The sequence below is a fragment of the Alnus glutinosa genome, chromosome 2 (genome assembly GCF_958979055.1).
Source record: "Alnus glutinosa chromosome 2, dhAlnGlut1.1, whole genome shotgun sequence".
In the NCBI taxonomy this organism is placed as follows: Eukaryota; Viridiplantae; Streptophyta; class Magnoliopsida; order Fagales; family Betulaceae; genus Alnus; species Alnus glutinosa.
The window spans coordinates 1,089,135-1,232,746 of NC_084887.1; the positions used below are offsets into that span (position 1 = coordinate 1,089,135).

Consider the following 143,612-nt stretch of genomic DNA (forward strand, 5'->3'; position numbering starts at 1 on the left):
TTTTTATTTCTTTTTAAATATTTTTTTAAGGGGATATATGTCGCATTCTTATTGAATATGACATGAAAGCACCGTTCAAAATTTAACAAAAGATAGACAAGAAGATCTATTTTATAATAATTGAGATCATAAGAATTAAATAGATAAAATTTAAACTTTTTAGAGTGATTTGATAAAAAGTAATGCCTCATAAGTCATAACCTAAGAAAGCATTTTTTTTTCTTTTTTTCTTTTCAAAAAGACCCATGGAATGTGTTCCTATCCATCTGATCATTGGCACTGCAGTTTATATATATATATAATTCTCTTACACCAACTCCTTATCTATATATGATCAGAGATCGATGATCGATGTTGCCTTTGTTCCCCCATGTGGCTTGTCCAACCAATTAAGAATGATTGCTAAGCAATTAAGCAAAGGTCTCTATTATCTGTATGCAGCATATATATATGTGCCCAGAATCCAAATTTCCAAACCATTTATTCTTCCACATATATAACCCCTCAAAGCCAGAAATATCAGATCAAGACAGCTCGTGTTTTTGCCATGCCATAAGGTACGTAACAGTAACATCTGATCATATTTAAAGCATTCTCGGATAAGATTAGAATAGGCTGCAGTCTTTCTTTTTATTTGGACTGATTTCATATCATAAATAAAACTTCATTCTCGAAACTGAATAAAATAAATAAACAGCATGATGCAAAAACTGTATTTATATAGCAAAACTTTAGAAGTTGTTTAAAAAAATTTCTAAACAAATTAAGGTAATTATATACTCAGGAAACATCAAAAAATAAAGTTTTGTTTATGATTTTCAAAAGTCCATTTGCATTAATAGTTTTTTTTTTTTGAAAAAAAAAAAAAAGAAAAAAAAAGAAGAAGAAAAGAGGAGAGAAAGAGTGTGCGAGGAGAAAAGCTCATCTATGAGAAGTAATAGGAAGGTCGTTCAGTGGTCTTAAAAAAATTCTTAAAGTGGTTAGGTACACACTTCAAGAAATTAAATCATTTTTTGCTTGCCTATTTAAACGCACTCCACCATAACTTTCATTATCATTTACTTATATTATTAAAATTAAATGTTAATAGAAAGAATGAGGAAAGATAAATCATTTAATTATTGTTTCAAATAAATACTAGAAAAATGTGAGATGAAAGATAAAGTTTTTTATATTAAAATAATGTTAAGGGAACTACTTTTGCTTCTCTAGATGTAGGGTACAACTTTTGGTTCCCTTGACAACAAGGGAATCTTATTCAAGTGATTTTTTAGTAGTTTTCCTTACATGTAGGAAAATAAATGAGATGTAAGAAAGCTGCTGTTAGTGCTCTAAATTCGAATCCCGTAATGTGAATCTTCATGCCTGATTAATGTAAATCACCAATTAGATAGGTATGAGAATCTATATGCTTGATTAGTGTAAATTAACCACCATGTGTCTGACAGATGTCTCGATGAAGCTGGTTCAGACTATGCATGACTAAATCAAACTTGAAGAAGAGTTGCAGTTGCCCATTGTCTCTTTTGCGATTTCCGGCAGGCATGTGATATCATTTTAAGTCTAGGTAGAGGAGCTATCTGCTCTAGTGGCCTCCTCCCTCCTCCTTCACTTTTATGCTTAAGAAAAAAAAACACTCGATTTTTACTTTTTACTTTTTATTTTGGATAAAGTTTGAAGCGTAAGGTAATTAATCAAGAGGTCACGCATGATGCATGGCATGCAATGAAAATCAGGGTACAATGGACTAAGGAGAATTACTTCCCTTAAAACAATGATAATGGAGCACATTTTCATTCCAGACCACAAAAACTTAAAAAGACAAATTCTTTTTAAAAAAGTCGATTTTTATATGTATTTTTAATAAATAGCAACACATGTAATTTTTGCATATAATTTTTTTAAACGTGCTTTGAAAACAAATGTCAAATTAGAGTCTCTTCGGCCTTGCGATTTTGCTAGTTAAAAGTGTGATATCAAACAAAATTGCAAAAAGTATAACTTTGGGAGCACGTTTTTAAAAAATTCTAATTTGAAAATGTAAAAAAATCTTCATTTTCAAATTGCAGGCAATTAATAGTGTGTGTTTTTAAATATAATTAAAAATCATGATTATTCTAAATGTTTAATTGCAATTTTTAAAATTACGTTTTTAAATCGCACATTTTGAAATCGTTATTTTTAAAATTGCATGTTTTGAAATCGCTATTTTTTAAATCGTAAATTTTGAAATTATAAATTCAAACGAACCCAATTAGACCGGATTTTTTTTTTTTTTTTTTTAAAAAAAAAAAAAAAAGAGGAGCCCAAAATGAAGAGAATTATTAATTTCCTTGCTTTAGAATACCACCATTGAGTTTTCCCATTTCTCTGTGACATTGAAGGAAGGACCACCGAGTTTTCCAACATATCCCTTCACCTCTAAATCCTTTCTTTTTGGGTTGGGCCACGTATATTTTATGAAGCAGGCAAATTGGGTCAACCCACTCTATATGTGGTCCTGGCTAAGAATAATGAAGCCCCGCTAGTGTACACGTGCTGCACATGCAGATGCATGGGTGGGCATTAATTAACTACTACATTATATATACCACAACTTTAGGTCAACTTGGTTTGGCATCATGGTATTCCGATCACTACCGTCTATTCTTACGACCATTGCCTCAATCATTTGATCAAGGACAGGTATGATCCAAGAAATCTGCTTGGGCCCACTTGTCAAAATCAGAATCTTCTGGCTGTGTTAGCACAACCAAGACATGGTTGGCCCACATGGACGAACCCAAACACCTTAAGATGGACATGTGTCTATGTAAATTCTTTTGGTTTGTTAAGAGAATTTATTAGGGAAGTTAATTTATTTTCTTAAAAACAAATGTCGGCTTTTTGCCTTTTTATTAAAGGACAACCTTGCCCTACAAAAACGGAGCTTGCTCATAGTCAAATGCCAATTTTGAAGATGTAATCAAAAGTTAAGGGCAATTTTGGGTGTGTGATTTTTTTTATTATATTTAATATTATGAATATTGAAAAAATTTATTTTTTAAAATTATGTTTGGATGATTTAATTCACTCTCTTCTTCTTCTTCTTCTTTCTTTTTTTTTTTTGTTTTTTTTTTTTGGTACATGAGATTTGTATTTAGTCTATTTTTTTTTTAATTTTTTTTTTTTAAGAAAAAAGGAAGGCTACCTTCTTTAATGTGTGAGAAACCTACATATATTTTTATGTGTATGTTTGGTTTAACGGTTTTAAAATGTGAAGTTTGAAAAAGTAACGATTTAAAAATACAGTTAATAAAAACGTAATTTTTAAAAGCACACTTAAGCATTGGCAAAATATTTAAAAGAGTTTTGTTACAATTTTTAAAATCATGCATTTTTAAACATGCACTTCTTGCTTTTGTTGCACAAAGACATGAATTTTTCACTTTTTTTTAAAAAAAAAAAAAAGAAAAAACAAAAGAAATGAAAAAAAAATTATTATTCTTGAATTTTTTTTCCTTTTTTTAAATTATTTTTCTGATTTTCTTTTCTACTTTTATTGTCTTTCTCATTTCTTTTAAAATTTTATCTAGGGTAATTTTGTCATTTTATTACAAATTGATACATTGTAACCCTAAAAGTAGTTGAGGTGGGCATTGCATAAATTAAAAGCTCTTAAAGGTGTACAAACTTATACGAATCAAGCTAAGTTTATACGAGCTTGGCTCGTTTACCTACATTTCTATTCAAGCTTATTTTATTTATTAATAAATCAAATTTGAGTCAAATTTATACCAGTCAAACTTTGAACAGTTTACTAACAAAACTCCATTCATTTACAAACGTATCATAACCTTCTCTTTCTTAAACTTTCAAGAGTTCATCAAAACTAAGTACTATTAATATATAAACTTGTTCAAAAATCTAACTGTTAATTTTAACCGGGATGAAACTAGAGTTTAGGAGGACATTGCACAAATTGAAAGTTCCGAAGGGAGTTGCAAATTGCTTGGTAATTAAAGGAAGTAAATGTACTTTCTCATATTATAAAAAATAATAAAAATAAAGTATACGATCTTATACGAGTTTGACTTGTTTTCATTTACATTCGCTTTAATTTATTTTTTTATGTGGTTCGGTCTATAATCTATGTTCACAGGATTATAATTCAGCACATATACCGGGGGATAAAGGTCCTAAGATCTCTCATTTTATAATTGAGATTAAAGTTTATAACATTTAATTATATAGATTATATCACGTAATTTAATTTTTTTTTTAAATAATATAATAATATAAACAACTTAAAAAGTGATTTTAAATAGAGAAACAAAGAGTTAAATAATCATTAAAGAAGGACAAGTAACGCCAAAGCATCCATATAATTCTGAGTTGAAAGGCCAAAAAGTGAGTGATTACTCATTCTCTGTATTAGCTAGAGAGAGAGACCCAATGACGCATCCATCAATCCCCATTAATATTAGCGACACAAAGACTGGCCAAAACCAAAACTCTCTCTCTCCTCTCTCTCTCTCTCTCAGCGAGTGAAAGTCTCAGCCCTCAAATGTAGAAACTTTATACCCCAAAGTTTCTACACACACACCCTTCTCTCACGGTAAGCACTTTCACTTTCCTCTGTTATAGTTTTTCCTTTCCTCTGTAGAAAAATTAAATTTTTAAGTGCAAGAAACAGGGATCTTACTCCTGTCTCTCGGTCCTAGACCTGTTTTGATTGTCATTTTGATAGGATCCAAGGGATTCTATCCAGAGAAATCAGGAAATAGAACAAGAAAATAAGAAAAACATTTTTTGTTTTTTCAATTTTGTGAGCTTTTTACTGTGTTTTCTCGGGAATTAAGCTGAACCCATGTTGTGAAAAGGGCTTCTTTGTTCTTTCTTTTATTGTCATGAGCTGAAATTCAATTGAATTTTGAGGTCTTAAGGCTCTGTTTGGTTGTAAATGATTTAGGTATTTTTGAGGGGTTGATTTGGGAGATGAGCAAAGAACACCAACCTGAGCCTCTTGATTTCTTCATTTGGACTGTTGAGGTATTATATTTCTCTATGTCTATGATTCTAATGGTTTGGGTCTTCTGTTTACGAGTAGATCTTGTTTAATTTTCTTATGTGATTTGGGTTTCTCTGGTGATAGAATTGATTTTTTTCGGAGGTTTCACCATGTTTGTTAATTGGTAATTTGATTATTTTGATTTGGTTGCTTGTGTATGTACGACAATTGATTTTCGAAATTTTGGATTTTTTTTATTTAGATTTATTTTTAATTTTGATTGTGATTTTGGGTTGAATTGGTATATGGGTATTAGTTGAAATTGTGGTTATTATGCGGTTCATTTTGATTGGGATGTTGAATGGAGCAAGTATGAACTGGGAATTCTTGGTTTTGATTGATGATCCTGATATTATAAAGTCCCTCAAGTATGCAGTAAGTTCCATCTCTAGATTTTAGCAAGTTTGTATTTTCAATTGAAATTTTTATTATGAGCAATATATCCTTCCATCCAAAAAGCTTATGAGGCCGGACAAAATTTGTAGTTATTAGATTTTAGGGACAAAGCTTAGAATTTACCCTAAATTTCAAGGATTGAAAGTATAGTTTAGCCATTTAATAGTCTCTAATTACATACAAGTGATGGATTTGGGTATGGTTCCCAATATTGGTATTTTGAATTTGTGGAGTGAGATTTGACACTTTTACTTCATTGTCATATCATGTTTGTCAAATTTTGCTTTTCCAACAACATGGATTGGTAGGAAATGACACACGGGAGGACCCTAATTAGGTCATTTGAAAGGAGAATTCTTTTCATACATTGAAGGCTGTTCAATTATAATTGTAAAGTAATACTTTTGGTTGTTGCTATTACTGGTTTAGTGCTCAAAAGCTAGTGAGCTCTTGGTTATACTCAATCTGGCATTATTTGACAGTTACATGCTAACTACCCAAGTGCTATATGACCACTGCACTTACCTGGCATGTAATAGACGGACACATCTATTGTCTTGGAGTACCTCTTTGGAATTTGAAAGATACTCAGCACAACCGCTATAGATTGCACTGCCTTTTTTTGAATGAGGAATGTTACACATGCTTCTACTCCCACTCCTTGACGTGGCTTTTAAAAATACCATTGGATTCAAAATTCAATAGTGATTCAATGGTGATTTTAAAAGCCATGTTAAGAAGTGTGGGAGTGGGTGTGTGTGGCATTTCTCTTTTTGAATTTATCAAAAAAACATATTACTTTAAAAATTAGAAGAGAAATAGGTAGTGCTCATCCTGCTGGCTCCGGAGAGAAATGAGGATTGCCTATTGAGACAAATATTTGGCAACTGGAAGGGGACTAAGAAGAAATAATTTTCTTGACAAACAAAACAAGGATTGCTTCAAATAGTAGTAGTTCATTCACAATTGGAAGTAGGTTGAGGAAATGTTGGTAAAGTGTAGTGGAAAGAAGATTTGGATCACCTTAAGGTGGTAGTGATACGAAGCAGTCCTGTAATTGTCCTAAAAGTTAAAAGAAGGTTCTTCTCTACCATTTTGAAGACTTGATAATACATATATGGCTGTCAAAAGAAAAAAGGAAACAAAAATTGTGATATGTGGCTAATTGATATGTTTCGTTTACGACTGTTTTCTTTTTTCCAGGATGTTGGTTTGTGGTTGGAAGTGATAAATCTTGGTAGTTACCGCCAGATTTTTAAAGAAAATGGTGTCAATGGCGAATATCTGGAAGGCATGTCCATGTTTACTACTGAGCAGATTCTTCGGTTTATTAGACGATGTCACATGAAATGGGGAGACTTCATCACTCTGTGCAAGGAGCTCAGGCGGATTAAAGGTATCTCTCTTTCTCTGTTGTATGCTTCTTTGCTGGGATTTTGGGAGGAGGGTGCAGGGATGTTTGTGCATGAAAAATTTTGTTTCGTCAGTGTAACTAAGAAATTGCTTGTGTGCGAGAAAATTTGTTTAGTCATGCCACCTTTTAGAGGTGTTATTGTGAGAGATACCTGATTATCTTAGTACTCTTTTCTTGAAGAAGCCTTAGAAGTTCATTTTTTTTTCTTTTGTTATAACAACCTTATACTGCATCATTTATAAACTTGTAATCTTGATGTCCTTGAGGTAGTCAGAAATGGGGTTGTGCTTTGGCATATTTACAAGTTCTACTTTTTTCTGGAGGACTGCACTCCTTTCCTATCAGTGGTTTTACTCTTGCTTTTTCCATATTTTTTTATGGTTTAGATATGCATATACAATACAAGTCACATATCCTTATAGAATTGCACCTATGGCTTCACCCTCCAATCTTTGTTTGTGTGTGTGCTGTCGTGGGAGGAATACACTGGCTATAATTGGTTCATTCATCTCAATCGTTAAAATTGTTTACTTATATAGCACATAAGCTGCTGTGTCAAAATATTCTCGTTACACCTTTTCTCTCTGGTAATAGCTTGAGTTTTGTTTGAAAAATTGACGAGTAACAATTTTTTGATATCAATGGATTTTTTGTGGTCATTGATGCATTAATTTCCCTTAAATAATGATTCATAGGTTTCTATATAAACATTGTGTACTGAGTAAGTAGGTATTTGTTATTTTATCTTGGACTTGTAATCTAGATATGAGTTCTATATACTAAAGTCTACTATATCTCCAGTGGCTTGCCTTAAAGGGGAACAAAAAGTCCGCCGGCCATGGTGGGCTCCTTCTTGCCTCTCTGTATTCTTTGTCAAGGTGGCGAAGCGTAACAGACAGTCACGAGTCGTTTCCTTGAAGCTGGAACCATGATGCAAGATCAGCTTTATATGTATGTACTTTCTTTTTTTTGGGATTTTCTTTTTGTTTAGAGAGCAGAAAGTAGGAAAGAACGTTTTTTTTTTTTTTTTTTTTTTTTTTTTTTTTGTCTTGAATCTGGCGAAGTCGCTGTTTGTTCTCCATTGGAGAACTATATTTTACATACGAGCCCTTTTATGTGTTGATTTCTGTTGTATCTTCTGTACTAATCTGTAGAACAAGAACACAATGAATACCATGTTTTGAGTGACCACACCATGCTTTCAGTATAGCTATGTATGATACTGGACCTAGGACTTTTCCTTTTTCCTTTTCTTTTTTTCCCACTTGTTATTGGAAAGAACATCTTTAGCCAGTACAGAAAGGAATGGATATGATATCAGCAAAAAAAAAAGAGAAAAAAGAACCAGAATGACATGAGAGAAGTTAGACTCAAACCAAATATTACCTATTGATATCTGTAGTTGAAAATGCATTCATCTTCCCTGGTAAAGGCAAGACCTGGTTGTAAATTTATGGTCACTTAAATATCACTTGTAAAAGGTTAATTCAATTGAGTAATTAGCGCTGGGATTGTTCCTTGAAGTTGGCTGTGAGACAACAGTACTAAAACTTCGCCTATTACATGGAGGTGGTCTTCAATTTCAGCAAAAATGATTGTGGTTTGCAACATGTCCTTATTTCTACCCTCCATTGATCAGAAAGAAAATTATCTTGTGGATGGATTTGGTTTTATTTTGGCTTTGGTTAGCCAATGGATTTAAAATATATATACATAATTATCCATACCATTGAACAAATTTTCAAGATTAAAATAGTCTATAAACTGCCATCACCCAAATAAAAAGGGTGTGTAGAAAGTTGTATTTGGGTTGTTTGTTAATTTTTTTTTTTTTTTTGTTTTTCACTTGAGAACGGAATCAAAGAAATACTCATATGGAGGTCTCTAAAATGAGGCTCGGATTGTTGATTGCCATAACGACGGAGGAATCTCCTTCAAAGATGAGAGGCTTCCGTCAACAGAGAGAGCTAGTTTAGCGGCAGATAAAGCAGCTTATGCTTCACCAAAACTAAGTTATGTAGAATCAAGTTTGGAAGCCGTTGCTGCTATAATCTCTCCACTGTCATCACTAATGACGGCTGAATTACTGAAAAATTTGTTGACAGCAACAGCAAAATTTGCTTTGAGGAATCTTGATGGAGGAGCTTTCCACATATTTTCCAAATGGGATAATATTATCCCAGGCTCGTTCATCTGTCTTAACAGTTAATTACACTACCATGTCAAGAAGGTGAAATAATAGTGGGATTAAAGAGTAAGTTTTAACATTACTCTTAAAAATAATAGCCAGTGTCGGCCTGGCTTGATGTTTGTAAAGGAATTGCCAACTTTCACTGGTCCTCAACCAAGTTTATTGTTCATTCTATATTTCTTAAATAAAGTAATAAACGACATTTTTTTTTTTTTTCCTTCCAATCCCATGTCATAAATTCCATGAATAATTCGTAAACTCTTCTGTCACCCATAAAAGATTTATGCTCCGTTTATTTCAACGTAAAATATTTATAGTCATAAAATATTTTTAATGAAATTATTTTTCAAAAAAAATAATTTTTTTGAAAATATTTTTCGGCATTTGACTCGTATAAAAAAATCATTAATGGCGTAAAACCGAATCCAACGAATTACGACTTTTGTTGCCGGAATCTGGCCTAGTTTGGCTGGAATCCGACAGAAACCGGAATTTGGTCCATTGAAATCCAACAGAAATTTCAAGATTCCAGTCAATGCTGCCAGAATCAAGCTGTACTAGCTGGATTCCGACTATACTTGTCAAATTTCTACCAGTTTTGTTGGAATCTGGCTAGTGTCTTCGAATTCTGGTAATTGGATACCGAAATTCGGGGATTTACGGAGATAGAGTCGTGCTACCAACAAACTCCAATGCTCGACGGTAGTAGATTCTCAAACGTGCGTGCAAGAATAAACAGTTTAAATAAAAAAAAAAATGATTTACAGTTTTAAAAATTGTATATCGTTTTTCAAAAATTAAAGAGGCTTTTATGGTCAAACTGAAAATAGTTTCCGTTGATCATTATTTTTGCTCCCACCAAACATCGAAAAAATGGAGGAAACATTTTTCAAAAAACATTTTACATTAAAACAAACAGAATGTTATGATTAAATTACTGTTCATTTTGCAGTCCATAAATAATTTAGACAAAACGTCAAATTAACTCAATTAAGATTTCGAATAAAATATCGGACAATAGATTAACTTTTGTCATGAAGTCTAGAAACTCAACCGAACAAAATATATTATTTCAAAAAAAAAAAAAAAAACCGAACAAAATATTTAAAATGCCTCATTTTGTATAAATCATACATCCATTCAAATAAAATATTCGAATCTAATTTCCACCCAATATATTGTTTAAGACAAAGTTATAAGGTATAATTTTTTTAATTCAATTTATTAAATTGACATATATTCTTAGAATATGTGATTTTTATATGTATTTTTAACATAATTATTGTCATATGCACCAAGTTCGTAGGAAAATTTATATCTTTTTGAAAAGTAGATGCGATAATTATGTGTTTTAATTACATGTGTTGGTACAGTTTCCGGTATGGTGACGTGTCGCCTAAGGATTCGCTGCTACCGAACACTTTGACCCTACAAAAAGGAACAAACAACTCGTCGGGGGTGCCGACCACGCCCACTCCGATGCCTAAGTCAGTCTAAAAAGTTTTCTGTAGAGAATTCTTAATCTTAATCTCAAGAGCTTAGAGAATTCGTGTCTTTATACCTGGTGTGACGGTCTTTATTTATAGGCCGGACCCTCTTGACATTGAGTTGGATTAGGAGTTTGAGTCCTAGCCTGGTTTGAGTTTTAATCATATCTTCTGGGAATTTGAGTAGGAGTGTTGAATCCGCAGTTGATTGCGTTTGTACTTCTTTAAATTCGATTCCATGTCAATAACCATCTTATCCCATAAATCATGGATCTGTAGTTTATCCCTGATCTCCTGGGATTCTATCCTTATCGAATTCTGAGACGGGTATGGCGGATGGCACCTTCTTAGGAGACTGTAGCACATTTCAGCTGACCTCCGAGGTGATGATATCCGAGACGTTTCCGCTCTTACCTGGAGATCTCGGGATATATCCTCACCATAACAGGGTTGTGTAAGTCCGAGATGTTTATACTCTGAGATGTTGATTCATCCAATGGATATCACCCCGAGAAGATACCGCACCGACTCGATATCATACCGAGGTGTTATTACTCCGAGGCACAAATATCCGAGATATGTTCACTCCATCTTGGCTGGGAGATCACGGGATATTTTATATACCGTAACCTGGAATGTTAAGACCGAGACATCGTCATATCTCCGAGATGTCTTCGGACCTAAACGACCTTCCCTTCACTGGATGGAACCACGCGGAACAAGTAGCCGAGACATAACTCCGAGATGTCATTGGATCCACGTGTCTCTAGGGTTGATTTTATCCCTAACAGTTACCCCCCTAATTCTCTAATTTCAGAAATAAACGGAAATAAGAGAATTACTTTCCGGCTGCCAGTCTGTATCTGATGTTTGCGCAGGGCGCGTCTTTTCAACAGTTCAAATTTTAAATTTGACCGCTTCTTTTCCCAATGTCGACGTCATCTCTGCACAGCCGCCTTTTTGTCATCATTAAATGGTATTGTCGAGGCAGCGTATTTAATGTTGAATTTATGGAAGGCGCGCCTTTTCACCTTCGGAAATTTTGAATCGACAGCGCCCTTTGGCATTTCGGACACGTGGTAGTGGAGGCGTTTAAAGTTGGGATATTGTACTGTTCACTCACTGATACTTCCTTTTCTCGATACTCCATTGTCGTCTTCCTCCCCAAACTTTTCCTTTCTCTGTATTTTTCTGTTTCTGCCTTTCTTCTTTCTTCCATGGCTCCCAAGAAAGCTGTCTCAGCCTCGTCTCGGGCTCGGACAAAGAGATCCGACGGCTCTGTGGATCTTTCTCCTTTGGAGAGCAGGGTCGATTCCATCATCTTCGCGAAGCATGAGGGTGTCCTTCGCTCGAACTATGAAATTTCTCCAACTGTGAAGATGTTCTATCAGGCGCCTGGAGCTCGGTCCATTAATGGCGGCGATATTACCCTTTATGAGAGGATGTTTCTTGCTGGGCTCCGATTACCGTTTCCGGAGATTGCTCGAGACTTCGTTCTTTTTCTGATGATCGCGCCCAGTCAGATAATACCAAATGCTTGGCGGTACCTGTTCGCCTCTTACATCCTATGGAGGCTTGTGTTGAAGAAGGAGATGAACATCCTGCAATTCTTCAACATCTATAGGCCGAGGCAGACTGCAGAGGGAATGATTGAACTCTGCGTCCGTCACCCGCCCGTTTTCATCAAGCTCAAGAGTGGGCTGACGAACAACAAGTTCTGGGAGATGCAGTTTTTCAGAGTTTCCGGGGAGTGGGAATGCCCCGAAGGTACTCTCTTTCCTGAAGATCGTATGATGCCTCGGACTTGGCAGTTGTTGCGACCTGACCGAAGTGACCCCCCTTCGCTCACTGTATCCGAACTGGAGGATGTTAAGGAGATAAGTGGGTGGTCCGCTGCCAGAGTCAAGGCCGACAAGTTTGAAGAAGTCGATTTTGACAATCTCGTCACCGAGGAGAATATGAGGCAGTTTCTCGGATATGACATTCCGAGAGACAAACAGTTAATCACCAAGAGGGGAGCTGTCAAGAAGAGGAATGAAGCCCCTCCATCCCCGAGACCTACGACTAAGAAGAGGTCACCTGAGGAAGTTCTCGGGGATGTTCCTGCACAAAAGAAACAGAAGATTCCTTTGGCCGCTTCAGGTGCGAGGAGAACTCCTCCTTCGGCTCCATCACCTAGGGTAAGCGTTGAAGAGGGGTCTGCCAGCTTTCAGGGTTTCATTCCCGAGGCTAGTCCTGCTCCTTCCTTTGTTCCACGGGATGAGTCTGGCTCCGAGGCTTCGTTCCATGGTGAACAATGTGCAGTACCTGAGAGGTCTAGAGAAGGAGAAGGAAATGTACCTGAGGCCCGAGATGTCCCAGTTGCGCGTAGGGTAAAGCATCCGGCCAGGAAACGGAAGCTTACAGGCCAGGACCGAATGGCTCAAAGACTCGCGGACGCCGGGCGATTGTGGGGTAAAGCGGTTATAATACCTTCCGACAAAGAGGAAGTGCGCTAAGAGCCTGTCGCTTCAAGTGGTGACTTTCTCGAAGAGATGGATGAAGAAGTCGGCACCCCCCGAGACGAGCCTTTGGCTGAAGAGTCTGAAGTAGAAGGTACTCCCCGAACTCCTTCTTCGGAACGTCCAGAAACACCACCACCCCCTGAAGAAAATCGTGAAACGGGGTGCTCCACCCCCCAAGTTTCATGTTCTGCGCCTATACAAACCGAGACTCCTACTGGAATGTCCGAGGCTGAGGACGTTGAAGAGCCTTGCCCCTCTCGGGAAGTGATTGATCAGGAGGTGCCGGGATCTGCTCCTGAAACTCAAAGTCCCGGTCAACCCGAAACAACTCCCCATGTTGGAGTGGCTGAGGAGTCTCGGATCGATTCCGAGAACGTTATTCCTGAAGCTGGCGTGCTCCCCGAGACTTCTACTAGGAGCAAGTCTCGTGCTGAGGCTAGCCCAAGCACCGGGGCTGTACCTCAAGTGGGTCCTAGCTCTTCCTCCAGGGTCTCGGCCGGCTTCGAGATTTTGGGCAGGGGTCTTCTGGGTCATCCGATGGAGGCCATAAAGAACTTAATCCCCGAGGGATATCTGGGGAATGCAGGGGCGTCTTCTCCCGAGAAGATCGCCCAAGGCATTCTCATCTCTCATTATCAGGTAAGTTTCTGGAGCTAGGACTTTTTATTCTGTTTGCATCCCGATTTTGACTTTGCTTACTTTTTTCTTGACAGCTTCTTGTGAAGATGACTGCCCTCTGGCAGAAGTGCGAAAATCGTCCTGCGTCTCCGCCCACTCCTTCCCCCGAAGTGCAAGCCTGCATCTCGGGTTTAGAGGATGAAGTTGCGGCGCTGAAGTCTCTTCTTCAGTCCAAGGACGAGGAACTCGCGTCCCGGGACTCGATTATATCCGAGATGCGTTCTGCTAACGCTCGTTTGAGTAACGAAGTGGCGGAGGCCAACAGTCGGTACGCTCGCTCTATTGAAAGTCTTTCTTCCGAGCTGGATCGTGCGGATCAATTGTCTACCCGTTTGTCGGCTGTGCAGAATGAATGCTCCGAGGCGTGCAAGAATGCGTTGAGTGCCGAGGCTGAAAAGGACAAACTCAAAGATGAGGTTGAAAGACTTACAGCCGAGAGGGATAAAGCTCTCAAGGCGCAGGATCACTCGGAGAGTCTCTTGATTCGTCTCAGGGCCAGATATGACGCCGATCGGGCAAAGCTCAAACGTTATCAGAAGCAGTTGAGCTATGCGCCTTATCTTCGGGATCAGAGTTGGGGTCGGGGTTGTCATTGGGGTTTCGAAAATTTTCGAACTTTGGTGACAAATCCTCAATATAAATTTGATCCCGAGACGGTTGATCCGACGTTGGTGGGTTTTCCCGAAGAAGCCATTGATGAGATGGAGGAGTTCGGTAAGGACTTCATGCCCGACGTTCCGAATTGGGGTCTTGACGCTCCAGTTCCCGAAGAAGACCCTCTTGACGATCCTGCCAGCTAGAAGCTGTTTTCTTGAATTTTTATCTTCTCTTTTCTTTACCTGTACATTTTTCTTTGTATAAAACTTCGAATATGATATCTTTTGAATGAAATTTCTACCTTTTGCTTAGGCATTTTCTTTTCTGTTTTCGGTGTCGGACAAACCGAAAAACCTTTTCTGCTCTCGGTGTTTGACAGACCGAGAGACTTTCCTGCTTACCTTAATGAGTTACCCCCCATAACCTTAGTCTGCGACCGCAGGCTAAGTCGTTCGAGGTGGGTAGTCAGGTTGTTGAGCTTTACCTTTCTGTTCGGAAATCTTTGTAACCTGTAAGAGACCTCATATGTTACTGAAATGAAATCATAACTTGAAATATTCACCTTTTAATTTCTTTATCTTTGAAGGCTTCAATCTTTCAACATTTGGAGACCTCCAACCGAGAGGTTTTCTTGTCTTAGTGTTCTTTTCATGACCACTTCGGGTTGTCTAAGGAAAGGACGTGGGCAGATTCTTTCCTGGATGCTCTTGTCCTTCCGAAAACCTGCAATCCTGCATTGATAGCCTTTATTGGACTGACCTTTAGGTTTTCCTTGCTCTCGGTTTTGGAAAGACCGAGAGACTTTTCCAGCTCTTGGTGTTGAATGACCAAGAGACTTTTCTTGCTCTCCGTTTTGGGCAAACCAAGAGACTTTTCCTGCTCTTGGTGTTGAATGACCAAGAGACTTTTCTTGCTCTCCGTTTTGGACAAACCGAGAGACTTTTCCTGCTCTCGGTACTGAGTGACCGAGAGACTTTTCCTGCTCTTGGTGTTGAATGACCAAGAGACTTTTATTGCTCTCGGTTTTGGACAAACCGAGAGGCTTTTCCTGCTCTTGGTGTTGAATGACCAAGAGACTTTTCTTGCTCTCAGTTTTGGACAAACCGAGAGGCTTTTCCTGCTCTCGGTACTGAGTGACCGAGAGACTTTTCTTGCTCTCGGTTTTGGACAAACCGAGAGGCTTTTCCTGCTCTCGGTACTGAGTGACCGAGAGACTTTTCCTGCTCTTGGTGTTGAATGACCAAGAGACTTTTCTTGCTCTCGGTTTTGGACAAACCGAGAGGCTTTTCCTGCTCTCGGTTTTGAATGACCAAGAGACTTTTCTTGCTCTCGGTTTTGGACAAACCGAGAGGCTTTTCCTGCTCTCGGTACTGAGTGACCGATAGACTTTTCTTGCTCTCGGTTTTGGACAAACCGAGAGGCTTTTCCTGCTCTCGGTACTGAGTGACCGAGAGACTTTTCCTGCTCTTGGTGTTGAATGACCAAGAGACTTTTCTTGCTCTCGGTTTTGGACAAACCGAGAGGCTTTTCCTGCTCTCGGTACTGAGTGACCGAGAGACTTTTCTTGCTCTCGGTTTTGGACAAACCGAGAGGCTTTTCCTGCTCTCGGTACTGAGTGACCGAGAGACTTTTCCTGCTCTTGGTGTTGAATGACCAAGAGACTTTTCTTGCTCTCGGTTTTGGACAAACCGAGAGACTTTTCCTAAGTATATAGATCGGATTGATTCTTGGATTTCTACGATTGTCAGTAGATACTGGGAATAGACATTCTTTATTGAATATGGAATTGTTTGTAAAAAACTGAAAAGAGAGAACAATGAACTACATGAAATATTTTTTCAGGTGCTCGGCATTCCATGATCTTGGAAGTATCTTTCCGGTCTCGGTCATCAAGCGATAAGCTCCCTTCTGATGGCATCCTATTACCTTGTAGGGGCCTTCCCATCCGGGTCCCATTTTGCCTTCCGTTGGATCTTTCGTCATCAAGCTCACCTTCCTGAGTACCCAATCTCCGATTTGGAACTTTCTGGGCACCACCTGTTTGTTAAAGTACCGAGCCGTTCGATTCTGATATGCCGCCCATGTGACATGAGCGTCGTCTCTTTTCTCCTGCAACAGGTCCAGGTGTACCTTAGCATTCTCGTCGTTGAGTCCTGGATTGTAATGAGCCACCCGGAAGCTTGGAGATCCTACTTCCACAGGAATCACCGCCTCGGTTCCATATGTAAGTGAGAATGGTGTCTCGCCCGTTGGAGTTCTTCTGGTGGTTCGATACGACCACAGCACCTCTGGAACGTAATCAACCCATGCTCCTTTCTTCTTATCAAGCTTTTTCTTCAGGATCTTTACCAAGGTCTTGTTTGTCGCCTCTACTTGACCATTCGCCTTTGGGTATTGTACCGAAGCATAATGGTTTCGGATACGGAGCTCCGAACACCACTTCCGAAACGGTTCACAGTCAAACTGCTTCCCATTATCTGTGACGAAAGCATGGGGAATCCCGAACCGGCACACCACTGACTTCCAGAGGAAGGTTATGGCATTCGCAGTAGTTATAGCTGCTAATGCTTCTGCTTCCGCCCATTTAGTAAAGTAGTCTACAGCTACAATCAAGAACTTCCGTCCGCCTTTTCCTACCGGCATCGGACCAACTATATCCACCCCCCATTTTGCAAATGGCCATGGAGAAGTGAGGGGGATGAGCTTCTCGGGACTTGCTTTCATGATTCTTGCGAATCTCTGGCATTTATCACAGGCTTTGACAAGAAGAGCGGAGTCTTTTTTGATCGTGGGCCAATAGTAACCCGCTCGGATGGTTTTTTGCGCCAGCATCCTTCCTCCTGAGTGGTCTCCGCACACTCCTTCATGGATTTCCCTGAGGACATAATTCGACTCGGCCTTGGAGAGGCATTTGAGAAGGGGTTCGGAATATCCCCTTTTGTACAGTGTCTCCCCGAGAAGGCAAAACCGTGCTGCTTGTATCTTCACCCTCCGAGCTGCAACCTTATCTTCGGGCAACAGCCCATGTCTAAGGAACTGGATAATGTCCCTAGCCCACTCTGGCTCCTCCGGTGCTGAGTCTACTTCCATAACCTTGGTCCTCGGACCTATTGAAGGCTCGGTCAGAACAATAATTTGCCTTCTTGATGCTTCCATCTCTTCCTCTGTTCCCGACGCGATCTTTGAGAATTCATCAGCTCGAATGTTTTCCTCCCGAGGTATTTTTGTGATGACAAACCTTTCAAAATAGGACTGGAATCTCCGTACTTCTTCCAAATACCTGGCCATTCTATCTTCTTGTGCTTCGAATTGCCCTTGGACTTGGCCTACGACCACCTGAGAGTCACTCCGGATTTCGACATTGGTTGCCCCCATCTCTCGGGATAATGCCAATCCTGCTATCACCGCTTCGTACTCAGCTTCATTGTTTGTTGTAACGAAGTCCAGTTTTACAGCAAAACCGAACTCTTGCCCTTCGGGATTCCTGAGGAGGACTCCTACTCCGCTTCTGCTCTGTGTAGAGGAGCCATCTACAAACACAACCCAGGTTGACTCCTTAGGAAGTTCTTCTGCTTCAGGAATGTTACAGAATTCTACCAGGAAATCTGCTAGAGCCTGTCCTTTGATAGCCGTCCGAGGATGAAACTCGATATCAAATTGTCCGAGTTCCACCGCCCAGTTGACTAATCTTCCCGAGAGGTCAGGCTTTTGCAACACCTTCTTCATTGGATACTCGGTTAAAACTCGGATAGCGTGAGCTTGAAAGTATGGCCTCAATCTTCTGGCTGAAATGATTAAAGCGAACGCCAACTTCTCGATCCGAGGGTACCTCCCCTCCGCACCATGAAGTGCTTTGCTTGTAAAGTAGACCGGTTTCTGAACCCCTGAATCTTCTCGGACTAGCACCGAGCTTACTGCTGAGGGAGAGACTGCCAGATAGAGATAGAGAATCTCCCCTTCGGTTGGGCAGCTCAACAGTGGTGGGTTGGCCAGATATTCCTTCAATTTTTCGAAAGCTTCCTCACACTCCTCACTCCATATAAATGCTTTTCGTAAAATTTTAAAGAAGGGAAGGCACTTATCTGTCGACCGTGATATGAAACGGTTCAAGGCCGCAATTCTCCCTGTCAGTCGTTGAAGTTGTTTTGTTGTTCTCGGGGCCTCCATCTCGAGGACAGCTCTGACCTTCTCTGGATTAGCTTCAATGCCCCTTTGTGACACCATAAACCCCAGGAACTTGCCTGAAGAAACTCCGAAAGCGCACTTTGCAGGGTTGAGCTTCATGTTGTATTTTCTTAGAGTCCGAAAAGTTTCTCGGAGGTCTTCTATGTGTTTGTTTGCCCGAACACTCTTAACCAGTAGGTCATCTACGTATGCCTCAACGTTTCGGCCAATTTGACTTTGAAACATCCGGTTCACCAGTCGTTGATATGTGGCTCCAGCATTCTTCAATCCGAAGGGCATCATCTTATAGCAGTAAAGTCCTCGGTCTGTGATGAAAGCAGTTTTCTCCTGGTCTGTTTCTTCCATGCAGATCTGATTGTACCCCGAGAAGGCATCCATGAAGCTCAAGAGCTCATGCCCGGCCGTCGAATCCACCAATAAATCAATCCGAGGCAGGGGAAAGCTATCATTCGGACATGCTTTATTCAGGTCGGTGAAATCTACGCACATCCTCTACTTCCCGTTAGACTTCTTTACCAGCACTACATTGGCCAGCCACTCGGGATAATCCACCTCTCGGATGAATCCAGCTTTCAGCAACTTCTCTACTTCTTCAGCAACTGCCATGTTTCGTTCGGCAGCAAAAGCTCTTCTTCTCTGCTTCACAGGGCGATAGTTTGGGTCCACATTCAGCTTATGGACTATAACCGAGGGATCAATCCCCGGCATGTCTTCATGGCTCCAGGCAAATACATCTTTGTTGCGCCTCAAGAACGCCACCAGATCTTCCTTCAGGGGTTGAGGGAGTTGTGAGCCTATATGAATTTTGTTTCCCGAGTCGCCTATCTCGAACTCCTCCAAGGCTTCCACAGGCTCCCCCAACGGTGATTGCTATTTTCCATCCTCCTTAGTTTTCTCCCCCCGACCGTGCTGCCTCGGGGTATCTTTCAAGGACAGATTGTAGCATCTCCTAGCCTCCTTCTGGTCTCCTTTTACCTCTCCAACTCCTTCTTCTGTTGGAAACTTCATGCTGAGATGTGGTGTTGAAGTCACCGCTTTGAAATCGTTGAGAGCCGTACGTCCTATAATTGCATTGTAGGCCGAGACCTTATCAACTATTAGGAATTTCACCATAATGACTTTTTGCCTTGGATAAGTCCCGGCTGTCACAGGTAAATCGATAGAACCGAGAGGCAACACCTTCTCTCCGGCAAAACCCTGTAGCTGGCACGAGACCGGAACCAACTTCTCTAATGGAACACCCATGTGATCGAAAGCTGATTTAAACAGAATATCAGCCGAGCTCCCAGTGTCAATGAGGATCCGCCGGGTCTGATAGTTTGCTATGGTCAAGGTGACCACAAGGGCGTCTGTGTGCGGAAGCGAGACTCCAGCATAATCATCATCAGAAAACCCTATAACCAGAGGGTTATACTTCCGAGACTTTGGGGGCCTCTGGACCGAGTAAACTTCGAAATCATCGAGCTGCCTGGCGTATGCTTTCCGAGCCGAGTTGGACTCGCCTCCTCCTCCGAATCCTCCCGAGATGGTGTGGATGATAGGGATATTGCCTTGCTGTGCCCCCCGAGGCCTGCTTCTACTTCTCTCCCTTCTTTCATCCCTCCGAGGCCGAGGTGCTGGCTCTCGGCTTCTTTCTCTTCTTTCATCTTGTCTCGGTTGATAGTTTCTTCTATTATCCCGATCTTCTTCCCTCCTAGGCCTCGGATAGTGATCTCGCTCCTGTTGATTCCTCTCATTGGCGAGGAATCGGACTAGCTTCCCATTCTCAATGAATTTCTCGATCAACTGCCTCAATGAAACACACTGCTCGGTCAGATGACCGTGTGAATCGTGGAAGGCGCAGTACTTGTGAGCCAAGTACGGAGGGGGATTTCCTTGAATGGGTCTCGGTTTCTGGTAATTCGGATCTTTCTTGAGTTCCATGAGCACCTCGGTGATGGAGGTGTTCAACGGTGTCCACTTATAATCTCCGAAATTTTTCTTCACCTTCTTATATTCTGTGGGACCAGCATCCTGTACGGGCTCAGGATTCTTCTTTTTCTTAGGCTTCTCGGTGGACGGCTGCTGTTGTTGCTGGGAATTACTGAGAAGGGCTCGGAGCGTTTCTTCCTGGTTGATGTACCTGTCCATCTTCACCATAAAGGTTTGAAGATCTTTCGGCGGTTTCAACGCCAATTCCGCCATCAGAGGTCCATCTTTTTTCAAGCCTTGAAAAATTGCACAGTAAATGAAGTCGTCTGGTGCACTCTCTGTGTTCAGCTTCTCCTGGTTGAACCTCCACAGATAGTCTTTTAGAGACTCATTTGGTCCCTGCTGCACAGAGAGTAAGTACCCTCGGGGTTTCCTTCTAGCTCTCCCGGATACAAACTAGGCCAGGAATTTTCGTCCAAGGGTGTCGAAGCAATCAATCGACCTTGGTGCGAGATTCCTGAGCCAGTCTCGGGCTTTTCCTGACAGGGTGAGAGGAAAAGCTCGGCATGCCACAGCATCTGGTGTCTTGTGCAGGGAGACATGGGACCTGAAATTGTCCAGATGCTCCACTGGATCTTCGCTGCCTGAGAAGACAGGAATGTCAGGTACCTTGAATCTTCCAGGTAAGTCGCAGTTGGACACTTCTTCGGTGAATATGGACTCCTTGTGCTGGAAGAGGTTGTCAACAAGGGACTCCTTCCCATCACGCCTCTAGTCAATCGTCTTTGACAGCATATCATATTTCGCGCCCAGATCCTGAACCATCTTCTGCAACCTCCTTTCTGCCTCCGTGGGTGGAACCGGATTGATGGGCTCTCCACGATTCTCGTTCCGCCCGGCTCTCTCTCCATGGTTCTCGTTCCGCCCGGCTCTCTCTTCATGGTTCTCGTTCCGCCCGTCATGATTCTCGTTCCGCCCGTCATGATTCTCGTTCCGCCCGTCATGATTCTCGTTCCGCCAGTTTCTCTCTCCTGAACCTTCGTGGTTTGTCCCATCGGCCACATCATGATTGGGCGGCGGAGTTCGTGCGGCTAGGAGCACAGCGTTCTGAGCCAACAAATCCTCCACATTCTTCTGCGCCTGGGCTAACTGTTGACTCAGTTGGGTTATCCGGGCCTCTGGATCCGCAGATTCTGCTTCTCCACGAGCATCGTCTCGGCTGGTTGGCGGTACTTCGTTTAAGATCGATTTGGAACGTCTCGTCGTCACCATTGCGGATTTGTTTTTTTGTAAGAACAATTGATCGTTCCCACAGACGGCGCCAAACTGTTGGTACAGTTTCCGGTATGGTGACGTGTCGCCTAAGGATTCGCTGCTACCGAACACTTTGACCTTACAAAAAGGAACAAACAACTCGTCGGGGGTGCCGACCACGCCCACTCCGATGCCTAAGTCAGTCTAAAAAGTTTTCTGTAGAGAATTCTTAATCTTAATCTCAAGAGCTTAGAGAATTCGTGTCTTTATACCTGGTGTGACGGTATTTATTTATAGGCCGGACCCTCTTGACATTGAGTTGGATTAGGAGTTTGAGTCCTAGCCTGGTTTGAGTTTTAATCATATCTTCTGGGAATTTGAGTAGGAGTGTTGAATCCGCAGTTGATTGCGTTTGTACTTCTTTAAATTCGATTCCATGTCAATAACCATCTTATCCCATAAATCATGGATCTGTAGTTTATCCCTGATCTCCTGGGATTCTATCCTTATCGAATTCTGAGACGGGTATGGCGGATGGCACCTTCTTAGGAGACTGTAGCACATTTCAGCTGACCTCCGAGGTGATGATATCCGAGACGTTTCCGCTCTTACCTGGAGATCTCGGGATATATCCTCACCATAACAGGGTTGTGTAAGTCCGAGATGTTTATACTCTGAGATGTTGATTCATCCAATGGATATCACCCCGAGAAGATACCGCACCGACTCGATATCATACCGAGGTGTTATTACTCCGAGGCACAAATATCCGAGATATGTTCACTCCATCTTGGCTGGGAGATCACGGGATATTTTATATACCGTAACCTGGAATGTTAAGACCGAGACATCGTCATATCTCCGAGATGTCTTCGGACCTAAACGACCTTCCCTTCACTGGATGGAACCACGCGGAACAAGTAGCCGAGACATAACTCCGAGATGTCATTGGATCCACGTGTCTCTAGGGTTGATTTTATCCCTAACAACATGAAAGAAATTTTGTTCAACCTAGTTTATAAAATTATTATGTGTCCTTTAAACACGTGAAAAACAAATATTTTTTTAATAGAGTTCTATATGATGGATATGAGAAAATTCTTTCAACTTTGTTTGGAAGAAATTTATGTTTAGATTGAGTTAAATAAATTTTCTTCAATTATTTGTAGATTTAATAAACCCTTACCAAATCAAAATAACAATAAATAATAAAAAAAATAAAATAAAAATCACAATAATTATGCTTATGCATCAAGGGTTATGATCGTTTCAAATTATTTGTCCAAATTTAAGAATTTGAGAAAATTTAGATAGATAATTGTAAAAAATTACTTATAAAACTCACATGATCAATTAAATAGTTAAATAACCTATATTTTATTTGATTAAAAAGGTCTTTAAATTATTTGCTCGAATTTTTTGAATCTCCAAATTCCGGCCGGTGGTATCCTAAAACACATTTCTCACACTTTACCACTCTTTTAAACTTTCAAAAATTTCCTAAACCCTAAACCCCGAAAGCTCTCAGCTATTGGAGCAGAGAAAAATGTTCTCTCCCGGAATAAAGAGGCCCGGAGCAGAGCGAAATCTCGGCAACACTGCGCTCCATTCGCCGATTACTCCTCTCTCCGAGAACCGCCGATCCTTTCTCAGCAATTCGATCACCGACCGTCCCAGCACCGGAACCCCTGCCCCTTGGGCTCCTCGCTTGTCCGTTCTCGCCAGGTACACCATATTTTTATGCATCCATGTTTGTACGCGCGCGTGTGTAGGTGAAGTGTATTGGAGGTTTGATTTACTTATAATGGTGTTTTGATTTTTGTTGTGAGGTTATTGTTGTAATTGGTTTCCGAGAAATGGGGTTTAAAGGTTTGTGATCCCATATGATGGGTAGGTGAAGTATATTGGTGCTTTAATTTACTTATAATTTTGGTTTTTTAATATTGCATTGCGAGGTTGTAGTTGTTGATTTTAGTTGAATGTGGTTTCCGAGAAATGGGGTTTTAGCGTTTTGTGATTAATCGGTGTTTTGGCTTAGGATTTGCTAGAAATGTGTGAGAATTCGACCCCAACGGATAGCTTAATTTTTTGAGACCACGCCTCATGAAGTAGTAGAGGTTATTAGTTCGAATCTTTCATTCTCCCTCCCCTTGGGGCAATTACTTTTTCTTTTCTTTTTTTTTTTCTTTTTTTTTTTTAAAAAAATGTTGTTTTGGTTGGCCCGAATTTTAAGGGACGTTATGGGGTTTGGGGTGGAGCTTTGATGCATGTATGTAGGTGGAGTGTATCGGAGCTTTAACTTACTTATAATGGTGTTTGAATTTTAGTTGTATGTGGTTTCTAAGAACTGGGGTTTTATGGTTTGTGAATAATTGATGTTTTGGCAGTGTTCGCTGGAAAAATTTTCAAAGTTAGATAAAAATGTATTTGGGTAGGTGAAGCATATTGGAGCTTTAATTATTTGTAATGGTGTTTTTTTTATTCTGGGGGGGGGGTTGGGAGGTGGATTTAAGGGGGGGTTTGGGGTGGGGCTGAGTTGGCTTTTTGTTGAATTGAGTTGGGTTGTCACTAGTGGACTGAGGGTCAGCTATACGTGAATGAAGAATCTATGGTTGCTTTAATTTGGGTTTTGGTTTGCATTGAGTTTAGAGTTGGAGTTGGGTGATGAATTGTGCTAATGTTGGTTTTCAGTGAACTTGGTTTCTACTGGAAGAGACTCTGGGGTTCCAGCAAGCCACTGCTACATCTTGATGAGAATGCTTGCTTAATTATTTGGGGGTGACTTCTTCTCTTTCAATAAAAGAGGGCAAGTTGGTAGAGTTAATGGGTTTTGTAATTTAGAATATATGGATTCTTTTGACTTAGATATTGTGGTGTGTGTTGAGTGAGTGGTATGTATTATTTATTGTTGAAAGTGAAACTTTTGAGATTAACACACATATGTATAGAATTTAGAATGGGGTAGAAGCAGGGTTGGTGATAGGAGGTGAGTCAGAACTGGAGGAAGGATCAGCATCAGAGGTTGTAGATTCCATGGACGTTAGTCTCAAATGGCTCTGATACCATATAGAATTTAGAATGATTTGCAATTCTGCCTACATAACATGTATGGCAGTAGTTGTATTTATAGAAAATCTGAAACATCTGGATAATAACTAGAAGTGTTTTACATGAAATAAACTATCTAATCTGATCACATAACTTTAGAGTCCTAGTTTGTTACAACACAACTAGTCAATAGTTTATCTAAAGAGAAGAGTCTTTGTCTAACTCTAATGCTGTAGAAGAATCCAGAGTTAAGTCTAGAGTAGTATCACTAGCCGAATAGGATTCTGATCCAATAATATGTTGTTTCGATTTCTGTTTAAATAATTGTGGTATGAATTTCAGTGTTGCTAGTATAATCACTAATCTTTATGTTTTATTGTATTTCACCTAGAATTCCTCCAGCGAACAGAAGTGAGAAAGGGGATCAGACAGAACCAATCAAGCCTGTATATGTTGGAGAGTTTCCCCAAGTGGTTCGTGATGAACAGGCCAATTTACTGCAGAAGCATAGTCCTGGTTAGTATAGCCGGCTTTATGAAATTAAACTATTCCAAGACTCTTAAATGCTATATTTCTTTGAGAGAGATGCTCCTGGGTCTTGGCTCAGGCAGTAAATGGTAGGATGGTGTTTGATAGATCGAACATTTTCTTCCTATCAGGACGAAAATTTAAAAGTAATTAAAAAAAAAATGTATCTTTGGAGAGAGTGAATTTCAAACTTCTTGTATTTTTTCTTATGGCAGGTGATTCTTGTATATCTGGTGGAATGGAAAAAGGAACATCCCTTGCTTGGATTATCTGTGGAAATAGACTCTTCATTTGGAGTTACTTATCACCTGCAGCTTCAGTGAAATGCAATGTTCTTGAACTCCCTTCAAACGTATCAGAAAATAGAGATATTGATGGTAATGACCGGAACTGTTGGATGCTATGTGTTGTCAATTGGGATAGCACATCTAGGAGAACAAAGAAAGTTGTGAAACATTTCAACTCTGCTGGTATCGTATTGTGTAACCAAAAAACTCGAGCTATTATATACTGGCCTGATGTCTATTCTGAAGGGAGAAGTTCTCCTGTCATAAGTTTTGCATCTTCTGATGAATTAGAGGTGACTTCTTCACTTGTTGATGGAAAGGCCACCCCAAACAGACAGCGACAGCGTATTAGGCTTGGAAGTAGTTCAGATGGATCAAGTAGACTGAACTCATTGATTGCTTCTGCTGTACCTGGTTCCCAGCACATCTGTGTTTCCCTTGCATGTAGTTCAAATGGCGAGCTTTGGCAGTTTTACTGCAGTCCCACTGGCATTCACCGCAAGAAAGTATATGAGGATATACTGAGTCTATCCTCGCAAGGGGGTGATAGTGGTCAACATATAGGGAGCAAGGGTTATCCAAGGTCACTGATCTGGCGTTTTTCACGTGTTTCTGCAGACGAATCTGACAGACAGTTCTTTCTGCTGACTGATCATGAGATACAGTGTTTTAGCGTTAATCTGAATCCTGATGTACATGTGGCAAAGCTCTGGTCCCATGAAATTATTGGCACAGATGGTGATTTGGGTATTAAGAAGGATCTGGCTGGTCAGAAGCGAATATGGCCTCTCGATCTGCAGGTGGACGATCATGGAAAGGTGATTACCATTCTGGTTGCCACCTTCTGTAAGGACCGGGTTAGTGGTTCGAGCTACACACAGTATTCTCTTCTGACAATGCAATATAAATCTGGGGTGAGTATAGAGCCAACGCATGAAATGATTTTAGAGAAAAAGGCTCCAGTCCAAGTAATAATTCCAAAAGCAAGAGTGGAAGATGAAGATTTCTTGTTCTCCATGGTACTTCGAGTAGGAGGCAAGCCTTCAGGATCAGCAATCATACTTTCTGGTGACGGAACAGCAACAGTCTCCCATTATTATCGAAGCTCAACTCGGCTTTATCAATTTGATCTTCCTTATGATGCTGGAAAAGTTCTAGATGCTTCAGTTCTTCCTTCTTCAGATGATGGTGAAGAAGGTGCGTGGGTCGTACTAACTGAGAAAGCAGGAATATGGGCGATACCTGAAAAGGCTGTTTTACTTGGTGGAGTTCAACCACCTGAACGAAGCTTGTCGCGTATGGGGAGCTCAAATGAAGGATTTGCACAAGAAGAGAGAAGAAACCTCACATTTGCGGGCAATATTGCTCCTAGAAGGGCTAGTTCTGAAGCATGGGATGCTGGAGATAGACAAACAGAGGTTTTGACTGGGATTGCCCGTCGAACTGGCCAAGATGAAGAGTCAGAAACTTTGCTGAGTCATCTTTTCCATGATTTTCTATCATCTGGACAGGTTGATGGTTCACTGGAAAAGCTGCAAAGTTCTGGGGCATTTGAAAGGGATGGAGAAACAAATGTTTTTGCACGGATGAGCAAATCAATTGTCGACACCTTAGCTAAACACTGGACAACAACCAGAGGTGCCGAGATTTTGGCTATGGCTGTTGTATCTACCCAACTTATGGATAAGCAGCAGAAGCATAAAAAATTTCTCCAGTTTCTTGCCCTGTCCAAGTGCCACGAGGAGCTGTGTTCTAGACAGAGTATGCTCTATTGCCTATTTTATGTGTTTGTTTCTCAAATTCCTTTTACAGTACATATGGCCTGTGTTGAAACTTGAACGCTTAAAGCTATGCTTTATGTTGATGTTTTATTTATCTTAGTGTGTAGTTCATCTATCCTAGTGTTAGTGCATTTATATTTTCAAATATTTCTCAGCATTTGTTTAAGGCATATTGAGGAGTGGGTTTGATCTAGGGTTCTCTTGCTGTTGATTATAAAATCTAAACAAACGAAAGAAATAAAGAAATAATGAAAGAAGTGAAACATTTCAAGCCTAAAGTGCAGTGTTGTTGGCAGGATATTCCTTGCAAATTATCTTGGAACATGGTGAAAAGCTTGCTGGGATGATTCAACTGAGAGAACTGCAAAATGTTATTGGCCAGAACCATTCAACTGGAGTTGGCTCCTCTCATTCAAGTGCAGAAAGTCAAATGTCAGGTGCTCTTTGGGATCTTATTCAATTAGTTGGTGAGAGAGCCCGCCGAAATACTGTTCTTCTGATGGACAGAGATAATGCTGAGGTGTTCTACAGTAAGGTTTCCGAACTTGACGAAGTATTTTATTGCCTAGACAGACATCTTGATTATGTAATAAGCACGGAGCAACCGCTTTGGATTCAGATTCAAAGAGCTTGTGAGCTCTCAAAAGCTTGTGTCACTATACTTCATGAGGCCATGCACTACAGAAATGAGAATCACTTGTGGTATCCACCACCTGAGGGCTTAACACCATGGTATTGTCACCCTGTGGTACGCAGTGGGCTGTGGAGCATCGCTTCCTTCATGCTTCATCTGTTGAATGAAGGATCTGGAATTGAGACGTCTGCAAAATCAGATCTATATACTCATCTAGAAGTACTGACTGAAGTTCTACTTGAGGCATATGCTGGTGCTGTCACAGCTAAAGTTGAGCGTGGTGAAGAACACAGAGGTCTATTGGATGAGTTTTGGAATAGGAGGGATACACTCCTTGACTCCCTTTATCAACAAGTTCAAGATTTTGTGGATGGCAGGCACCAGGTTAATATTCTTGCTTTTGCAAGATGTCATCATTTTCTGCTACTGATTATGTATACGCCCTTAAAATGCTTATGTTTGCAGGATCTAAATGAAGGATTTGAAGAGCAAAAAGAGGAAATCCTTAGGAAGCTTTCTTCACATTTGCTGTCCATCGCAAAACGGCATGAATGCTACAGAGCTCTGTGGAGAATATGCTGTGACCTCAATGATTCTGTCCTGCTTAGAAATCTTATGGTATGGATTTGGTTGTTTTAATTTTATTTTTCCCATTTTTACATGCTTAATTGCAGGTTTGCTGCAGACTGACACTGCTAATATTTAAATTGAGAGGCATGAATGATGTGAAGTTTAAGTCCAGCTTCTTCTGAAGTAATCACTTAATCATGTTTTTTGAAGTTTGTATTTTCTGCATGCAGATATATGTACTATATAATAAATACTTATATGGTCACCAATTTGGAACAACATGAGTCTTCTACTATCTGGTTTTTCCTAGTATTACTTGATGCTTGTGTTCCTTCTCAATAGTGTTTAGATGATTTCTCATGCAGCATGAGAGCATGGGACCTAATGGAGGGTTCAGTTACTTCGTCTTTAAAGAGCTGTATGAGAAGAGACAATTTTCCAAGCTTCTAAGGCTTGGAGAAGAATTCCCGGAAGAGCTATCTATCTTTTTAAGGCAGCATCAGGAGCTTCTTTGGCTTCATGAAGTGTTCCTAAATCAATTTTCTTCAGCTTCAGAAACTCTTCATGTATTAGCTCTCTCTCGTGATGAAAGCTCTATTTCTGCCACTGAAGAGCAGGCAGAAGCTGAGAGAATAAAGTTAGAACCAAAATTAGCGGACAGAAAGCGCCTTTTGAATCTTTCAAAGATAGCTGCAAGGGCAGGTACAATCTCCTCCATAGCTTTCTTTCATACGCTTCGTAAATCCTATTTTGTACCTTAGTACTGTCATGTTTTTCTTGATTTTATTTATTTTCTGATTGTTCACTCTCATTGTTTTCTGTTTAAATGGGCTAGTTTTGAAACTCTGCAAAGTCAAGTTGAGCATCTTGAAGACTTTAGCCACATTTATGCTTATGCTTGAGGTTTTGATGCTTGACAACCTAGAAAGTGGAAATCCATTAGTACCTCTATTATAAGGTTGCTCCTGCTTTAACTCCCTTTCTTACTGAGGAACACAATCAATTTCTCCAGAGCAATAGGAATGGCAACTTCTAAACTTCAATTACCTGCTTCCGCTCCCTCGTGCTCCTGCACACACCGGTTATCTCATGCTTAAGCTGCTTCAGTATAAGTTATTTGTAGATAACGTTTCATGAATGTCATGCCCCAAAGCTCTCTAATACAAATCATGTCAAATAATATATCCACAGCTCCTTAAATTAATATTCAGTTTTTGATAGTATACAGTCTGAAGATATTTGATTAATCAAGGAGTGGTGAAACAATAATTTGAGCTGTCTGCATAGAAACATTTAACGATTATGTTAATCATATGCCAAAATTAGGATACTTGCATAATTGGTTGCATGAGCACAAGTTCACTTTGCAGTTGTTGTCTAGATTCCTCAGGTCACCAGAGAGTTTCAACCTTCTTGGTTGACTTCCATAGTCAAGTCACAGTAGGAAAGCAGTGATATAGCACATAATATTTTGGTAAGAAGCTAGAAAGCGGCACATCATTGTGATGGACAGATGTTGCATGTGCAAGAGGAATGGGGAGTATGCGTACCACCTTCTTCATTGTGACGTGACCTATGCCATTTGGATTGCCTTTTTTAGTTGTTTTGGGTTGTCGTGGGTTATAAACGTGTTGCCGATCTGTATGCTTGCTGGCTGCTGGTCGACCTCTAGTAGTTCGGAGTGCTGTAGTGTGGAAAATGATGCTTTTGTGCATTTTATATTATTTATGGAGAGAAGGGAATTACATAAGTTTTAAGGACCGGGAAAAGACGATGAAGGAGATTTTATCTTTATTCTTTAGAACTTTGTATTTGTGGACAGTCGCTTATGTTTCTCCTTTGTCGATTAGTTATATTGGTTTCCTTACTCTTTTTGCTTATTCTAGTTAGGTGTTTCTTTTTGTATACTCCTTGTGTACTTATAAGCGCTTTACGCTTTTTAATGATTGTCAATTACTTATCAAAAAAATATTTTGGCAAGAAGCTTTTTGAAGTGTATTGGGAAACTAAAATCTAGCCAAAAGAGATATCAAATGATTATTAGAAAGACATAAAAAGGCTGTTGCTATAGATGTTAGTGTCCTGCTATTTATACTTGGTTTCTGCCTGTACTCCGTTGGTCCGCCAAAAAGACAGGAAGAGAAACTCAAACCTAATACAATAATTAGTTTGTTGGAAATTTTCCTGTCCTGCTGGTCAAAATATTGTATTTTTGTTTTGCTGATTAGCATGCCGATGCTTGTATTAGGTATCGTTTTGTCACAGACTATCAAAGATGTGTTTGAGTTTTTGTTCTGATTATACTATTTTTGCTTCAATAACAGGTAGGGATGCTGATTCTGAGACAAAGTTGAAGCGCATAGAAGCTGATTTGAAAATTCTAAAATTGCAGGTTTGTTGCCTTTTAAGAATTTTTGTATATTTTTATATTTTATGAATAGTCTTTTAAGAATATTGATTGATTGATTGCCATGTCTAATTTTTAGTTGAATGGTCTGACTATCTATATTCCCTATTTTATTATGCTTGGTTAGTTATTAAATTTCAGAATTGACAATTCATGGTTATAACTTGTGGTCATATATCTTAAAACTAATCTTACCTTCATAAAGCATTTGACCAGTTCATTAACGTAATCCAAAAGGTTGGGTCACTATGGAGGGCTGTGCCTTAGCAAATTGGATTGACATAATAGGTTGCATTTAGTGGTCATGCCTTGCCCCTCACCCCCTTTTTACTTTCTTTTGGTCTGGTAAAATCATTTCCAATCGCTACCCATATTTATTTATACCCGTTTGGAATATCTCTAGCCTAGCCCGTGATAAGTGTAGCCTGCAGGGTGCTGCCATTTTGACATCCGAACTTTTTTTTTTTTTTTGTGAAGAGCTCATGATTTATTTTGAATACCATAACCATTATGAAATTTGTTTGAATGGTTAAGCAAATCAGAGCGTGTTAAGAATGTAAACAGTTATGTTTTGGCTTTTTGTTTTTCATGCACTGTTCTTTGTTGAACTTATTTTATTTGTTGAAAGAAACCTCACCATTCCATGTTTAGTGACATTGGAAATTACTCCGAGCGTAAAAAGTAGTATGTCTAATTGCACGTAAATTTGATTTTAGTGTTAAAATTTCAAATGGGATCCATATATCATAGTATATCCTTAGGAGGTTTCTCTACTATATTTAGCCTACTCTGAAGCCCACCCACCAGCTCGGATTAAATTGAGGGCATTTGGAAAGTAAGAAATGGCAGGGATGAGGAAAATGAGGCAGTTCATCCCTGAAGGTTTTGTGTGTGTGTGTGTGTGTGTGATCTATTGAGATAGTTTGCTTCCTTTTCCACTTGAGCGGTTAAAACAAAAACTATGGATATTAGACTTGTCCACTCAATGTCGGTCCGTACCTGACCCTTTTATTTTCACAGGAAGAAATAGTACAACTCCTTCCAACCGATGAAGAAAAGCAATATGTTGAAAGGCAGCTCCTTCGTCCAGAAGAGCTTATCAAGCTGTGCCTCAAAGTTCAAAACGCAAAGCTCTCCTTGTGTGCTTTTGATGTGTTTGCATGGACCAGCTCCTCATTTCGTAAGACGTACAGAAATCTTTTGGAGGAGTGCTGGAAGAATGCCGCCGATCAGGACGATTGGAGTGATCTCTATCAATCATCTACAGCTCAAGGGTGGGGTGATGAGGAAACTTTGCAGAATCTCAGGGAAACCACGCTTTTCCAGGCTTCCAGGAGGTGTTATGGACCAAATGCAGAAACTTTTGGAGAAGGGTTTGAAGAAGTTTTGGCGCTGAGACAAGAGAACGTGGAGCCTCTGCTTTTGAGGGATTCAGGTTTTTCTGTGGAGGCAATACTGATGCAGCACAAGGGTTTCCCAGAGGCAGGTAAGCTAATGCTGACTGCTATTATGTTGGGGAGTGTAGAGGATGATACTGGACTGGAAGAGGGTCCTCAACCAATGGAATGATGTTGATAAGAAGGAATCAGACCAATGAATTGTAAGATTGTTTTTGTTAAGTTTATACAATGTAACAATGCTTTGCACTTTGCAGTCCATTTTTTTTTAATCCTATTGTCACCACAAAGCAGCTATATGCATTTCAGTAATATTAAAAACCATATTTTTTTATCTCAATACTTTTTCAACTTGCTGACGTAGCAGTGCTAATCAGTTATCAAGTAAACTTTTCTTAAAAATAAAAAAATAAAAAAAATCTAAAGGCTACATCAGCATAGAATAGTAGTGGGATAAAAAGTGTGATTTTTAACATTACTACTAAAAAAGTAACATTTATAGAATATTATTCTTACATGTATTTTTAAAAATACTTGTGAGATTCACATGCTCTAAGAACATATATCAATTTATTAACCAAAAATTTCTCAAATTCAGTTTCAAGAAAAACTTGGTTCATAACTAATAGAGATGATCCGCTAAAATAAAGGAATTGCATGTGTAGGATCCAATTCTTAGGCTTCTGAGATACGTGTTTATGACCATTTAAAATATCATTGTAGAGATCAACAACTATTAATTAGGGTTTTATACCTCGTCTCTATGCAATTTCTTGACCCTATTTGTTATTTTGATGGTATATTTAAAAGAAAAAAATTGATGGTAATTTGAGTACATTTCTATAAGCCTAAACGTATTTTCTACTCAATCTGTTATTCTCAATCTTAATTTTAAGGGAGAACTTCACTTAATCACTTAAGGATACTGAACTTTTATAATTTTTAAAAGAAGATACCTGAACTTCAAACTGTCTCAATTTAGAATATTCATTTTTTAGAAAGTTTCAATTATGGATCCTTCAGGTTTTTCGTTAAATCTTATCAAAATTCTCAAAACACCCCTATTTCTTTTTTTTTTAGGATAAAAAAAAAAAAAAATCGTTAGGATTTAAGTGTTGGTTAGAATTTAACAGAATTTGTATAAATACTCATGCATAAATGTTTGAAAAATTTTATAAATTTTTTTTAAAAAAATAAACGCGGGTGAGAGACGACACATTACGTACCTTGTCGTCCCCACTTGTCGTGGTCATCTTCCCTACCATCTCAACCGTTGATCTTCCTTGGATTTGGGAACCCTGCAGATGATATATATATATATATATATACGAGTCTTTTCTTAAGGTGTACGTTTAGCAAAGTATTTTAACATTTACAGGGATAGAATCGAAGGAGCAGCAAGTGTAAAACACAAGAACATCATCGTATCCATTATCACTACAACATTTTCACATTTTGGAGATAGTCAAGCTTACAACAATACAGACAGTCTAGACGGACCTAACGATTGCATTATACAACATTTTTATGCAACAAAAACCTCTTTCAAGTAGAGCCGAGCCCACAAAAACATTTCCCTAATATTTATCTACAAGCCTCTGGCAGATTTTCGTACTGATTTACAATAGCGAATAGTCCGGGCAACGTGGGGAAAAGGAACATGAAAAATGGGACACCAAAATGGGAAACATAAGGCCTAGGCATCCTATTCGAGAACCCATCATTTGAATGATCAGCTGATCTCGAAACCAAAGAGTACCATGTTTTGAAGACATCTCCAAGTGATTTTAAGGCCAATGGAAGTGCAGCAACAATACAACAGGAAGCCCACTGCACCGCATTCAATCTCACAAAACTGGTCACAACACCCGAATACTCAATCACCAACACCTGCATGGTCATAACAGCAGCCAAAGTGACCAAAAACCAATAGCTGCGAACAACAACCTTCAACACATCCTTCTTTACTATGTCCATGGCATTGAACTGATTGAAGATCTGACATAGGCAAAACATGTTGAAGATCATGGTCTTCCGGACATCATCGATCGTGCCGAATCCCTTAAACTGAAAGATCAGCAAGACAGAAACCTGGTATATGACTTGAGCTGCAATGTTTCCCCACATGGCCTTGGTTAGCAGTGACCCTTTAGCTGGTTTTTGGGTTTTTAACTCCATCAACAACACTGGGCTGCCCATAAGGTACATAACCCAATTCACCCAAAACATTTCAATTCCTGTTATTGGGGATGCTCCAGAAACCATTGTGGTCACTAAGGCTATTGTAAACCCAGAGATGCAAGCGGTGAGCTGAAGTTGAATGAACTTCTGAATGTTGTGGTAACTGCATCTGCCAAACTTCAAAATATGAGATAGTGAACCAAAATATTTGACAGTAATATCAGAGCTCTCTCTTGCCAATTCAGTGCTCCGTCTCCGGGCAGTGATCCCGACATCGGCTTCTTTTAAAGGTAGGGTGTCTCTTGTGGTCAACCCTCCAAAGAAAGCAACTATGTGACCTTCTTTTTGCAATTGCTGAATAATCCAGAGCTTGTCCTCAGGGAGGCAACTTCCTACCACCGTAACCAGATCCAGTTTCTCCATCCTTCCACTGCTAATCAGTTCTCGAATTTCTTCAGCTTTAAGTGCCGCATGATTTGACCCAGCAGGGTCAAAGATCTCTATTTCGAAAGCTATGGGTGTCACTGCTGAGAGATCATCCTCTGAAATTAACTTCACGCCTACTCCAGCAGATATAAGATTTTTCACTACTGATGTTATCTCTTCCAGACACTGATGCAAAGCTTCAACAACAACTTGGCTCGTTTCGGAGTCCATGGCACCGTTGCCGATATCTTTCTCGCCGAGAAAAAATTTGTTGACCTCCACCTGGTTACACATCAGCCCACCAGTTGCATCAATGCAAATGTCTGTGACATGCCCCATTGTGCCACAGGCTGATAAATTCCGAGGTTCCGCCCCATATCTCTGCACCTTCTTGTTCCAGCAGTTCAGAGAAACTGTAATCACAACAGGCATTCCGTTTTGTATTCCTATTACCATGGCTGAAAGAGCACTTGTCAAAACCCAAATCTTTCCTTGAGATTTCAGGGAAATTTTCTCAAAGATCTTCATCATCATGCCCACCGAAACATTACCTTTAAGTTCTGGTGAATCTTTACTGCTATTGTGTTTTCCACATAAGAGGCGAATTAACAGAACAAGAGCAATAAGCAGAGTGACACAGAGAGCAAACATTTCATTGTAACCATTTGGTTCCGCGATCCGAGCTTGTAACAGTGTCTTCTCATCAGGATAATGAGAAGACATAGCTGTATTATTATCAACGGCAACCGGTGTCACAAGCATCGTACAATGGCCGTCAACAACCTTTGAACCTGAGACAAGAAACGGGTTCTGATCACGATCAATTTTGGAGTTGAAGACCTCATCAACTACCAAATTCTCCCCTTTCACAAACAAACCATCAGCTGGAATGCGATCATCCTTCTTCAAATGCACTACATCACCCTCCACAACATCAGAAATGGCAATCCGTCGGGGATTTCCACTTCTGACTACATTCACTTCCAATTTCCTAATATTCTTTAACATCTTCTTCACCCTCTTCCTTTCATGGTGAAAGTTCCCTACCGAAGGGAATGCAACAAGCAGGAACACGGCAACGAGAATAGCAACCCCGTCATGCCACTCATCTTTAAGTCCATGCCCCGTGATATCAATAGCAAAGGCAAATCCAGCTGAGACCAAGAGCAGAAAAATGGTCCATTTGCCACAAGCCTGCAAGAAGAAGTAGAAGAATCCTTTTTCACCATCAGAGTTGTTGTTGGTGTTCCAGTGCACTTGCTGGTCATCATCCAGTCCCTCCTGTTGAGAGAACTGAAGTCAATAAATAAACCACTCACTCACACAGAAGAACGATACGGCCGGTTATATATTAACTATCTCATAACTTGTACCATGCGCGAGATTCTTTCTTCTAATTTAAATTTAGAATTTAAGTGCATTTTCTTCGTATTTTTTATTATAGATATATATATCACACATTTTTCAGTAAAAACACAATAAAAGTTAAGTCTCTTAATTTTATTTTAACCCAAAAAGAGTTTTTTCTTTTTTTAAAAAAATATTTGTTCACATAAGTGTAGTTTATAACGAAAGAAGTATAAAAAAAATTAATAATAGCAAAAAGAAAATCTAAATTTTAAATATTACAGCATAAGTACGGTAGTTTTTTTAATGGTCAAGATGGTACTGTAATTTTTTTTTACAGCACCTAAGCCAAATCCTACAAAATAATAATAAAAAAATTTCACTCAACATTTAATGAAATCAAATAAATCCTCTCACATCACGTTCAATGCTTAATTAAATAAATTTTTGCCTTATTTTGTTTTCAAAAGCAGAAAAAAAAAAAAAAAAAAACTTCAAACAAATTTTGAGTGAATCATACCAAAAAAAAAAAAAAAAAAAGAGAAAGAAAAAAACACTAAACATTCAAATATATTAAAAAAAATAAGACCCTTAATTTTATTTTAATTCATATAAATTAAAACATGTTAAAATCTTTGAGTCCATAGGAATAGTTTATAACGAAAAATAAGTATAAAGAACAAAAAAAAAAAAAAAAGGGAAGCAAGAAGAAAACATGGCTTAATCTAATTATCAAAGCATTAAAAAAAATAGTAGGAATTTATGATATTGATATTGTTAGTATGATACATATTATATTTAAATACAAATAAAACCTAAGTAATTATAATTTAAAAAAAAAAACTAAAAAAACTAAACAAAATATTTTTTTTATATTGACGATGTCATACCTATTATATTAAAATCTTATATAATTCTAAACATTAGAAAAAGCAAATGAACGAACAAAAAATAAAAAAAAACTCATAAACATTCAAACGAAGAATTGCTTAACCAAAAATTTCATAAACAAAATAGAAACATATATAGATTTCAACAAAAAATATAAAATACTAAAGAAACACATGTCTCTACAAAAGAGTCATACTTATATCATTTATTGAAAGAAAGAGACTACTTGTATCATTAATAGAGAGATATATATGTTAAAAAGACCAGTTCAATACTTAAAAAACCGGTTTAGTCACTAAAAAATATGAGTTTATGCCACGTATCACCATTTTATGCCATTGTAAGAAAAAAAAAACTCGACTTTTATATATATATATATATATATATATATATATATATATATATATATATATATATGATTACCTCTAAATTGGAACCCAAAACTCTTGCAACCCAGTCCAGGCCGCCGAGTTTTAGAAGAGAAAGGCAAGTTCTTCTCTCTCATAATCCGAACAACTTTTTCCGATCTTCGTCCGTCTCTTTCTCTTGATCCTCATCAGCAGAGGGAATTACCTGAATGACGTGTTCGGGTTGTTCTTGTGGGCAAGGAGAATAAGGTATTGACGATGGCGATGGTTGTGGAGAATCCTGACCATAAAGGGGTCTCTTCATCACGGAGACCAGAATCCCTACACCTATACTTCGACGCCAAATGCGACGGTATTTGTCAGAACCACTGGTAGTGGTGGTGGTGGTGGTGGTGGTGAGGAGTAAGCCATCGCCAAGAGTGTGCGCTTCATTATCACGAGCTTGATGGTCATTCATGGTGTTTGATTGGAGCATGTTTCTGGGGGTGTAAAGGATCTAAGAACTAAAAGAAACTCCACAACAGCTAGCTCTAGGCACGTCCGTAGCTCAGTGAAAAACCTTTTTCTAAGTTTGGAAACTTGTAAAAACAGAAAACGGTAGGAAATTTATTTAAAGAAAGTAGTTGATGTAATTTGGAGAAACTAAACCCATTTCCCCAGAAAATAAAACTACTCCATCGGTTCGAAGACGTTGCAATTTCAAAAGTTTAGAATCCTTCTGGGAATGAAAACAAAATGGTTTAATTTTCTGAATTGAGAAAATACAACTTTTCAGACAACAACCAAAACCATGTTTAAAGCACATCAAAACATAAAGAAAACTCCAGTATTTCTCTTCTTCTTTATGGCAAGTTTATGGAGATCATGAAGACGTCTTTTCTTTTGAGTCTTTTTTATAGCAAGGGCAAGGGCAAGGCCCAACGTTACTTCCAGTAAAAGACTGGGAAATCACCTTCAAGATTCTTAGAAATTGTTCCATGAAAATAAATAAAGAAATAAATTGAGCACCAACAGTGATTTATGTATTTTAGAAAATGTGTCCGTCCAACTTTCTAAAGAAAAAGCATTTTACTTTTGAGCTACAAATCAATGCATAAATATTTTATGATTTTCTCTCTTTCTTTGAGCGTTGTCATGAATAGAAAGATTAAGGAAAAAAAATGTTTAAATGATTTAGAGAATAAATAATTGGAGGCACAATACACTTGAAAGGATTTAGCTTAGATTCTGTAAAAAAAAAAAAAAAAAAAAAAAAAAATTACAGCACATTTGAAAAGTTAATAACTAAAAAAAAAAAATATTAATAACTTTGATTAGCTATTTTAGATAGAAATTTAGAAAGAGAAAAAGAAAAATTTTATTATATATTATCTGAATTATATAACAATGGATCTCTCATTTCTCATCAATCGTAAGCTCTTATACATTTTCTCTGAAATTATTTTCAGACCGTTTAATCCGCGTAAGGCGGTGGAAGACGTCTCTACCCTTTACATTTACGCGGTCGTTTACTTTTGTTTCCAATTCGCGACTCGCAAGTCTAATTTATATCCATAAAACGCGTACGTGGAAGTGGATATATGATGTTTATTTATCGTTTCCATTTTTGAGTGAACCATTAAAAACAAAAAATAAATAAATAAACTATTACATGCAAGGGTATTATTCCATGGAAGCCAAACAAGACAAACTACAAAAAGACAACCACTTTCGCTTCCTATCATCTGCGCGGTTCCCAAGGAAGATCAACGGCTGGGATAGGAGGAAAGGTGAGAACGTCAAGTGGGAGTAGAAAGTTTTTTTTATTTTTTTTTTAATACAGGAAATAAATTACATCATGAAAGGAAATTACAACAACAAAGACCGAGCAATTCAAAATAAAAATTAAAAATATAAGTACGCGAATGCAATGTTTTTAAAAATGTGAACCAAATGATTTTTAACATGGATGCCAATAATCTGAACCACTAGTAAAGGTGGTTTGTGATGTATAGAAAGTCCTGAGGACCCAAACACCGAGACAGAGATAAACATATACTACCAAAAAAAAAAAGGTATTTATGGGCGATTTTTTTTTTTTAAATGGTTTTTAAAACTGTCTAGAAAATAAAATTTGCGGATGGTAAAAAATTTATTATGGACGGTTTGATTAAACCGTTCATAAAATTTAGGATATATGAAGGTTGTTTGTGTGTGTGTGATCTCTTGAGATCTATTGAGATAGTTTGCTTTCCTTTTCCACTTGAGCAGTTAAAAAAAAAACTATGGATATCAGATTTGGGATTCGGCTTCCATGCGGTAGTTTTTACTGCCGCATAGACGCTGTGAAAATTCTTGTGGCCCATATTTAACCATGTGTCCTACAACATGCTCACTTTCCCGGGTCTCTCACCACAGTCCGCCTACAGTTTAAAAGCTTTACTCTTATAGTTAATTAGCAGTTGTTTCCCAAAAAGTCCCTACAACACAAAGAAGGTACGAAAATAATACTAGAAAATATTAAACGACCATTTATTTCTTATTTAGTCACTCAATAATTGCTTTATGCTTCTTCCTAAAACTAGCATATAGGGTATAAATGAGCTGATTCATTTGTGAGTTTATTTGAAATTAACTCAAATAAATTTGATTTATGCTCGAATTAATTATTGAATGAGCTACTCATAAATATAGAATTAGGATCGATGATTAAACAATACAAATTCGTATAAATTCGACTCGATTAAAGCTTGTGAACCCACTCGTATAAAAATCAACTCATTTATTAAGGCTCGACTATATATATATAAAAAAATATACTATATGTAAGCATAAATTAAATAACAAATAATAATGGTCATTGGTCAGTATATATTAATTGGTTATATGTATATAAAATAGTAAAAGTGAATAATATCAATACACTTAATTGTTAGTCATATGATATAATGACAATCCAGATACTTAATCATATTATTCATGTAATATACTAAGATATATTATAGGACTATTTGATCGTATAATAATATTACATTGTGACATATGACATGTAATCACTTTATTATATGTTATAAGTATTATCATAGGATATTTAATAATCATTACATCATTTATTTTTATTTTTATTTTGTAAGTTATATAGCTTATTTAACATACAATATAAATATATATTGTTTATATGTTATATAATGTAATATTAATTTTTAAATGAGCTCATCCCACTTTTTTGTATATTAAATAAATTATATAACTTACAACAAACTAAGCAGAGCTGAACTTCATTTTTAAAACTCATCATGACCTCAAACTCGACTTGAGCTTAATTTTTAAAACTTGTCATGAGCTCCAATATCACGAGCTCAAGCTCGGTTTGGGCTCGTGATAAATGAGCTTAAGCTCAGTTTGGATTCATAATAAATTTAAATAAGTCAAACTTACACATACACTACTCACTCAAACTCAATTTATTTACCGCTCTACTCGCATGGATGGTAGGGGTAGGGTTTGATCATTACAATACTTTGACAACCAAATAAACAATAAATATTAAAGTGAGCAGGTATGCTTAAAAAAAAGTAAAAACCAGAGGATTATCGCTCATGTTTGTTAAAATTTGTATTTTATATCTTTTGGTTTCTCTCTTTTAAAAACACAAAAATAATTTCTTTTCGTTGACATTATTACATCAGGGTGTACATATTTTTCAAGCCAAAAATAAGAAATAAATTGTCGTTTAATATTTTCTAGTATTATTTTCGTATCTTCTTTGTTTTGTAGGGATTTTTTTGGGAAACAGCTGCTAATTAACTACAAGAGTAAAGCCTTTATATATGCGGACTGCGGTGAGAGACATTGGGAGGTGAGCATGTTGTAGCAACGTGGTTAAATATGGACCACAAGAATTTTCACAGCATCCATCCGGTAGTTTTTACTACAGTATTCAAGCCAGATCCTTTAGAGGCTCTGGATAGGATTTGTCCACTCAATGTCGGTCCGTACCTGACCCTTTTATTTTCACAGGAAGAAATACTACAACTCCTTCCAACCGATGAAGAAAAGCAATATGTTGAAAGGCAGCTCCTTCCAGAAGAGCTTATCAAGCTGTGCCTCAAAGTTCAAAACGCAAAGCTCTGATGTGTTTGCGTGGACCAGCTCCTCATTTCGTAAGACGTACAGAAATCTTTTGGAGGAGTGCTGGAAGAATGCCGCCGATCAGGACGATTGGAGTGATCTCTATCAATCATCTACAGCTCAAGGGTGGGGTGATGAGGAAACTTTGCAGAATCTGAGGGAAACCACGCTTTTCCAGGCTTCCAGGAGGTGTTATGGACCAAATGCAGAAACTTTTGGAGAAGGATTTTAAGAAGTTTTGGCGCTGAGACAAGAGAACGTGGAGCCTCTGCTTTTGAGGGATTCAGGTTTTTCTGTGGAGGCAATACTGATGCAGCCCAAGGGTTTCCCAGAGGCAGGTAAGCTAATGCTGACTGCTATTGTGTTGGGGAGTGTAGAGGATGATACTGGACTGGAAGAGGGTCCTCAACCAATGGAATGATGTTGATAAGAAGGAATCAGACCAATGAATTGTCAGATTGTTTTTATTAAGTCTATACAATGCAACAACGCTTTGCACTTTGCAGTCCATATTTTTCCTCATATATATATATATATATATTATTATATTTTGGCTTTTGTTCTTTTCTTTTATCCTATTGTCACCGCAAAGCAGTTATATAATTTATAGGCTACATCAGCATATATAGAATAGTAATAGGATTTTCTGTCGTTACTACTAAAGTAATATCTATAGAATATGATTCTTACATGTATTTTTAAAATATAATACTTGTGAGATTCACGTGCTCTAACAACATGTATTAATTTATTAAACAAAAATTTCTCAAATTCGTTTCAAGAAAAACCTGGTTCATAACTAAGAGAGATGATTCGCTAAAATAAAGGAATTGCATGTGTAGTTTCCAATTCTTAGGCTTCTGAGGGACGTGTTTATGACCATTTAAAACATCACTGTAGAGATCAACAACTATTAATTAGGGTTTTATACCTCGTCTCTATGCAATTTCTTGACCCTATTTGTTATTTTGATGGTATATTTTTTAAGAAAAAAATAAAATTGATGGTAATTTGAATAGATTTCTATAAGCCTAAACTAATTTTCTACTCGATCTGTAATTCTCAATCTTAATTTTAAGGGATAACTTCACTTAAGGGTACTGAACTTTTATCATTTTTAAAAGAAAATACCTGAACTTCAAACTGTCTCACTTTAGAATATTCATTTTTTAGAAAATTTTAATTATAAATCCTTCAGATTTTTAGTTAAATCCAGTGGCGGACCGAGGCTTTAAAAGATGGAGGGGCCAAATCGAAAAAAAAATTAATTTGAGGGGGCAAAACTGAAAAAATTAAAAAATTAGGAGGTAAAATTTTATTTTATTTTATTTTATTTTTGTGAAAAAAAAAAAAAAATTTAGAGGAAAATTTTGGGGCTTGGGGGGCCAGGGCCCCCCTAGCCCCAATGTAGGACCGCCTCTTGTTAAATCTTATCAAAATTCTCAAAACACCCATTTTTTTTTAGATGTTGATTAGAATTTAACAGAATTTGTAAAAATACTCATGCATAAATGTTTGAAAAATTTTATAATTTTTTTTTAAAAAAATAAACGCGGGTGAGACACTGAGAGAGGACACATTACGTACCTTGTCGTCCCACTTGACATGGTCATCTTCCCTACCATCTCAACCGTTGATCTTCCTTGGGATTTGGGAACCCCGCAGATGATATATATATACCAGTCTTTTCTTAAGCTGTACGTTTAACAAAGTATTTTAACATTTACAGGGATAGAATAGAAGAAGCAGCAAGTGTAAAACACAAGAACATCATCGTATCCATTATCACTACAACATTTTCACATTTTGGAGACAGTCAAGCTAGCTTACAATAAAGACAGTCCATACAGACCTGAGACATTTACAGGGATAGAATATAGAAGGAGCAGCAAGTGTATCACTACAACATTTTCTTATTTTGGAGACAGTCAAGCTAGCTTACAAAACAGACAGTCTAGACAGGCGTGACACTACAACATTTTCTTATTTTGGAGACAGTAAAGCTAGCTTACAATACAGACAGCTAGACAGACGTGACGATTGCATTACACAACAACTAGGTAACCCCTTTCAAGTGGGACGGAGCCCACAAAAACATTTCCCTAATATTTATCTACAAGCCACTGGCAGATTTTCGTACTGATTTACAATAGCGAATAGTCCGGGCAACGCGGGGAAAAGGAACATGAAAAATGGGACACCAAAATGGGAAACATAAGGCCTATGCATCCTATTCGAGAACCCATCATTTGAATGGTCAGCTGATCTCGAAACCAAAGAGTACCATGTTTTGAAGATATCTCCAAGTGATTTTAAGGCCAATGGAAGTGCAGCAACAATACAACAGGAAGCCCACTGCACCGCATTCAATCTCCCAAAACTGGTCACAACACCCGAATACTCAATCACCAACACCTGCATGGTCATAACAGCAGCCAAAGTGACCAAAAACCAAGAGCTCCGAACAACCACCTTCAACACATCCTTCTTTACTATGTCCATGGCATTGAACTGATTGAAGATCTGACATAGGCAAAACATGTTGAAGATCATGGTCTTCCGGACATCATCGATCGTGCCGAATCCCTTAAACTGAAAGACCAGCAAGACAGAAACCTGGTATATGACTTGAACTCCAATGTTTCCCCATATGGCCCTGGTTAGTAGTGACCCTTTAGCTGGTTTTTGGGTTAGCAGTGCTTCCTGGGTTTTTAACTCCATCAACAACACTGGGCTGCCCACAAGGTACATAACCAAATTTACCCAAAACATTTCAAATCCTGTTATTCGGGATGCTCCAGAAACCATTGTGGTCACTAAGGCTATTGTAAACCCAGAGATGCAAGCGGTGAGCTGAAGTTGAATGAACTTCTGAATGTTGTGGTAACTGCATCTGCCAAACTTCAAAATACGAGATAGTGAACCAAAATATTTGACACAAATATCAGAGCTCTCTCTTGCCAATTCAGTGCTCCGTCTCCGGGCAGTGATCCCTACATCGGCTTCTTTTAAAGGTAGGGTGTCTCTTGTGGTCAACCCTCCAAAGAAAGCAACTATGTGACCTTCTTTTTGCAATTGCTGTATAATCCAGAGCTTGTCCTCAGGGAGGCAACTTCCTATCACAGTAGCCAGATCCAGTTTCTCCATCCTTCCACTGCTAATCAGTTCTCGAATTTCTTCAGCTTTAAGTGCCACATGATTTGAACCAGCACGGTCAAAGATTTCTATTTCGAAAGCTATGGGTGTCACTGCTGAGAGCTCATCCTCTGAAATCAACTTCACCCCTACTCCAGCAGATTTAAGATTTTTCACTACTGATGTTATCTCTTCCCGACATAGGTGGTATTCCAGACCCACTAGTGCCAGTAAATTCAACCCCTCTTCTACTAACTTTTGGTCCTCAATTTCCTTATAAGCAAACGCAATGGGTCCAAGACCACCATCCTCCATATCTTTAATAAACTGCTCAAACTTTCTTTTCTTGCTTTCCATAGCATGTGTTTGACCTCTACAGTCATAGTAGTGTGAACACATTTTCAATATGGTCGATGCATCCCCAAACCAGTGCAAGTGGTGCATTTTTTCATCATTACGTTTTCTCCTCATCAAAACACCACCAGCTTTCTTGATAGAGCTCAATTTTGTAGACCCAAGAATGTCAAAACTTTGATCCAAAACCTCCTTATTCGGACCCCACTTTGACTCGAGCAAGGAAATAAGCGAATTGGTGGTCGGAATAACAGTGATCTCAGGCGCAAGAACTGACACGCCAAATATTCCCTGATGCAAAGCTTCAACAACAACTTGGCTCGTTTCAGAGTCCACGGCCCCATTGCTGATATCTTTCTCGCCGACAAAAAATTTGTTAACCTCCACCTGGTTACACATCAGCCCACCAGTTGCATCAATGCAAATGACTGTGACATGCCCCATTGTGCCACAGGCTGATAAATTCCGAGGTTCCGCCCCATATCTCTGCACCTTCTTGTTCCAGCAGTTCAGAGAAACTGTAATCACAAAAGGCATTCCGTGTTGTATTCCTATTACCATGGCTGAAAGAGCACTTGTCAAAATCCAAATCTTTCCTTGAGATTTCAGGGAAATTTTCTCAACGATCTTCATCATCATACCCACCGAAACATTACCTTTAAGTTCTGGCAAATCGTTACTGTTATTGTGTTTTCCGCATAAGAGGCGAATTAACAGAACAAGAGCAATAAGCAGAGTGACACAGAGAGCAAACATTTCATTGTAACCATTTGGTTCCGCGATCCGAGCTTGTAACAGTGTCTTCTTATTAGGATAATGAGAAGACTTAGCTGTATTATTATCATCGGCAACCGGTGTCACAAGCATCGTACAACGGCCTTCAACAACCTTTGAACCTGAGACAAGAAACGGGTTCTGATCACTATCAATTTTGGAGTTGAAGACCTCATCCACTACCAAATTCTCCCCTTGCACAAACAAACCATCAGCGGGAATGCGATCATCCTTCTTCAAATGCACTACATCACCCACCACAACATCAGAAATGGCAATCCATCGGCGCTTTCCACTTCTGACAACATTCACTTCCAATTTCCTAATATTCTTTAACATCTTCTTCACCCTCTTCCTTTCATGGTGAAAGTTCCCTACCGAAGGGAATGCAACAAGCAGGACCACGGCTACGAGAATAGCAACCCCGTCATGCCACCCATCTTCAAGTCCATGCTCCGTGATATCAATAGCAAAGGCAAATCCAGCTGAGACCAAGAGCAGAAAAATGGTCCATTTGCCACAAGCCTGCAAGAAGAAGTAGAAGAAGACTTTTTCACCGTCAGAGTTGTTGTTGGTGTTCCAGTGCACTTGCTGGTCATCATGCATTCCCTCCTGTTGAGAGAACTGAAGTCAATAAATAAACCACTCACTCACACAGAAGAACGATACGGCCGTTTTTATATTAATTACCTTTAAATTAGAACCCAGAACTCCTGCAACCCAGTCAAGGCCACCGAGTTTTAGAAGAGAGGGCAAGTTCTTCTCTTTCATAATCTGAACAACTTTGTTCCGATCTTCGTCTGCCTCTCTCTCCTGATCCCCATCAACAGAGGGAATTACGTCAATGGCATGCTGGGGTTGTTCTTGTGGGCAAGGAGCATAAGGTATCGACGATGGCGATGGCTGTGGAGAATCCTGATCATAAAGGGGTCTCTTGGTCACAGAGACCAGAATCCCTACACCTATACTTCGACGCCAAATGCGACGGTATTTGTCGGAACCAGTGGTGGTGGTGGTGGTGGTGGTGGTGGTGGCAGTGAGGAGTAAGCCAGCGCCAAGAGTGTGCTCTTCATTATCACAAGCTTGATGATCAGTCATGGTGTTTGATTGGAAGATGTTTCTGTGGGTGTAAAGGATCTAAGAACTAAAAGAAACTCCACAACAGCTAGCTCTAGGTACGTACGTAGCTCAGTGAAAAACCTTTTTCTATGTTTGGAAACTTGTAAAAACAGAAAACGGTAGGAAATTTATTTAAAGAAAGTAGTTGATGTAATTTGGAAAAATTAAACCCATTTCCCCAGAAAATAAAACAACTAGCTCGATCGTTCCGAAGACGTTGCAATTTCAACAGTTGAGAATCCTTCCGGGAATGAAAACAAAATGGTTTAATTTTCTGAATTGAGAAAATAGAACTTTTCAGACAAGAACCAAAACCATGTTTAAAACATATCAAAACAGAAAGAAAACTCTGGTATTTCTCTTCTTCTTTATGGCAAGTTTATGGAGATGATGAAGAGTGAAGACGTCTTCTGCGAGTTCGTCTTTTTATAGGCGAAGGGCAAGGCCCAACGTTACTTCCAGTAAAAGACTGGGAAATAAACCTTCAAGATTCTTAGAAATTGTTCCATGAAAATAAATAAAGAAAAAAATTGAGCACCAACAGTGATTTATGTATTTTAGAAATTAAATGTGTCGGTCCAACTCTCTAAAGAAAAAGCATTTTATTTTTGAGCTACAAATCAATGCATAAATATTTTATGATTTTCTTTCTTTCTTTAAGCGTTGTCATGAATAAAAAGATTAAGGAAATAAAATGTTTAAATGGTGTAGGGAATAAATAATCGGATGCACAATACACTTGAAAGGATTTAGCTTTGATTCTGTTAAAATATATATATATATATATATATATATATATATAACTTTGATTAGCTATTTTAGATAGAAATTTAGAAAGAGAAAAAGAAAAATCAAAAGTTAAATTTTATTATATATTATCTGAATTATATAACAATGTATCTCTCATTTCTCATCAATCGTCAGCTCTTATACATTTTCTCTGAAATTATTTTCAGCGCGTTTAATCCGCGTAAGGCGGTGGAAGACTCTTCCCTTTACATTATTTACGCGATTGTTTACTTTTGTTTCCAATTCGCGACTCGCGAGTCTCCTTTATATCCATAAAACGCGTACGTGGATATATGATGTTTATTTATCGTTTCCATTTTTGAGTGAACCATTAAAAACAAAAATAAAAAATAAACTATTACACGCAGGGGCGGAGGGAGGGAGGTCGAGAGGGGTCAACTGTCCCTTCATCTTTCAAAAATTTTCCCTACTTTTAGAATTTTTTTTTTTTTTAAAGTCATAGTTGTCCCCCCTCAAAAACTCATCAAGGAACAAATATTTTTCAAAAAGATTGAGTTTCATAAGTCACACCATGTTCTGCCATTTTTTCACTGATTTTTTATCCTAAATCCAGTCACCAGGTTGAAGAAGATGAGGTTGAAGACGACACTTTCTCTTTTGATAAAAACGCACCGTTTTGTTTTTAACAAAACGTTCATTTGAATCGTTTGAACCTTCCGTCAAAATAAAAAAATAAAAAAAATAATGCTGCAGCAAGTTGGGGAGGACACGTCTAAAGTAGGACACTTGAAAGGAAACGTCTAAAGTAATGACTAATGAGACACGTCTAAAGTAACAATATAACGTTTTCTTTTTTCTATTTTTCTTTTTTTTTAAAAAAAAATAATAAATAAAAAGCTTTAAGCCTTTAGCTTAGCCGACTTCCTCATGATAGTTTAGACTTGTCTATGTTGATAAACATTTTTTAAAAATAAAAAATAAAAAATGAAGACTTAGCTTATCTAGCTGACTTTTATTACTTAGTATATATTACATTTAAAATACTTTCAACATATTTGTAACCCTAAGTACCATATTTGTGATTCTTCATTATCATCTCTAAAAGTTGCCGATCAATTTTCAACAATCCTACAATTTGAAATTTGTGATTTCTTCGAGATAGTATTACTTTTTACTTGAAGTCTTCAACAATTCAAATCAATTTTTTAACTATTTTGTTTTAAAGCTTGAGAATTATGTGATTAAGCTTTTACATTGATTAAGCTTTTACATTTATATATTTTAAGCGATAATTAAATTTTGTTGAATTATTTATTTATTGTGTTAGTTATATTTTTAATATTTTATTAACTTTAGATTTTTTTTTTCATTTATCAAAATAAAAAAAAATGAAAAAAATATTAACCCCCTCAACGAAAATCCTGACTCCACTGATTAGTGATTACATACAAGGGTATTCCCATGGAAGCCAAAAAAGACGAACTACAAAAAGACAACCACTTTCGGTTCCTATCATCTGCGGGGGTTCCCAAGGAAGATCAACGGCTGGGATAGTAGGAAAGGTGAGAACGTCACGTGGGATTAGAAAGGTTTTTTCTAAAAAAAAAAAAAAAAAAATACATGAAAAGAAATTTCATCATGAAAGGAAATTACAACAAAGATTGGGTAACTCAAAATAAAAATTGAGAATCTAAGTACGGGGTGGTAATGCTTCCGAAAATGTGGACTAAATGATTTTTGACATGAATGCCAATAATCTGGGCCACTAATAAAGGTAGTTTTGTGGTGTATAGAGAGTCCTGATGACCCATACACCGAGATAGGAATAAACATGCACTACAAAAAAAAAAAAAAAAAAAAAAAAAAGAAGCATTTATGGACTTTTTTTCTAGACAGTTTCTAAAAAACTGTCTAGATAACAAAATTTGCAGACGGTGTTTTAGAAACCGTCTGTAAAAAATTTATTATGGATGGTTTGATTAAATCGTCCATAAAATTGCAAACAGTTTTAACTAGACGATTTTATAAAAACCATCTATAAATTTATAGACGGTTTTTTTCTAAACCGTCTGTAAATGTTATTTCTAGATGGTTTAGTTAAAACCGTCTAGAATTTTATGAACAATTTTTTACAAAACCGTCCATAAAATTGCAAACGGTTTTAACTAGACGATTTTATAAAAACCATCTATAAATTTATAGACGGTTTTTTTCTAAATCGTATGTAAATGTTATTTTTAGATGGTTTAGTTAAAACCGTCTAGAATTTTATGAACAGTTTTTTACAAAACCGTCCATAAAATTTCAGTTCCAGACGATTTCAAAATAAACCTTTTGAAATTTTTTTTTCCCACGCCATGTCATCAATCCGCGTGATGCCTTCAAATTTCTCCACATCCATTCGATTTTTTTCCCATCCAAAATTACAACCGTCCATTTCTTTTGACAGCCAAAAAAATTTTCAACCAAAATAAATAAAAAGGAATATGGATGGTCGCTGAGCAATGGCTCCGAAGGAGAGAATCAGTATGGCAATTGGCTAAGGGTGAACGTTACCTGCTTCTTCTTCGAGAACGACGGCAACAGAAGAGAGCTCCTCCGATTTCTTTGGTTCGGTTTCTCGAACCGCACCGCCAATTTCCGGCTATATCTAGGGTTAGCCACATCTCCGGTTCGCTGTCGTTTCCTTTTATGGTTTGGATTTGATTTGGGTGTTGATCTGGTTTTGATTGGATTTGAGTGACCGGATTTGATTTGGGTGTTGATTTGGTTTTGATCGAATTTGAGTGGCCGAATTCGAGGGTTGAGAAAAACCGGAGTTTTTGGGAAAAATCTGTTGCCTTTGGAGTCATGGGTTTGTGGGTGGTGGGTGTTGGTTGGGTCTCGGTCTCCGGTTCGGATGGGGCTTGGAGAGAGGGGCAGCGGAACCATCATGGGTGGGCCCAGCGTGGCTGCGATGGGGCTGAGTGGCCTGTTGATGGTGGCGATGGCGTATGTCGGCGGTGGTGAGGATGACAAAAATACCTTTATCATTTTATAATTAATGATATTAATATAATAAATAAATCGAGAAACTGCAGTTCAATCGAGACCCTTAATTATCAAAAAATTGTGGACAGTTTTACCAAAACCATCTAGAATTAATTCTAGACGGTTTTGCCCAAATCGTCCAGAATTCGAATTTTGCGACCCATTTTTCTAAATGGTTTTAAACCGTCCAAAATAAACCATGTGAAATTTTTTCTAGACAGTTTGAAACTGTCCAGAAATATGAAATTTTTTGTAGTGATGAAGAAGGTATAGAAACAAAAAAAACCCAGAAATACAAATGAAATTCAAACAAATACAGTAACATAAACAACAACATAGATTCAGTGAAGGAGAGTGATCAGGAGCAGCCTGAGGTGGCTCGTGAAGGCCACCCACCGTCCTTGGAAAGCCTCTCGCTAGTGGGTATCGTAGGGAACCGCCGAGATTCGCAAAAAACCAGGGAGTTTGGCCACCACGCGTTGGAAAGGGAGACAAATTCCCTAGCGCGTGCAAGCCATGCTTCGACGCAGTGACCGTCGGATGAAGACGCAGTGACTGTTTGTGGAAGCGGAAGACGCTAGCAAACCCATTAGTAAGGCGTATGTCGTGCAATATTGGATGGAGGAGTGTAGATATAGATCTAAAGATTTTGATCCTTCAACCTATCCAAAAAACACAGAAAACACAATGGAGGAAAATGATGGAAGCCAGTGAACTCAGTGTTGTGGAGACGAAAAGCATAAAAAGTAAATAAATTGCCTCCGATGAGGCGGATAGGGCTAGAAAGAGTTCTAGCATGATAGGGACCTCATAAGAGGCATAAGCACTAGGAAAAAGGGAGGAAAAGAGGAGGAAAATAGAAGAGAAAGGGAGGGGAGGGAAGCTTTTGGCTTTGGGTGTAGGTAGGGAGTAATTCTACGTATCATCCCCTTGTCCTCCTTTTATCCTACCAAAATTGATGTGGCTCTTAAAATCACCATTGAATTTATGATAGATCATTATTGGATTTTGATCCAATGGTGATTTTAAGAGCTATATCAATTTTGGGGGGATAAAAAGAGGACAAAGGGATGATATGTAGAATTACTCATAGGAAGAAGAAAAGTGATTTGTAGAGAGAAGGCATGCATTCCCTCTCTAAGACTATTCAAATTTAAATTATCATCCACTATTTAGAAATGTACTTAGAAGTAGTTTCTATGCACGGAATTTTATTTGTAAGAGATATATATGTTCGGTGTTATTTTCTTTTCTTTTATTTTTATTTTTTATTTTTTATTTTTGTAAATTTACTATTAAAACTCACATATGGTCTTATAAATTTAATGATGAATTTGCACATTTTTTGTACGAAAATAAACAAAAATGTATAAGAAAATGAAACAAAACGTTTCTCAATCTATTTGTAAAGGCTCTACATTAGCATGTAAACTTGCAAAGGCTGTAATCAAGACTGAAGATGCAAAAATCAATACAATATATTAATAATGAGTAATGTTACAAACTATATTTTTATATAATAATAATCTCACAATACTAACATAACAATCCTAATCAATCCAGCTTGCCTAAATTAAAGGATTTAGGTGACAATACCAAATTCCACACGTTCATACCGGCTTGCGGGTCAGTTGCAAAAACAAGAAGTACCCACAGAAATGGCAGCATCCAATGGCTAGCTAGTGGGAAAGCCTCTAATAACGATCAAAGTCAAATATTTTTGCCTAAAGGAAAATGGGGTGTAGAGAAGAGATCAATTATTCTAAAGTAGGAGAACCTGAATTTTTGACCGGAGATGTCTTTTCTTTGAGGCTTCCTTGGGGCCGTTTGGCCTCTTGTAAGAGTGTATTTATTTATAGGCAGCGAAGGGTCCCGCCTCCCAACTGCCAAGGCTCAAAGGGAATCACCCAGAAATTTTCTTGGGTAAATTTCTAGAAGCCACCGGCCCTACTTTAGTCTTGTTATACATTTTCTCTCGTGCCAAACAATACCATTTAATTTCCAAGGTTCATCAATGTCAATTGGGATCGTAGGAAAAACGAGCACATCAAGTGGGACGAGATCGAAGGTAGAAAATAGTTTCCTTGTGTGGAATTTTGGAAGGATTATGTTTATTCATGCATCCACAGGTTAATTTCGTTGTTCACATTGCTTTCTAGATTAATAATTAGGCCTGAATTATACAATTTCAATGAAATTCCTAATGAAAATAAAATGTGTTCTTGAGTCAATTTTTTCCGTGTTTATTGACTTGGGACTCTTGATTAATTTTTTGTTCTATGAACTAATTCATCTAATTACAGATGAATCAAATTAGTATTAATGCTTTATTACACTATCTTTTTATAAGATCAATCATAGACCTTGTATATTAGAATCATATAGCACTAATATTCTTTTTCTCACAAACTGATAATATGGTATTAAAAATTAGTCATTAGATCAATATTTTTTTTTTTTTGAAAATAAACATAAAAATTTAAGACCATTTTTAATGTGTTATCTCTCAGCAAATGATGGTTTTATGTTAAAGGAATGGTTCAAATAATAGTAAGATTTTTAAAAAGATTATGGCATCCGTGCTTCAAACTATTGGATCCGCATCTCTAAAAGCATTGTTCAAGTGTAATTTTGTTTTTAGTTTTAATTTTGAGTTGTTCAATCCTAGTTGTGATTTTTTTTTCTTGTAATTTTGTTCTCGTATCTTAATTAAAAAAAAAAAAGGGTAATTGGAAATAGAAAAATATATATATATATAGAGAGAGAGAGAGAGAGAGAGAGAGAGAAGGTGAAACCGCGTGCATTTGATAAAGACAAACTCGACTGTTTGAAGTCAAGGAGTTAGAGATAATAATTAAATTTTTAAAATAACAAGAGCTTTTTAAAATTCGTGTCAAACCGTGTGTATATGCGGTGATGAGGGAGCATTACATATTGAATAGAATATTTTTCAAAAAATAATTTCTTATGTTTTGATTCGTAGAAAATTTTAAAAATAACACGTGTTTTTGTAGTAGGTAAGAAGTACATATTTTTTTAATAGCAAGTACTTCTTTCATATTTTTTTAATAACTTAAAATTAAAAAGCACGTTACTTTTAGATATTAATTTAAATAACTTTCTACAAACTAATTTCAGTCATTTGTAAAAAATTTCTATGGAAAACGAATTGGCTTTATTAATTCTAGTACTATAATATATTTATAGGAAAAATGTAAAATCAATTTATGTGGTTTATCTTATTTGCAATAACTTCTTTATAGTATGAAAATAAATTTAGAGCTCTATGAAGTTTGTCAAAAACACAATTTATTTCCTACAATTAAATTTTGTTAACTATATTAACATATTTGGATAATGCGACACATCAGTGCTAATAAAATTGTGATACATGTTATATTTAAACGGAATTCATTTAGTCGGTAGACATAATTAATTTGACCGTAGAAAATAAAATATTTTTTTCACATACCTGAAGAACTTTTAAATTTATTTTGATAATATAAAAAAGGGAAAAGTATACATATCCCCCTCAAACTACCACTCAATTGTCAATGTACCCCAAAAACTACTAATTATGTCAATTGCCCCCCTCAAACTACCAAAAAATGTCAATGTCCCCCCTAATACCAACAAAAAGACAAAAATGACCATAATTTTTTTTTAAAATAAGACAAAAATGTCCTTATAAATTCAAAAAAAAAAACTAAAACTAAAAAATTATTTTTTAAAAAACAAATTAAATAAAAAAAATAAAAAACAAAAAAGAAAGTTTTTTTTTTTTTAAAAAAACAAACGAAAAAATAACTGAAAAATATAAAAACATTTTTTTTTAAAAAAAAAAAAACAAACGAAAAAGAAAAAGGAAAAACCATTTTTTTATTAAATTAAAAAAACGAAAAAGAATGATTTTTTTTTTTTAAAAAAACCAAACGAAAAAATAACTGAAACTTACAAAAATAATTTGTTTTAACAAAAAAAAAGGGAAAAAAAAACCCAGTTTTTAATTTTTTATTATTATTTTTTGTATAAATTTTTGTTATTTTATATTTTTTAAAATATTTTTTTAGTTTTTTTTATTTTAATAATTTTATGAAGGGTATTTTTGTCATTAAGGGGACATTGACAGTTTTTGGTAGTTTAAGGAGGGACATTGACACAATTGATAGTTGGGGGGAGACATTGACAATGAGGTGATAGTTTGATGGGGTTATATGTACTTTTCCCTATAAAAAACTAACTGCAAATCAGGTAAAAAAATGAGACTAATTTTATAATTTTTTTCATATTTATTGATTTGGTGACGTGGCAAATTATTGGCCTATGGGTTTGTTAAACGAAGTGGCACCAGCCAAGCAATTGCAAGAAGAATTGTGATTGATTGGCGTATAGATCTTTCACGCCAACCTACAAGATCTTTTACTGCCACGTGGCAAGACATTAGCATCTCTATAGTCTATCCTAGAAAAACATCTACATGGAAATCTATATCCAGTACGAGATCCAATAGGATGCTGCTGACGTGTAGATATCCTAATCCACAACATCTTCTCATTCCCATTATAACGTCTCTCCCCTTATCCATGCCCATAGGCTTCTCCCCACCCTCTCTCACTCGAAGCACATATAGAGAAGATCGAAGCACTCAACCACCGAGGAGCATCACATAAATCATGGCAACCTCCGCCATCCAACAGTCAGCATTCGCCGGCCAGACCGCCTTGAAGCAGTCCAATGAGCTCGTCCGCAAGGCCGGCAGCTTTGGTGGTGGCCGTGCCACCATGAGGCGCACGATCAAAAGTGCTCCACAGAGCATATGGTAACAGCTTTGGTTACTTGTATTTGTAGAAGTCATTTACGTTAAAACATCAGCTTTCGTATCTATAACTGTATGCAAAGTTTGGTCGCCATGATTAGAACAAAATTGCCCATGCATCTCTATATAGAAAGTAGGAAGTGGCCCAAATTAGAATTCAGATAACTTTCTTTTTAGTCATGCAAGTTTTAAGTCATGTTAATTTCAGTACTTCAATTCAAATTGCTCGAGTCATTTAAATTTAAGATGAACTATGTATGGCTCACATTATTAATAATAAATCAGGATTATCGGACTGGTGGAGAATAAAAATTCTTAGCTATATATAAGAAGAAAAGGCAATTAAAAAATCATGCTGAAAGAAACTTTTCATGTACCTATTTCACTTCATAATCTATGGTTGATGCATAAAACAGGTATGGTCCAGACCGCCCCAAGTACTTGGGACCATTCTCCGAACAAACCCCATCATACCTGACCGGTGAATTCCCCGGTGACTATGGCTGGGACACTGCCGGCTTGTCAGCTGACCCCGAGACATTTGCCAGGAACCGTGAGCTAGAGGTGATCCACAGTCGATGGGCCATGCTCGGAGCTCTGGGATGCGTCTTCCCGGAGCTACTCTCGAAGAACGGTGTCAAGTTCGGCGAGGCCGTCTGGTTCAAGGCCGGTGCTCAGATCTTCTCCGAGGGCGGCCTTGACTATCTCGGCAACCCGAACTTGATTCATGCACAGAGCATCCTGGCAATCTGGGCCGTTCAGGTTGTGCTCATGGGATTCATCGAAGGGTACAGGGTTGGCGGAGGACCGCTCGGTGAAGGACTCGACCCAATTTACCCGGGTGGTTCCTTTGACCCGCTTGGACTGGCTGATGATCCTGAAGCATTTGCAGAGTTGAAGGTGAAGGAACTGAAGAACGGGCGGCTGGCAATGTTCTCCATGTTCGGTTTCTTCGTTCAGGCAATTGTCACCGGAAAGGGCCCCATTGAGAACCTCTTCGACCACGTTGCTGACCCGGTGGCCAACAATGCATGGGCTTACGCCACTAACTTCGTCCCCGGAAAATGAAGAGACCTAAACAGATAATTAAATGTGTCTTCATCTGTAACACTACTCAATCTTCTTGCCTTCGCTGCATGTTGAAGTTCTTGCTATATATATTCCACCTGTACTGATGAAATATTACTAGTAAAAACTGCTTCAACTTATATTGTTGGTTGGATTTTGTGTTTTATATTATATACTTGATATTCCCTCAATACAAAGCATATATGCCTAGGGATGGAGGAGTGGCCATTCTAATGTGCCTGTCGAATTTAGGTTATTTAGGTCTGCTAGCTTTGTGTTAGATTCATGTCAGACTTGCATGTCGTATCAAATATTGTTAGTTGTAAATGTCCCTTGTCAGGTTTTGGTTGTAAATGTCGTGTGTCAGATTTTGGTCATGTGGAGACATGCGTATAAGACTATATAGGTCAACTCTAACTCGATCTGTTTAGTTTAACGAGTCAAATCTTTCAACTATAATCAGTTAATTTCATATCGAGTTTGAGTCAAATTTGTTGATAATGTCAAAAATTGATTGCTCTCTCTATATATATATACATACACCATCATGTAACAAATGGATCTTTCATTTTTTTTTTAAGACAAATTTATGATTTCTCATTGCTACCAAGGCAGAGGGAAAAAGAAATTTTTGTGGAAGCAAACGGTCAATTTTTTTTTTTTTTTTTTTAATTGAGTAAGGAAAAAGGGTTACAGGGGAGAATTTTTCTCATTCTTGATTCAGATGAAAAAGAGAATGGATAAACCTATAAAAATGCTTCCAAATACAAGATGATAACAACCCATTTAGTTAAAGGAAACGATGAAGTTAATTTCTTCTTCATATTGTTCTTAAGCTTTCTCATCTTCCCCTCTAAGTTAAGCAATGGCACGAAGAAAGTGCAACATAGAAGTTAATTAGTTTGAATTAAATTAAAATTTGCGCCAAAATATTCAAAAGGAAATTTTTCTGCAACCCTTTACTAGGTGAAAATAATGGCACAATGAATACCTGCTAATATGATTGATATATATTACGACTAATTATAAAGACCCGATCTTATATTAAGAACCAACGGCAGCAGTTTCTACAAAATTATAGGCATAGCCGGAGATAAAGATAACATCTATGCTCAATGATAGGGGTAGAGCCACACTTTGGCTTGGGGGGGCCCGGCCCCAAAGCCAAAGGTCTCCCCCCACCAAAAAAAAAGAGTAAAAATTAATTTTTATCCTATTTTTTTTAAAAAAATCTAGTTTTGGCCCCCTCCAAATTTTTTTTTTTTTCAATTTAACCCCCCCAAAACCTTAAAGCTAGCTCCGCCCCTGCTCAATGGTAGTGCAATCCATGGGGACTTTCAGACTCCATTCTTCTTCAGCATTCTTGTACCTGTGGAACTTTATCTTCAGCTGCTGCTGCTTACATGTTAGAAATAAGAGTAATGCTACCCTTTATCTTCACATCCATTTTACAGTTGTTGACATTGCGTGTTTGAAATGACTTCACATAAAGCTCGCCTCAATCAAACAAAGAGCTGCATACTCGCTAATATCTTTGTTCCATTGCATGGTTCCTATAGTCGCTAAGTAAACAAAACAAGATCTCCTACAATTGGAATGATGCTTGAACTGTAATGCAATTCGGACACCTTACAAAGGAGGGGTTGGTGATTTATTTGCACAAACAACATGGATTAGGACCCTCTCAAATAAAATTGGGCCGTCTAACCACTTATTCGGTTAATTAGATGGATCTCATAAGGAGTATCTTGAATTTTTTCAAATTCGAACAAATAATTTAAGAGAATTCTGATCCAAACAACTTGAGGTATAGGCGCCACTTGTTGGGCATGTGGCAAATTGTAGGGCTGCTAGGGCATCCCAATCTTAAATAAACTCATCCAAATTACTTTGATCAGTTTCATGGGCCTGGCAATTGGGCTATAAAGGGTAGAGCTCTCCTGCAAGGTCAAATCTTATCTAACATATGGGCTTTAGGTGCAAAATTGATGGGTCAAACAAAACAAGCTAGTCAATTGAACTTAAGGTACTCTCTCTCTCTCTCTCTCTCTCTCTCTCTCTCTCTCTCTCTCTCTCTCTCTCTCTCTCTCTCTCTCTCTCTCTCTGTGTCTACTTCTCCCTCTCTCTCTCTACTAATTATATGCAAAAAAAAAAAAAAAACTCGTGGTTGAGTTTCCTTTCTCTTTCCTCTAAAGAAGAGGGTCAAGAACAAAATCATCAAGCTCCAAAAATATTCCTTCCAATCCTTGTCTTTTCTGCAGGCCCCATCTCCCCTAATCCGAACTCCCTCCAAAGGAAGAAAAAAAAAACATAGAAGAGAAAGGTGAAAACTTATGCAAAAGACATAATATCCCTCCAAAACCCACCATGACATATGTACCACCATCTTCTATCTCCAAAGCAAACAGGGCTTTAAAAGACAAGCCGACACATGCATTACCTAACCATTTATTCCCCACACGACACCCTTCCAAATGCTACCCTACATTTCCTTTTGGACTTTCTCCCCCACCCTTTTCCTCCTTCAAAAAGTCCTTTTCCCCGCACATCCACCAGCTCAAAGCCTCCCTAGACTAGCCTCCACACTCTTCCTCTTGGATTTTGTATCACAGTAGCCGATTCTCAATCATGTTGCATCATCCCGAATCATTTACAAATATAAACAAGCATGATGCATAAATTAATATGAAACAGCTAGAGTATCATCTGTATATCTAGCGTCTATAAATGCTAAACGTCCATTTGATCGCTACAACCAGTTTTATTAGCATTATTCTCGATTGCTTTCTCCACCCTCGATCAAGAATTCTCTTTGGAGCTGTGCTGGATCGCTGTCAAGATTGATTTTTATTTTTATCTTTACATTTTAGATCCCGTATAGTAATTTTCTGTTTCTTCTTAATCATTAAAAAAGAAAAAAAGAAGCCCCTATATATATATGTGCACACACTCATGCATTGTAGCCCGGCCTTCAAAGCCAATATGCGTAGTCAAAGCTGCAGTGATGATGCCACCATGGTTAGCCCCTCCATTGCTCTCCTGCAAGAGAGGTTTAAACACTTGGAGAAAGTTAAAGAGAGGAGAGAGGAGAAAGAGCTACTAAAACTGTTCTCAGAGACCGAAAGGGTTGCGCCAACTATGCCTTTTGAGCCTTCAAAACTATCATCCTTCCCACATAGGTCAAGTACTCTTCAAGATTCACACTCCCTCGGCCGGTTTAACTCTCAGACGACCAAGCAAGCTGATCATCTTCGAGCCAAGAAGATGCAACCGTTGACAAACTTATGGCCTAATGGTGCAGCCACGGCGAGCACATCAAGAAGTTCTGACAACTCAGATGTTGATACTTCTCTTCATCTGTAGACAAATTTTAGTCTTTTTGTTGATGTTCTCTCTCTCTCTCCCTCTCTCTATGACTATATATATATATACATTAATTTCTTTTTTCTTCCTTTTGCCTTGTATGTAAGCATGGAAATGTAATAAAACTGATCCTTATCTATGTACTCTTCATTCACTCCATGTTTCTGCATAATAAGGCCGGGAGGGAGCAGGGGATAGGTATTGAATGAAGAGATGTCAAATATATATTGCTGCCTTTCTTTTTTCATTTAAAACCTTTTTCGTTTTTCATTTTTTGTCATGCTTTCAGTTTGAATCTCAGTGACAAACATTGCTGTGACTTTGGTCCTGGAAATAAAGTTAATATAGCAGTTTATTAGACTAACCTATTCAGATCCTAAGGTTCAAAGTTACTCACAGAAAATATAGATTGTTCTTGGTCAGATTTGTTCAAGTGGCCGGTGCTTTGGCACAAACCATCACAGAGAAGAACCTTTCCTTTTCTAATAATTCTTTGACTATTTTGCGAATCTTTTAATAGCTTATATATTAAAATTTACTTACACATATATTTGCCAACCTTTTAGTACCATGCTAACTTATATCAAAAGCAAATCCTTGCTTAATTAGAACAAACAATTTTTTCTCAGAAAATGTAAACAACCTTCCCTAGCTAGTAGGCAGCGGACTATGACCTCGGGCCTCCATAACCCATGCACCTCTCATGGAGGTCGCAGAGGCAACTTCCACAAGTGGGTTGTAGAGGCCTCGCAACCCACCCCTCATGGAGGCTGCAATGTCTTTAAAATGCATACTTTAAATATGAAGAAAATAAAGCAATGCATAAAATACACACCAAGGTTATGAGAAGATAGCGTATGAAAGGACTTAGAAGCGATAGAACAAAACAGAACAAAAAACGCAAATTTAGGGCTTACTGCACAAAGCTCGATCAACCAAAGTAAAGGACACATGGCAAGCCCATACTTTTGGCGGGAAAAATCAACATTCAATCGATTGAGAAGGTGTTTGATCGACCGAGCTTTGCTAGAAATTGCTAATTTGATGGATCTGACTCACTCGAAACTCGAATTGACTTGCATTTACACAAGTAATGATGTTCTGGTCGACCGAGAAGTAGGCTTGATAGACTAAGAATGTGGCAGAAAGTTGGTGGCTGAAATGAAATCTCTCGATTGACCAACCTGATCGACCGATCGAGTGTTATAGTGACCCCGACCTAAATAGCCTATTTAAAGGTTGAAAAATTAATAAAAATACATACTTTTCTTCCCATTCGTCCTAAAAACATTAGAGGGACGTTGTGTGAGTCACTACGAAAAAAAAAAAAAAAAAAAAAAAAAAGCTTTTAGAGCCGTTTTAAATCCTAAAAAGAGTTCAAAATGGTTTGAGCCTTTTTTTTTTTTTTAGCCCTTTTGAAAACGGCTTAACAAATAGAGTATTAAAGTACTAATTTGAGCCGTTTTAGACTCAAAACAACTCTAATTATCACTAAAATGGCTCAAAATAATAATAAAAAAATAACAAAAAAATATTATTTTCTGTTTGAAGTCGTTTTAGGGTCCATAAAAGCTGATCTTGACATGTGAAACCCTCACATGGACTTGCAGATTTTCCCGCATAAAATCTGAGCTTGACATGTGAAACCCTAGCTCAGTTGACCGGGGGCATACTCTTGGTTGATCAAGCCCTATGCTGAAAACCTTAATAATTTGCATTTTTAACCCAGTTTTTCGTATTGAGTAATAATTCAACACCATCCAAAAATACAATTTTTACCACTTTACCTAAGAGACAAGATGGTCTCTCACCTTAATTTATTTTAAAAAATAAAAAACTCAAAAAATAGTAGCGGACCACCTTGCTACATAAGCAAAATGATAAAATGTTATATCTTTGAGTGGTGATAAATCATTACTCTTTTTCATATCGTTTTACCTCAAGGCTTACGAGCCTTTCTATATATACTTTACCATATCTATCTTACCTTTGTTTCCTGTGTAAATCTTATTCGTTTTCCTTAAGCTTTAATATTTCAAAAATTCCTATTTTATTCTCAAGCGTTACAGTTGGACAAAGGTTATTAAGAAAAATATTTGTTCAATAACAATATTTATGTATATATGTTTCAAAATATCAGAAAAGTCTCTCTCATTTCTCTAGACATTCAGTAAAAAATATTTTCTTGCATTAAAGAAACTAAAAAGAGGAAAAATTATAAAGGACTCACAAACATATACATCATAGTTAATTACACTTACTTACCGAAAAAGTTGGGGCATTATAGTCGAAAATCATTTTAGTTATTTACACTTTTATTAAAAAAAAAAATTCAAAATAGAAAACATTTTTCAAACACTTCTTAAAACATAAAACATTTTTCAAATGTACATCCTAAAAAAAAAAATTCCTTATATCACCTCAAAATATATATTTTTTCAAACGAAAACCAAAAAATATTTTTCAAAGCCATTATCAAACATACCTTAATATATTTTTAAAAAAATATATCTCTTTGGAGGCCGAAATCCATATTTATTTCTATTGAGCCTTAATATGTACAAGCCAGGATGAATGGCTAAAAAATTTAAAATTTAAGAATTTTAATAAAAATTAATTCCTGAATTTTCACATGATTTTAATATAGTCCGTCCATTTTTAAATCTAATTTTAATTTCTTAGATTTTCTAAGTTTTTCACTGCAATTTATTATTTATCGCTGACATGGCAATCAACCACTCGCTAGCTGAATCATCCTCTTACAAGACCAAGCAAATTACCACAATGCCCCCACACCCTGAGGCATTCGCGTATTTCCCGTACGGCCATACCCATATCTCCAGAACCTTCCCAAACCCCTCTCAGAAACCCTTACTAAAACCCTAACACCCCTCTCTCTTTCTCTCACACACATTTTGTCAGAGCTCTCCATTCTCTCTGGTTGTTCCAGAAGCTTCTTTCTTTTCTCTTGTTCTTTCAACATGCATAGGCTTTCCCGGCGCTCTGTCTCTGCTGTCCTGCGCGCCGGCGGTGGCGGCGAACGTTACCGGAACGCCGTCGCTCCGATCTTCTCCTCCTCCACTCCGCTATTCGACTCCGTACGCTCTTCCGTTTTCTAATTATGTAACTTTTCATTTTGATTAATCATAATACTGTGTCTTGAAGGAAAGAAGCGTTTTTTTTTGGGGGGGTTATTTTGAAGTTAGAGATCACATTTGTTATACGCTTTTAGTGAAAATTGATGAAATTTACATTTGGGTTTTCATTTTTATGCATGTTTCCACCATTTTTTGTCTGATTGTGCGTGCGCGCGCTTTTTCTTAGTATGTTTGTAATTGGGAATTATTGTTTTGCTTAGATAACCATATCTTTATAATGATGTTACCACATTTGAGAGGTTATGGAATTGTTTCAATTCTCTGTGATTATAAGCATATTGTATGGGCATATATGTGCAGGATATGTATATGGACTTGCGTTGGTTCAACAATGATCTTTTTTTTTTTAGTTTCATTGTGACTTGTGAGTCCTTTTTGTCAATTTTAGTCGTTAGTATTACTTTTAATATTGTGTCTGATAATTTTGTAATTCACTCAATTTTCGGTGACAGGAATAGGCAGATTATATTATCTGTTGTTATAATTTTTTTTTTTTTTTTTTTTTTTTTTTTTTTTTTTTTTTTTTTTTTTTTTTTTTTGAGATTACTAGCTTCTAAAGTTGATTTTTAGTAATATAGGAGGAGCTTCTTATGTAACAGTTTTCTCATCCAATTTAATTTTTTTATGCTTCTGTACAAAACTAATTTTGCTGCTTCATTAATTGGGATTGAGTGATTTGTATTGCACTGCCACTTTCTAGGGTGTGATATGTTCTGTGTTTTAATGAGTAGGTGGGACAGAGTGAGTCCAGAAGTCAGTGGTACTCAGCGCTAGCTGCTGGTAGCAGTGATACCATCAAATCTTCAACTCAAGTAAACTTGAAAGACACCCTTTTCTTGGGCAAGCGATATGAGTCCACTGCTGCGGCATCTGATGCGTCAGCCACCCCACCAGCTGAGAAATACGAGTATCAAGCAGAGGTATATTGGGGCTGATTGAGGTTTCGTTACATGGCTTAAAGCATTTGAAGTTTTCCTATGTTTCTGTCTTTGTGGCAGGTCAGTCGCCTTATGGACCTCATAGTTAACAGCTTGTACAGCAACAAAGAGGTGTTTCTTCGGGAGCTTATCAGGCATGTTTTGATCCATTTGTTTTCTCTTATATTGATGCACACGTGATATTTGCTTAAAACTATTTGTCAGGAATTATTTCAATGTGTTATTAAATTGGGATTAAAGTTTAAAAACTGCAGCTGGTAGAGCAGAGACCGAGCATTATCAAATTGTAGAATGCATCTCTCATAAGGCTTCACACTTTATGAACATTAATGGTTTAATGAATTCCAGGATGATGGTTTATTTTTTGTTCGAAGTTTTTTGTGATCTAATTATTTTGTCATGAAAATGGATCTAATTGTGGTAGAATACTGCTTACAGTAATCGGAAGTGCTGCTTGTAGTCATTCCCCAGCAGTGCACTTTGAGCATATAGCATTGAAGAATGTTCACGAGTTACATTTGAGTTAAAATGGTACTAATTGTTTCACTATGTTTTCTTTTGATGTCCACAGCAATGCAAGTGATGCCCTGGACAAGCTGAGGTTTCTCAGTGTTACAGAGCCTGGGCTTTTCAAGGAGGAAGTTGATCTTGATATTCGTATCCAAACTGATAAGGACAATGGGATTGTGACTATCACGTAAGCTTCATGAGCTTCAGAACTGTTTAGAAATGATCTTCCTATAGCAGGGCTGAAGCCTTTTTTGCTCTATGCAGGGATACTGGTATTGGTATGACTCAGCAAGAACTTGTTGACTGCCTTGGAACTATTGCTCAAAGTGGAACTGCAAAGTTCTTGAAGGGATTGAAGGTCTTATGCTTCTTTAAACATGCTATAGATTTCCTAAATCCGTGTGTTTTTTTCAGAGTCATGTTATTTACCTAAAAGAAATTGGAAATACTTCACAGGATAACAAGGATGCTGGTGGAGACAACAATTTAATTGGTCAATTTGGTGTGGGATTTTATTCAGCATTCCTGGTTGCTGACAGGGTATCTCCTCTGCCTAAACATTAAGATTGCATAGTTACTTTTTAACAGTTGAATTTCCAAGTTTCTATGGTGTCCGTTAATGATGTATCTCTTATTTTTCTTTGAAGGTTGTTGTCTCAACAAAGAGCCCAAAATCTGATAAACAATATGTGTGGGAAGGAGAAGCCAATGCAAGCTCCTATACTATTCGGGAGGAGACAGACCCTGAGAAGCTTATTCCTAGAGGAACCCGCCTTACCTTGTATCTTAAGGTGAGAAACTTTCTTTGTTTAAGAGTAGTTTATAACTGTTTATTGAATTTCCAAGCTAACTGGGTTCTCCATCTCTTTCCCACTATCAGCGTGATGACAAAGGTTTTGCCCATCCGGAAAGGATTCAGAAGCTTGTGAAAAACTATTCACAGTTTGTTTCATTCCCAATATACACCTGGCAGGAAAAGGGATTCACTAAAGAAGTATGACTCTCTGTTTCATATCCTTTGTTTCACTGCGATTTTTGTAACATACTTTCATTAGTAAAATGAATGGATACACCCTCTGAGATTTCATAGGTTCTTACTTTTCCAGTTAACTAGCAAATTTTGCATGTATTGTGCATTTATCCTCTTGGGCTTTGTTTCAGATTGAAGTTGACGAGGATCAAACTGAAACCAAAAAGGATGAGCAAGATGAGAAAACTGAGGTATAGTTGGTTGTTCTTATTACAATTATATCGAAGATTCATTTTACTTATTCTGCTTGTAAATAAGATTATGGATTAGCACAGCTATTGCACGGCTGACTTACGACTTCATATTGTAACAGAAAAAGAAAAAAACCAAGACTATTATTGAGAAGTACTGGGACTGGGAGCTAACTAATGAGACGCAGCCAATATGGGTGAGCTTAGAATTTCTTAATTTGCGTGTTTACTATGCTTCAAAAATGCTCCCTCTTTAGGGGAAACTAAGGCATCTTCTGTTGCTATGTGCAGCTTCGCAACCCGAAGGAAGTCACAACAGAGGAATACAATGAATTCTACAAGAAAACTTTTAATGAATACTTGGATCCATTAGCATCTTCACACTTCACGACAGAGGTGATAATGATCATTACACTTACATAAGAAAACTTGATTGACTAGAAAAATAATAATCATAAAGTTTGATCAGAAGACTTTTGCTTGTCTTCCATCTGCTTTTTCTTTCTGGAATCTTTCATGCATGTCATTCAAAATGATTTTTACTTCTAAAACTTGGCCATAATTAACCATAACTAAATGAGGAAACTACAGCTTAGCAGAGACTTTTACTTTTGATAAAATGTGTGATCTTTTCTATAGATTATATCGTTGCATTACTTAACAAAAAAAAGAAAAGATTATGTTGTTGCATTATGGTGTTTGTAACTCATCAACAAAAAAAAAAACATTATGGTGTTTGTTTATTTTGGTCTCTGAGCTGGTGAAGGCTTTTATTGCAGGGTGAGGTTGAGTTTAGGTCTATACTGTATGTGCCAGCTATTGCTCCCACGGGAAAGGATGATATAGTCAATCCCAAGACCAAAAATATCAGGCTTTTCGTGAAACGTGTGTTCATTTCAGATGACTTTGATGGAGAACTGGTAAACTTAATGGCTATAGTTTGTACAAGAGAGAAATTTATTTTAAAAAGTAAAACTTCCCTGGTGCTAATTGTTATATTTATGCTTGAATAGTTCCCGCGCTATTTAAGCTTTGTCAAAGGTGTTGTGGACTCACATGACCTTCCACTCAATGTCTCACGTGAAATTCTTCAAGAGAGTCGAATTGTAAGGAACATCTGTCTTTTTATTGGTGGGGTTGTACTGTAGTTTTGTCATATCATCCTAATTTCTGTTTCTTTGCTGTGCTGAAGGTACGGATTATGAGGAAGCGTTTGGTTAGGAAGGCCTTCGACATGATTCTGGGTATATCCTTGAGCGAGAACAAAGATGTATGTTCTTTATTGCTTTTCTTTTTTTTTCTTTTTTCTTTTTTCAACAAAATGAGTTTCCAAGGTAGATGGATGTCATTTTGGGTAATTTTGAGTGAGAACACAGAAACCTTGACATTATTTCTTCTCACATTTTCCTCTGGTCCTATTCTTACTTATAATTAAATTGTCCTATCCTCCTGTCGTATTCTACTCCATTGTGAGTTCGTAAGTGCTCTCTGGAATACTATCTTGAGCAATGTAGGGCTGGTTTGAGTTATGCCTAGGAAGGGTGGTAGATCTCTTGACCTGTTTGAAAGTGCCAGGGACTAGATCTCAGCTTGATGCAGTCTGGCGCCTTCGCTAATGTGGTGTCTATGGAATGAAAGAAACGGTTGTAGCTTTGAGGACCACGAGAAGACCTTAGTAGAATTAAAGGATTTATTCTTTAAGATTTTCTTTTTTAGGGTTGCTGCCTCAGATTGTAGTTTTTATTTTTTTATAGGTAATCGCAAATTCATTAAAAAGCGTATAGGCACAACCCAAATACACAAGAAGTATACAAGAAAGAAGCCTAGCAAGTAGCGGAGAAGAGATCTAAAAAACATGAAAATTAAATTTTTTTTTTAAAAAAAAGATTAAATTGATATTCCTTTCTGTCATGCCTTACATCATTCTTCTGTGTGAGAACCACCACAGCCACATGGGAACCCAGGCTTTGCCTACCCATCTTCTGCAAATTGTAGACTGTATCTTTCCATTATTGTTTCCATAACTTACATGTCTGCAATTTGTTGTAGGATTATGACAGGTTCTGGGAGAATTTTGGCAAACACTTGAAATTGGGTTGCATCGAAGACCGTGAAAACCACAAGCGTCTTGCTCCATTGCTTCGATTTGTCTCTTCCCAAAGTGAGAATGAGTTGATCAGCTTGGATGAGTATGTTGAAAACATGAAAGCTGAACAGAAGGATATCTATTACATTGCTGCTGACAGTGTGACAAGTGCTAAAAACACGCCCTTCCTGGAGAGACTAATTGAAAAGGATCTTGAAGTATGTGCCTGCCTCCCATATAAGTTAGGTTTAATCGAATTGTGTTATGTTATAGTTTCCATCTGGTACTTATGCATGTTTTTCTTAATTTGCTAGGTGCTGTTCTTAGTGGACCCTATTGATGAGATTGCCATCCAGAACCTGAAGTCATACAAGGAGAAGAATTTTGTTGATATTAGCAAGGAAGATTTGGATTTGGGTTAGTCTTTTGAACCCTTTTGTGAATTTAATCATTGTGTGGGAGGGTGCATTTGCTTCTCTCGTGTGCTTTATTTTAATTAGACCAATGGCACGTGGGTTTAGTGAAGAAAGTTGTGATTTATTCAGCCATCTTGTTCACCAGCATCATGGATGGTTAATAATGAAAATTGGTGGATGGATATGAATAAAGCAGACCTTATCGAATGGTCTATGGCCACCATGTATGAAGTGTCGTCGTAATCTACTGTTCTGCTATTTAATGTTAGAATCTTGGGCTTCCACTTAGGTCGGTTCATTGAATGTAATTTGAGCTAAAAAAAAGAGTAATGAATATAATTGAAACTTTTGCAGGTGATAAGAATGAGGAAAAAGAAAAGGAGATGAAGCAGGAGTTTGGACAAACTTGTGATTGGATTAAGAAACGTTTGGGTGATAAAGTTGCCAGCGTTCAAATTTCAAACCGTCTGAGCTCGTCTCCCTGTGTTTTGGTATCTGGGAAGTTTGGTTGGTCTGCTAACATGGAGAGGTAATTTTCCTTTTATTGTTGATGCTAAATATCATATTTTTTGAAATTACAAAAGATGATCTGGGTCTCATTGAATACCTTGCAGGCTAATGAAGGCCCAATCTGTTGGCGATACATCTAGCTTGGAGTTCATGAGAGGCAGAAGGGTGTTAGAGATCAATCCTGAACACCCAATCATCAGAAACTTGAATGTACGGTGGAATAAAAACCCAGTTACCTTACATATATATGACATGCACAGTTACACGCATCTTGTGACATCGAATGTAACTTCTAGTAATAATATCTTAACACTGGTTTGCAGGCTGCATATGGGAGTAACCCAAATGATGATGATGCTCTTAGAGCCATTGATCTTTTGTATGACACAGCTTTGGTTTCCAGTGGTTATACTGTGAGTTTTCTTTCCTTCTCTATTTCTCCTGCTCCAAAGGTCGCATAGGTGATTAGGAAGCTACAGCCATTTCTTCTGTTTAATTGGACTTCCAAGGGAAACCTACAGTCCTGAAGCTGAACTTGCCTTGTGGGTGAGGCACATGTACTTGCTTCTCTGGGGTGGTAATACATGTTCGCAATGTTTGCGTGTCTAGTTCTGGTCATGCTAAGGCATAAGTATAAGACGATATAGATCAATCATAATCTTGTTTAATTAAATGGATCAGACTCCTCAACTTTAACTTGCTAATTTTGTGTTGGGTGCATACTATATCGAATCATTGGTATAAAACTATAGGTTAGCCCTAACGTGACGCAACCCATTTAATTAATGAGCAGACCTCTCAATCTTAACTCGCTAATTTTGCATTGGATTCGTTAGTCGTGTGAAAAATTGTTTAGTTCTAATGCTTCTCTTGAAATGGGAGGTAGCATTACTAACAGTGGGGAATGTATATGCCCCAAAATGAATGCAGCCCCCACATGGGAATCTAATTGTCATTTCCTAGTGTTAGCAGGTCAGCTTATTATGATGTCTATTATCTTCTAGTTATATAAGATAATTGCTTCGGTTATGCAGCCCGACAATCCGGCACAACTCGGTGGGAAGATATATGAGATGATGGGTATGGCCCTTTCTGGGAAATGGTCAACTCCTGTTGAAGCTTATAATAATCCAGGAGCCAGTTTCAACAGCACAGAGACAATTGAAGCTGAGGTGGTTGAACCTGTTGAAGCAGGTAGTAAAAAATGAGGACATCTATACGACATATATTCTTAGCTCCACATCACATAGCAGCTGAGGCCGTAGTTTATAATGGAAGTATAATTTTGGGTGTAAGATTGAATTGATTGAATGTAGTGTAGTGAGAACAGTTTTTTGACCGGTTTATCAATTTGAAGTCTCTACTTTAATTTACGTTTTTCTTTTTCTGGTAGGTTACTCTAATGAATAATGCTATATATCCCACCTTGCTATATGACACTGTCAATTTATTTTTAGATCAATTCTTGTTAAAAAAAAAAAAAAAACAATTGTAGCTTGACAATACAACTTCAGCATGGTAAAATAGTTATAGGATTATTTATGTTGTGATTTCATAATCTTTTGATACTTCTTGGTGTAATTCGGGCATTTAATTGCAGGGAATTCTTATTTACCATTCTTATTTGTGTGGTAAATCTTAGCTTAATTCTCCTTTTATTGTCCCCCCCACCCCACCCCCCCCTTTTTTTTTTGGCTTTAAGTTGTATTGGTTCACGAAATTTAACGTTCTTTCCGGAATTGCATTCTCATGAAAATCTGAATTTTTAAGATTGTGACTAAACCAGCATTTGAGAACGACGAAGAATCTGATAGAATTTTCAGTAATATAAAATTCGCATGTTTGAGTTACTCCTAAGCATCTTGCAGGAAATATTTATTCTTCGAAAATATCCTCTTATGTCTCTCTCTTCAATGAAGAAAATATATATATATATATATATATATATATATATATATATATATATATATATATATATATATATAAACGGTCGTTTTTATTTTATTTTTCAATATATAAACTATTTATACTATTTTATTTATTTTCATCTATAACCTAATAAAACCTGTTCATTTGTTTCTTTCTTTCTTTTTTTTGTTTCTTTTTTTTTTTCCGGCTATAATGACACTTAATTATATAATGATATTTTTGCTTCTTTGGATGTGGGGTATGGCCTAGCTATACTGCCTCCCCCCAAATCTGTTACTGACATAGCTACATTGCCTGACCCCAAATCTGTTACTGACATTATTCACTCCTTATTACTATTCAAAAACAAAACTCACCTAAAAAATCTTTACCAAATGGATTAAAATCTTCTACAATTTCAATGAAATTGTAAATTATGAAATTACATGAATTTTGGTTGTTTCTTGTATCAAATGGCATGAAAATACTACTTATTAAAAATGTAAAATGTTATTAATGAGAATTGAATATATTTTTAGCATGTTCTTGTGCTTTAGGTTATTAAAAAGCTTTGAGAAAAAATTGTCTTTTGATTTATTAAAGAAGCGTCTTTTTAAAAGTGAAGAAAAATCATTTTTTGAAATGATCTTTTTTTTTTTCTTTTTTTTTTCTTTTTTTTCTTTTAGATGTCTTGGTAATATGTCCAATTTTAAATAAATAGAAATTTTCAAACCATTCAATACTAAGAACAACCTAAATTCACGTAATTTAAAAATTAAAAATTTTAATAAAATTGAAGTAAAATTAAATGCTGAATGATAAGGATTGGAGGTCTATGATTATAAGGTCCAATCTAACTACTGAAATTGAAATGCTTAAAAGACTAGAGTTTGACAGTTGGCAAGAATTGGACGGCTTAAAAAAGTCATGGAAAAATGTTTGGAAGGCGCAAAAGTAGAGCAAGCTAAGGACATGAGGAAAATTGGTTGGAGGCATTAAATGAGATGAAAGTAAAACCAACGACAAAGATTGAATTAAATTTAATCGTATGGCTCAGAAGAGTGCGAAGAACACGTTGTTGATAAGATTGGTTGAATGGGTCTTTGCTTTTTTTTTTCTTTTTTTTTTCTTTTTTTTTTTTTTTTCTGGACGATTTGCAGAACACTACATAATAATATGATCAGTTGATCGATCACAGGTGCATGTCTCACCCATAAGTCCAAAAACATTTGTTGTCGATTTCTGAATTGCCTACCGACCAAGTAAGTGTGCACCATCCGGAACAGAACCGGCCTAGCTGTTGCTACAATAAAAACCAAAACAATATAGTTGATTATATCAACTTGAAGCATCTAACTATAGTGTAGGGTGGCGCACTTGTTATCAACCATGCAAGCCAGCTGCCCTCCCTTCATCAGGGGCTCGGGGGCCATCAAGGAAACTCCTTACTCCAGCTCGCAAGATCGATGAACAGAATTATATATATATATATATGGCGGGGCTATTAAATGCATGGTCCGAATTCTGCAAATATATAAAGTCATATATGTTGAATAAACACATGGGCCATCATCTTACCTTATTTTCCATGATATTTTCATGGATGAGGACTGAGGAGTCACTTCAGGACCATGCTTGTATTGGCAGAGGAGGAGTTCTACTCGAGTGTGAAACACCACATAAATGATTCATCTCTCATCCCTCCAACCGTATGTTCCATTTGGACATCTGATCGTCTTTCAATTCATAACAAATATCTCAAAGTATTGGACGGTGAGGACAAACGGTAACACCATCTTATAATGAGATTGCTCGTTACTTGTGATCGATCTAAGATCCCCTCACACACGCAAACGACTTGACTTCAATTGAGACTTATAACACACGCAGACGACTCTTGACTTCAATAGAGTAAAGCTTCCCACTGCCCAAGTTTCATAGTAAGTGCACAAAACTTCTGTGCAGCCTATTAATTAAAGCTCCATCTCCTACCTTCACTTCCAAGTATATCTAAGACCAAATAGAAAAACAGTAGTACAACATTAATTATGGGTTTACCTCTTTCTCTCTTCATTTTCATGCCCTTCCTTTTTGTGCTTTCGACGTTGCATCTTGTATTCACCCTTTCTTCTCCTTTCATGCAACCCCTGTGCCATCATGATGACAGCTCTGCCTTGTTGCAATTCAAGAAAAACTTTATCATCAAAAATTCTACATCTGTTTTCTTTCTTCCTACTTGTGATCAAAAGGTTGCGTCTTGGACAGTAGAAGGGGACAAAAGTGATTGCTGCTCATGGGATGGGGTGGAGTGCGATGAACACACTGGTCATGTAATTGGCCTCAACCTCAGTAGCAACTGTCTATTTGGTTCTATTAACTCCAACAGTAGCCTTTTTCGCCTTGTTCACCTCCAAAGCCTTAACCTTTCCTACAATGACTTTAACGGCTCTCATATCCCATCCCAGGTACGTGATCTTTCAAGGCTAATAGATCTCGATCTCCGTTTGTCTCGTTTTGTTGGTCAAATCCCGTTAGAAATTTCACAATTGTCGCACTTGTCATCTCTCGACTTGTCCTACAATTATATGTACTCTTTTGGCCACTTGATCACTTTGGAACTCAAAGAGCCCATCCTCAGAAGCCTAGTTGCAAATTTGACCAGCCTACAAAAGCTTGATTTGAGTTATGTGAACATGAGCTCTACGGTGCCTAATAGTTTGGCAAATTTGTCTTCTTTAACGCACCTCGGTCTCAGAGGCTGTGGTTTGCAAGGAGAATTTCCAAAAGGCATCTTTATGCTACCAAATTTACAGCATCTTGATGTAAGTGGCAATAAAGGCCTCACCGGTTATTTACCTAGCTTTACATGGAGTAGTCCGCTTGAGACATTGGATGTGGGATTCACGAGTTTCTCAGGTGAGCTACCCGCTTCCACAGGAAACTTTAGCTTCCTGACTTACTTGAGTATGTGGGGTTGCAATTTTTCGCGGTCCATTCCATCTTCACTTGGTAACCTCACTAAACTCAATGTTCTTGACCTTTCCGATAACTATTTTGTGGGTAATATTCCGCGTTCACTTGGAAACCTTGTTCAACTATCTTCTTTATACATTTCTTACTGTCAATTGACAGGTCCAGTCCCTTTAATTCTTGGAAACCTTGTTCAACTATTTTCTTTAGACATTTCCAACAATCAATTAACAGGTCCAGTCCCTTTAATTCTTGGAAACCTTGTTCAACTATCTTCTTTAGACATTTCCAACAATCAATTGACAGGTCCAGTCCCTTTAATTCTTTGAAACCTTGTTCAACTATCTTCTTTAGACATTTCCCACAATCAATTGACAGGTCCAGTCCCTTTTGAGGTTTTAAACTTACCACAACTGTGGTCTGTTGATCTTAGCTATAATCTTTTGCACGGTGAAATGCATCATGAGCTTATAAACGGGACACGATTGGAGATCCTTAAACTGAACAACAATCGGTTAAGTGGCCCAATACTTACTTTTGGGCCTACAACTCTACAATATCTGGATCTTTCTAACAACTTTTTCACAAGCTTTGATCAACATCCAACTTTTCTTCCATGGACTCATCTAAAAGTTCTTGATCTCAGATCCAATTCGCTCAAAGGATCACTTCCTATTCTGCCAATCAATACTTCACATTTTTATATTTCAAACAACTCATTGACCGGAAATATACCAGAATTGTTTTGCAATCTGAGTTCTCTTGAAGTCCTTGATTTGGCTGGTAACAACTTAAGTGGTTCACTTCCTCGATGCTTGGGCAACTTTGGTGATTCTCTAGTAATACTTGATTTGCAAAGGAACAATTTTGAAGGAAGCATTCCAAAAAATTGGATAAAAGGAGGCCAATTGAAGATAATCAAGTTTAGTCAAAACAAATTTCAAGGGCATTTACCGAGATCGCTGGCCAAGTGTACGATGCTAAAGGTCTTTGATCTTAGTGATAACCAATTCAATGGTACATTTCCGTTTTGGTTGGGCCATCTTCCAAATTTAGAGGTCCTCATTTTACGGTCTAATAAATTCTACGCTTCAATGGAGACAGCTCAAACTTATTTCAAGTTCCCCAGAATGCGAATCTTAGACATCTCCTACAATGATTTTATTGGAATGCTGCCTCTAAGACTTCTTGAGAATTGGAAGGCTCGACAATTTGAGAATGTGGATCCGTTAACATATATTGATGAAAACCCATACTTCAAATTACAAACTAGTAATGGGTATTACCTATATGCTCGGTCTTATACTTACTCCATGAATTTGACAAACAAAGGCAAGAATATGTTCTACGAGAAGGTCCTTGAATTGTTCATAGCCATTGACTTCTCAAGCAACAAATTTGTCGGTGAGATTCCGAAATTTATTGAAAATTTAAAGGGAATTCAGTTGCTCAATCTTTCTAATAACTATCTCACTGGTCACATCCCACCATCTTTAGGGAATCTTATAGAGTTGGAAGCGTTGGATCTTTCTCAAAACAAGTTGTCAGGGGATATTCCACAACAGCTAACACAGCTTACTTTCTTAGGATTCTTCAATGTTTCTCATAATAATCTCACGGGACCTATACCACAAGGAAAACAATTTGGTACATTTGAGAACAATTCATTTGAAGGGAATCCAGGGTTGTGTGGGAGACCATTGACAAAGACATGCAGTAATTCTGATGAGCCGACTTCTCACCCTACAATCTTTGAAGAAAGTCAAAATTCTGGATCACCATTCGAATTTGGTTGGAAAATAGTTGTCATTGGATATGGATTTGGATTCATTGTTGGAGTAATAATTGGGCCCATTGTGATCGCAAGAAAGCATGATTGGTTAATGAAGACCTTCCGAATAAGGCCACTAAGTAGGAAGAGACGCTGAAATTAAATAAAACAGCTTGAACAGGATGCCTTCCCAAAGCAATATATATATATAGTCTCGAGTTTTTTACTTGTAAACTTATTTTTTGTGTGTAATGTGTTTCTTTCTGTTTTCATTTTTGTTTTGTGTATTTTGGATTAGCGTGACATTACGGTGTTGTATGTAAAATGCTTTGGTGAGTTTTTTTATATATATGCTCTTTCTATAATATTTTTGCAAGTTAATAATGATCTCAAGGTAATAACGAACACAAAATCCTTTTTATCTCACCCTTTTACTTGGAAACCTTTTTCTTTCTTTACATTAATTACCAGCTGTCTTAAATGTTAGCTGGAGTTCAAATCTAGTTTCTTTAGAATAGAAACGAGAATTGTAATTTTCAAATTTTGAGTGAATTGTTGGTGTGATGTATTTCGTACTTGTAATTTAATTGCTGAACACCCTGTACAAAAATCACTAGGCTCTGTTTCCACACACTTTACAGTTTTTCTACATTCTTGTTGTCCTTCTAGAACAATATACAACCATTCCGACATACATGGATCTTCTCATATCAAAGCCCAAATCTTTCGTGTATTTTTTAGGACATTTGTCAACTTATTAAACCGATTGGTAACTAATTTTTATCCTTCCAAAGGTTTAACAGTGCCAAAAATTACTTAAAAAAATTCTTAAATTCCATCCACTAGTCTCGAAATTATTATCTTTCAAACAATTCATTCACTTGAGATATTCCAAGATTAATTTGCAATCTACGTTCACTTGAAATCCTTGATTTGATAAATGGCTTCTTAATGGTTCACTTCATTGATACTTGCAACCATTGGTGATTCTTTAGGAATTCTTGATTGTCACCATTCCAGTATCTTGTAATAGCTTAGAGATAATCAGGAGGCCTGGTCTACCTCGAATAGATCATAAAACTTGTTTCCCATATTCCATTAAATCAAAACAAATTTCAAGGGTGGTTACCAAGATCATTGGCCAATCGTATCATGCTAGAGGTCCTTGATGTCGATATATATAATAACCAATAATTATTAGAAATTCTATTTGTCATGCCCCATTCTCATCTCATATCATCTTATTGGGTTGACGTAATAATATTCATTTTCTTCTTAAACAAGGGCTAACATGGTAGAAACAAGGGGCACAGCTAATGTCAGCATAGTAGGATAAAATAGGACACTGGCATAATAAATAACAGAGCGTACGTTCAATTATATATCCCCTTATTAGTTGGAAAATCCTTAAAATTTAAAGGTACTCGTTATGCATTCAAACAGATTCAACTTCTACTACTGATTATAATCAAATTCCCTTAGTTTCGAATCATTGATATATGTCTAGCTTCCACAATAATTTTATTGAAAAGCTGTCTCTTGAAAATTGGAAGGCCCATAAATTTGAGAATGCATATATATATATGTTAACATGTTTGGAATTATAAGTAGGGAAAAATGCTCTAGTGGTCATTTAAATTTTATTTTTTATCAAATGACTCCCTAATTACTATTAGACATGTACCTTCAGCAAAGAACGTCCCTCGTTCCCCTTCGTTAAATTCTTATAATTAAGTTAACAAATGCAACGCTTGCTTGCCTCCAATTTTCTTTCTCCTTACCTTTCACGAATCATTCCTTGGCATTAATATGTTTTGTTGGGCATCTCCAAATTTTGTCTTCGTAAGGTTTCCACACTCGTGCATTTGATATGGAAATTACAAATTTACAAGCCACCGTAATATAAGAAGGTCAATATATAAGAGCATTCTCATTAGAGGCTAGCCTCCAAGTAAAAAATTGACAAAAGTTCATCTCCATCCAACTAGCCAATTTAGCCAAAAAGATGGCTAGCTGCTCCAATGGGATTAGGATTCTCTCCAGTTATCAGTTCGAAATTGAGAGAATTCGAGCAGGTAATTATGAGATATCACTTATGATACCCACTTAACCTAATAAAAATTGGACAACGACCCAACTATTATTATTAGTGAAATAAACTTAGACACAACGGAGGACTTCATCGTTGTCATAGTGGAAGACTTATTTCGAAAGGCTAGATTAGAATAAATAATCAGCATTTCATAGTGTGGAGGACACTTGTTCAGTTAAAGTACGTAATTGACTACTAATTTCCACGTCTCCCATTATCACCACTTCTGTTGGAAAATTCATTTTAAAGATCGACTCCAATAATAATCACTTTTTAAATATATATATATTAATAATATGAAAGGAACAACGCAAACTCTACGCCAACGTCGCCAAGGGTTACACTTTTTCCACAACCAAGTTGTGTTTTTAATGCTGGAAAGTCATTTCTACAATTCCATGTCTTCCATATGCGCACATTTTTCTCTTCCCGTTGGTGAGAAGTGCGCAAGTAGTGGAGAAAGGTCATCTCTACGAAATTACTACCTTGTTTCATTTAGTCTTTTGTCTTAAAATTCCTTATTCTGTCATCGGAATTATCATTGTTAAATTCTAGTATAAAAGTAGACTCATTGATCTAAGATCCCATCCCTTCACACGCAAACGACTTGACTTCAAGTGACACCCTTTTTCTTTTTCTTTTTCTTTTTTAATTTTTAATTTTTTATTGACTTGAAAGAGTTTAAGAGCAAGCACAATGGACTTTGGGAACGTGGTCAAGATGCGACATCATTAACCAGAGATTCGAGGATTTTGTGGAAAGAAAGGAGAAAAAAATAATGTGAAAAGAGTCCACAGCAATGATAGAGCATGCACCCTTGACACTACAAAGTAGGGTGGTGCAACTGATGGCCATTCCATATATGTCACACAATTACACGACTGCAAATTCTACAACTGCAAATAAATTCCGGTGAAATTAAAGAACTTCCTATAACTAACATATGTAGCGCATGTGATATAAAAATGCATAGTGGGTGGGTGGGAGATCAAAACACTCAATTTGAAGGAAAACTTTATCTATTACATCTCTACGAAGTGGGCAGTGGTTGGTCAACATAATAAAATGTTTGATATGAATAAGATCACCATCACTTGAAGCAAATTAAAGGGTCATATACATGCAAGTTCTGTGACATTTTTTCGAACTAAATGGCAATGGGTTATAAAGGGTGGAGGTGTACTGGGTTGGAAAAGCCTAATGCTAACTCTTGCTGATTGCTGATCTGAATTTTCTTATTTTAACAGAGCAGTTAAGAATAGATGCCTTACAAGGCGAACATATATAAGATATAATTACTCTACCTTTCTTAAGATAGAAGAATAGGACATATAATAGTGGAGGTACGTAGGTAGATATGAGAATAATTTCTTTACAAGTATCATATACCTCTTGTACTAATACACCATGTCTGCCGATTTAATTGGTAACATTTTCCATAAACCATGTGATTCTTGCAACCAAATCTCGTCGTGGACATTGATATTAGAGAACGACCTGACCCAGGACGTTTGAGTTGGCAGGCCTTTCCTAGATTTAGAAAATGGTTAAGTTTCCTATATGCTATTATAACTTCTCTGTACATTGGGGGATCCTAGCAAGTGATTATGTTTGTAAATGGTGAGTGTGCACAAGACTTCCTGTCAAGCCTATAAATTAAAGCTCTCTCCTAGCTTCACTTCCAAGCATATCTAAGAGTAGTACAACATTATGGGTTTATCGCTTTCTCTCTTCATTTTCATACTTTCACAGTTGCTGCAAACAAAAAAATAAAATAAAATAAAATATGACTAACCTGTGTTAAGGTTGATTGGTGCTAGCTGCAAAAGGAATGTAATTTACCATTTTGATATGAAGAAAAAAATTATTTATTTCTTTTGTAAGATCAAAGGAAAATGTATAAGCCTCGGAAAAGAATTGCCACTTGGACAATTGTTGATCCTAATTTTCAATATGATTGTATATTCAGATTGAAAAATAAAGACTCATACTAGTTTGTGTGGTCAACAATTCACCAATATATAAATACAGAATATAAAAGAGATAGATATTTTGGTGAGAAAGTGAAAACTCTTCGTATCAAAGAGAAAAAACCCTTCTGAGTAGCCAATCCAGGAAATCCACTAATAGAAGAAATAACTAGTTACAAAGCAGTCGTACTCACATATTCCGGATGCAGTAGTTGTATCTTGAATTCTAACACGTACCTATATGTGAGCGCCTCCCAACCAGACTTCCTGTCTGAATGGTTCTTCAATGGACTCCTTTAACTTGAGACTCTTCCCTAAGCTAGATTTCAAAAGTTGATCAAATCACACACATAAAATACTCTAAGAGAGCTAGCACTTCTAACGTCCAGTCTGCATAAACACCATCTCTTAACACATTGGAATTATATACAAATTTCTTACAAAAACAATACCTGAAAACCCCTTTAAATAAGCTTCAGAAATCCAAAATCTAGGTCGACTCGGATTTCTCCCTACATAACAAGTTAAATAGAGCTTTGAGCTTCTGTTCCCTTCCCCTGCAACTGTACATAATAGATTGCACAATATTTAATTTCTCCTTGAAAATCCTTTAGGCCTGTAACTTAATTACGTGCTGGAGCAAGTTCTTATTTGATTAAGAAGAAAAATGGAAGGCCACATTTCCTACCACAAATATCTACTTTCAGATGATATGCCCATCAAGTTCAAAAATACTCCGGATCTCAAATGCATTGCCAAAGCCACGACATGCAGTACGTACCAATTGCAACTGCAAAAAGAAAGGCAGAAGCTTTCTTTCCCCCATTTCATCGAGACCTGTTCTTAGATTATTTCAGGTTTAGAATACAAATTCAATATTCAGGATCATTTATCTTGTGTTTCATTCTTTCACTCAAAGTGAGGATCTTGATATGGCATGCTCTGAAGTTCGTTAGAAGCCATACGTTCCAGCATCGATCTATTGTAGTTTCACCTGAATTAGAGCCCTTAATAGTTAAATTACCGGTTATATATCTCAAAAGCTTAAGCCGATAGAAAATGAGTAAATTTAATTATTTCATCAATATTTGAGCAAATTGTGATCGGAAGGAAACTTGATTGGTTAATGAAGACCTTCACAATAAGACTATTGATCAGTGACGGAGGAAGGGGGGCCGGTAGGGGCCATGGCCCCCCCTCCCCCCCCCCAATTTCTTGAAAAAAAAAAATTTACCTTTTTATTTGAGACTTGTGTTTTAATCTCCCTAGCAAAACAAAAGGAAAACGACATTGGGCCGCAAAGACAAAGCTGAAGAAGAAGAAAGCAGGAGGTGGAGTGCCCACAGCTGATGGACTTGCTAGGTCTAACGCCCTTTGAATACAGTGCTTTTCTCTTTGCAGACAGGCCTGAATTTCATTCTTTACTTGAAACAGATAAAAATAGGGTGTACTCAGTGGTTCTATCTCTGATTGAACCCCCACAAGTAGAACTAGAACTTCGATTTTGGCTCCTGGCATCCTGTGTAAGGATAAGAAGTGATGAAGGAAACCGAAGCTAGAAGCTTAGAACTTAGAAGCTGCATCAAGCTAGAACAACGTAGAAGTTGTATGCGTAAGGAAGAGATGAACCTAGAAGCTGCAGCTGCGTCAAGATAAGGCTACGTGGCATCCGGATATTGATTTCTCAAGTAATGCGTATCAGTTGGAGGCCACTTGAGTCTTCATGCATTTTGTTTAATAGATTGTGTCGTTTTAAGTGGAAAATTTCAAACGTAAGTGATATTGTAATTTGAATATTATGATTATTAAATATTGAAAATATTATTTATTATAGTTTATAACTCTAAATAATTAATTGAAGAATTTGACACGTGAAGGCTATTATATTCTGTTGTTTTTTATGTGAGTTTATTAATTGCTAACTTACAAATATTTTCTTGTTATAAATATTGTCAAAATTAAGCTTCGCAACAAAATTAAAAATGAGTTTTTGATGGATTGTTTAATGGTGTATATCGAAAGAGAAGTTGCTGCAACAATTAGCATAAATTCAATCATAAATATTTTCGGGATTCGAAAAAACGACGGGTTCTATTTTGATATATGTTTTGTCTGAAATTTGATGTATTACGAAACACTTATTTTGTTTTTTTTCTTTTTTTTCTTTTTTTTGTCAAAACTAAATTGATGCTAATTTCGTTTTTATATATTTATTTCATCTTCAATCCTAATGTATTTCTTATTCATGTTTTGATCCATACTCCTATTTTAATATATTTATAATTCCTGCCTTAGCGACTGGCCCCTACCAAAAAACTTTCTGGCTCCGTCCCTGCTATTGATGGTGTAGGACGAAACGCAAATATTAAATAAAATAGTTTGGACATTAGCTTCCCCTCTCTAGATGGCGACCAGGTTGTGCGGTGGACCCCTCTCTCAAACTCTCAGTCTCTCTTTCTCTCATCATGTAAGCAATAACATTTTTTCATGCCAATTATTTCTTTTTTTCTAAGTACTCATTTTTTTTAAAAAAAAATTAGTTTTTTGGTGATTTCATAATGTTACTAATGTAGATATTATTGCTTTCTATTTATAAATTCTTTGCATGGTTTTCATTTTTGGTAGTTTGATAATAGCTTTTCATATTGACTAAAAATCTCTTATTAGTAGTCTTGATGTCTAGGATTCTATCTTACATTTCTAATGTTAAGATTCCAAGTGAAGTGATGGAGAAATCTCTTATAGCTCTTCCATTTTTTTTTTTCAAAAAAAAAAAAAAAAAAAAAAAATTCTACGGTACTCTTAATTTGGCATTTTGACAAGAACAATTTTTTTTTTTATTCTATAATTTCTATGGCAGTATGGGACATCTTGTTCTTGTAAGGCCAACTACTGTGCATTGTGCCAACATTATAGTAATTAGAAATTTAGAATATTAGTTCGTCCCTTCATTAAAAATCTTGGTTCCACCCCTATTGACCACCCTACTTTGTAGTGTCATGGGTACATGCTCTATCATAGGTGTGGACTTTTTTCACATTATTTTTTCTCCTTTCTTTCCACAAAATTCTCGAATCTCTGGCTAATGATGTGGCACCTTGACCACGTTCCAAAAGTCGATTGTGCTTGCTAGTTGCTCCTACCTCTTTCAAGTCAATTTTTTTTTAAAAAAAAAAAAAAAAAAAAAAAAAGTAGTCTCACTTGAAGTCTAAGTCGTTTGCGTGTCAATACTCGAATTTAACAATGATAATTCCGATGTCAGAATAAGGAATTTTAGAACAAAAGACTAATTAACCGAAACTAGGCAGTAATTTCGTAGAGATGACATAAACAAAGACTAAATGGCCTTTCTCCACTATATACTAGAGCATTTCTCACCAACGGGAAGAGAAAAATGTGCGCATATGGAAGACATGGAATTATGCAAATGACTTTCCAGCATTAAAAAAAAAAGAAAAGAAAAAAACTTAGTTATGGAAAAGTGTAACCCTAATTGGCGACGTTGGCGTAGAGTTTGCGTTGTTCAAATAAAGTTTAGCGTGCATCCCCCGCCATGACTCAAACACAAGTGGTTTGGAGTCTTTAAAATGAATTTTCAAACAAAAAGTGGCGATAATGGGAGACATGGAAATTACTTTTACCAAACAAGTCCTCCGCACTATGAAATGCTGATTATTTATTACTAATCTAGCTTTTCAAAGAAGTCTTCCACTATGAAAACGATGAAGTCAGCCTCAATTTAAAGATATTCTTAAATAAAACACTTTTTTTTTTTTTTTTAAACTTTAAACATTCTATTTTTGAAAATAATAAAGAGACTGAAAATAACAGTAATATTAAATTACGTTATGGGTATAGATTTTTTTAGCTTTGTGATGAGCATTGAGCGACCAAAATTCCAATTAAAATTTAAAAGGAAAACAATTTTGAATCCCAAAAAGGGAAAAAAAATTAAATAAAAAATATAATATTAATATTAAAATAAATATTATTTAAATAATATTTGAAGAAAAAAAAAAAAAAAAGGCATCATTTAAACTTGTCATCTTAAGCCTCAAAATGTGTTGAGCCGAACTTATAGTCTTATACTCATGCCTCGACATGACTCAAACACAACACATGAACACGAATTACCCCCAACAATCAAAAATGAAGTCAAAGCATCCTTTATTGACTAAAGGCATTAATATCATGTAATTCTCCAACATTCCATTCTTGAAATAAGTCTTAAAAAATTGATAGTATTATTAAATAAGAAAATCAAATAATATTAAAGACATTTTTACATAAAACATATTTTTCAAATTTAAACGTTCTATTCTTGAAAATAATGGAGAGACTGAAAAATAATAATAATAATAATATTAAATTATGTTGTGGGTAGAGATTTTTTAAGCCTTGTGATGAGCATTGGCATTAAGCAACTAAAATTCCAATTAGAATTTAAAAGGAAAACAATTTTTGCAACCCAAAAAAGGGGAAAAATAATTTTAAAATAAAAAATATAATATTAATATTAAAATAAATATTATTTAATTAATATTTGAAAATAAAAAATGTCTCACTTTAATCTGTTACCTTAATTCTCAAAATGTATTGAGCCGACCCTGCTTATACTCATACTTCGACACGATTCAAACACAATATGCGAGCACAAATTGCTATCTCAACAACCAAAAATGAAGTCAAAGTATTCTTTATTGACTGAAAGAACGAACAAGTATGCATAGGAGTTATTTAATCCGTGTAGTTTACGAAGAGAAAGACTTGGAAGAAGAAAGATAACCGCATGACAGTGGAAGACTTGAAGAAGAAAGATAACCGCATGACAAGTACTGTTATATTTCTACATAAGGGTCCTTAATTTCTCAGACCACCAATTATTTAGGACTCAATATCTATTATCTAATACAAGTTAAGTTTGCCCAATAACGAAATAGATAAGGATCCTTTATAATTATTTATTTAAATTTGAGAGAATTCGAAAAGGTAATTGTGAGAGACCACTTATAGGACTCACCTGATCGGATAAATGGTTAGGCAGCTCAATTTTTAATTGGTCAGGTGGGTCCCATAAGTGGTCTCTCATAATTACCTGCCTGAATTCTCTCAAATTCGAACAAATAATTATAGAGGATCCTAATCCGTCTTTTTTTTTTTTTTTTTTTTTTTTTTTGCTTCATCAACTTTCTTCTTTCTCTATTTTTCCTAAAATTTCTTCCAACCAATTTAATTTTAATTTCCATCATTACTTTGAGTTCTTTTAATCATCAGAATTATCAGGTTTTTCTTTTAGTATAAAATTAATTGCCTCCATGCAGCGTGCACCTGACTCTCTGTCCAGTCTGTAAATCCAAGCTCTCTCCAAGCTTCACTTCCAAGCATATCTAAGACTAAGAGTGCCAATCGCAAAACATTATGGGTGTAATAACTCTGATCCTCTTTCAAAGATGCATTGGTAATTTACTCTTAATTAAGAAACTAGTTAATAGTATGTTTGGCTTCGTAACGAGAATGGATAGAAAATTTAAAAAAAAAAAAAAAGAACGATTATATTCAATATTTTATATTTTATTAAATACGCGCTTTTATATTTATTGAATACCCGCTTCTATATTTTTTGAATACCCGCTTTATTGCATACCTGGTTTTAAATTTAATAATTTTAGATTAATAGTGAATGCCTTTTAGACTTAATATTTTTATATTAATATTTATACCAAATTGTTAGTGTTAGAAGTAAAAGTCCTAATTGTCGAAAGTCAAGCCTTATAAATATACCCCTTAACCGTCGGTCCCACTTTCTCGCCTTAGAAAAATTTTAGAAGCCGTCTCTCCCTCTCACTATGCGTGGAAGGACAAGTTTTAGAAGCTGTTCCTTTTTTTCTCTTTTATTTTCTGACGAAGAACTGGAGCTGGTCCTTGTCCTTGTCCTCTTCTATTTTTATTTTTTTTTAGTCTATAGTACAAACCTTCATCTTTTCCTTTTATTTCATTTTTGGTTCTTTTTCTGTTTCTTTCTTTTTATTACATTTCTTTTGGTCCTTGTCCTTTTGTTTATTTTTCTTATAGACTTACAGATTTTATATGTTAGACTATTAATTTGGCGGATAAAATTTTCTTTCGGATTTGATAAAGTGGATAGAAGAAATTCTATTAAATTGAAATCTTTAATGAATAATAAAAATATATATTGTTGCTTATTTAATGGTTTAAATTATTATACAGGTAATGTCGTTAAACATACCTCAAAAATTCATTCTCAATAGGCCAATAAACCAAACAGTAGTGTCAGTATGTTGTCTAGTGCTGAGTTCATAGTATTAATTTGTTAGAACCTGTACTCAGGTGACTAGCTAGCTGTCAATAAATTTGCCTTAGCCGCATTTAGAGAGGTAAGGGTTCCTTTACGTCTTCTAAAATTATTTTATGTCATATTATTTTATCCATTGATTCTAGCATATTTACGAATAATTGTTCTCATTCTGTATTTCAAATTTACATTGGTGAATGAAGGATTGTTTTAAAACAGTTTTGAGATGAAAGTTGTTAGCAGAAATGATATCCTTGAAATCAACAGTTTTAAGAAAAGCTTTAGTTATAAAAGACTTTTTAATTATAGTAAATTGCTTATTTGGTTTCCAATATTGGAAGCTACTACTTTTTTAAAGTAATGAAAATGGGAATGTGAAAACCCTTCCACACGTTGCCTCAAGAGTTATCAAGCATAGTGAAAGAGATAGAAATAATTTATGAGAATGAGAAATATTTTTTTGTAAATAGGGCATGTGTGTGGGGTACATTAACAATGAAATAGTAGTTTAAGAGGGATATGTGTACTTTTCTCATTTTTTTAATAAAATTTGAGTGAAATTAAATACTGAATGATAAGGATTAGGTTATATGATTAAAAGGTCCAATCTAACGACTGAAATTGAAATGCTTAAAAGGTTAGAGTTTGACAGTTGCAAGAATTGAACTGCTGAAGAAGTCATGGGAAAACGTTTGGAAGACGCAAAAGTGGAGCAAGCTAAGGACGTAAGGAAAACTTGTTAAAGGCATTAAATGAAATGGAAGTAAAACCAACGACCAGGATTAAGTTAAATTTAACTGTATGGCTCAAAAGAGTGCGAAGAACACGTTGCTAATAAGATAGTTGAATGTGTCTTTGTTTTTTGTTTTTTTCTAGGCTATTAAATGCATGGTCCCAATTCGGCAGGTATATAAAGTCATATATGCTGAATAAATACATGGGCCATCATCTTACCTTATTTTCCATGATATTTTCATGGATGAGGACTGAGGAGTCATTTCAGGACTATGCTTGTATTGGCATAGGGGTGAGAAAGCGACAGGTTTACATCAACGACAAGGAGTTCTACTTGAATGTGAAACACTACATAAATAATTCGTCTCTCATCCCTCTACATAAATGATTAAATAAAAATTAAGTTACCCAAACATTTATCTGATCAAGTAGATTTTACAAATAATCTCTTTTAATCATCTGTTCGAATTCTCTCAAATTCAAATAAATAATTTAAAAAAATCTTGATTTCAATTTACCACTTGTTCACGAAAAAAAAAAAAAAAAAAAAAAAAAGGAAAGAAAAAGAATGGGCTGTTCCTTTGGGCAAAATCAGAAAGTTACATTTTTTTATTTTTTATATTTTTATATTTTTGCATTTTTGTTTAATTTTTAACAAGGCATGGGACACATCTATTTTCTGGAGGTATTAAAATGGACTTCCGCCAATTTTTAGACAAAAATTAAACAAAAATACCATATTCAATTTTTGCTATAAGCTAAATAACATTTACGATACCTAATGCAATTTAAGTGAAGAAAAAAAAAAAGAAGTTGTTAAATAACATGAGCATGCATTTACCTTCTTCTTTTTTGCCTTATTTGGAAAAAAGGTATTTCAGTTTTGCGATACGCTCCGTATTCCGTTAGCTGGCAACCAATCACAAGATTGACATGAGGAGCAATTTAGTTTGAGAATTAATGTTGAATTATGGGGAAAAGGGATTCGTGGCGGAAAGGCAATCCCAAGACTTGTGGGTCAATTTTTTTAAAATAAGATCCCCTCACACACACGCAAACGACTTGACTTTAATTGAGACTTATAACACACGCAGACGACTCTTGACTTCAATAGAGTAAAGTAAAGCTTCCCAGTTCCCACTGCCCAAGTTTCATAGTAAGTGCACAAAACTTCTGTGCAGCCTATAAATTAAAGCTCCATCTCCTACCTTCACTTCCGAGCATATCTAAGACCAAATAGAAAAACAGTAGTACAACATTAATTATGGGATTACCTCTTTCTCTCTTCATTTTCATGCGCTTCCCTATCGTGCTTTCATTGTTGCATCTTGTACTCACCCATTCTTCTTCTTTTATGCAACCCCGGTGCCATCACGATGACAGCTCTGCCTTGTTGCAATTCAAGGAAAGCCTTGTCATAGACAAGTCTCCTTATTGTGAAAAAAAGGTTGCGTCTTGGACAGTAGAAGGAAACAAAAGTGATTGCTGCTCATGGGATGGGGTGGAGTGCGATGAACACACTGGTCATGTAATTGGCCTCAACCTCAGTAGCAGCTGTCTATTTGGTTCTATTAACTCCAACAGTAGCCTTTTTCGCCTTGTTCACCTCCAAAGCCTTAGCCTTGCCGACAATGACTTTAACGGCTCTCATATCCCATCCCAGGTACGTGATCTTTCAAGGCTAATAGATCTCGATCTCCATTTGTCTAATTTTTCTGGTCAAATCCCGTCAGAAATTTCACAATTGTTGCACTTGTCATCCCTCGATTTGTCTAATAACTTTGATTTGGAACTCAAAAAGCCCAGCTTAAAAAGCCTAGTTGGAAATATGACCCGCCTACAAAAGCTTGATTTGAGTTATGTGAACATTAGCTCTACGGTGCCTAATATTTTTGCAAATTTGTCTTCTTTAACGCACCTCGGTCTCAGCAGATGTGGTTTTTCTGGTCAAATCCCGTCAGAAATTTCACAATTGTCACACTTGTCATCCCTCGACCTGTCCTACAATTATATGTACGCTTTTGACCACTACATCACTTTGGAACTCAAAGAGCCCATCCTCAGAAGCCTAGTTGCAAATTTGACCAGCCTACAAAAGCTTGATTTGAGTTATGTGAACATTAGCTCTACGATGCCTAATATTTTGGCAAATTTGTCTTCTTTAACATCCCTCACTCTTTCGGATTGTGGTTTGCACGGGGAATTTCCAAAAGACATCTTTAAGCTATCAAAGTTACGGCATCTTTATGTGGGATACAATGAAGGCCTCACCAATTATTTGCCTGACTTTACATGGAGTAGTCCGCTTGAGACATTGAATCTGGACTACACGAGTTTCTCAGGGGAGCTACCCGCTTCTATAGAAAACCTTGGCAACCTGATTGAGTTGAGCATGATTAATTGCAATTTCTCGGGGTTCATTCCATCTTCACTTGGTAACCTCACTAAACTCACATATCTTGACCTTTACAATAACACTTTTGTGGGCAATATTCCGCATTCACTTGGAAACCTTGTTCAACTATCTTCTTTAGACATTTCTTACAATCAATTGACAGGTCCAGTCCCTTTAATTCTTGGAAACCTTGTTCAACTATTTGAATTACACATTTCCCACAATCAATTGACAGGTCCAGTCCCTTTTGAGGTTTTAAACTTACCACAACTGTTGTTTGTTGATCTTAGCTATAATCTTTTGCACGGTGAAATGCATTTTGAGCTTATGAATGGAACCCGATTGGTCTTCCTTAAACTGAACAACAATCGGTTAAGTGGGCCCATACTTACTTTTGGGCCTACAACTCTACAATATCTTGATCTTTCTAACAATTTTTTCACAAGCTTTGGTCAACATCCAACTTTTGTTCCATGGACTCATCTACAAGTTCTTGATCTCAGATCCAATTCACTCCAAGGATCACTTCCTATTCTGCCAATCAATACTTCACATTTTTATATTTCAAACAACTCATTGACCGGAAATATACCAAAATTGTTTTGCAATCTGAGTTCTCTTGAAGTCCTTGATTTGGCTAGTAACAACTTAAGTGGTTCACTTCCTCGATGCTCGGGCAACTTCGGTGATTCTCTATTATTACTTGATTTGCAAAGGAACCAATTTGAAGGAAGCATTCCAAAAAATTGGATAAAAGGAGGCCAATTGAAGATAATCAAGTTTAGTCAAAACAAATTTCAAGGGCGTTTGCCAAGATCGCTGATTAAGTGTACGATGCTAAAGGTCCTTGATCTTAGTGATAACCAATTCGATGGTAGATTTCCATTTTGGTTGGGATATCTTCCAAATTTAGAGGTCCTCATTTTACGGTCAAATAAATTCAACGGTTCAATGGGGACAGTTCAAACTTATTTTAAGTTTCCCAAAATGCAAATCTTTGACATCTCCAACAATGATTTTATGGGAATGCTACCATTAAGGCTTTTTGAGAATTGGAAGGCTAGACAATTTGAGAATGTGGATTCGTTACCATATATTTATGAAGACCCATACTTCATATTACACACGGGTGATGCGTATTACCAATATTCTTATATTTATACTTACTCCATGATTTTGGCAAACAAAGGCAAGAATATGTTCTACGAGAAGGTCTTTAAATTGTTAATGGTCATTGACTTCTCAAGCAACAAATTTGTCGGTGAAATTCCAAAATTTATTGAAAATTTAAAGGGAATTCAGTTGCTCAATCTTTCTAATAACTGTCTTACCGGTCACATCCCACCATCTTTAGGGAATCTTATAGAGTTGGAAGCGTTGGATCTTTCTCAAAACAAGTTGTCAGGAGATATTCCACAACAGCTAACACAGCTTACTTTCTTAGAATTCTTCAATGTTTCTCATAATAATCTCACGGGACCTATACCACAAGGGAAACAATTTGGTACATTTGAGAACAATTCATTTGAAGGGAATCTAGGGTTGTGTGGGAAACCATTGACAAAGACATGCGGGAATTCTGATGAGCCGACTTCTCACCCTTCAATCTTTGAAGAAAGTCAAAATTCTGAAATACTATTTGAATTTGGTTGGAAAATAGTTGTCATTGGATATGGATTTGGATTTGTTGTTGGAGTAATAATTGGGTCTATTGTGATCGCAAGAAAGCATGATTGGTTAATGAAGACCTTCCGAATAAGGCCATTGAGTAGAAGGAGACGTTGAAATTAAATAGAACATTCTGGACATGATGCCTTCCCAAAGCAATATGTTTATTATTGTACCCGTGTGTTTTTTTAATTATAATCTTGTTTTTCTGTTTGTAATGTGTTTCTTTTTGTTTTCATTATTGTTTTTTGTATTTTGGATTAGCGTAGCATTACAATGTTGTATGTAAAATGCTTTGGTAAGATCTTTTATATAAATGCTCTTTCTATATTGTTTTTGCAAGTTAATAATGGTCGGAAAATCATTTTTATCTCCCCCTTTTATATAAGAGTATTATTTGTGGCTTTAAAAGTTAATAATTGATCTTTACTTGCAAACTTTTTTCTTTCTTTACATTAATTATCAGCTGTGTTAAATGCATTATTTATAGTATCTTTACATTCTTTATATGGTTTCATGCTTCAATGCCTAAGCTTTTTAGTTGATCATGAACTTATAAAAAAAATAATAATAATAGCAAAAAGAAAATCAAAATTCCAAATATTACAGTATAGGTGCTGTAGTTTTTTCAATAATCAAAATGGTGCTGTAATTTTTTTTTACAGCACCTAAGCTAAACCCTACAAAATAAAACAAAAATTTTCACTCAACATTTAATGCAATCAAATAAATCCTCTCACATCATGTTCAATATTTAATCAAATAAATGTTTGCCTTATTTTACTTTCAAAAGCAGAAAAAACACTTAAAAAAAAAAATGAATGAATCATACAAAAAAATTTAAAAAAAAAATAAAAAATAAACCATTAAACATTCACTTATATTAAAAAAATATGACACTTAGTTTTCTTTTAATCTATATAAATTAAGACATGTTAAAATCTTTGTTTCCATATCAGTAGTTTTAAATAAAAAGAAGTATAAAGGAAAAGAAAAAAAGAAAAAACATGTAGATTATGATTATTAAAGCATTAATAAAAAAAAATTAGCAGAAGTCTCGAATATTATTGGTGTGATATATATTACATTTTGATACAAATAAAATCCATATTATCACGCCCCCGTTTTGGGATATAAGGGTATACGCGAACTTAAGCATATTCACAAAGAATTCATTCACAAGAAACAATTTAATAAAGACAATGGCATAAGACATAATTATAAAATTTTATATATCACTTATATCATTAGAGTTCTTGCCATAGTTAGTACATTAAGGGGGCCAGTGAATACAAAAAGAAAGACACTGGAACAATTACAAAAGCGGTTAGATATATAATTGAAACAAAATATTGGGGGTCCTCTCCCTCCTTTTAACAATGTCCACCCCTGTGTCTTTAAGTTAACCATATTTACATCACAAAAAGAGATCACTGGCCACTAGTGTCTATATCTAAAAACATACATGAACCTATTGGTCCATTCCTGCTGGCCAATACTCAGATCATCATAAGTAATTACCCCAAGGGGCACTCCTCCTAGCAGCACTATAATATGAAGACCTATCTGTAATATTTTTGAGAATAAGGGGGTGAGTTCGACAACTCAGTAAGAGACACAACATAGTTTATGGCAGCATAAAAATCACAGTTTGATATTTTTAGGTTATAAACAGAAAATATATTGGAACAAATCAAATAAGCGTATAAGCACTCATTTATTGCAATGTGAAAGTTTTATCAACCACTGGTCCAACCACCGCATTTTAACCATTAGCGGCGCACGTTGGGCTCGTCCAAAGGACCAGTCTCGTAGGACCCATAAGCTCACCCTGTGGCTGCAGGAGAGAGCCGTCGGGTTGGGAAGCTCCCTAGGTGAGGATCCTTCGGCCAATAGCACCACACTTTTGGTGTGGTTGCCCCACTACCCACCTCATCATAAAAAGATTCGGATTACCAATGTGGCTTGAAATAGTGGGATAAAACTTGTGTGGTGTCACCACACAAAATATACATCAAAATAGAAAAATCATAATCTCATCGTATACAAAAGTTAATCTTAAAGGTGTTCAATCACATTTCATAAGGAATTCATTGTAAATGAGCAAATAATACTAAAGTGAAAGAATCTTTTGAAAATCTTCAACATTTTCTTTGAAAAATGTTTTTAATAAAAATTGGTCGAGGTTTTTAAAGTTGTGTTTTCCCCCTTACCTTGATGAACAAAAGCTTTGAATGACCTTCTACCTAAACAAATCGCAAAGGATAAACTTAAAGGGGTATTCTGAAATTTTAGATAAAAAGTTTAATAGTACCCCATATATTATATATTCTTTATAACAAATAACTATAAGTCTTAAAATTTAGTAAATTTCTGCATGCATAAAATCTTTATCCAAATTAGAGCTCAAACATACAGTGTATATATATATATATATATACATACTGAATAGTCCCAACAAACACATAACATCTTGCCATCAATACTGCATAGTCCTTAAAAAAAGTCATATATGTGAAATATGAGACATACGAAAATTTCTGTCAATGGTCTTCTCTAATGAACCTAAAAAAAAATCAATGTCTACAAAAAATAATACCCAACAATAAGCCTTTACAGAATGCATAAAAAGAACAAATACCCATAAACAACTACCCATACGGTCAACAGGTATCTTCAACAGAAAAAACAATTTTCTATTGGCCATAACAGAGGTAAGAATCCAAGCAAAATAAATTCACAAAACCATTGCAAGAATTTAGAATTTTCATCAAAACATTAGAATTAGAAGTCAATATCCATTACTAAACCAATACCCATTCGGTTTACCTGCAGAAAACACTCCAGAATAATTTTCACAACTAGATTCAAGATCAAAAACCCAATTTTTCTTTACTGACATTCATCATTCCAGAAATTAATCAACCCAAGAGATCAACAGCTAATCAAACTCAGAAACTCCAACACACAGCTATGATTAAGAAATCAGCATCTCAATTCCAAAATATTTTAATCAAAACAACTTAATTAAATTTTCCAGAATCAATAACTCTTCCCAACTCAGAGATTAGCAAATAAACAGAAAAAAAAAAAAAAAATTAAACTCATGCTATTCTCCAGCCATCATCAAACCACCCAAACCCAGAATTTAAAATCTTCAAAAATTATCATTCAAAGGTCTACCCATTCAGTTTTCAAGAGAAATTCTCAAAGATTTCTCAAAGACCCATTCAACCCATAATCTGAAAATCAAAATCCAAAAATTTAATTCCACCAAAATCCTTCTAAAATCCAGAAATCTCCTCAATATTGCTATCTAAATCTAGAAAATCAAAAACCAGAAATCGCAGGAAAAGTGCTCTCCGGTGGCGTCGCCGGCGTGGGGCCGTGGCCTCTGGGCCTGGCGCCGTCGTCCGCCCAGTCCGGTGGCTAGCCCACCGGCTGGGTCTCTTCCCATTCCCTCTGGTCTCTCACTCAACACTAGTCTCTCTGGTTGTTTTCGTATGGGTAGAAGAAAAGAACAAAGAGAAATGGTAGACGTACTTAAAACTTTTACAAATAGTGACTTACAGAGATGATGTGAAATTTATTCATTGGTACTTGTAACATTTTTTTTATTAATTGTTTTAATCATGTCCAATAAATAAGCTTCACATTAGAAAGTAAAACTCTTTTATTAAAATTTATGTATGTGTAATATTTCTCAAAAACAATAGAATAAAAAGAGAAAATATAGAAATGGGTCTATGATCCTTTGTCTGTTAGGAAGAAAAAGGACAATTTTTTTTTTTTTTTTTGACATGTTCACACAAGAGGAAAGGGCAATTCGAACTAGTGACCTCCGCTTCATGAAATGTGATTTCCAGTCGATTGAGCTACCCTTATGGACAGAAAAATGACAAAACTAATAAAAACGTACAGAAAGAAAAAGGAAAGCTTAAAGTGAATACCTCTCAACCTCGAATGAAACCTTTTGAGTAAATTTGAAAGAATAATTTTTTTTTATTTAGTTCGTGATGAAACACCATTTGGGAATTGAATTTTTAGGAATTAGAATTGAATTTTAATTCACTGCACGAATTTCAAAGTTTGACTTTGTGTGAAAAAATTTGAAAAAGTTGAATAAAGCATGATTTGTTTTTGAAAAAAGTAGAGAAGAATTATGATTCCACCCTGTTGCCAAACAGACCATCGAGACGCTAGGTTAAATAGGGGGAAAAAGGAGGGTGTAGAGGCTGAAGGACTTGGGCATGAGCTCAACGTGTTGAGCCTAAACTGTAACGTGGCGATGATTTTGTAAGGTGGCAAGAGACTTCATACGTGTAGAAGAAGACTTCGCACTTTTTAATGTTTTAAAAGCATTGCTACGAAGAAAAAAAATAGTACAAAGAAAACTATGATTTTGATTATCAAAGTATAAAATAAAAAATTAGCAGTAATTTTTTATATTGTCGATGTCATACCTATTATATTTCAATCCTATATAATTCTGAACATTAGAAAAGGCAAATGAACGAAAAAAGAAAAAAAAAGAAAAAAGGACAACTTTCAAATGAAAAATTGTTCAACCAAAAACATATTTAGATTTCAACCAAAAATATAAAATACGAAAGAAATACCTGTCTCCACAAGAGAGTCCTACTTGTATCATTAATTGAAAGAGCGAGAAACTACTTGTATCATTAATATATATATATATATTAAATAAACTGGTTCAATTTTTTTTTAAATGACCGATTTAGTCACTAAAAAGTATGAATTCATGCTATGTGTTATCATTCTATTAAAAAACTCGACTTATATATATATATAAAAGAGAAAAAGTTTAGCGCTTTATTAATAAAAACACATGATACAGGAATTTAAGCATTTTTGTCATTTAAAATAAATAAAACTTTTCAATGACAAGAGAACGTGATTCTCACTTATGTGGGAAAGAAATTCACATTACTTTGGGTATTTGAATTTTTTCCATTTAAGTGAAACCAAACAATAATGTTTAAAGATATTTATTAATTGAAGATATAGTATAATCTTCTATGGGGCATATGGATGGGAGTAATCATGTACTTCATCAATTGACTCAATTGACACCTATGCTTTCATTAAGACTATCAAACTGCCGTTGCCATTTTAACTCCATCCCATGCAAATTATTATTATTTTTTTCCTTCTCTAGATTATGTAAACAACACCACCCATCATATAACAATAGATCAAGATCGTATGAAATTATTAGAGTATTATATTATATTTATTAGAATCATAATTATTAAATTTATACGAGATTTAGTAATTTGTTGATAGGGTATTTTTAATGATGTAATAGTTAATGATGTGTCATTGACATTGTGGTCCACTTAATTTGTTGATACAATGACTGCACGTCACATATTAGACGGAGGCTAAAAAGAGGAAAAAGAGGCCAAATGATTTATAGTTAGTGAAGTTGTTTTTCGGTTTTATTGTGATTTGGCCAATTGGGTTGAGGTGGATTTCGGTTCCTCCTTAAGGTATGGGTGTTGGTTTCCTTTTGAGATTTGGGCTTGATTGGTTGGTTGAAGAAGCTCTAACCGAATGGTGTTTAAAGGAAAATATTGTGGGTTGTCTATTAATTTGATTTGTCCTCTGTTTTGGTTGGAGAGGACCGAATTAAATTAAGGTTTTGATTTGGGGATTTTTGGGTGTTGATTTTGGTGGTAAGGGTCGGTTATGGCCTGATCGATTGGTGTTTTGTTGTTTGAGATTTTGGTTTCTTGGTTGGTTCTGTAGTTGAAGTAGTGAGGATTGATGAGCTTCATGTTAGCTTGATTCCGGCTATTGAAAAAGGGATTTTGTTTTGGTTGTCTATTGTCTATTGAGCTTCATGTGCTTGCATTGTTTTTAATAAAAAAAAAAAAAGCTTGCAATTTTTTTAATGTGATGGCCATGTTAATTTGCGTTTAGTAGTTCTTTGAACCATGTGTACGTTTTTCATGTCATGAATACGTAGATACTGGAACTGTCAAACAAAATTATGTTCAAATCTTGTTGGTGCTCTTGAAGCTTGTGATCAACCCCTTCTCTTGACAGCCAAAATATCACATTTTCAGTCTTTTGTATATGGCTGCTGGGACCTCTGTATTTGCAAATGAGTATAACTAGATGAGTGTAACTTGTTTCTTGACTTTGTTTGCTGAATGAGAATGAATATATATATATATATATATATATATATATATATATATATATATACACACATATATATATAACATCAGTTCAGTTTGAATGATTAAACTCAGTTCAGTTTCCCTGAACCATCTCTGGGTGCATTTTCGGTTTTCTTTTCAAATTCAAATTTTCATTTTATCGTTTTCTTTTCAAATTCAAATTTTCATTTTATCCCCAGACATCTGTGAAATATTTGTGGATTTTGCTTGATTCAACTTTCCTTCTTAAAGTGTTGTGGAATTTCAAACTGCTACGGGCATGGCTTGAAAAGGTGGGTTATTGTTTGGGTTGTGTTTATTGATTAGAATTTTAGGATTCAACTTTTATAAAATTGATTCTGTTAAGTTTAACTTAAATGTTGGGGTTTGATTGGTGGGTGTTCCTTATATTGATATCTTTATGGTTATTTTTCTTGGTAGATTGGAAACGGAATTTGACCAAATGCAAGGCAAATATGGAGAATCAATCTATCAAACTTTTGATGGTGCAAGAGCTCTACCGCACAAGGGATAATAAGTTTTCTTGCAAGATGTACTAGGCTGCCTTTGTTTTTGTTATTTTGTTGTTACTCGTTTTTCCTAGTGGTTATAGCAATACCAATGGTGGTAAGATGTTAAATAGTTTCATTCATCTAGTATTGTTCACTCCTAATGAAACAAGACTTATGGGTTTGTGTTATGGTCCCCAATGGCGTTGTATTAGAAAACTACAAATGAGAAAATGGTATTGTGCAAAGAATTTTTGTCATTTGCTATATCGGTCGGCCACTAAAATGTGAACTGTCAATTTATAAACTGTTGTGACAGTTATCATATTAACTAGTAAAATATGAATTGTCATGTAATAGTTTACACGAGTCACTCATTTGAATTTGGCGTGTTGCTAATTAAAACTGATTGCCTCTTTGTTTACTAATCAAAAAATTTGTAAAGGAATTGTTATAAAAATTGTAGGACCCCAAGCATTATATTCCCAGCGTAGGGTACAACTACAAAAAGATGTATGCCACTAAGACAAATTCCATCAGTAGATAAACACATCAGCTCCACTAGCTGAGAAGATCTTTAACTTTGAGAGGCACAAACCATTATCAATGGACAAGATATACTAAAACGAGAGAATCATAGATGTATGCTTAAAGTCTGTATTCTTCTAAGCTGATCGAATTTAGTTGGTTCCTTCACCAATATTTTGCTTACACGAAGTAAAAGCTGAAGAGTTCTGAAAATGAAAACTTGGAAATGTCAACAAACATAAACATAAAACCTTAACAGAGTTTCATCATTCCAAAATCTGAATCTTCATCAATAATTTAAGTACATGACAGCGGCATAGATGTTTATACCATGCTCATCATCTAACTGTTCCAAAATATCAAGATTCTGCAGAAAAATGCAGTTTATAAGCACCAGACATGTCTATCCAATGGTCATCATCTTTTCTTAAAACCATATTTCGTACGTTCATAGAATAGATCTGTTTTGGCACTCCCCAAATCAACAATTTTGGGGCATCCATCCCTATCTTTCTCCTGCTGTGCACACTCTTTGCAATAGTAGGCATCGGAAATTCCCACTCCTCCGCATATAACACACCGACCCTGAAAGGATCCATAGTTGCAGATTACACACTTCCCATCACATTTCTAACAAAGTCGTCTAATGGCAATTACTGGCTGTTTCCGGCACATAATCAAATCTGGATGATGCTTGGCCATGCTTTTCTGCGACAAGCTCTTAGTTCCTGAAAAGAAATAAGTAAAGAGCATGTAAAAATCCATGCAAGGGATACTTAAACAGGGTAATCATCAGGAAGACAGAAAAGCTCAAGTAAAGATTTTTATCAGCATTTCAATATCTAATAGTAATAAGTAACAAACACGTCCTCCAGAGAACAAAACCCATGCATAGCAGATTAATTTCTGGCATCAACATAGCAAAAAACATCAACTGACAGTTGACCATCATCTGACAACATACTCAATATAAAACATGCAATTTTCTCCATAATCATCCAGTCAAAGTAAAATTTTGTCAAACAAATGTTTGTAAAGGAGATACTTAAGTCATGATCAGGAGATCCAAAATCATCAGGAAATATATTTCTAGGAGATACGTAAGTCTAGGGGCAGCTTGGTTGCATTTATAGTAATTTTAGTTTAAACGAATGAGATTCATCTTTAATTTCATTACAGGAGATCCAAAATTCTTTAATCTCTAAAGTATATTTTCCCTCCTCAATTCTCTCTATTTTCCCCATGTTTACAGCAGGTGGGAGGCATCAGGCATGCCAGCCCACCTGTAGTTTTGCAAAATGGCCGAAAGAGGTGACCTCTGACTAGTGCAAAGAATACTTCCCATACACGAGACCATCGAATGCACAAGTGACTTTCTCAAAGACCAATCTCTGCTTAATGGTCCAAAGGAATTATCAAAATTAAATTTATTGCATATAATGAACTGTATTATCTATAAATGCATGAATAGACTATTACAGTGTAATTTCTTGTTCTTGTCTATTCGTGACTGTTCAAATAAATAGTTCCCATATCTGTGGTAAAAAATCTGGAATATTTAACATTAAATGTGTTGGAAATCAAGTCTTTCTAAACAACGTATTCAATTTCGTAAGAAATCTCCAGGTATCAGTTTTTTAAAAACCAAAAAAACCCAATACATTAAATCTCAAAACCTTTAATCATTCAAGAAGCCAGCTTGTAGATATATCAATAAATACAAAGTGGAACATATTTGGGAAGCAGTTCATGAAAATTTGCCAGAAAAACAGGTTCCTTATGCATGACAAAGTGCAAATGCATTAACAATGCTGTAAATAAATTTCATGGAATACCCAGAACAACCCACAAATCAGACAAACAACCCATGAACTATAAGCAAAATAAAAATCAACAAAAAAAATAGACCTGCGGGTTTGTGGTTGGTTGAGCAGAGGATGAAGCAGCCATGGAGAGAGGTCAAGTTGGAGGAGAGAAGAACGTCCAGGCGAGTCCAGATCTGGCCGCTTCATGTCCCCCACCCACACCGCTCCAGGCGAGTCCAGATCTGGAACTGGGGTCTCCATAGTCTCGCGAAAATAGCCGGCGAAGGTACAGCCACGCCTCATGAGGCAATCTGCTCCAACAACTGGCTGAGTTGGGGGAAAGGACCTCGCAGTGGAAATGCTGTCGGTGAAAGAACGGCTGGCCGGATAGATGGAGAGAGAGATAGAGAGAGAACGGACGGAGAGAGAGAGAGAGAGAGAGGGGCCGGTGGGTTTACTCGTCGCCGGGAGAGAGGAACGGCCGGCCGGTTTCAGGAGACCATCCAGACCAAAAAAAAAAAGGGAAAGAGAATAAATTAATCGTTTGTGAGGTGACCCCCAGACCGAGATAAACGGGTCGACCCGTTTATGACCCAAACTTGTTTAAGGTAGACCCAAACTCGTTAATTTCAGATCGTGTTCATGTCGGGTCGTGTCAAAATTGCCAGCCTTAGCAGCTATAATGATACTTAATGATATAATGCAAAAAAGTTCTTATTTTGGTCTCATAAAGATTAACATTCATGTTCTTTTTCATTAAAGCACAATAAATTTATTAAAATCATGAAAAACTGATTCAACCTTTAAAATTCACCGATTTGTTTTACTTAAAAAACTAGTTCAGTGTCTAAAAATTATGGGTTCACACCACATATCATAATTCTCCATTGCACAAAGAATACTGCATGAATATATAAAGAGTAATGTTTCATTGGTTAATCTTAAAAAAAAGTTGTTAGAATTGTGTAAGAGTTATGCAATAAACATTACTCATATATAAATCACATAAAATTTTACTATCAAAAGAACTATAATTTTAGTTTTAATCCATATCAATTAAAGATTTAAAATATTCTCGTACGTGTAGTTTAAAATGGAAAGAAGTATAAAGAAGAAAAAAATAGGAAGAGAAAAAACCTGGATTTTGATTATCAAAGCATTAATAATAGGAATCTATGATATTGTGTACTTATTATGTTTCAATAAAATCCATATAATTCTAAATATTTTTTAAAAAAAAAAAAAAAAAAGCATTTCAAATTTAATGCTTAATTAACTCTTTAATGTTTTAAAAACATTAATATGAAGAAGAAAAACAGCAAAAAGAAAATCATGATTTTGATTATCAAAGCATAAAATAGAAAATTAACAAGAATTGTTTATATTGTCGATATCCTACCTATTATATTTCAATCCTATATAATTCTAAACATTACAAAAAACAAATGACCGAAATATATATATATATATATAAACAAAATAATAATAATAAGAAAATCTCATAAACATTCAAATGAAGAATTGCTCAATCAAAAATTTCACAAACAAAATGGAAACATATTTAAATTTCAACAAAAAATATAAAATACTAAAGAAACACATGTCTCCACAAAAGAGTCCTACTTGTGTCATTAATTGAAAGAGCGAGAGACTACTTGTATTATTAATAGAAAGAGATATATATTAAATAGACTGGTTCAATTTTATTTAAAAGACCGGTTCAGTACTTAAAGAACCGGTTTATTCACTAAAAAATATGAGTTTATGCCGCGTGTCACCATTCTATGAAAAAACTCGACTTATATATATATATATAAGAGAAAAAGTTTAGCGCTTTATTAATAAAAACATATGATACAGGAATTTAAGCATTGGCTTATATATATGTGTGTAAGAGAAAAAGTTTACCGTTTTTAAAATTTAAGCATTTTTGTCATTTAAAATAAATAAAACTTTTCAATGACAAGAGAATGTGGATTCTCACTTTTCAGTAATGTGGGAAAGAAATTCACATTACTTTGGGTATTTGAATTCCTTCCATTTAAGTGAAACCAAACAATAATAATGTTTTAAGATATTTATTAATTGAAGATATAGTATAATCTTTTATGGGGCATATGGATGGGAGTAATCATGTACTTCATCAATTGACTCAATTGACACCCATGCTTTCATTAAAACTATCAAACTGCCGTTGCCATTTTAACTCCATCTCATGCAAATTATTATTTTTAGGTAGGAGCTCGTCGTTCCTACTTCCTTTTGGTGGGATTTTGGAGGGAAAATGTTAGATTTACAACACCAATACAACAACTGCACAACAACCCTTCACATGTGGGTGGGTCCCATACATTGGAGCCCACCCTCATGTGAAGGGTTGTTGTGATGGTGTTGTACAAGAATCAAATCCCGTTTTGGAGTCTCGCATTCAAGAGTAATGATAGGCAGGAGCATTTTGTCCGGCTCCTGCCCAACTTTTTTAATAAAAAATTAATTTTTTTAATAAAAGCAATTTTTGATGTGGTATTAAAAATTATTTTTGATTAAAAAAATACCCTTTTAATAAAAAGGGGTGGGCAGGAGCCGGGCAAAATGCTCCTGCCTATCATTACTCTGCGCTCAAATACTGTTGGAGACATGGATGTTTCCTTTATGAATATTGGGAGAAATTTCCTAGTGAGAGAGGAAATTGGTTATGGAACTGTATCCTATCGAGGTATAGGTGTATCCTTGTCCAATAATAGGGTAGGTCTTTGGGCTAGGCCGACAAGCTTCTCCTGAACTCACTGGCCCTAGTGTCATTGATAGGTCGGCGAACTTTTAGGCAAACAGGCCTCATGGACTCCTTTGTCGGTGTATAGTTTGGTTGTGTTTGGGCCTGAGGAGCCCTAAGATAAACAAGAATTATGGGCCATTGGTAGTTAGGTAATTTTAACTATGCTCAACCCAAAGGGCCTTAGGGTAAATGTGCACCATTATTTATTGTATATTTATTTTGATAAAAGGGGAAACTAATTTTTCCTTAAAAAAATAAAATAAAATACTCTATCTAAAATTGAACAACGAACGCAGCCGTGACCAGAAGTCCAGAACCGACTATGGCTGACAGATGAGCACGACCCGAGGCAAACGCAAACACAAGTATTATAAAACAAAAAGACCCGCTAAACCAGTAAAGCCCAGCTCGCGACCGGCCGAGCCGGTCACTCTCAGCGTTGAAAACTCCAACCGCGTCATTTACCAAATTTCCACAAATATCCGATCATTGACCACCAGTGGACTTTCTCTGTGTAGAAATTTTAGAAAACCCCGGTCCGTGTTCTCAAGGGCAAAACGGGAACAAAATCATTTCATTTGTGCATTCAGGTTCCTTGGATTTGAGCTCACCTTCATCTCAGGCTTCGCGTTATCGTCAGGTGAGTATGAGTACTCTCTCTCTTTAAATTCTCGCTTTTGTTTTGGTGTGTTTGTGTTTGGTCGCTGAGAAAACGGAGGAAAACCGAAAGAAAAATTTCGACTCTCTTTTTATTTTTTCTTAATTTGAAGTGATGAAAAAAAGGTGTACTCTTTGCGAAGAGGGGAAGTAGTTGTTTGCGCTGAAATGAGAGGGTTTTCTTCTTTTCGTTGCTTAATTTTCTTCTTGTTTGCATATGGAACTCTTTGGGATTCGGGGGTTTCTAATTTTTGGTTTTCCTGCGTTTTCTCAGTAATCAATCAAGGGGGAAAGCTTGTTCTGAGCTGATCCGTAGAAGCATGGCTTTTTTGGCTGAGATCTGCTGATTTGTTTGGTATGCCGAATTATTTTTGTGATTTCTTCTTGCTATGTAAAAAAGAGGAAAATATAACTTTTTTGGTGAAGTATGTTTATTGCTTGAATTTGTGTTGTGATTCTTCGGTCTGTTTATCCCAGTGATCTGTAGCAGCATGTTTGTTTTTTACTCAATTTTTTTGTTAGAAAATAATTTTTTTAATGAAATTATGGATATTATGTACAATAACAGCATCAATATAAGGTTTGGGTGTGTGTGTGAGAGAATTTTGGAAGCTGAAAAGTGCACTGAAAATATTCTTCAGGATAAACTAGTTTGTATGCAACCATGGAATATGGAAAAAACAGTGGAAGCTTGAAAATATGCTGTTTCTCTTGGCCGTTTTTGGTCACTGACAGTTTGTCTAATTTGCTCAGCATATGCTATTTGGAATGATAATCATTATTTGTCCTCTTTATTATGAAATGAAAGTTGTGTGTGCATTCATCAAAAAAGAAAAGTTGTGTGTGTGTGTGTGTGTGTGTTTGGACTTGTGTCTCTTTGTGTGTATTTTGAGTGGGTGGTTACTCTTTGATAGAGAAATATTTCAGATGTTTGTGTTTGTGTTTATGTCTTTTTGTGCAGTGTATGTGTGCGTGTGTGTTTGGACTTGTGTCCCTTTGTGTTTGTATTTTGAGTGGTTGGTTGCCCTTTGATGATGAGAAACATTTAAGATGGTTTGCATGCTATATGGCTTTTCTGTTTTGACTGTAAATTGTTGGATATTTCTGTTTTTGCAAATTTGCTTGTCCTTCTAAGTCAATATGCTCTTTAGGATAAGAAATAAGAAGTTATAGAGATATTGGGATACAGGTCTTGATGATAGATAATAAGTAAATGCTTTTTTTTTGTGCAAATGGTTACAGGATTAGGGATATTGATTGATGGGTACATCATCTGGGTCTAACATCCACCAACAATCTTCGTCCAAAATGCTACCTCCGCGTCAGCAACCACGGCCTGGAGGACTACAAACTTCTCTGTCTCTCGTCTCTTCAGATGCCCGCCTCTCCCCTGAGGAACCCAGATCAAATTCTGATCAAATTCGTGAATCCCCTACTGAGAGTGCTAGTTCTCGAGAAACTTGGCCTACTGCCGATGCAATTATGGCAAAGAAGATGATGGAGAATGGGAAAGGGGAGAATGATTGTCCTGAACAGTCGGTTATTCGCCGTGTTTCTATTGCAGATAAGATATCTCTTCGGGAGATAGCGAGAGAGAGAGTTGATATAATTTCTGAAAAGATGCACCGTTTACCTGATGAGTTTCTAGAAGAGTTGAAGAATGGACTCCGAGGTATCCTTGAAGGCAATGGTGGTTCGCAGCAAAGAGAAGAGTTTTTGATGTTGCAGAAGCTTATCCAGAGTAGGACTGACTTAACTGCTAAGACGTTGATTAGAGCTCACAGAATACAACTTGAAATTCTTGTTGCAATAAATAGTGGGATTCAGGCATTCTTGCATCCTAGTATCAGTCTCTCTCAGACTTCGCTGATTGAGATCTTTGTTTACAAGAGATGCAGAAATATAGCATGCCAAAACCAGCTCCCAGCTGACGATTGTACTTGTGAGATATGCACCAACAGAAATGGTTTCTGCAATCTTTGCATGTGCGTAATCTGTAACAAGTTTGATTTTGAAGTTAATACCTGCCGCTGGATTGGGTGTGATTTGTGTTCACATTGGACTCATACGGATTGTGCTATTCGTGATGGACTCATTTGTATGGGCCCTTCTGTTAAGAGTGGAACAGGCCCATCTGAGATGGTTTTCAGGTGCCGGGCTTGCAATCGGACATCTGAACTGCTTGGTTGGGTTAAAGATGTTTTCCACCACTGTGCACCGACCTGGGACCGGGAGGCTCTGCTTAGAGAACTTGATTTTGTTAGTAGGATCTTTCGTGGAAGTGACGACCCCCGAGGGAGGAAACTCTTTTGGAAGTGTGAGGATCTCAAAGAAAAAATGAAGAGTGGAATGTTGGAGTCAGCAACAACTTGCAGGGCGATTTTACTGTTTTTCCAAGGTACACATACTGTGAAGCATTCTAAAAAATTTATAATTATTCTTGTGAATGGAATGATTGTTTGCATAAGGTTTGCAACTTCTTCGTTTTTTTCCCTTTTAATTCTGATATATGTAAGTCCCTAATGAAGAGCTTGCGATGGACTCTCCAAAGAGTATGGAAAATGGGGAAGGTGGACGGCTGATAGCCCCACAGGAGGCATGCAGTCGAATTGCCGACGTGGTGCGGGAGGCCATAAGAAAGATGGAAATGGTGGCTGATGAGAAGATGAGAATGTTTAAGAAAGCCCGCATGGCTCTTGAGGCTTGTGACCGTGAGCTTGAGGACAAGGCAAGGGAGGTATCTGAAATAAATCTGGAAAGGCAAAAAAAGAAACTGCAGGTAGAAGAGCTGGAGAAGATTGTCAGGCTTAAACAGGCGGAAGCTGATATGTTCCAACTCAAGGCCAATGAGGCAAAAAGAGAGGCTGACCGGCTTCAGAGGATTGCTCTTGCCAAATCTGACAAATCAGAGGAAGAATATGCTAGCAGTTACCTGAAACAACGATTGAATGAGGCTGAGGCTGAGAAGCAGTATCTGTTTGAGAAGATTAAGCTGCAGGAGAGTTCACGGGCATCGCAGAGCAGTGGTGGGGGTGACCCTTCACAGATGTTGATTTATTCCAAAATCCATGATCTGATTTACAATGTTCCACCTAAGGCAGACAGCCAGCCAACTGAACGCCACCCTTTCAGGACAAATCCGTGAGGAGCGTTCATCGAATATTACTTATTAATTTTACCATATAATTTGTGAAATCAATTTGTTGCTGAACTAGTGTGGAAGAGTTGCTGTTTGGTTTCGTGTAATCTTTTAACCTTTTTTTCTGTGTTTAAGGTGAACATATTTAGTAAAAGCCATTTGGAACTGAAAAGTTGATTCTTCTATTAAGCATATCTTTGTAGATGTGCTTTGGTTGCTGCTGCTGGATATGTCACTTGTTTTCATTATGACGATTTCTTAAACCTGTTATGCATCATGACTTGGACCAAGATATTTACTAAAATTAAAAGCTGAATTTTGAGAGTCAGTGCAGGGTAGGGCTCTTCTTTAGGTTGACAAAGATGGCAGCTGTTGCTTCCATGGCATTTAATCAAAAAGAGGTTAAGACACCTTTTGGGGTGAAATTTTCTTGCATTGTCCGCAAAGGGGCCCAACCTTCTGCTGTTTGTTATCCTGATCATCTTGTTTGGCAGGGTTGAAGGAAGCAGTGTTCCATTTGGATAATGTGATAGATGTTGAGCCATCGGGGACTGAATGGTTGAGAATGAAATCTTGGAACAGTCCAGGCTGCATGCGGCTGTAGATAATTCCTCATTGTTCAGCATGAAAAGTTATATTTGTGCTTTGGAAGTAGGGGAGGCAATTTGTATTCACTGACCGCATATGAGTTATGTCGAAACATAGGTATAAGACTATCCTATTTAATTAAAAAAATTAGACCCTTCAACTCTAACTCGTTAATTTTATATTACAATGTCATAGGCATTCCATTTGCTACTTCTAAGGGGGATAACAAATCAATAGTAAGGTTGCCTTCTTTGGTAAGGGGGATGTCAAATCCATACCATTCTCTTTCTTCTTTCTCATTTTATCATGTGGGCCATAGCAGGATGCAGGTCAATTTGTTTGATTGGTTTTATGGGCTGAGAGATCCTCCAAATGCAAAAAAGAGCACTTAGAGCAGGAGGATGAAAAGCCAGAGCCATTTGATACAAACTTCCGTGTTATTTTTAAGCTGCTGATGTAATTGGAAGGAGATCTGGTGTAGCATTTATAGCTTGGGTAGTAGTCCAGGCTTTCTCGTTTTTCTGCAGCATGATGGACTGATTTTCTACATATAATTTGCTTTATGGGATGACTTCAGGTAGTTTATGCATGAGTTATTGTCATTTTTCTCTTTTCCTTCATTTATATGCATTTCTCTTTAATTGCAGTCCATGGCCAACACCAATAAGATCAAATAGGAGAGGAATGAAATGGGGGTTTCTGCAGACTTTTAGCCCTAAAAAGATTACATAGTACTTATCATCAGATGACACTTGAAAAATCTTTATGATGGTGAGCTGATCTGTTCTTCAAAGTGGTTTGGACTCAAGTGCCTAGAGGTTTTCATTACTGGTGGATAGGTCAAATATGTCCTATATGGGGGTATCTTTGACTCCTTGCTTGTTGGCTAACCTGTGATTTTTCTTGCAGCAAATCCAAAAATGGTCGGGACCATTGGAATCACTTGCAGAAGACTGGAAATTTCTGATATTTGTGTTTCTTTTTTTTCTTATCATATTTGACTACGAAATCCGCATATCGTGAAGGACAAAATATATGTATGAGGATTCACCCTTCATTTTGACCACATGACTTGTTGATAGGGCATGTGTTGCATCTATACACTCAAGGACAGGCAGGGGATCTCCTTCAAACTCATTCTAGATTTCATTTGGTTTATATTTGTTCTTTTTTGGATGAGAGAGCCCAATGGAAGGGGACATGGAGATTCGAGATTCGATTTTATTCCTCATCAAGTATTTTTCTTTTTTTTCTTTTCTTTTTTTAATTAACTTCAATTAACACAGTTTATCAACACATAAAATACCTTAGGAAACTGCTAGGTACTATTTTCCCAACTGGCAAGTTGGATGCACGTGAAGTCTAACCCAACAAAACTGAATAAGAATCTCCTGCGTTTGATGATTTGATTATCAGAATTGCACGTGATTCGATTTCGGGCAATCTCAGAGAGGGCAATGCAGAACCCAATTGTCTCGGACAGGTGTGACCTACAACCTCCTATATGTATTCTATAAGGCTGCTGAAATTGCATGCAATTCGGAGCAATCAAATATATGGGATTTTGATCTTACAAGTTTGACAATATAGATGAAACTAAATGCTCGTACAATTCAACAACAAAACAGATCAACTTAACTTAAGAAAAGCAATCTTTGGGGTGAATTAATGCAAATTTGAACATTGGACTAAGAAAGAAAGGAAAAAAAATTCCCATGAACAAAGAAAATATTGCTCTAATTACATGAAATCATATACAAAACCCACAAAGTAGCAATGTTAGGTGAACACCCACATCCTCACACAAACTCATTCTTTGATGTCTACCTCGATTAGGTTGTCGCCTTCTGCTTGATGCCAAGCACTTGGTGTTGATTATCTACCTTTGTGGCAGGACCAACATCTAATTGACTTTTATTACTGTGTTAATTAGTGGTAGTCAATCAACTGTTACAAATCTATAATGGCTTTTCAATTTTGGTTGGGAGAATAAGCACCAACCCAATGGTGACTTACCTCTTTCAAACTCTAAAAAGTTGTAATATCTTCTCAAAATATATAGCCTTTTCACTTAGCCTTTCGTTAGGTTTTTTTTTTTGTTAAATCCGATAGAAACTAGGCCACTTGCGATACACGTGACTCAAAATAATAATAATATCTTTAGATAAAAATTCAAAATAATAATAATAATAAAATCAATGGCTTCACGGTTCCATGGCTGGAGGCACCATAGGTCTCCACAGCCTGAGACCCACGACTAACTTGGTTATGGATCTCAAGGAAGTTTTTTTTTAAAAAAAAAAAAAAATAATAATAATAATAATAATTTAAGGGCATAATTGTATTTTTCACACATCTCATATGAGTAGATTTGACATTTTATGTGTACGTGTGGCTCAATTATGACCCAATTATGACCGTCATATGATGTATTTTTCGTCCCAATTAAAAGAAAATCCTAACATAAGGGACTAAAGTAAAAGAGTTCGGTAGTTTTGTAGGACATTACAACTTTTTAAGGTTTGCGAGACATTACAAATTGGATGATACTTGAAGGGCATAAGTGTAGTTTTTTTTCAAAAACAAAAGATCATTGTACTACTGACCTTTACTTTGTTGTTATAATTTAAAGGAATGAAGCAATATATGGAATGTGAAAGTGGGCAGGAAAAAAACAATAAAATTCAGCAAAACATTAAATCATGCATGAGTTTAAGGAAGGCGTGAGATGATTGTTCTCAGTGAGCTATTCGTGTTGAGGAAAGAAGCTTGTTTCAAGATTAATTATCAATAAACGGTTGCTTATAATTAAGCTTGGAATATTTGTTAGCATGTCTATGATCATTGACTAGTAATAATGTGAAAATTAATATTGGGTCATCATAAATTTAGGAATAAGTCGGGAGCCCTTCATGATAGTTGGGATATCCATTCTTGGGAAATCAATGATGTATTCATCCTCTGATTTAGATCGGGTGCAATGAACTGATCGAATTGCATGCAATACAGGCAGTTCGGTTTGATGGAATCCACGTATCTGGATAGATATACACCCTGCAACTCGGGATACTCGAACACCAGTCTGAACAGTTGAACCTCATAAAACCAAGCAGTTCATTGTACCTGATCTCTATCAATCGGTTTCAACACTAAACAAATAATTAAATGTGCATTGTCTTCAAATAAACCAATCAGCATTTGACTACCATTATTAATAAATTAGTTGAAATATGATATTATTTTATGTCCTGTTTCGGTTTAAGCTTCAACATTCCTTACCTAGTCAAAGACAGCAAAGTTGCACCTGTAGGCACATAACAACAAATGTGACCTCTACAAAATCAGAAGCACAATGGTCGACAAGAAAAAAAGGCACAACCTAATTGGCCAAAATTTTTGAACATATCCTTGGAGCAACCTTTATGTTGTTTAAAAGAATTATTAAAAAAATGTTGTCAATATGATCCAACTTAGAATTTAATCAAAATCTTCCCTTTTTCTTTTCCATTTGTCTTCATGCGCAAGTTCAATCACATTTGAATCATGCCATCTAGATAAATATAATAAACATACTTCCACAGAGAGCTATCAATAATTCAAGAGAATAGGATGTAGTTTATGTTTGTTCTCACAACTGGCTGCCTAGATGCCCTAGCTTGAACCACCAAACCACCAACCACCAACCACCAAAGCAATGTTGTACTCATAGGGTGTAGGGCTCTGTTACTAGCAAAACATTATTCCTCGATAAAATATTAATTAAATTGTTAAACTTATCATTTTTTTATTGAACCGGCATATCTTATTTTTAGAACATGTGATTCTCCTATACGTTATTAAAAGTGTATGCGAATCCTCTAGAACGGATGTCAATTTAACAAATTAGGTTGGCTACGAATAATATTTTGCTAATAGTAGAGAGTTACGTACACCCTTTAAGTGCAACATTGTTTTGCTGAAGTGGATTTGTTTGTTAAAGCTACGGGTACGCATTTAAACGGTCAATTTAGAAGAAAATTTTGTCCTTAAACGAATAACATAAAAGAAATGGAGGAAAAAGGCCAAATTATGCGTATAGTTATGTTTTATTAATTTGATTTTAACGCCATTGAAGATGTTTCGTATTAGGAAAATGAAAATTAAGCTAATTCAGAAGATCGGTTGAACTTCGATTAAACGTGCCAACTTTTTTTTGTTTTTGATGGAAAATCTTAATTAATGATGTTAATTATTAGAGATATATGCTTCATCTTGGTCCTTTCATTTTGATGAATGGTCTTATATAGGTCAAATTGATAAGCATGGGTTACCAACTTTTATATTTTTTTTGAAGCTACTTTAAGGTGGAACAAGAACCCTAGCTAGAATATTCCCTGTTGGTCACGCAAATTCCAAAACCTTCTCAAGCAACCATGGAGAAAAAAGATATCTTTTACAAAAAAAATATGCTCTGACTTGTGAAGTAAACTCTCTCAAACAAGGGCATGACATGATTTAGTTTGATAATTTAATCTTTAAAGTGGATACTGTTTTTAGTGCTCTAAGACATCTTCTAAGAAAAGCTAACTCAATTATGCACTGTTAATCATGATTAGTACATGGGGGAGTGTGGAGAATCTTTCTCCCTCTTTACCCCACCACCTTAGTCATCACATGGCACACAAAAACCCCACAGTGCATTTGGAACAAAAGAGAAAAGGCCAGGGAAAGCTTTATTCAAAGTATCTCTAATTGTTTTTATCGTATTAAACAAATTATATAAATCCAAGTTTATGATAATGCATGTGTATTATGATATGTACGTACCAGCTAAAAAATATTTGTTCCTATTTCATTCATTAAACAAATTATATAAATCCAAGTTTATGATACACATATATATTATGATATGTAAATTATGAGTTCTCCTTAATTGTGTCTCACTCAAGAACCGACCATGATTCTTTTTTTTTTTATTATTATTATTTCTTTCTTTTATCGAGATAGGTCAAAGCATGAATATGAGACAAAACCATATATATAATTTCAAATCGGAGGTAACCCTTTCTTGAGATTGTGATTTCTAACAATTTGCTGTCGAGAACAACAAATGTAAAAGTCTTTGTAGGATCCACCTACCCGAACAAGAGAAAACAAATTGTCCTAGACTTGCTTGATGAGGTGAGCCCAGCCCATAAGGACGTTATCATATTTGATGTTCGAAGTACTAATAGTTTAATACTTCGTTTGTTTCGATGTAAAATGTTTTCCTTCGTAAAATATTTTCAACAAAATTATTTTTCAGAAAAAAAAATGATTTTTTTGAAAATATTTTATGGGCTAATCATATGAAAAAATACCAATGGCAAAAAACCTTCGGTGACGAAATTCCGTCACTGACCGGCAGGATTTAGGTCAGTTTCACCGGAATTTGGCACAATACAGCTGGATTCCAGTCGTATTGGCCAGATTCCGGCACCGGCTGGATTCCATCAATGGTCGCTGGAATCCAACCAGTGCCCCCAAATTCTGGCAATTGGATATCGAAATTCGAGGACCTTCATGAGTAGATTCGGATTACCAACAAACTCCAATGTCCGTTAATGGCAGATTCTCACAAACGTTCGTGCAAGAATGAAGAGTTTATATCCAGAAAGTTAATCATTGAAAATGTCAAAATTGTTGAAATTTGTCTCTTTCTCGTGTGCCCTCATTTCAGCATAAATCACCATATTTCAGCACTGGCCAGATTCTAGCCTATTTTGTTGGAATCTAGGTTGCCAAATTCCGGCAATGGTCACCGGAATCCAGCTAGTGCCGCATGATTCCGGCAATTAGATAACAAAATTCGAGGACTTTTGACGGTAGATTCGGACTACCAACAAACTTCAATGTCTAGCTGTGGCGGATTCTCACAAATGTGTATGTAAGAATAAAGAGTTTAAAACCGTAAATCGTTTTCAAAAATTAAAAAGGCTTTTACAGTCAAACTGAAAATAATTTCCGTTGATTATTATTTCCGATTGCACCAAACACCAAAAAGTATTTATCAAAAAATGTTTTACACCCAAACAAACGGAACATAAACAACAAAATTGTTGAAAATCTTTCGCTTTATCGCGCGCCCTCCTTCCATCCCTAGTTTGATGTTTCCTTTTCCCAAATGAAAAAGTTGAAGATTCATGTTTAAGGTCTCTTATATATTTCGTTGACTTCTACTTATATAGGGAAAGGTAATGAAAGGCACTTTCCAATTACCATTGGGCATTGGTATTGCTTCAACAGCGGTGCATGCATGCTCATGTATACTCTTTCCATCCCTTTTAGACTTCCAGGTTCTAATCAAGGAAAAAAGGGAACCTTGTTGGGGGGCTTCCCATACATGTCTCGCTCTTTCCCTTTCCTTGGGGACCAAGTGGGGGAAGTGTCATTGACATTTTTACCAGTTTGTAGGTCATTCTATATAGCATGAATTGTGTGAAAAAGAGTTTTAAGTCTTCAATTGTCCCTCTGAAAGCAACGGTCTTAACTAGTTTACATTTAAAAAGTGCATCTCCATGCATGTAGAGACACACCCAGAGAGCCTCTGACGAGCTAGCTGTGACTTTTGGTACGATAATTCACCTATAATTCACCTATAATTCACCTATAATTAATAAGCACGTTCTATGGTGATTACAACTACTGTAATTACCCAGAAAACGCTATTATTCCATATGAGCTATCGAGTTGTAATTAAAGCTCTTTATAATTATTTATAAAACTTAATCTTATCTAATAAAGAATTAATGTGAACTTAAAAGCTCATTTATAATGCATCCATTTTATATAGACTAATCATCTTTCCAATGTAAAACTGGGAAATTACAACAATGGTAACAAATCAATAGCTTAGGGGAAGAAAAAAAAATACAATAAAATAATAAAAGAGAGAAAGACATGCATGCACGTATTCTATGACCGGCCTAAAATTTGTCTTCACCAACAATAGTAGTCTAGTAGATATTAGTGCACCATGTTTTTCTCCTTTCGCATTCTAAACTCTTGTTTAGAGCCCCACCAAACAGTAGGTTAAGAAACGGACATCATTTGGCCAATAGAAAATATATTTTTAATACAAACATAAATATCCAAGATAAGGTGCAGCTAGCAAGGAACAATCTGTCCAAGAGTTTCACATTGTCAAGAAATCTTTGTCATGTGAATTTTATAAGCTATAAGCATCTTTTCTCTCTTAATGCGTCTTTTGAGGGTGAGTTAGACTTATTGGACTTTAACATGGTATCAAAGCGGGTTACTTGGGTTGTTGGGCGACTCTTCCTATTGGTCCACGTGTTTGGCTATAATGACACACGTGAGGGAGCATGTCAAAGAGTTCCGTATTGTCAAGAAATCGTTGTCTTGTGAATTTTATAAGCTATGAATATTCCTCCTCTTTTAATGCGTCTTTTGAGAGTGGGTTAGGTGCATTGAACTTTAATTAACACAATCCGTTCCAAAGCCTTTTCTAATTTGTTTTAGTTCCATGTGATGAGAGATACACCCATGGACCTCACATAATTTGGGTACCTCCTGGTTTAATTTCTCTCTCACTTACAAAAGAGTAACGATACTCTTTATGTACTTATTTATTATACATATTTTACATCGACTTATGTGACGTGTTTTAAATAATTTTTCATATCAACCACTTAAAAAAAATAAAAGAAAAGTCACTTAAAATACATTACGTAATCCAATATATAATATATGTGATAATTAATAAATATGAAAAGTAGCATTAGTCCTTACAAAATTACCAATACAAATGCATAAATATTCTCTAACAAATAATGATTTTCACGTCATAATATGAATCAAAACCGGATCAATTTCAACAGTAGATTTCTCTCAAATTAAATGATTGAGAATATTGAACACTCGGATTAATTGTCTCTTATCTAGGGCTATAAACGAATCGATCTCATGTGAGTAATGATAGTCAAAGCTCGAGTCATTTAAATTTTTCACAAACTCAAACTCATGACGAGTACTAAAATTTGAGTTCGACTCGGCTCGTCAGGAAGAAGTCCTAAGATAAGAGTCTTATTTGGTAAATTAGGATATTCAAATCTATAATAAGAATGTAAGCATCCATGAACTTGGCTTGGATTCAGTTTTAATTATTACTAAAATTCAAGCTGATTAAAATTGAGACACGTGTTTCGTAACAAGACAGAAAAAAAAGACACTTACGTGTTTCAATTCTAACAACATAGAAGATACATATCTCAATTTCAATCTCAATCTCAATGAATCGAAATATTGGTTGAGTTTAGCCTTAGGTGTGCTATGAACAGACATTTTAGTAATTTCAGAGCATGCATGAGAGGGAAAACTGAGAAACATTTGCGTACAGTTGCTCCCTCGCCCCACCTTTGTAACGTAGTAAAAGGGTTTGTCTGTCGGGCCTGCTTTGGAGCCATACGGATTATAACCGAACGGAAGGTCGGGTGGGACCCTCGTGACGTAGCTGACGTGTCGAAATTGTGGTACTCTCCCGGGCTTTTTTTACTTGGATTTATTATTATTATTATATGGTAAAATTAGTAATATCTGGCATCTCCTGCAACAAAAGCAGAGTAAAAGCAAAGTAGGGGAACGTGATTCGTCAGATGCAGCTGTCATTGGTCCCCACGCCCATCTCCACACGATTCCCCAGAATCTCTCCCCCACTCAAACAATCTAACTACAAATCACCGTCCGATCTTTTGACTTTTCGTTTTTGATTTTCAACTGTTTTTTAAATGAATTTTACATCATTTTTTTTTTAATAGAAATGATACACATGTATTTATATTTATATAATTTCTTTCTTCTTTTTTTCTCTTTGTTAAAAAATTTGCCACTACTTTTGCTCCAAATAACTACCATTTTGTTTCGAGTTTCACTCTAGATCATATCGGGATGCGCAGGACTGGCTTCAACGAGGCAAAGCTCAGAGATGTTGGTACAAATGAGATTTAGTTCAGAGAGACAAAGTGTAATTTTACCTTATAATAAATGTACTGTGTATATATGATTTTATGTTACGTGAGATTTATGCGTGACGGGTTTCATCAACTTTAACAGCCCAATCTAATATGGGGTATAACTTGAAACAAAATAGTAATTCATACGGATGAGTTGTAATGAACTAAAGTTAAGACTTATTGTTTTATTGTGAATAAGCAATAATATTGCATTAAATCTGTAAGGTCTTAATTAACAGAATTATCTGATATTCTTGTATAAAAAGGAAGATATACTAATGTTATTTTATGGGCATTGTTGTAGTACATGATTTTGTAGAATACTGATGGCTTTAGTTATCTAGGTAAAAGAAACAAATCAAGTGCTAAAAATGATTATTACAAATGCATATTCACCCCCAAAAAGATCTTCCTTGGGAGAATAATAGAAGTAGTGGGTCTATTGCCAACTGCATATAGTAATGATTGAGGCAATGTTGTTGCTCAATATGGCCCATACGATGAGGGAACTCATAGCATGAGCTTTGGTAGTTCCCCATCACAACAAGTGAAAAGAAAAGAAAAGAAAAGATAAGATGGGAATATAAAGCAACAAAGCTTCCAATGCCATTTTATGGAGAGTGGGTTACAATGGAGCATGGCCCTAAAAAGTTAAAACCATATAAGACAGATGATAATCAATTTTTAAATAATGCTATTCACCGTATTTTTATCTAACTTTATTAATATGGTACCCGTCAATTAATTTTTAATTTATTTTTTTTGGCAATATTTGATTAACAGTGTCATTTTAAGAGAGTAAGATAAAAATATAATTTATAACATTTTTTTTCCTAGCTAGTCACCTTTCTTTTGTGTTCATGGATGGTATAGGTGTACATGCGGCCAGATATTAACCGTCACATCCGCTATCCACACATGCGGATCCAGATGTGGTTTGCAAAATCACTATTCGTATAAGATGATGCGAATATCGTTTTTAGGGTATGCGGGTGACCCTTTATATATAATTTTAATAAATACACCAAAAAGATGTCATTTTGGTGTTTAATACCAAAATGATGTCGTTTTGAATTAAATATAAGTTATATTTACATTGGTTTGGTTGGATGTGTTGCTTTCTCATGTAACACTTTGACAAAAAGTCAAAAGTAATGTGGAATCAATATATTTTCAAAAGATTAAGGTTTTAAAAAAAAAATTAAAACAAACCCAAAATACTAAAAACTTGCCTAAATTAATTTTAAAATTGTTTAATATAAGTTATAATAAAGACCCAAAGAAGGCCCAAAAAGCTCATTACTTAATATACGATAATAATTGCAAAAACTATGCATAAGCGAATAATAAAAACATGATGTAGATGTAGATATTTAAAAGTAATATCCGCATTTTACGGATGCGGTTACGGATATTGCAAATAACCGCACCCGCATATATACTCCTTATTGATGGTTAGAATAGCTTGTGTGAAAGACAAACAATAACAAACTCTCTTTTCTTTTCTTTTCGTTTTTTAAAAAAAAAAAAAATTGTATTTATGAGTACTATAGCTTTTACTATAAGTGTTTTTACAAATTGAAATGACAATCCATAATTGGTAAAATAATTAAGTAATAAACTTTTAATTATTCATCAACTATGAATTAACATAATGAAAACTATAATATTCCAAGCATTTTTTTCATTTTTTTTTCAATCATAGTTGTAGGATTTAGTTACCTTTTTTATTTTTAGCCTATCTCACCTATCTCTTCTTTCTTATAAATAAACCGTGTAATACAATTGTAAAGGCAAGTTAATAAAATCAAGATGTAGCCCTACATGACACTTTTTAATAATGGATGTATGTCTTTAACACCGAACCATCTCAAAATTCTTACGTGTTTTGTTTCTCTTCCCGTTTCAGCTGTTCGCATCTCTAATATACTTTAACGAAAATGTTGATCAATGTAATTTGACACAAAATGGCTCCGAAATTATAAAGTGAAAGCCCTAATGTTTGTTTAAGTATGAGTAAAATATGTGGTAATGATGGTCGAGATTACCTAATCTTGGGGTTATGTTGTAAGTGATTAGGTTTAAATGCGTCTTTTAGTGAGCATCCTCTCATTCTTCATTATTTTAAATTGGTGGGTAAGGCATAAAGCCGACATACATTTTCATTGATGCCCACATCACAAATATGATTTCCAGAACAAAGTGGGGCTAGATTGAGTATCGGTTATCCCGATTCCCAAGTAATTTCCGATTCTTTTTCTGTACAGTACAATCTGCATTCATGCATTAAGCCAAATACACTTCTTTTTAATATTTATTTACTGTTTACTTATTTATTCAAAGTTAAATAGTCCCGCCCCGAGAATCGTTTATATTTTAACGATTAAAGTGATACGTGTTAAGTAGATTATCATGTCAATTTACAAACATGATAAATGTTTATAGTTACAAACATGATAAATGTTTATAGTTTAAGTAGTAAGTGTCACAAAAATTATCACGTTAATTTATAAAAAAGAGATAGTGTATTCACTCAAATTTCCATCATTTTATTGAAATAAATTATATATATCTTTCCAATTATTTGATGGGAAAACTCCTAGAAAAATACTAAATACCATAAATTAATAAAAATTATATATTTTTTTGACTTTTTTAGGACAAGTGTATTTTATGGACCTTGATGTTTATATGAATATTACGATTTTGCTGACATGACACTTGTATCAATTATATCCATTATATTTGAGCCTATATAATGGGTGTTTTCACGATGTCTTGTTTAAAAAACAGGTAATATCTAAAGTTTAATTTTTAATTTTTAATTTTTATACTTGAAGACATTAAATAATTCCTTAATATTTTCTTATTAATTTGTAGACATGACTATTTTGTTTTAATTCGGAACTATATATAAAATTCTACTGTGAATGTGCACTCCTACAAAATGAAAATAGTAGTCCCCACCTTACTTCAATCCTCTAAACCTCTCTCCCCCCTCCCTCCAACATATATTTTATAATTTTTTTTTTAACGGTTCAAATTTAATTTTAGTAATATTATATATATATATATATATATATATATATATATCATGTTTTTGTCCTCCAAAAGTTGACGTTGCTTTAAAAATCACCATTGAATTTGTGATAAATTACTATTTGATTTTAATTCAATAAACATTTTATAAGTTACATGAACTTTGAAGAGATAAAATGATGGTATAAAGCATTACTCACTTTTTTTTACGGAACTTAAACCAAACTCACCATCTAATATAGGACGTTAAAGCTTGTATTCCGTATACACCAAACGCAAGTCATCAAGAATGTCACATTAGTAATTGAGAACACGTGACATTGCAACTTAAGTTGGTGTGCACACAAACTTGAATTCTCCTCCAATTTTATGATTTTTACTGTTTATTTTTGCAAAACAAAAATCTCCCATGAGTTTTTGATGCAAGCCAAACTTTTAGAAAGGAGTTTTACTTGTAAATCGAGAGAAAATACCCTTTTGTGTACTGCTAACAGTTCTGTAAATAAAGCTTTATATTAAGTGGTGAAGAGCGTTGGAAACGACTTGCTCTCTCTTTTTAAATTCTCATTCTCTCTCTCACTTCCAAATCCGTATTTCTGCAGCGTAGCAGAAGCCAGAAAACAAGTGCCCTTCTTTAATCGCTGAATGGTGCAGTCTCTTTCAACTCTCTCAACAAAAAGCAAAAGAACAACAAAAGCGAAGCAAATATGAATAAACATATTAAAATAAGATATAGCAAGTTTGAAAATTGTTAATTCATTTATTTATGTAAGTTTTGGTGTGATAGAAGTTGGGGTTTGTTTGCTTTTGCTTGACCTTCCCCACCACATGATGAGATAATCATGTAGCCAACCTCAATATCAAGTGCTGGACACCAAACTGAACATAGAGAGAGAGAGAGAGAGAGAGAAAGAGGCTGTGTTGGGTAAAAGAGGAAAAAGAAGAGGGGCCACTTTCCATCTCAGTCTGATCATTGATTCCACTTGGGTTGGGTTTAATCCAAATTTTCTTGATCATGGGTTTGCTTTGAAAGTGTTTCACTCTTGATGCTTCTTTCAGTCTATACAGTGCTGTGGGGGGCAGAAAGAACCAGTTATAGAAAAAGGCCAATTTTTTTTTTTTTCTCTTATCTCATTGATGATTCCCTCACAGGTTGCCAAAATGACAACTGGGTTTGGTTCAGCTTGTTGTTTGGCATGATTATTACTTCTTGGTGTCCTTCTAAAAGAGGTGTGTGGTTTTGAAGGGCTTTTCACAGGTACTGTTGAGAAAAATTTGGTACTAGATCATTAACTAGAAAAGTAGAGGAGAGATATGAAGAGGTTGGGCCACTTTGTTTTCTTGGCATGGTGGATAATTGGAGCTGGGTTTCTTGAATTAGGAACTAGGTTTCTTGCAATTTCACCTTGTTCTTGTGTCTGCTTCGCTGGTTTGCTATAAAGCATTGGTCTTGATGGGCTTGGTGAGGTGGGTTTGGTGAAGAGTTCAGTGGGTTTTTTTTTTTAGCAATTTTCCTTCTCGTGGAATTGTCACTGTGGGTTTCTTTAAGAGGTCTGATTTTGATGACTTGTTCTGCCGGAACTGGGGGTTTTCTCAAGCTTTCAAGACTCTTAGTGGAGATACATAGGTGGGTTTTGGTTAAAATGTCTCTGGATTGCAAGGTCTCTGGGTTTAATGGAAGATTACCTGCCTGTTCCAAGTTGAAGAAGACAAAGGAACAGTTGCATGGGCCTAATTCTGTCAGAAAGTGGAGAAGAAGGCTTCTGTTTCTCTGGCTTATAGTTGTTACTCTGGGAAGCGTTTGGTTTTTCTCAAGTTGGAATGCTGGGACTTTCACGGGGAAGGATATGACTCCAGACTCTTGTGATGGAAAAGCTCAAATCTTGCTACCGCATTTCAATGTCAGCAAGAGCCAGCTTCACGCGTTGGCTTCCTTATTCTTTGAATCAGATCAGGTACTGTGTTAATAGGTTTTAAAGATTCAATCTTTAATGGCTCTGGGCTCTTCCTGTTCTGGTCTTAATTGTTTCATTGTAGCTTGAAATTTTCGTGCTTTGATTTAGATACAATTTTCCTCTTTCTAGAACCTTGTTTGCGGTCAACATATGATCTCTGAGTTAATTAGATTCTGATTGGGCTTTGTGTAGAAAATTGAAAGGAAAAAAAGAAGAAAATAAAAACATTATAAATTGTAGTGAAAAATGGTCAAAAATGAAGAGATGGACTAGGGATGCAGTGAAGGCATGAAGCGGAAAATGGGATTGTAATACAGTTACCAATTTCTCTTATGATTGTTGGTTTTTATATAGTTGAATAATTAAGGGGCAAAACGATCTCACTCCTCTTGAAATGGAATTAGAGTAAGTATGTTTTGGAGATTGTTTCATTCTTATCCAAGCTTCATGGGTCGACTCCAATTGATTTGTGCCAGTGCTCAATGCTTCATATTGGAACTTTTACTTTGTATCAGTAATGTTTATATTCCCCCCTCTACCTTTCATTTTCTTCAAAACTACATTTATAGAAATCATATCATGAACATTAAGGAAATCATGCACAATAAGGGGTGAAAGTATAACATGTCCTAGCTTCCGTGTGATAAAAAAGTGCTATTCATTTTACAGATAATAACTTTTCACAAGTAGACTATATTAGGAGAGTAAAACATTTTTGTGACTAGATAGAAGAGACATAAAGATGACGAGGTTTGCTAAAGGAGGACCAAAGGGCAATAAGCAACATATCTTGTATGATTTTACAGAATATGGTAGATGCATTATGAGGCTTTAGTTCTTTAACCATTGATCATGATAGATCTCTCTGAGGAATTGAATTTCTTGAGTAATTTCTCCCTTCTGATAATGATATGCTAGTTTAAAGAATCCTACATGCAAAAGTGCCTGAGACCACTTTCAAGATGAACATGAGATGTAAAGGGTGCATGTTTTGTTGTTGTATTTTACTTGTCATTTTTTTCTTCTCCTCTCACTATTTAATGTATTGCAGATAACATCCCTCCAGTGTACCAAAAATTTAGGACCCAAAATGCTGTTAAGCAATAGCATTGCATGTGCTCTGAGGTTACCATGTTCAGAGCTGCATGAGTTTCAGAAGCAACATAGATGGATTGCAGAAAATGGACCTAGGGACCAATGCCCGGTTCGAGATGAGTTCATCCCCGGGAAGCTTGACCTGTCAATGCTAGACAACAAACCTTTGCCATTTAGTTCGCAATCTGAAGCTTCATCAATTTCAGCTTATCATCAGATTTGTGGAAAGGTAGGCCCATGTTGCCTTAAAATCTTGCCATAGAATTTTCTACCTATTGACTTAAATATAAGTTAGTAATCACCCCTCTAATGAATGCATATATCTAATGAGTGATGGCATAAAAAATTGAGTTCTTTCTTTCTTTGTCTTGAATCAGAACATATTGCTATCAGGCGCACTGGCAGACTGTGTAAAGGAGTATTGTGGAAGTTTCTGTACTTTTCTAAAAGTAAGTTGGTTACTCCTTGTTGTAGTTATGGTGAGATGCAAGATGTCTGCCTTGCATTTAAATTTTTGGAGGAGCCAAAAGAAGAAACTTCTACATCAACCACCAGTGGCTCAGCAGCAGCAGAAGCAACAACAGCATGCGCATAGTCCTCCTAAAGGTGCTGGAAAGTGGAGGAAGAAGCTCCTACTACTATTTGTGTTTTCTGGAATTACTATGTCAATTTGGTTGTTTTGGTACATGAATAAAGACATCGTTTTGAGGAGGGAGGAAACACTAGCCAACATGTGTGATGAGCGAGCCCGGATGTTGCAGGATCAGTTTAATGTGAGCATGAACCATGTTCATGCCTTGGCTATTCTAGTGTCCACCTTTCACCATGGAAAACATCCTTCTGCAATTGATCAGGTAAAATTCCCTTCTACCTTAAATTTTTCTTTCTATATTGAATTTTCAGTTTTAATTGTAATTAGGAGTCTCTGTTTCCATGAACGATCATCTTCAATGCTCTATTGGCTTGTGTATGGTGGTTTAATGATTTTATTTATATGTTAACATTTCAGAGCTTCCTTTACAAAGTTTTTCCTGAATGTTACCTAAGAATCCGATGTAGCAAATGGTGTGTTTAACACTAATGGGAAATGAAAGGGTTATTTGGACGTTAGATGAGGAAGAAGAGTGATGCCACGGCCCTCTAAACTCATGAAGTTCCTTTTTTTTTGGGGGGGGTGGGGGGATTGGTTTGGGGAAGTATTGAAGCATACCAGTGTTGACTTGCCCTGCAGGTTCCTATATAATACTGTAAAGTTCTTAGTACAAGATTGGCAAATCATGCTACTGCCTAGTTGTATCCTCATACAATTATGGACATATAGTCATGCAAAACCATATTGAAAGGACGAAATTTTTGTATAAGTATTCAATTAATTTGTTTAAGAATGCTTATAAAAAAAAAAAATTTGTTTAAGAACGCATTTAGCTTGGATGTGAGAAACAAGTGATGAACTACAATGTTGCAAATTAATTTGCTGTCACTGATGTTAACTTCGAAGTTTCTCTTTTATTACAGAAAACTTTTGGTGAATATACTGAGAGAACAGCTTTTGAGAGACCACTTACTAGTGGTGTTGCTTATGCTTTGAAAGTTCCTGACTCAGAGAGGGAGCAATTTGAGAGGCAGCATGGATGGACGATCAAGAAAATGGAAACAGAGGATCAGACTCTAGTCCAAGAATGTATTCCAGAAAATTTGGATCCTGCACCCATTAAAGATGAATATGCACCTGTGATATTTTCCCAAGAAACTGTCTCCCATATTGTCTCTATTGACATGATGTCGGGCAAGGTGTGCTTCATTTGGCTAATGGTGTTCCTAATTCATTTTACTACTTTCCATTTAATCAAGCAACGCACACAGACTTATTATAATAGTTTTAGCTCTGAAAAAAAACCAAGACTCCTTGTAATTGGTGCATCAGAGAGCTGCTGATGGATCTCACATGGTTACTTGTAAACTTCTGTGAAATGTAACTTATCTTGGTTGGTTTTATTGGCTGGGACAATGACAAAGTTGGATGATAGAAACCGTTTACAAGGCTTCTAGATATAAAAATGTTTGGAGGAATTTAATTAGTTGATGTCACTGGGGGGGTGAATCCGAGTATGGATTTGTGCTCTATTGTTTGGCAGTGTGCTTGATTGCCATCTGTCAAAGTCAAGCACCCATTTACATATGCATTATCACGTTTCGCAGGGCTAATATACTTGGCCTTTGCTTTTAAATCACATCTATCATTTGAGATTTTCATCTCAATGTATCATTATGAATCAAGACTACAAATCTTTTGAAAAGATTTCTGTTTGGGCACACCTCTTCAAGAGCACTTATAATTTTCCGGGGAGTGATTGTTGTACACCAAGTGTACAACAATCATACAACACCCCTTCACAAGGGGTGGGCTCCACACACTGTGGGGCCCACCCCTTGTGAAGGGGTGTTGTATGATTGTTGTACACTTGGTGTACAACAATCATTATTCTAATTTTCCACTCATCAATTTGATTGCATTAATATTAATTTTTTTTTTTTTTTTTTTTTTTTTTTTGTTTTGTAATATAGGAAGATCGCGATAACATCTTGCGAGCAAGGGCAACCGGAAAGGGAGTGCTTACATCTCCTTTTAAGCTATTGAAATCCAATCACCTTGGTGTTGTACTTACATTTGCTGTATACAACGCTGACCTCCCTCCAGATGCTAAGCCAGAGCAACGCATTGAAGCTACTGTGGGGTAAATTTATCACTCAGTAATTTTGTTTACTTGTTGCCAAAAACTCATGTATGCACTGTTGTGAAGAATACCATATTTTATCAATGGGCTGGAACTGATTCTTATGCTGGGGGTCTCTTTTAAAAAAGGTATCTCGGTGCTTCTTATGATGTCCCCTCACTGGTGGAGAAGCTTCTGCACCAGCTTGCTAGCAAGCAAATGATTGTCGTGAATGTTTATGATACAACTAACGCATCTTCTCCCATCAACATGTATGGTACTGATGTCACTGATACTGGCCTATTGCACACTAGCAACCTTGATTTTGGGGATCCACTGCGGAAGCATGAGATGCATTGCAGGTAGCCCTCACATGTTATCATGTCTGTATATCAGCCCAAGGTGGGGTGTCATATTTTGCCTCAACTCTAATTGTGTTCCTCTTGTGACAGGTTCAAGCAGAATCCTCCTTTGCCATGGACAGCAATAAATGCATCAGTGGGACTCCTAGTTATTACTTTGCTTGTCGGACACATCTTTTATGCAGCCATAAGTCGAATTGCAAAAGTGGAGGATGACTATCGTAAGATGATGGAACTCAAAGTCCGTGCTGAAGCTGCAGATGTGGCAAAATCTCAGGTGCATTTTATTTCTGGTCTTCTTTTTGGGTAGTTCTTTTGTTGTTAGGAATAAAAGATTCAGTTTACTAAAGGATGATTCTCTATATTTCTCATAGCAGAAATGGTTTTTGCATTCAGAGCTTTAGCTAATAACATCATGAGTTTCACTTTTCCTTGTACTTTGTTTTTTTCCTCAATAGTTTATGTCTTACGTAATATTTCTTTGAGTGATCCTGTCACTGGTTTTTTCTCCTTTGCAGTTTCTTGCGACTGTTTCCCACGAGATCAGGACTCCAATGAATGGTGTTTTAGGTATAAGAAATCTTTCAATTACAGAGTATATTATGCAAATCTCCCAAGATTAACTTACAAGATACGTACCAACTATGTTACAGGCATGCTGCAAATGCTGATGGACACTGATCTTGATGCAATCCAACTGGATTATGCGGAGACTGCTCATGCTAGTGGGAAAGATCTAATATCACTGATAAATGAGGTTCTTGATCGGGCTAAGATAGAATCGGGAAGGCTTGAGCTTGAAGCTGTACCTTTTGATCTGCGTGCTGTTCTTGATAATGTTTCATCACTTTTGTCTGGCAAATCTAATGCAAAAATGATTGAGGTATGTCAAGTTATTTCCTTTTCTTCTCTTTTGTTTTATTCTTTTGCTGCTCTTGTTGATATTAGTTCTTACCTAAACTTGATTGGGTGCTCCTTGTGTGAGAGAAGTTGGCGGTTTATGTCTCCAATCAAGTACCTGAAGTCATCATTGGCGACCCTGGACGGTTCAGGCAGATAATTACGAATCTTGTGGGAAATTCAATTAAGGTTAGATGTGTTTCTTTCTAGTTGTCTTACAGTCTTCCCCCCACCCCAATAAAAAAGAGGCTAAACTATTCCGTTTGACATACAGAATGTATGTGATTAGCCTACAATCACATGGGGACTGTGATCTCCATGAGCTTCCACATATTAAACTTTTTCTACTTAGCATGCCAATCAGATGATCATTTTAGAACCATCTTTTATATAGAATCATGCATCATTGAGGAACATGCTACTGGTCATAATCTTCGTTCACTAACTTTTTACATGTTTAAACTGCAGTTCACTCGTGACGCAGGTCATATATTTGTCTCAGTACATCTGGCAGATGAAGTTAAGGGCGGACCAGATATTATGGATGAAGTGATGAGACAAGGCTTGAGTTCAGTTCAAGAAATGTCCGACAAAACTTATAATACATTGAGTGGGTTTCAGGTAGTTGACAGATGGAAAAGCTGGGAACATTTTAAAAAGCTAGGCAGCAGAAATTCAATGGAGGGACCTGAAATGATCAAATTACTCATAACAGTTGAGGATACAGGTGTGGGAATACCTCTAGATGCACAAAGCCGCATTTTCACACCTTTCATGCAGGCTGACAGTTCCACTTCACGTAATTATGGTGGGACTGGAATCGGATTGAGCATTTGCAAATGTCTGGTGGATCTCATGGGTGGGGAGATTGGGTTTGTAAGTGAACCTGGCGTTGGGAGTACTTTTTCATTTACTGGACTTTTCAGGAAAGTAGAAGCAACTACTCCAGATACTAAGTGTCAACAGTACGAGCCAGCTCTTTCAGAGCTCCGAGGATTGAGAGCATTGGTAATTGATGAAAGAATCATCCGAGCTGAGGTCACGAGGTATCATCTGCTGAGGTTAGGGATATCTTCAGATATAGCTTTCAGTCTGAAATCGGCATGTTCTTATCTATCAAGGTAGATTTTACTTTGCTAGCTATTTGTAGCATTGGCTGCTTTCTTTTGACTTTTTTCGTTTTGTGAGCTGGACTCATGGAGAGTTCTTTCGCAGCTTATTTTTTAAGGTTTAAGAGTTACATTAAATAGTTTTCTTTGTCAGAATCCATATATAGGACCATTAAAAGAAAGTTTTATCATCTGCCTTCTCACAGAATCAAGAAATATAAAGGAGCTTATCATTGGTTGATTAAATTTTAAATGTATAGTTCATGCTCGAATTTGCTAAGATATTGTTATTGTTTGTTCCACAGTGTGTCAGCAAATTTCGCGATGATCCTTATTGACAAAGATGTTTGGGATAAAGAAACCAGTCTCTTATTCCATCTTTCTCTTAAAGATCATGGGCAAAACAGCAGGACAGAGATCCCCATAAACCTTCCAAAGATATTTCTCTTGGCTACCTCCATTGACCCCGATGAACGCATTGAGCTCAAATGTGCTGGTTTTTTTGATAATGTACTGATTAAGCCTCTTCGGTTAGGTGTCTTAATTGCCAGCCTCCAAGAAGCCCTTGGAAGGAGGAAAGTAAACAGAAAAAAACCATCTACTCTTGGAATTTTACTAAGAGATAAGCGAATTCTGGTGGTTGATGACAATGCAGTTAATAGAAGAGTAGCAGAAGGTGCTCTAAAGAAGTATGGAGCAATTGTGACCTGTGTAGAGAGTGGCAAGGCTGCTTTAGTGATGCTTAAGCCACCCCACAACTTTGATGCTTGCTTTATGGATCTCCAGATGCCAGAAATGGATGGGTAATCAATCTGCCTCTCTAGTCCCTAATTTCCAATTTCAATTTTGCATGCAAGAGGATCTAGTGTACTTTTCGTAAGTAATGTTTCAGTTGAGCAGGGTATTAATGAGTGCGTCTTGACCTGGTCACTGTTATAAATTTTTGTTTAATCCTACTGGGAAAACTCTAGTATCTATTGTTATCATTCACTTATTTTTTTGTTGATTGGATTTTATGCTAAATGATCATCAAGTTTACTGTGAGGTTAGAAAAGTGAGAGATTAGGTGTGCCTTTATTTTTAGCATCTAATAGGGCAGATTCCCATTTAATCTGTGTATGGATTGCATTCTTACACTGTCTACAATTATGCAGGTTTGAAGCGACAAGGCGAATCCGCAGTTTAGAGAGCAAGGTTAATGAGGAAATTGCATCAGGAGAAGCATCAATAGAAATGTTTGGGAATGTGGCTCCTTGGCACACGCCAATATTAGCTATGACGGCTGATGTGATTCAGGCTTCAAACGAAAAGTGCATGGAGTGTGGGATGGATGATTATGTGTCAAAACCATTTGAAGAGGGGCAGCTTTATTCAGCAGTGGCACGTTTCTTTGAGTCTGGTTGATGATTCAGACTAACATGACTGGTTGTTTCTCAGTGATCTAGCCAAGTGGTTGATCTGTCTTACATGCAGGATTGACCCCCATAGCATTAGAGTTCTCCAGCTAACGACAAGCTTCACTGCTATGAGTTGGTGGCCGTTAGGCTAATCCCAACTGGCTTTTCTCAGCTTCATAGACATGGTGATTTCAGAATTACTCTAATGGATGTTTTGAATGATACTAGTTTCCATGTCTTAACTATATCTTGTGAAAATTATGAGCGTTGGTGTTGACTGGCTTGTTATTTGTTGCCAGGAATCTAGGTGTGTGACCAAGACAACATGTTCAAACTACATGGGAATACTGGAGGAAAGCAATCAAGTGGTTGCCAGTTTATGAACCATTCCATATTGCCAGATCACCATCCGAGGACCATATGACCTGCGGCAGCCTTTTCTGTATATAGCCCCTGTTGTTTGCAAACTAGTGCCCCCATACTTTTTCTTTTATTTTCTGATTTTTCGCACCATTGTCCATTGAAGTAGGGTAGGGATAAGACTAGAAAAAGAAAAAAGTAGGGTAAGGATAAAATGGAAGGAAGCTACAATAATCCATTTTTCAAACTCTGTTGAGATGGATGCTCAGTCTTTCATCTTCAGAGAATTTGTATTAAAACGTGCCACTGAATTGTAACATATCTTTTTGGTATAGTGAAATAATAAATAGCTAGCTTGATTCAGATAAAACCTGTTGTCTTATTGAGCCTGTTGATCAAAATTTAGATCTCGCCATATGAATCTAAACGGCATAGATAGCTCTTATTCAAACTTTGATATTTAATGCACAGGTGTTGATGTAAAAATGTATATTGAGTGTAAGATCTTGACACTACATTATGTATGATTAAGGATTCACACTAAACCCCTATTTGGCTTTGGTGATCCCCTCTCCCCACCCCCTTCACTCATAGAAAGGAACAAAAAAAAAAGAAAAGAAGAGAAGGAAATGCAGACATTTTATGATATTGCTTTCTTAAAATATTCCAATCTGAAACCTCTTATAGTGACTATAAGATTGTAACCAGATTTGAAAATTTAAATTGCAACCCATAACCAATAATAGAATGAACTGATTATTTTATCATTTTTCACCTTTTTATGTCATTTCATGCTGCGAGATAATTTTTTGTTAGGCTTAATAAGACTCCGATTTAATGAAAAGAATAATGTTATTCTTCACGCTTATTTTACACCGGATGAAGTGACGTGTTTCAAGTGTTATCATGTCAACTATTTAAAACACACCGTATAAAGATGAGGAGTAACATTACTATTTTATAAAATAAAGAGAAAAGCGACATACCAATATTACTCTCCTTTGAAATATGAGCCACCAGGTAACATTTTCTCATGGCATGTATGTGGCTGATAAAAAAGTTAAATCTGTTGGCAGGGGCAGATCTACTTCTCTGATATTATCTACTTGTCTATTTAATATTTATCCACCAGAACCTTTAGCTTTGGTTATCAACACTGTTTTCTCCATGCAGAGGGTAAAAAGAACAATTCTAGCAGCTCTGTTCCTATTCTATAAGATATAATTTTTAGTTTGAAAACCCATAATCCTCTTTTTGTTAGGATTTGATAGCTTACCTGGAACCCATTAACCATCAAGTCCTACATGTGCTATCTTGACAATATTCCTACTTTATACTATATTAACAAAACTTTAAATAAATCAATTTTTTTTTTTAAAAAAAATTATTTCTCTAAAATCTATAAATGAAAGGTAACTGTTTGTGGCCATGAAACTTCTCTAAGGATAGGTCACTCCCCCTCCCTGAGCCCTCTCTGTGTATCGCAGGCGCACAACCCCACACCAATGTCAAATCTTTTGCCGATGTTATTTCTTGCTCTGCTCTTTCTGTCAACAATTCCACAGAAATCAGGTAAATTAACCAATACCCACTTGAGTTTCCAGTTAAATACTTATAAATCTTTCATGCAACCACAAAAGAATCCATCTTATAGCCAATGTGGAATACCAAACTTAAGGTTCAAACTTTATATTGATGTCAACGATTGAGAATCTCCATGCTTGTTCTAGCCTAGTCTTCTGTACATTTCCTGCTTACTTAGGGTCCGTTTTGGATTTACAATTTCAAAATGTGCAAAATGCGATTTTTAAAAACACAGTTAGGCGTTTGGTAAAACTACAGTTTAACCTTTAAAATGTACCTTCTTGCATGCAATTTAAAAACTCAAATTTTCTACGTCTTCAAATCACACAGTTTTTTTAAAAACGCACTCCTAAACAATACATTTTCTGCGATTTGATTTAAAATTTCACTTTTTATCTGCAAAACTGTAGTGCCAAACGCACTCTTACAACAATATACAATCAAAGATGCTCCATTCCTAACTCTAGGAGCTCTTGTTGTCTCTTCATTTATCATTCTTCTGCCCGAAGAAAAACCAGGTATTTGGCAAAGAAAATGCCCCTCTACTAACATTGTTATTCAATATTTGTCCATGTATTAGATGGGGAGTTTGAGCAATGGTGCATAGCCGATGAACAGACCCCAGATGAGGAGTTGCAGTTGGCCTTGGATTGGGCTTGTGGGAGAGGCGGTGCAGATTGCAGCAAAATTCAGGTGAACCAACCCTGCTATCTCCCAAACACTGTGAGGGACCATGCTTCCTATGCCTTCAATAACTACTTTCAGAAATTCAAGCACAAAGGTGGATCTTGCTACTTCAAAAGTGCTGCCTTGATCACAGAACTTGACCCAAGTGAGCACTACTCAAATCCTTAAAAACTATTGCCATTATTTGGGTCCATTTGGGTTTACAGTTTTAAAAATACAATTATAAAATAGCAACTTGAAAACACAGTTAAATATTTGTTAAATTTGTAGTTTAGCTTTTAAAAACGCACCCTTTTGCCTGATTTGAAAACACAATTTTTTATACATTTTCAAACTGCATTTTTTTTATTAAAGAAAAAAAATGCACCCCCAAATGAAGCACTTTCTACGATTTGGTCTTTCTTTTGTCATAGTCACATGGTGTTGAGTCAAGAAATGGTCATGTCCCAGGTGCCTAGATACTCTAGACAGGTGACATTCAAACGGCTGTCTAAAGTAAAGATTTCTTTCTTTTTCAGACATTACTTTCAATTGTGTGCTGCTGGAGGAATCGATTCGTTTACCTTTTGATCATTAAGAAAACAAATCAGGAGTATTAGAATGTTAGTTTAAGTGATTAAGTTTATTATTTTCTATCCGTTTCACCTTATGGAATATACCTGGTAATTTAACATGGTTACATAACAGAGATTATGAGTTTGAATCCAGACTTCACAGTTTATCCTATTTCTTTAAATATGATCGACTAAATAATGTTTTCTGTACGTTTTCACTTTTTAACAGTGCTATAAAAGAAATATTTGAGTAAATGAAATGAAGGCGATCATAATCTATATATATGCATAGATTATTTGTACTATAATGGTTATTCTTTTAATGATTATTTCTTCAATATTTGTTCTTTTAAATGTTTGCCTACAGGTCATAACTCCTGCACCTACGAGTTTGTTCCCTGACATCAAATGATTATCAGCATTTAAAATGCCAATAATAGAAGTCTAATTTGAGAGGCTTTTTTTTTCTTCCTTGTTTCTAGCTTTGCCCTTGTTGTATTGCAAAGAGATTGGTCTTCTTTAATGGAAGCAAACTCAAAAGCCTACACAAGTGAGGTTGAAATCATTTTGGGTTCTGTTTTATCTCAAAATAATGAGTTGAGAGAATGAATTTAGCTGTGCTTTTCCATGAGGGCATGTCATTATACTAAAGTAGATTTGGACATTTGGACAGAATTTTCCACCGAATTAGAGAATTGGATCAGAGAATTGTCTGAAATAGAGTATGAATTATCTTACTTGCTTAATACACACACCAACACTTCTGCATAAAAACAAAACATCAAACATGAAAAGCGGAAAACTCCTATGTTCCTTTCATTACAATATTTCTGAACAAGTTCCTGGATAACAAGCCTAAAGGTTTTCTTATTGAGGATAGTGACGATATTGACCGTGACCTTCATACAGAGCTGGAGCTTCTAACTATGACGAATGTGCTAACTATGGATATGATGCCAGAAATAGACCGATTTTATATCACCCTTCAATTCGAATTAGCAAAAGCAATGTATCTACTCTAATAAGTAAAGGCGGTCCATCTAGCTAGATTATACGCAGACTAAGCCTTACAAACAAACCAAGCAAGGTAAGATTCAAGAGCTGACGAGCTTCAGAGATGAATAGTTCAAGTGCCAATCTAGAGGGCAATCATGGTTGGGGAAGGCAGAAACAACATCTTGCTGATTCACCTTGATAATGACATTATTAGGTCATTCCACTACTACATTTCTTATGGCAAATGACGCAGCTCCAACTTCTCCACCACTGCATCCTCTTCTTTTTCTTTTTCTTTTTTTTTTAATTGAGTAAGGAAAAAAGGTTACAAGGGACGATCTTTCACACTCTGGATCCGAATGAAAGAGAGAATGGGTGATCCTATGGGAATGCTTCCAAATATAAGATGAGAAGCGACCCATTTAGTTAAAGCATGTGCCTGATAATTGGCACAGCGAGATATTTTCAAAGCATTCCAGCTTTGAAATGAGAATAAACTTAAACTAATATTAAAACTATATTAGAAAAGTTCCATAAGGAGAAAAGCTCTGGAGAATTAATTGTTAGTATAACTAAAAGAGTATCTGCACTATCAATAATAAAATGAGCATAACCCAAAAGTAAAGCAAACCAAGAGGCCAGAAGAGCTACAGAAGCTTCACCACCACCATTGCATCTTTTTTTACACATTATCGATCTTTTCTTAATTCAACATATCAAACTAATAGCTGTTTCATTTTCTTTTAAGTATGCTAAGAATCTTTGAAGCTACATATTATCTTAAAAAATATAGGGGTAATTACCTTTTCCCTCCATGAACTACCAAAAAATGTGCGATGCCCCCATGAACTACCAACTCGACCAAAATAGAGCATTCAACTACCAAAGATAATCATTTTCCCCCCTTCCGTCAGTCACACGCCGTTTTACCCTCATTTTCTTCTTCTTTTCCCCCTATGAACTACCACCATCTTCCTCTTTTCCCCCCATAAACTACCATCATCTTCCAACATGCCCCCATATAAAACGGCACATGACCCGTTGACCTTTTGTTTTAACCCCTTTGACTGACGGAAGGGGGGAAAATGGTTGTTTTTGGTAGTTGAATGCTCTATTTCGGTCGAGTTGGTAATTCATGAGGGCATTGCGCATTTTTTGGTAGTTTATGGGGGAAAAAGGTAATTACCCCAAAAATATATATAGATATGATAGGTGTTAAATAACTTATTCCAACTTAGTATTTTTGCTAAAATACCATATTAATCACCGCTTATCTCAAAAACTTAATTTAATAAAAAATAATAAACTTTAATCATTAAATTAATATTTTTTGTTGGTACAGTAAATTTACTATAGGCCACTCAGACATATCAACTACATGGAAAATAATTTTTTAAGGCTAGTAGCCTGCATGCGGCAAACATTTAAAATCCATATTCAGGAGCCTCTCTTTAAATAAGCATGTATCCCCAAAAGTCATATTACACCTTCCATCTCCCGTTCTCTCCATTACACTTTCTTCCTCAAATATCTTACTAATTTAAGCATCAAAGGCTCTTCAGTCCTTCAGGACAAGTGGTTTTCTGTAACTCTTTATCTTATTTTGTAGGAGTCCCGTCGCCAGTCTGACCGTCCGAAAAATTGCTTCAACATTCTATATGTAGAAATAATAGGCAAATAACATGCTTGGGTTTGGAAACTTAGAATTAATTCTGAATGATGGAGCTGCTATTGGGTTGGGCTTCCTTCCTCTAGTTTTTATAAGATCAACCAGAAGAGGAAGCAGGGTTACACATGCACAAGGGTAGGTGTTCTTCTAATTGGAAAAGTAGGTGGGGGCTTGGCTTGTATTTCCATCACTGATTGAGCACCTCGGATGACATGCCCCATGATTATGACACTAATGTTGTCTGTGGCCAGGTTTCGACTTCTAGCTTCACATTTGTCCACAATTTCACCGACCACTCAATAAGATTACAGATGTGTGGTTGAAACTTAAATCTCTGTTATTGAATGTTTATTATGTTACTAGTGGCCTCACTGGCAGAAAAGGAATGGTCCCAAAGAGTGCCTCACTGGCAGAAAAGGAATGGTCCATTTTTGCACCCACCACTCAGGTGATGAAGTGATAACAATGAGAACTTTTTTGTTAGCTGATTGATACCACTATTTCTATAGATCTTATGCACAAGATCCATCTCCTCCATTGATTTTGGAGATCAGCAAAAGTATGGATGAGGGTTGAATATGTGACTAGAAATGTAGAAAATTAAACCACCTTGTCCGCAGATATTCTTTCACGAAAATGTAAAGTATACACGCGTGAAGATTGAGTCCAAAACAAGAAAGATGTCACAATTGTCGGTGATTAATATAGCATAGTTGGGTCTAAACCCGTAAGCTTTATAACCCAATATATAGAATATTCAATTGAAACAAGGGTAAATTGTGGACTCAGAGTTCGAACTTAAGATCTCCGCTCTGATACCATGTTAAAAAAATCATGACTTATTCCTAAAGCTTAAGCCGATAGAAAATGTTGATCAATTTGATCGTTTAATTAATACCATGCGAGAACTTCCAAATCCAATGAGTGGCACAAGTGAGAATGGCTTGAGAGTCTGAGACAAAGGTAAAGGAAACTGAAGTACAATCTCTGTGTTGTAATGTTTGTGTGCCAACAATGGCTTATTGAGCTAAAAAAATTTATTCCGTGATTGATGGATTAAAGTATTGAGGAAGACAAACTGGTCGTAAGGCCCTACTAAAACATTGACACGGCAATTAAAGATAGAAAAAAGGTTTTTGTCCAGTACGACGATTTAAACAAAGACCAGCAGAAATCACTCTTCTTAGACTTCAGGTGCTGAGATGATCAACAAATTTATATTCCCATTGTTACGCCATTGTCTTTTCTTACATATATAATAAATCCCTTTATCGAGGTATTCGAGAAGAACAAGTTGTTTCAGCTAGATTCCGTCAACAATTATTGACTATCGAATTGGGGATGACTGATGTTTAAGTCAATATGTATCTAAGAAAATGGCTCGAAATAGAAATACGACAAAGTTTTGGGTGGAGACCAAAAAGTCCCCTTTACCTAGTTTTCATAAGTTATCTTTTATAATGACCTGCACTCAACTGCTTATCACTAGTAATTACTTTATGGCGATGGTTTTCGGAGCGGCTTATTTTACGTTCCTCCACTTCCCATCATGCCCTCTGCTTGAGATTCGGGGCTCATGAGGTGGTTATAAAAGTAGCCCAAGTGACGTGGAAGAGGTACGGGAGAGATTCTGTGTACCAATGGTTTGGTGAGCTCGAGTTAGCGAATTGGTATGTCGGTTATATGGGCTTTTGAACCCATAAGTTCAACCAATCCAAAACGATCAATTTTTCGTAGTTTCTTGACCAAAAGGCTAAAGAAAGTGTTGCCTTGATGGGGGCTTGTAAACCAATCGGATGGTTAATTGGACCACTGACTGCATATGAGATTTACAGCAAGAAAGTGTGCAATTCTTGGTCTCATTTCTTGAATACGGTATGACTCGATCATATTGGCTTAGTCTATTAACATTTGACTAATTTTGTGAGAGATGAATGCTACACATATTCTCAAGTACTCACTATTTAACGTGACAGTAAAAATTACAATTAAATAAAATAACAAATAAAAATACATAATGATTTTTACTAACACGTCAAAAACTAAGTGCGGAGTCTATAAAGTATTTCTCTTTGTGGGGTCTCATCTTTCTCGGAGAGAATAAATCCACTTTCGATGAAAGAAAAAGAAATTTTGTTCTTGATTTGAACATTTTGAAAAGGATTGAAGCAACACAACTCTGCAGCACCAGTCAACTTTATGATTTTCCTGTCGATTATTCTTATTCTAGGGTCTCTTGAAGAATTATTTATAACCCCAATATGGTCTTCCATTGAAGTCAAAATATTATAGATTTTGGCGTGGAATCAAACATAAATTAATCCTGTTGAAGAGTTCGTGAAACTGTGACACTGTGGGCGATTTTTTTATTTTTTTTTTATTTTTTTTAAATGAATTAAAAGAGAATTGAATTGTTTACTTTTGTATGCATTTGAATTCGAGAATGTCCTGAAGAGATTAAGAATATGAGAGGCCCAAGAAGGTTCAAAGAATGTATACTAACATCATTACAGTTTGAATTTTTCTCATGAAATCATGTTACATGTCCTTGGATTGTGATTTGTACTGCAACCTCCATTTGTTTAGATATTCTATGGATTCTAATCAGTGACTTTAGGTTGAGACTTCAAGTTCCCTGTATCCTTGTTGACTATAGTTAAGGTACTAATTTATATTTTTTTTATATTAATATAATAAAAAATTTGAAAAAGAGGGCAACAAAGTTATGTTTATTATTAATATCGATTAAATTCATTTTTCCTAACATGGTATTAGCAGGTGTTTTGAGTTCGAACTTTTTGACTCCATAATTTTTACTCCTATTCAAGTAAATATTTGACGGTTTGGGCAGATGTGGAGTTTGAGTCTATATGTGAAAGAGGTGTTAAAGTATTTATTAAATAATTTAATTTATTATTTTCTATAGTCTAAAAAAAAAAACAGTCAGCAACCTAAATGCAATATAGGTGTTGGATCTAAGTCCTTCACATTGAGGGGATGAAGTGATCATCATCATTATATAAACATAACAAGCCTAGTGGAGCTTATAGGTTTGCCTTTTTATTTTCTAAATACTAGGATAAAAAGGGTTATTGCAAAGACCCCTCTAATCACCACTTCTTGTAGCTCTCCTTTCTAAAAGCTCCAATTGGATAAGGGTTCAATATTAATAATGATAAGCGTGATTAGTTTGATGAACTGTTTTAGATAAAGACATTGTTGAGTATTATAGCTTTTATTACAATTATTTATAAAATAATGTGGTAGTTTTAATAAACTAACATGTCAATTCAGGTGACAGTACTGTTATCTTAGTTATAATTAAATTTTATTGTTTAATAGCTGATGTGATAAGTACAACGTATACTTACAAATTGATGTAATAGTCCACTGATGTTGTCATGTCAGCCACAATCAAATTTAATTGTTTAACACTGGTGTAGCAAAAAATAGTTCCTCCTAGTAGTGGGCCTCCAAGCCCGAGATAGAGCGAACGAGACCCACCCAAGGGGCAGGCGACCCACGCCCAATCAAGCCTATGAGGAGCCCAACGACTTTATACCAATTAATTTTGTCAAAGTCGATTTGCTTCCTTAACACGAAAGGTATGCAAAGCTTGACATAGTCACGTAGCCATCTAACAACCTCACCTCAATCACTTTTCTTATTCTCGACATAATATCACACAACACCACACTTCGGTACATACGCCACACCTTACCTCCCTGCAACAATAGCATGTAGCATTTAATTCGACACTGTGGCCTTGCCATAACCGTGTATCACTACATCAGGTAAAACACGACATGAGATGCAATTATTCAGGATTAGTGACCAAACACCACGTCCAATCAGAACACTGTCCATACGGAAGAAAAAGAGCTCATGACATGAAGATTAAGAGCTATCGAAGGTATGCAAACTATTACATTCATTCTATCATCATACAACCACCTTTTAAATTTTTCCAGGCTTTTGACCCGCCTAATGAGACCACTCGTGTCTGTTTCTTCTTATTGTAGGTTCCGTTGACGTGGAGTACGGTGACCGAACAACTGATTGTTCAAGTAACTAATGTGATAAATGCTCCATAGACTACCACATTAATTTATTAAAAGAACAAAATGTGGTAAAAAGTTGTATACTCGTAAAGAAATGCATTAATTATTTCTTAGAATTAAACTCGTGGAGGTCTCAATTACTTGTGCCACAACATGAGTGAATAAACTAAGAAGCCCAATAATCGAAGCAAAGAATTCCAAAAAATAGACACAATAATGTGCGAGAAAGGGTCCACATGTGACCGAAAATGCAAAGCAAGATGGGTTGTGGGAGCCGTTGGAAGTTTGGAATGGGTTCCACTTTGGGGGAGAGAAAAGGACAAAACACAAAGGCCTGCAAATGCCGAGGCTGAAAATTGGTGCAGTCAATCTCCCAAAAGGCTTAACATGGTCGGCGTGATGACAGGGAAATTTGCAATGCAAAGTCAAGCTCTCATTATCACTTTGCCTCTCTCTCATTTTCTTTTCTGTTTTTTTTTTTTTAATTTTTTAATTTTTTATTTTTTTTTTATTTTTCTCGATAATATGTTATATATTTAATATGTAGTATTTTTCACGTCAGGTTTGAATTCACATAATTTGAGAATCTCAAATTTCTTTAAAATTGTAGAAGATCGTAATCTCTTACTAGGATGAAGATTGAGTTTTCATGGAGTTTATAGGTGTATTTGGTAAACTTTTTAGTAGTATTTTTTTTTAATAGTAATAAAAAGTAATTAACGTGATATAAAAAGAAAAAAAAATTAAGAAATATTAATGTCAAATGAAAACATTAGAAGTCAATCATAAAAAAGAAAAAAAAGAAAAAGAGACCAATTCCATTTGTCTAAGTCATTGTAATCATAAAATAAATAAATAAATAAAAATGAAGAAGACCAGTTTCATGTCTCTAAGTCATTGTAATTTGCCACGAAAATTTTCCATGAGAAACTTACATGAAAAACTATGTACTTCAATCATACAAAGATTTTCATATAAATACAATAGGAACAAAGTTTTCTTTCAAATTAAGTTTGAAGAACTCTATTAATAGAGCATTTAATTTTCACGTACATTTTAAAAAATACACATGAAAATCACGTCATCATGTGCTATAAAAAAGACTAAGAGTCCTCGTTCTAGTTTAGCTTTTATGGTAAAAAAACCATAGTAAATTTCAAGAGCAAAAGATGGTATGGTAATCAACCATAAGAGACTTAATGAACAATTATAATTTGATTGATATTTTATTCCTCCAAAAAAAATGTTTTGGCTAATCAAACCAAAGGATATCATAGATATTTAGCAAGTACAGTCAACAGAAGAATCTTTAGACATTAAGATTGGAATGTGATGCCCTAAACATTATCTAATAAACTTTTTGAAATATATTCTCATGTCATTATTTGGTACCTTTTTTTTTTTTTTTTTTTTTTTTAAGTACAATCAGAAACAACAAAAAACAAATCAAGGTACAAAGAAAGAAGCAGAAGATTTCTTTCCTAAACATGGCGGAAAAGAAATCGGTAAACAGGATGGAGAGGAAATGCAGCTAGACGAGAATCTAGTTGCGGCCCAGGATGCCACATGATGGGCACAGAAGTTTGCACTTCGGTTGATATGACTAGCTGACCAGCTGGTCGAGGATGGGATGGTTGAGAGAAAATCCGAAATAACTGAAGAGATTCGTCAATCCTGTGTGATAGAAGGATTGTTAATGGCAAGAGTTACCATAAGAGAATCACCTTCAAAGATAACTGATGGAAGCTTGAGGGACAGGGACAATAGAGCTGCAAGAAGAGCCGCAGAGGCCTCACCATAAATAGCAGTACAAGGAGGACTAACTTGAGCCAAACAATGAATAATCGAGCCTTTTGAATCTCGACAAACGGCCGATTGAGTAGAAAAAGTATCCCTAATGGCAGTATCAAAATTAATCTTGAAAGAAGAAGCCAATGGTCGTTTCCACTCAGGAAAAACAGGTGTGACCTTTAATCATTAATTGGTACCTTAATATAATCTTTTTTGTTTGGCAAGCACCTTACAAAACATTGTGATCGAAAATTATATTTAAAAGGGAAATCAATGGTGGTGACAAGCTAATATTCTTACTATTGGGTTGTCGATTATCTAACCAAAGTATTTGAACCATTTTAGATGACGTTAATGTTGCGTTTGTTATTGCAATTTTAAATCAAATCGCAGAAAATGAATCGTTTGGAATTACGTTTTTAAAAAATTGTAATTTGAAAATGCAAAAAAAAATCGTTTTTTCAAATCGCAAACAAAAGGTATTTTTTTTTTAAACATATAATTTTAAAGGCTAATCTGCGATTCTACCAAACCCTTAACTCCATTTTTAAAAATCGCGTTTTAAAATCGAACTTCTTGAAATTTAAAATCCTAAGACTGTAATCTCTCCTTCTCACACATACGAAAATACAAGAACAAACACAAAATCCCAAATGGGCAATCAACAAAGAAAGGGTGTCCGAAGAAGATAAGTGTGGGCCATGAGGAACACCCACTTTGGAGGGACAAGAAGCAACAAGGTACCCTTTTTATCAGATCTTTTGCCCATTTGGTTCCAAGGACATTTTCGAGAGGTGGAGGATCACTTGCAACTTGCTAGATTACATCAGTGGATTATCATTATCATTATCCCCAAAGCAAGCTAGAAAGCTAGCTTGTCAGCTTCAAGGATAGATGTTTTGAGTTTAAAAAAAAAAAAAAATAACCCTTCTTTAATTTATGGTTCTTCTAGAAAAAGTGCTTAATATATATGTATATATATATTATATAATATCTTAATTTATGGTTCCTCTAGCATATGATCTCACAAAATTCAAAACTATATATATATAATGTCTTATGTTAGCATGCGCATAAAGTGAGGGGACAAAACTAGCAAATGGGATACCAAGTCCCAACAATGAGGATGTCTACATGCAATTCATCACACTGTTTACTTTTCTTTTTTCTTTTTCTTTTTTTTTTTTCTTTTTTTTTTTCTCAGTGGGAAGTGGGTGAGTTGTCGAATTTTAGAATATATGTGGATTCAACGACACTCTTTCTTTGTAGCTAAAGGCATGTTAAGGGTTCAAAAAATGCAAGAAAATAGAAGAAAAATGCGTTTACTAGTTCTATACATGAAGTAATTAAACATTAGATTGTGTTGAGATCATTACATTATAAACAAATTCTAACCCTCAAAAAACATATAAATAATAACAAATCATTTTTACTTGACCAATTAATGAACTCTTAGCTTTACTTTGATTGTCATTTTCTTTTCTTCGGTCTTCTCTTTCCTTTTGATCTCCCATCTTGCCTTTGGCTATTGGGGGTGTGATTAAATCGCCGTACGTAATGAAACGACTACGATAGTAAGATAAGAGCTCGATGGTGTCAAAAGAGCTGGCGGAGAGGTAACCGTGTATAGGGAGGTAAAACAACTTGTGAATATGAAATCTAAATTTCTATTTAAAATTATAAGACAGTTTTTGACAATTTTTTAATGATTAATCTAATTTAAAGCTATTGTATTTGTACCCCTAGCATTGCATGGGGATGCACTATTGTAAGAGGATGTTTTCATCCTTTTGTTTGGATTATATTTATACCTATTTTTATTAATAATATGTATAATATATATTATTACAATTTACATAGAAGAAGTCAAGAAGATGCTACAAACGGGCAATTTTTAAATATTGAAAGATACTGAAAGGGGCATTTTTGCAGATGGTGCATGTTAGCTGAAGTGGAATGCACATCTTCCAACGTCATTTACACCTTTAACGTAAGATTCTCTCTGATCAACCCTGTGGGGCCACTGTCCCAGAGGACCCACACTAGACCCCATCTTCTTTTCAACCCAAAAATAACCTCCATCTTCAAACACAATTTCAATCTTACCCTTTCATGCCCCCCAGCACCATTGTTAAATTCCTTCTCCAATTGCTAGACCATCATTGAACCACCATAAAAATAAATTTGGGCTACTGCTAGGTTACTACCAAACTATCTTGGACCGTTAATAGGCCACCCCCAGGCTACTGTTAGGCCACCACTAAACCATCACTGAGTCACTCCGGACCACTATCGAGTCACTCCGGACCACTATCGAGTCACCCTCAAACTATCACAGACAATCATTAAATCACCCCCTAGCCACCGTCAGACCACCACCATCGAGCTACTCCCAGACCACCACCAAACAACCCCAAACCACCAGTGAGACACCCTTGGACCACACACCGAGCCACGCCAAATAATCATTAAGCCACCTCAAAACTACCACCGAGACACCCCTAGACCACTCTCAGACCACCACCAAGTATCATTTTATATTAATTTTTTTATGTTGTAGATAAAAATTGATTTTTATTAATTAATATCATTGAATGAAAATATAAAAAAATATATGTGATTTTCTGTACGCACCAAAAGCTGAAAAATGTTTTATACATAAAATATTTTCTAGAAAATAATTTTCCTTCAAATATTTTACAACGAAAAACATTTTACGTTGAAATAAATTGAGCATTAAGGACATACAAAAAAAAAAAAAAAAAAAAAAACACTAGAATTTATGACTATGTTAGACATGTGCAGCATCTAATCCATGTCAACAGTCCATAGGGATTATGGTTCGGCTATGACTTCATTAAACATGCTATTAACTATTAAGTAGGTAGTTTAGTTGGGTTAGTTTTAATTAAATTTAACGACTATGGTTGGCATAAAGGAATGATATAAAGGGACAAGTATCTTCTATATTTTATTTAAAATTGCTACCATCTATTTTATGGTCAAAATTTAAAATTTGCACATTTAACGGTGTATGTAATGCTGCATTATTTAAATTTTTTTAAAAATGTGTCAATATTGACATCATGTATTCTGTTAGATGTACCAACTTTAAAATTTCATTTAATTTGAAATAGAGAGAATCATATTCTTGATCTAGGGGGTCAAGGGAGCCTGGCTCTTCCACATATTTTGAAAAAAGAGTAATACTATAAACCATATTTTTACCTACCAGGTTATCAGTACTATCTCAAATTGATGATGTGATAGTGTCAACTAACCATTGTTTTTTAAAATAATAATAATAAAAAAAAAATCAATGGCTGATTGACACTGTCATGTCAACATAATTGTATAAGGGTAAAATATAAGTATATTTTCTAGCATTACTCTTAATATTAAAAAAAAAAAAAAAAAAAAAAAAAAAGAAGAAGAAAAAAAGAAGAA

At 36.2% G+C, this 143,612-nt stretch overlaps 12 protein-coding genes and 1 pseudogene across 13 annotated transcripts; 10 read left to right on the top strand and 3 right to left on the bottom strand.

Annotated features, from left to right (window-relative positions):
- The first annotated feature begins 4,429 nt into the window (after positions 1–4,429).
- On the top strand, positions 4,430–8,051 carry LOC133862038 (uncharacterized). The gene is made up of 4 exons (XM_062297885.1): positions 4,430–4,597; positions 4,952–5,031; positions 6,650–6,842; positions 7,662–8,051. Exons 2-4 carry the CDS (start codon positions 4,978–4,980, stop codon positions 7,790–7,792), a joined length of 378 nt encoding a protein of 125 aa, XP_062153869.1. The 5' UTR covers positions 4,430–4,597; positions 4,952–4,977; the 3' UTR covers positions 7,793–8,051.
- Positions 8,052–23,108: 15,057 nt separating this feature from the next.
- Positions 23,109–32,575, top strand: LOC133860649 (nuclear pore complex protein NUP133). Its single transcript, XM_062296219.1, has 8 exons — positions 23,109–23,392; positions 25,107–25,231; positions 25,459–27,291; positions 27,608–28,329; positions 28,411–28,563; positions 28,881–29,217; positions 30,840–30,907; positions 31,943–32,575. The coding sequence occupies exons 1-8, from the start codon at positions 23,214–23,216 to the stop codon at positions 32,489–32,491; spliced, it is 3,966 nt and encodes a 1,321-aa protein (XP_062152203.1). The 5' UTR covers positions 23,109–23,213; the 3' UTR covers positions 32,492–32,575.
- A 1,219-nt stretch (positions 32,576–33,794) lies between these two features.
- LOC133860035 (calcium-transporting ATPase 12, plasma membrane-type-like) lies at positions 33,795–38,269 on the bottom strand. The gene is made up of 2 exons (XM_062295664.1): positions 37,588–38,269; positions 33,795–36,207 (listed from the first exon to the last, which is right to left on the bottom strand). Exon 2 carries the CDS (start codon positions 35,932–35,934, stop codon positions 33,904–33,906), a length of 2,031 nt encoding a protein of 676 aa, XP_062151648.1. The 5' UTR covers positions 35,935–36,207; positions 37,588–38,269; the 3' UTR covers positions 33,795–33,903.
- Positions 38,270–43,446: 5,177 nt separating this feature from the next.
- Positions 43,447–47,389, bottom strand: LOC133859320 (calcium-transporting ATPase 12, plasma membrane-type-like). The gene is made up of 2 exons (XM_062294692.1): positions 46,596–47,389; positions 43,447–46,517 (listed from the first exon to the last, which is right to left on the bottom strand). The coding sequence occupies exons 1-2, from the start codon at positions 47,001–47,003 to the stop codon at positions 43,752–43,754; spliced, it is 3,174 nt and encodes a 1,057-aa protein (XP_062150676.1). The 5' UTR covers positions 47,004–47,389; the 3' UTR covers positions 43,447–43,751.
- A 7,990-nt stretch (positions 47,390–55,379) lies between these two features.
- Positions 55,380–56,828, top strand: LOC133860826 (chlorophyll a-b binding protein 37, chloroplastic). The gene is made up of 2 exons (XM_062296451.1): positions 55,380–55,623; positions 56,037–56,828. The coding sequence occupies exons 1-2, from the start codon at positions 55,478–55,480 to the stop codon at positions 56,686–56,688; spliced, it is 798 nt and encodes a 265-aa protein (XP_062152435.1). The 5' UTR covers positions 55,380–55,477; the 3' UTR covers positions 56,689–56,828.
- Positions 56,829–62,857: 6,029 nt separating this feature from the next.
- On the top strand, positions 62,858–70,263 carry LOC133860912 (heat shock protein 90-6, mitochondrial). Its single transcript, XM_062296577.1, has 20 exons — positions 62,858–63,149; positions 63,941–64,129; positions 64,208–64,281; positions 64,719–64,844; positions 64,922–65,015; positions 65,114–65,197; positions 65,305–65,448; positions 65,538–65,651; positions 65,819–65,878; positions 66,001–66,075; positions 66,170–66,274; positions 66,658–66,798; positions 66,892–66,984; positions 67,071–67,148; positions 67,928–68,182; positions 68,279–68,381; positions 68,735–68,909; positions 68,995–69,100; positions 69,214–69,303; positions 69,925–70,263. The coding sequence occupies exons 1-20, from the start codon at positions 63,033–63,035 to the stop codon at positions 70,096–70,098; spliced, it is 2,397 nt and encodes a 798-aa protein (XP_062152561.1). The 5' UTR covers positions 62,858–63,032; the 3' UTR covers positions 70,099–70,263.
- A 2,563-nt stretch (positions 70,264–72,826) lies between these two features.
- LOC133861373 (receptor-like protein 7) lies at positions 72,827–75,741 on the top strand. The gene has a single exon (XM_062297157.1). It carries the CDS (start codon positions 72,847–72,849, stop codon positions 74,095–74,097), a length of 1,251 nt encoding a protein of 416 aa, XP_062153141.1. The 5' UTR covers positions 72,827–72,846; the 3' UTR covers positions 74,098–75,741.
- Positions 74,224–75,696, top strand: LOC133861870 (receptor like protein 27-like). The gene has a single exon (XM_062297689.1). It carries the CDS (start codon positions 74,224–74,226, stop codon positions 75,694–75,696), a length of 1,473 nt encoding a protein of 490 aa, XP_062153673.1.
- Positions 75,742–87,880: 12,139 nt separating the features above from the next.
- LOC133861400 (receptor-like protein Cf-9 homolog) lies at positions 87,881–91,082 on the top strand. Its single transcript, XM_062297187.1, has one exon. The coding sequence runs from the start codon at positions 87,914–87,916 to the stop codon at positions 90,827–90,829; it is 2,916 nt and encodes a 971-aa protein (XP_062153171.1). The 5' UTR covers positions 87,881–87,913; the 3' UTR covers positions 90,830–91,082.
- Positions 91,083–98,176: 7,094 nt separating this feature from the next.
- LOC133861068 (PHD finger-like domain-containing protein 5A) lies at positions 98,177–98,662 on the bottom strand (annotated as a pseudogene).
- Positions 98,663–102,989: 4,327 nt separating this feature from the next.
- Positions 102,990–106,486, top strand: LOC133860652 (OBERON-like protein). Of its 2 annotated transcripts, XM_062296224.1 has the most exons (4): positions 102,990–103,158; positions 103,450–103,530; positions 104,418–105,573; positions 105,704–106,486. In XM_062296224.1, exons 3-4 carry the CDS (start codon positions 104,436–104,438, stop codon positions 106,318–106,320), a joined length of 1,755 nt encoding a protein of 584 aa, XP_062152208.1. In that variant the 5' UTR covers positions 102,990–103,158; positions 103,450–103,530; positions 104,418–104,435; the 3' UTR covers positions 106,321–106,486. The 2 variants fall into 2 exon arrangements, with proteins under 2 accessions (XP_062152208.1, XP_062152209.1); XM_062296225.1 differs by lacking the exon at positions 103,450–103,530.
- Positions 106,487–119,748: 13,262 nt separating this feature from the next.
- Positions 119,749–129,193, top strand: LOC133860653 (histidine kinase 2). The gene is made up of 14 exons (XM_062296226.1): positions 119,749–120,886; positions 121,938–122,210; positions 122,359–122,835; positions 123,497–123,772; positions 124,547–124,716; positions 124,845–125,057; positions 125,148–125,334; positions 125,576–125,627; positions 125,711–125,940; positions 126,048–126,146; positions 126,426–127,078; positions 127,372–127,869; positions 128,221–128,648; positions 128,763–129,193. The coding sequence occupies exons 1-13, from the start codon at positions 120,494–120,496 to the stop codon at positions 128,468–128,470; spliced, it is 3,771 nt and encodes a 1,256-aa protein (XP_062152210.1). The 5' UTR covers positions 119,749–120,493; the 3' UTR covers positions 128,471–128,648; positions 128,763–129,193.
- A 1,054-nt stretch (positions 129,194–130,247) lies between these two features.
- LOC133861678 (glucan endo-1,3-beta-glucosidase 4) lies at positions 130,248–132,274 on the top strand. The gene is made up of 3 exons (XM_062297465.1): positions 130,248–130,395; positions 130,988–131,239; positions 132,016–132,274. The coding sequence occupies exons 1-3, from the start codon at positions 130,329–130,331 to the stop codon at positions 132,048–132,050; spliced, it is 354 nt and encodes a 117-aa protein (XP_062153449.1). The 5' UTR covers positions 130,248–130,328; the 3' UTR covers positions 132,051–132,274.
- The last annotated feature ends 11,338 nt before the right edge of the window (positions 132,275–143,612 follow it).

Bases quoted from the DNA above. Each gene is read 5' to 3' on its own strand.
- LOC133860649 (XM_062296219.1), top strand. From the start codon at position 23,214: ATGTTCTCTCCCGGAATAAAGAGGCCCGGAGCAGAGCGAAATCTCGGC. The intron at 28,564-28,880 runs GTATGGATTTGG...TTTCTCATGCAG, and splicing joins TCCTGCTTAGAAATCTTATG to CATGAGAGCATGGGACCTAA. The intron at 29,218-30,839 runs GTACAATCTCCT...CTTCAATAACAG, and splicing joins AAAGATAGCTGCAAGGGCAG to GTAGGGATGCTGATTCTGAG.
- LOC133861678 (XM_062297465.1), top strand. From the start codon at position 130,329: ATGTCAAATCTTTTGCCGATGTTATTTCTTGCTCTGCTCTTTCTGTCA. The intron at 130,396-130,987 runs GTAAATTAACCA...TCCATGTATTAG, and splicing joins AACAATTCCACAGAAATCAG to ATGGGGAGTTTGAGCAATGG. The intron at 131,240-132,015 runs GTGAGCACTACT...GTTTGCCTACAG, and splicing joins GATCACAGAACTTGACCCAA to GTCATAACTCCTGCACCTAC.
- LOC133860652 (XM_062296224.1), top strand. From the start codon at position 104,436: ATGGGTACATCATCTGGGTCTAACATCCACCAACAATCTTCGTCCAAA. The intron at 105,574-105,703 runs GTACACATACTG...TCCCTAATGAAG, and splicing joins GATTTTACTGTTTTTCCAAG to AGCTTGCGATGGACTCTCCA.
- LOC133860912 (XM_062296577.1), top strand. From the start codon at position 63,033: ATGCATAGGCTTTCCCGGCGCTCTGTCTCTGCTGTCCTGCGCGCCGGC. The intron at 63,150-63,940 runs GTACGCTCTTCC...TTTAATGAGTAG, and splicing joins CCACTCCGCTATTCGACTCC to GTGGGACAGAGTGAGTCCAG. The intron at 66,076-66,169 runs GTGAGCTTAGAA...TGCTATGTGCAG, and splicing joins ATGAGACGCAGCCAATATGG to CTTCGCAACCCGAAGGAAGT.
- LOC133860035 (XM_062295664.1), bottom strand. From the start codon at position 35,934: ATGTTAAAGAATATTAGGAAATTGGAAGTGAATGTAGTCAGAAGTGGA.
- LOC133861870 (XM_062297689.1), top strand. From the start codon at position 74,224: ATGCATCATGAGCTTATAAACGGGACACGATTGGAGATCCTTAAACTG.
- LOC133861400 (XM_062297187.1), top strand. From the start codon at position 87,914: ATGGGATTACCTCTTTCTCTCTTCATTTTCATGCGCTTCCCTATCGTG.
- LOC133862038 (XM_062297885.1), top strand. From the start codon at position 4,978: ATGAGCAAAGAACACCAACCTGAGCCTCTTGATTTCTTCATTTGGACT. The intron at 5,032-6,649 runs GTATTATATTTC...TCTTTTTTCCAG, and splicing joins TCTTCATTTGGACTGTTGAG to GATGTTGGTTTGTGGTTGGA. The intron at 6,843-7,661 runs GTATCTCTCTTT...CTATATCTCCAG, and splicing joins GGAGCTCAGGCGGATTAAAG to TGGCTTGCCTTAAAGGGGAA.
- LOC133860653 (XM_062296226.1), top strand. From the start codon at position 120,494: ATGACTTGTTCTGCCGGAACTGGGGGTTTTCTCAAGCTTTCAAGACTC. The intron at 122,211-122,358 runs GTAGGCCCATGT...GTCTTGAATCAG, and splicing joins ATCATCAGATTTGTGGAAAG to AACATATTGCTATCAGGCGC. The intron at 125,058-125,147 runs GTAGCCCTCACA...CTCTTGTGACAG, and splicing joins AAGCATGAGATGCATTGCAG to GTTCAAGCAGAATCCTCCTT.
- LOC133861373 (XM_062297157.1), top strand. From the start codon at position 72,847: ATGGGTTTACCTCTTTCTCTCTTCATTTTCATGCCCTTCCTTTTTGTG.
- LOC133859320 (XM_062294692.1), bottom strand. From the start codon at position 47,003: ATGACTGATCATCAAGCTTGTGATAATGAAGAGCACACTCTTGGCGCT. The intron at 46,518-46,595 runs GTAATTAATATA...TTCTCTCAACAG, and splicing joins TTCTGGGTTCTAATTTAAAG to GAGGGAATGCATGATGACCA.
- LOC133860826 (XM_062296451.1), top strand. From the start codon at position 55,478: ATGGCAACCTCCGCCATCCAACAGTCAGCATTCGCCGGCCAGACCGCC. The intron at 55,624-56,036 runs GTAACAGCTTTG...TGCATAAAACAG, and splicing joins AGTGCTCCACAGAGCATATG to GTATGGTCCAGACCGCCCCA.